Below are 144179 nucleotides of genomic sequence, written 5' to 3' on the forward strand. Positions count from 1 at the left end.
GAAGGTTCTAGTCATGGAGATGCATATATGGCTGGTAGTTCAACAAATCAAAGAGGTCGTGACAAGAACAAACAAAGCAAAAGTAGAGAGAAAAATCCACGAGTCCAAGAAAAAACAGAGACTCTAGTAGAGAGCGCAGTGCCATAAAAAGGGTCATTACAAAAAGGATTGTCGTAGTTGCTTAAGAGACCAAAAAAACATGCAAAAATATAATTCTGAAAAAGCCAAAAGTACGATAAAGATTGAGGAGATCAACGTGGTTGAGTCTCCCATGCCTACCACTCCAGTAGAGGATGCTCCTCCTTCAGTGATGAATGTTATGCCATCAGTGATTCATGCGGTGACAACAGATCCCTTAGATGTTCTCGTTTTCACTTTGGATCTCACTCCAGATGCTTTGGCTGCACAGGATGAGGGTTATGCACAAAATTGGATTCTTGATTCTGGTACAAGTTTTTATGCACACCACATTGAGATTGGTTTTCCTCGTACGCATCCATGTAGGGCATAGTCAAGCTTGGTGATTCCTCTGAGCTTGACATTATTGGCATTGTTGATGTCCAGCTTCAGATGCATAATGGCACTACTTTTGTGTTGCAAAATGTCAGACATGTGCCCAAGCTTTCAAAGAGTTTTCCTTCTATAGGGAAATTGTATGACCTTGGTTATACTACATTATTTGGTAATAGTTCTTGGCTAATTTGCAAGAACAACCTTGTCATGATCAAAGGTCATAAAAATGGATTTCTATGTTTGTATCAAGTGTCGACGAACACTCTATTTATGTTGTTGAGCTATTGTCTACTGAGTTGTGGCATAGCTAGCTAGGGCAAATTAGCCAGAAGGGAATGAAAACACTTCAACATTCTGGCTACTTACTTGTGCTAGATTACTTGGATTCTCCATTCTATGAACATTGTCTATACGGCAAACATACTAGGTTGACATCTTCGCCATTGAACAAAAAACTAGGCGAACCTATAGACTTAGTGCACAGTGATTTGTGTGGTCCAATGCCGGTGTATCTCCTTAAGCATAAAAGAGATGTCATTTCTACATTCCAAAAATTCCTTGTCATGGTTGAGAACGGGGAATCCCAAACTCCGATACACTTTTCTGAGCGATGATAAAATCGAGCGAGTTAGTGAGAGGCACTTTATCAAAACACACATAGCCAAGGGTTCCTGTAATTCACTCACTACTTCACTTGAGAGACCAAATAAATTGTCCCTATACCTCCTAAAGATGGCAATTAAATTTAAGAATGGATATGCTAAGCAACAGGAAGGTGCTAGCAAGCCTAACATTGTCTTGAGCGTGTTCTTTCTTGTGTTTTTTTCTAGCAAGTTAAAGAAACCTCGTAGCTTTTTGGTTACCCAAATGAATTTTGTAAGTTCATGAAAATCATTTTTCCCGAACAGTGGTCTAACATTGCTGACATGCTATCTATAGGCCTTCATGTGCATTAGCGCTCAACCTTGCATGCAACCCTGTCCCCTCTTTACTTTTGCACTATATTTACGTAATTATAGCATACCTTGCTCATGGGACCAGTATAAGTATACTATGAGTTGACTAGTATGAGTATACGCTGTCGTGCTGTGACACGTACATAGTGGGAACGCATGCTACAAGAGTTATCTTGTAATTTTTTAGATACATAATTATCTTTCCTATAATGTACATATACATATTTAAGTATAATAATAAGCCTTCTATCTCATCCTATTATTTTTCTCAAGGGTAACCTATCCTTACTTTACCATCAGAAAATACTATGGGAAAAGCATCAATAGCTCCGCCTCTTTAACTTGGGGCAAAAAGCATTGATTCTTTATTTCTACTATCTCATTATCATCTCACACCCTAGCTAGATCCTATATCTAGGGTAAACTCCAATATATATATATTCTATGTATTTTTCATATTTATCTTATATTTCTTTTTAAATAGCTACTAGGAGGGAATCATATCCTAGTGGGACACTAGGTGGCATGATTTCAAAGATACACTTATTTTAATGCATTATTGCAAGCATAATTACAAAACTTTGTCAAGGAGCAATGTCATGCTTTCATATGGTATGAGGTGTCCTTTGGAATCAAATGAAAGTCTAGGCTAAGGGGACCACATGAAGACTAGGCGATCGATCTGGATCGTTGATCGATTAAAATCTAAACATGGGATCCCAAGTTTAGATTTCGAAAAACTAATCTCGGGACGCCTCGCTTTCCCAGCCAGGTTTTGAACCCTCTTCATCAGCTTTGGGGGCACACGCCTTGACCAACATGCACGTGTGCGCCTCGTTGAAATAGATGTGATTTCACATCTATTTGAAGGTAAACTCGGGATCTCGACATAAAAACTAAACTCGGGATCCCGAGTTTAGTTTTTACCCGTCAACGGCTGAGATTTGCGCGTGCCTTTGATTTTGCACAAGAGCCATTGATCCCATGCTTTGGGACCCCGTGGCACTTAAAGGTGAGGGAGGGAGACCTTAAGCAGGGAAAATATTGTTTTATGTTGGGATCGCGTCATAGCGGCAAAAGCACCTCTGTGTTGGCTACCTTACGATGTTTATGGGAAGAGTCTGGCTTGCACTCAGTATATCTACCTTTTGTGGTGGCTCCTGGTTAATGAAATATGAAAACCAGAGAGGCTTTGGGCTGTCTTTGTGGGACAGCTTGACCATCGCTTGCCCGCATCTCTTCACGGTCAAGTATCACAACAAAGAGTGGTACTCATATTCCATAGATCACGCAAACACTCTATACCATTGTCACTTCATCGGCACAGAGTGTTTACATGATCTTGTGGAATATAAGTACCACAAGCATGTGCATGAGGCAGTGCGATTTGTCGCAATTATGATCTTGGATCTACTCCAAGTGAGCTTTCTCCTTTTCCTCATGATCATGTGCTTAATTCAGCAAAATTCAGCCCGAAGGATATACACGCTTTAATTAGACAGGCAGCTGCAGATCACGACCAGGTGTCTACATTGAGATTGATGCAATAGCATCTTCAATCATGCAATGGACACATGGTCACAAAGGTATGTCTGGGACTTGTTTGGCGTATTTTGTTCAAGAGGAATCGTTTCTTTTCAAGTCATGAATAAGGCGGGCTGAGTTTGAGCTGTGACTATCCATGTATTCTAATATGGGGCTGGCGGCAAGTTATCGGCCATCCCAATGGCATGGTATGCAATCCGGGTTAGAACTTCTAGAGCTCCCAGATATGTTACTCTTCCTTCCTTCTTTGTGCTCTTGAGTGTTTTAAGCACATACTAAGCATGATATATTGTTTGTCTTGTTGTTGACTTCAATACCTGCGTGAAGGTGGTTGCAATCGCATGATTTTGAGTAGTGTATCTTTGTGGTCTCTTTACGAGGAAGTGGAAGTGTTGATGATAGAGATGGGCGGGATCCTCCACTTGCTTTAGAATAAGGTCAAAGAAGGTGGCGGCAACTGTATCCTTTGTGAATGTACCAACTGTCTTCCTATCTCTGGCCCTCATTGTCATACCTTCAGTGGGCAATTTTAGTGCTTCAGCCACTATGTCTTTGTTAATGACCACTTCGACTTTCTGTCCTTGTTGATCAATGATCTGGCCAGATCCATCCTCTTTGATTGTTGACAATAATTCAAAAGCTCTTTGATTGTTGACAATAGTTCAAAAGCTCTCTGGAAGTCTACTCCACATGGCTCTTGATCGTGAAATTCTCAAAGTCCTAACCTTCTGTTGGCTTCTTTTGTTGCTGGCTTCGCGGCTACATCATAGACTTCTTTGGGTAGCATCTGCAACTCTACCTGATTTCCAACTTCACTCAAATCTACTGGTGAAGACTGTGGTGTTTTGTTCTTCAAGCTGTTATGTTGATAGGTAGGTTAGCTTGGCCGTTTTCACTAAACTTGGCTCCAATTGATATAATGGTAATTCTTGCATCTTTTCTTTTTAGGTCATCCTCTTCTTTGCTTTCTCAGTAGCTTGCATTGAACCTATTAGGAGAATACATTGTCAAAGTTAGAATATTCCACAAATTCCCCTCTGGAAGGCCCTGTGTCTGAATTGCTGGCAAATGAAGTTTTGCTTCAAACCAATTTTGGAGCATGCATAGATGCATAAAAACATGTAAAGATCAAAACCATTCTATCGAGGTAAAAATTACAACCAAAGTAAATAATCGCGATTATTTATTTTCAACTTTTTTGCACCTTTGACTTCATAGGCTTGAAAAACATGTGCTTTAGATACTCTGAGCGAAGTGTACATTTGAGTGTACACGGTGGGCTCATTTTCCACCGTATACACGGTGGGCTCATTTGAGTGTACACGGTGGAAATGGTGTCAGATTTAGTTTTAAGACTCTGAAACAATAGATATGAAGGGATTTTGGGTTTTTGTGATCAAACTTGATTGGTGGGCTTGTCACATCATGTACTTTGGTCCCATAAGGTCAAAGATGAAATTTGAACTCATTCTGGCAAAAATATAAATTATCGTGATAATTTACATCAAATTAGACATTTTTTGTTGCAAACTGGTTCTATACATGCTATAGAGCCTCTGTGTGAGATATGGGATATTTTGGATCAAAAAAATGTGACAATCCACTCAAAATTTGGACAGAAGAGCCTTTACTGCGTTTTTTTGACAAAATCTGAGATTTTCTTGATCTTTTGGGCTCATCTTTGAGATGTGGCATGAGATAGATGTGTACAAGTGATAGATGAAGCAAAATGATGATTTTCAAGCCAATTGTGCACAAAAATCTCTCTTCTCCAAGAGAACTCTCTTCTCCTCATTTCCATTAGTCACTCTTCTCCAAGAGTGACTAGTGGAAATGAGGTGATTTTGGGCTACCTTGGATATCTATACTCGGACTTCCCAAACTATTTTTCCCTGGATTTCCTTATTAGTCCTAATATGCCGTGAAATATATGTTAGACTCAAAAATTTCCTCAATCGAACTCAGTTAGCTTATTTTGCAAGAATTTGCAAAAACAGGCCTTGGCGGCCTAATTTAGGCCTCTCACTTCCATTTGTAGTTCTGATTGAAATTTTTTGTGTCTGTCCATCTTGTTCTTTTGATCATCAATGTATGAAGGGAATCGGAGAGCACCATAGACGGAGAGTGAGAGAGAGAAGGAGACACACGACACACAGATATGGGTGGGGAGACTCAAAGGAGTGAGCAGCCCCCTATACACTTATGCTATGTATAAGGTATACAAGTCAGTGGGCGCCCAGACTCTGGGCGGCTGGGCAACGCACAGGCGCCTATACCCCAACAACCTCCCACTTAAAGGCGACTGTGCCTTTAAGCAAGGGAACCTAGTCTAAAGACTACAAAAGGTGAGAGAAAATCGCTCTCAATCGATGCCCACTGGCTGGCTGTGATTGTGTACATCCGGTTGTCCTGCTCCCGTGTAAGTCCATACACCACCAGACGTACCGCACACGTACTGCAAGTATGTACGAAATACCTGCATATCTCCCTCGTGCCCTATGCCATCATCAGTCAACAAACGACTGACAACCCCAACTGCAAATGCTCCCATTGCAGCTGCGATATCCGATCTCAAAAGATTAGCATCTCATACATGAGACCACCGAATGCCAATGCAATGCTAGCGGGCCCTGCTAGCTCTACGGAGCATGCATCAACATACATATCCCTGGAAATAGGCATCTCTGACTGACAAGGCGTGTCAGCCACATGCATCTCCTGACTGTCCGCAAAAGACGCATTAACCTGCCGTGCAACCTTAGAGCAAACCAGCTGCTCTAGGTGTCTGCTAGAAGACATATCCTACACAACTATATCCCCATGCTCACTGTCGAGCATAGAAAGGAATGATTGCATACTCGCTGACATCTCAGTCTCCTCTGCAATCATCCACTTCAAACATGACCACTCAATCTGCTGTGACTCACTAGAGCTCTCATGCTCTAACTCCGTATGCATAGACTCTTGCACAACGTCCTCCTGTCGTGACTCACTAGAGCAAGACCGCTCTACCTGTCTATCCTGCATAGAAGTATCTCGCACAACTGACTCTCTGCTTTGCTCAGTCACTAGCAAAGCATGCATGTCTGACTCTGTCACCTCTCTGTGTAACTACTCAAGTCGTGCCCCAACTGTGTGCACAACGAGCTCACTACCCTGCAACCCATGAGCAAAAGAGACTGTCCGGGTCTCTCGCTCTGTGCATGGCTATAACAAGATTGAGACTCGACCATCTCGCACCAGTACTACGTGCAATGGGTACCATGTGCCAACTCTAGCACCTCTCGCAATCACCAGCGAACCCAAATGCAACGCAAAAGATCGCTCAAGCAACGATACCGGACATCCACTATCCCGTAACTGTGTGACTGAGATCAAATCCCGTCTCAGATCTGGCACATAACGCACATGACGCAGAGTAAATCTCATACCACTGGGCAAGGACAAACATACATCTCCTGCACCCTCAATGTCATACACAACACCATCAGCCATGTGCACACAACCAAGTCTCCCACTAGAAAACGTGCTAAACCACTCACAATGCGATGTGACATGGAAAGTAGTATCTGAATCTAGTAACCAATGTGAAGACAATGTGCAATCCGATATGCAATCCGTAGACATAAGATCTTCTGAAGACAAGCTAGATGTAAATGTGACATCGTCGTCACAAGCATACTCAGTAATCACCGTACTAATCTCACTAGCATCTGTCATGCCCAAATCTGCATCACGCATCTGTCGCCTCCGTTGTCTCAAACGCCTGAAACATCGACGCCTAATGTGCCCTCTATGCCCACAATGCCAACATGTCAAGTCTCTATGCCGTCGAGACTTGCGTGTGGGACCAATCTCTCCCATGGACATAGAAGTGGGACTAGAGTCCCCTGTAGACATGGATGTCACGTACATAGCATGTAAACTCTGCCATAAAGCATGAGTTGTAGTCTCCCTCGAGACCTGCCAGTAAACAGACTCAACCAGATGCAAATGAATCGTAGACATGGCTAACTCATCAAGATCCTGTCAATCATCATCACGCATAGACTTGGGCTTCGCCGATAAACCACGCAAGGGTTTATCCTGCCCCAAATCCGCCAATGCAACAAGCATATGCTCCTTCCAAGCAACAAAATCTGCACCATCAAACTGTGTTAGACCATAACGTTGGAAGTTAAATGAAAAATCAGCCATAATGCTCGCAAAAGAGCAACCAACAATAAGTAGTAAATGTCAACCAAATCAGCCCTAAACTGGCTCGAATCGCATCAACAAAAGTCTGCAAATATGGCTCAAAACCTGATGCAAAATTGCACCAATAACCATGCAAAACCTTGCACAAAATCACAAGTTAATATGACTCGAATCCAGCTACCTAGCTCGTAGCCACACAAGCATACATCACAATATTCACTCCTGTGAGTGTGCCAAGATAATTGTACGCTTGTCAAACTATGAGCTAATCACCAAGCCCACACTGTGTGGTATCGATGCATACACACGCACAAATCTCCCACCTGCAGAGAACACCGCACACAAATGCTGAGTGCAACCCGCAATCTCGACGTTGATCGCATAAATGATGCGCATAAAACTCCTGGGAAAACTTCGCCAGATTTTCGACGCACAATGGCTATCAACACAAAATAATCATTGTCCTGCAAGCTCAATACAATGAGCAATCAATGTGCATCAAACTACACTCAACATACATGCATAAGCTCTGCAAACCTGTGTCCAACAAATGCTCACAAAGAGTACCACAGGTGACCATACATGTCATCCACAACCAACCTTTGCACTCGCTTACAAGATCTCCTGCTCACCACATAAGCATACATAGAGCATTACCCGCTCAAAGACCATGTATGCAAGCCACAACACTGCAGAAGAACCACTCAACTACAACTGGCAACACCTGTGGGAGTACTAGACTCAACCTGTACCTGGGAGTCAAACCCGATCTTGTAACACCTCATATGTGCCTGCTACCTGCAGTGTGCACGGGTAAGCTGTCTGCAGCAAAGAAAACAACAGAGCCCAAAACTGTCCTGAAAAACAGTCTCTATGTTTTTAATTTCAGACCCACCTGCACTCTGAATCAGAAAATGATTCCTTCTACAAAGTCATAGAGCTTGAAGCCAGCTCCGTTTTGAACCAAAAAGTTTTGGAATCGAAGCTTTGTAGCTCAAGTTATGAGCAAAACAGTAGACTGTTGTCAAACTGCCAAAAACTAAACGACTTTCTTCTGTGCTTCTTTGAGCTCATAGAAAGGCTCAAACTCACTTCCCACCCCGATGCGTGAGCTGAATGTATCAATCTCACAATGCTTCCATGTCTACGGAAGCTCCAAGCTCCAATCTGTCGCTGATGTAGCCGTTGCAAAGCTTGCCGAGAAGAGGGAAGATATTGTACACAGTGGGCTGATCTGTAGAGGAACTGTGGAATGTGAGCACTAGGAAGCTAGTGAGAGCTCTCCTATAAGCCTCTGTATGGCTGTCCACAAGCCTCCTCTATTTCTTTGCTCAGATCTGTGACCTCTCCGCCATAGCCGACGAGTTCATCGCGAAGCCGTCCATCTATTCCCTCACACCTGTCACTCTGATACCAATTGAAGGGGATCGGAGAGCACCACAGACAGAGAGTGAGAGAGGGAAGGAGACACACGGCACACAGAGATGGGTGGGAAGACTCAAAGGAGTGAGTAGCCCCCTATACACTTATTCTATGTATAAGATATACAAGTCACTGGCACATGCGCCTATACCCCAATAATGTATCTTCAGTTTCTCCATCTGAGCTCATTTGCTATTTATTATTAATTTTTGACTTGTTTATTGAAAAAATAATAAAATAATAAAATGCACTAAAGAAGCAAATTGAAAGCCCAACAAATAAGAAAATCCATTGGAAAACACTATTTTAGTACTTTATGGTGGATTTCTCCATTTTTAAGCTCCAATCTTAGAAAAAATTGATGAAAATAGCAAAAAGGCTATTTTTTAATGTATTTTCTAATAGTATATACACTATTGACACTCATTGGGGAGATGTTATCAGCTGAAATTCCCCTACTGATGATTTTTAAGGGCATTGTTAGGCAATTTTACAAAAAACCACACATTAACATCCAACTTTTTCCCTCCCTCTTCAAACATTGCCTTTAATTAATGAAGTTTCGTTCCACCCCTCCTAGATGGAGTACTCTAGGACAATTGTGTGCATAGGTTGAACAATCGTGTCTATGCATAGCAGTGGTTGGCTCTATCATGCTTTGAAGGTCAATGCAATTCAAACCAGCATGCGGTGCAAGAGTTGGGTCTTGATTAGTTAACTCAAGGGTTTCCGTGGTTGAGGTTTCTTGTTGATGTTTTCTAAATAGAAGATTTTGTAATTTGTGTGCTCTTTGTCTGATTGAACCATCTAGATGCTTTGGCACACTGATTTCAAGTTGTAGGTATCAATGATGATGGTTGCTGAGATTTAACTCTCCATTGATATATTGGTTTTCCGTTGATGAACTGGCATGGCGAAGTTTTTTGAGATTTAACTTTCGACTGATTCATTAGCTTTACAATTTGTGGAGAAGATAAATGCTCCTTTGGATTCCAAACCCACCTAGTGCTAGTTTCTCTTCTGAAAGATGTTTTTCTATGAGTTGTTACATGTGAAACTTTCTTCACTATGGTAGATAAGTTTTTGGGCACCCAAATTTGGGACGGATTGTGCTTGAGTTTTGCTTTTGGTACCCAAAATTGGGACGGATTGTGCTTGAGTTTTGCTTTTGGTACCCAAATCTGCCTAACTCCTTGCATGCTACTTGGAGCATTTGCTTGTCTATAGGTTGATGTAAATTGATTATTCCCTTATTTCTTTTGTGGGCGACCTCTTTTCCATTCCTCTTTGCTTGGTGATATTGGAACTAAGACTTGTCCTCCTTTAAGTGATAGCTTGAGTTGATTGGTGTCCCAATCTGGTATTGCCTTGTATGTCCGCATCCATAAGATTCCAAGAATCATCATTTCAATTATATGTTCACCTGGTATGCATACAAATTGATGAGGCCATGAAAATCCATTTACTATCACATTCAAGTTGACTACTCCCAATGCCGGTGTTGGGTTTTTGTTGCATCCTTTGATAACAGATATTCCCGATGATAAAGATTGATTCGTAGCTTTCTTGTAAGTGGAATAACTGATTGCACTCATTCGAGCTCCGATATCTACTAATGCATTTGTGCTATGATTGTTCAATTATACTATGATGTGAAGGTCGATTTCATCCAACCATTCATCATCTGTTAATATTGCATCATTTTGTGTTTCCCATAGTCTTTCATCTAGTTCCAAAGTGTTGATGGGAATAGGTGTTTGTTGATTTTTGAAAGCAGCTTTCCTAGCTTCCTCCTGAGATTCATCAATAACCTGTTGTCAATTAATCTTTCTCTGCTTTGTTGCATGCATTTTCTCTAGCAAATCATTGGTTAGTGGCAAATGGTACTTCTTTAAGCGGCATCCACTACTCCAATTAGCCATTGGTTCATCATCTATAGTGGACAACTTAACTGCTCCACTTGGAGATACGTCTTCAATGATAAACGGTCCATTTTTCTTTTTCTTGAAATTGGGAATGTGTTGCTTAAGGGAATAAACTAAAACTAGGTCCCTTTTTTTGAAGATTTTTTGACTAGATGTGAATCAAAAAATTGTTTTTGCTTCGTTTTTTGTGCATAGATGTGAGCTACAACCGTTAGCCTTTGTTCATCAAGATTTTCTAAATTTTCAAGCCTCTCTGTCAAATCATGTCCGGTCCACTCAAGATCTTTAGCTACCCTTAGTGTTGGCAATAGAAATTCCATTGGTAGTATGGTAACAAGACCATAACAAGATTAAAGGGTGTAGCATTTAAAATTGTCTTGAATGAAACTCTATAAGCCCATAGAGCGGCATGTAGATTCATTTCCCAATCAATTCGTCATGAACTAATCACTTTAGTCAAAACCGAGTTAAGAATTTTATTCGTGTCTTCACCTTGTCCATTCGCTTGTGGATAATTTGGAGTGGATTTGTTACGGATGACCATAAATTCATTCAGCAGATATTCAATTACCTCATTGAGGAAATGAATTTCTCTATCATTGACAATTTCTATATGTAGTTCATATCTTGTGAATACATTCTCATACAAGAATGCGGTTGTGGTTCTAGCATCATTCTTCCTGGTTGCCTTAGCTTCTGCCCACTTGGTCAAATAGTCCGTAGCTACAATGATATATTGAGCTTGAATTCTATAAGAAGGTGGTTGTATTGGTCCAACAAAACCTATGTCCCATTTTGCAAAAGCTCTAGCCCCCATCATTGGTCTTAAAGGCATGCCATCTACCCTTGTTGGCATTTTTGCTTGTTGGCATGCATCACATCTTCGAACATATTCTTTGGCATCTGCAAAAAGTGTTGGCCACCATATGCCTGCCATTAAAATGGATATAGCGGTGGTTTCACTAGAAACGTAACCTCCAACTAATCCAGTATGGGCTTGTTCTAGAGTGGGGATATATTCATCTTCATTTGCACAGAGACACACATGTTGATCCTTTCCTCTCTGATACAATTGGTTTCCAATAAGAGCATAGTCTCTTGCTTCAGTTTCAATAGCTCTTTGGCGGCGTTTACTCATATCCTTCGAAAATGTTTTGCTTGATAAGTAGGTAGCTATAAAGCTACTCCACTTAGAACGAGTGAGATTTGAAATAATGTCACATGAGGTATGGGTGTTTGTTTCCGACATTGAAGACAATTTTTCACAAATGAGTGAACGCCACTCCTCATGGTTGGCCAAAATACTCCAAGTTTCAAGATTCGTTGCATAGTTTGGTCTTCCGCAAAGTGAAGTCCTACTAAGGTAATGTGTGCTTGAGTTCGGTTTTTTTCAACTCTTGATATATTTTCTTTCGTTCAACTCGTGTAAAAGATGATTCATCATCCTAGTGTTTAGGTTTTGATTGAGTTTCCTTTCTTACTTTTCTTGATGTTTTTGATGTTTCTTGTTTGTTGTCTGAAGGATATCTACCTGTGATTTTGTCTTTGACACAATCATGTGCATTTATGTGCATCAGAAACTATGATATGCTAGAAATTGATGGCATATGCCTAGATTTTAAGTTTTTTGTTTCTCTTTTTCTTCTATACCGTTTCTGTCTTCTTGTTTTTTGGTTTGGAAAGTAAAAAACTTTTTCTTTCCTCCTTTTATGAGTAGTTGGGTTCTCACGTGTTCTTTTGATGACCCTGAATCATCAGATGTAGTTGAATGTTCTTCAAACTCATCAGTAGCATCATAATAGAGATCTAAAAAGACTTGTTGAGATTTCAGTAAGTCCTTGGGTTCCTGAACTTCATCTTTAATGTGAATTGTTGAGATCATTTGTATGGGAATTATGCCATAACCATCCTCATTGCAAAATTGAGTAGGCATAAACGTATTCACACACACATCCATTGTTGCCAAAATTTGAGTCCACTCAAATGGCTCAAACAAATGCTTCAGAAAGGGTTCAGGTATATATGCTTCATCTATGCAATCCCTTTCTCAAATACATTCTTCTCATTTTAAACTCCCATTTTCTGAGGCTCCACACATCCAAATAGCTGTGTGTTTGTTTAACCAAGATGGAAGCTTTGATTCAGCTGAAGAGATTGAGTCAGATTCTTGAATGGGTGTTTTCATTACATCTCTATAAGTGTGATCTTTCAAATTGACCCTTCAGATTGATCCCACTTGCTTCAAATACAGGTAATTGTTTTCCCAACCTTGAATAAGTCGTACTTGCCGCATGAATGGCTTTCCCAAGATGATTTTATAATTAAGTTTCTTTCCAAAGTCCACTATCGCAAAAGTATGTTGATAATCAATTACACAGGAACTATCTATCACTTTTTCAAGCAGTCCTAGGGGTTTTTCTATGTGTCCATCTGCCAATTGTAATTTCGTTTGAGTTTGTCTAATGGTTGGTTTTCCCCATGATTCCCATACTGTTTTTGTGGCTATGGCTATGCCAGCCCTACTGTCCAATATTGCCATGGTTTTTACATCATTGTATCTCACCGGAAGGGTTGTGTTTCCTTCTTCCCCTTCGTAGTAATCTCTGACTTTCTTCATAGGTACGGATCTAATCTCCTTGTTGTCCAATTCATGTTTCAATTTACCCAAAAATTTTGCGATTAGCCCTGCTATCCCTACCTTCTCTAGAGTTTTTTGTAAATCATTCCATAAATATGATCTAATTTTTAACAGTCTCCCAAGATAAGAGTACATTGAATGGGTGTTGACATGATTGAATGGATGTTCTCTACTAGGGTCCGTTCCACTCTTTTTACTCGAGTGGTTTTGCACACTATGGACGCATCTTCGTTGTCTCCTAAGTAAGAGGGTAGTGTTTTTAGAGTCAATGGTTTAGACATTCTTGACTCTTCAGAGCCGCAATCCCCATACAAGGATTGTAGATCAATGTCCATATCAGGAGGTAAACTGTTCAACCAGACTTCCTCTATAGGAGCTGATTTCAAAGTTATGCTTCCATCATTAATCTCTTTCACTTTTTCCCATAAATGTCCTAGCTAGTCTTCCTCCACAAATGGAATTCCATCTAAAACATCTTCATTGTCAGGCACTATGAGTTTTGGTTCTTTAGTTTCAAGGTGGGGTTCTACCACCATGTTCGAATTCTCGTTATTGGTTTCTACCAAAAGCTCCTTAAATTTTGCTATACTCTCAAGCTTGGTTTTTGTTTTTTCAGTATTTCTTGAGTAATTCTTATCAAATTTTGATAAGCTTCAAGCTTAGCTGCTTCCATATCTAGAGAAGGATAGTTTTTCCATTTGTTTTTCATATTTTAGTCTGCTTTAAGTCCCGCTTGAAAAGCTTCCAAGGCTGCATTGATTGGCTCAAAAATGTTGTCTACCAAAATTGATCCTCCAGATTTTATTGTGGTTTCCTTGATTTCACTTTCATTTTCTTTCATTTTTTCTTGGAATAGTTTCTTGGCTTTTTCCTTAATTTTGTCCTTTTGTTTATGTTTTCTCATCTCATACCTTTGGCTTCTTCTTTTCTTGGTCTTTTGAGAGGATTTTTTAGTATTCTCTGATTCATCAGAGGAGTTACATTTTTTTTCTTAGCTTGGGCTCTAGTGATCACCTTGATTGGAACAATATGTTCACTTTTCGAAGAGCTACTAGGTATCATTTGGACTACATTCACCACTGCTTTTCCTTTGTTTAATGGATTTTTTGGACAATCTTCAGGAAACTGTCCACCCTTTTTGCAACATTGTGTACAAAAAGCTTCAACTGGCTTAATGTTCTTGTTAGGTTCTAGGCATTCATTTTTACAATGATGATCTGTACCACAATTATGGCAATTTCCAGTCTTTGGCTTAATCATGGGTCTTACCATTGGAGGTCTAACACCTTGATCATCTACAAAGTACATCGGTGTAAACTCTGGTGTAGCATAAGTCACAGGTTCTTACATTGAAGGTGGATGTGAACTATACCACTCTCCTTCTACCATTATTGTAGATGGACTAAGCTCAACATAAGGTGTAATAGGCACTAATGCTTGTTCATCTATGACTACTTTTGAATGCATGTACTTTACAGGCACTGCATTATGTCCAGGAAATGGAGGTTGTTGACCCAACACTGGTTGTGGTCTTTCCATACCCATTGGTGGTCTTTCTGCTGGGGCTATATTAAGATGATATATATACATGGGTTGTCCTTGTGGTCTCATAGGCACATATTGAACATTTCCATCGTACTTTGTTCGATAAAAGCACTCATTGGTCTCATGGTTTGTCCATCTACCCTCAATATCACACCATTTTTGCGACCTAATCGGTTGTCCCTGTTGAGGTATTCCTTGCCCTGGTCCTCTCATAGGTGCTTTCTGCATATTATTCATCATTTCGTTCATCCTTTTGAGCACGTCTTCTATGGCTGTGAGTGGTGCTGCAGCAGTTGTTCCCACTTGTGTTGGTTTTGTGGATGCTATTTTTTCACTCTGGGTATCCTTAGGGACATCTCCTTCATTGAAAATATCACAATTGTCTCCCAAGTCAATAGCATCTGATACACTCTTATAGGTTCATAAGCTTCTTGTTATACAATATAGCATGAAGTTCTTTGTTGAGCAATCCTTCTAGAAACAATGACATTAATCTTTCTTCTGCTGGTATTTCTAATTATAGGTATCTTGCAATGTATTGCTTCATCCAAGTTGCACAATCCCTAACAGACTCACCTTGTTTTTCTTTGAAGCTATAGATTTGAGCTACCGTATTATGTTTGATCCCAATCCCTAAGCTAATGTATTTAAATCCATGATTGACTTTGGTGGAATGTTTTGGAACCATATCAAAGCTTTTCCTTCTAAATTCATTCCAAATCCCTCAAATTGAGTGTGGAAATCAAATTTGCGTTCTGCTCTTAGCACTTGCTTGAAGCTAGCTAAGTGGTCATATGGATTCCCAGATCCACTGTATTTTATGACCCATTTTTGAATTAGCTGGTCTGACACGTCTATTTGGCTCAGCTCCAACTCTTCTAGCAGTTGGTCTTGTCTCGAGTCCTTCACATTAATTTATTGGAAATACTGACTCATGTAGCCCTGCACTAGCTCTAATCTCACTCGGTTTCCTTCGTGATGAGGTGGGTTCGGGTTTTTTAACATTGCTCCCAAAAGATGTCTCTCGGAGTTCTTCTCTTGGAATAGGACCAGGTCGTTGCTCCAATATCCAATCTCTTATAGAGTGCCCTTGGTATCTGGTATGTTCTACCTCCTTACGACTTATCATAACAAAATTATTGTTATAACAACCCCCTAAATAGGTAAAATGGTAAATCTGCTGAACCCTTGTCTTTGATCTTGAAGATATAGATGATCTTCATGGGTGTTAACTGCCCTGGCTTGGCATAAGAGGTCCATAAAAGATCCTTGACGTTACAATCCCTTCAACAATAGACTCCAATCTTGGGATTATCAGTGCTAAGCCGTTTCAAAGGTTTCAGATCACCTTGATCGTATCCCTCGAATTCTAAAGTCGGTGGACCTTCTTTTGCTGCCATATCCAAAATTATTGTATTCACTTCTAACCCCAATTTGTCTATCATATCAGGATTTTCAACTTTTATATACTGAGTCTCGTTTTTATCCATATACATGTTTACTGGTTTGCTTTGATTTCCCCTTCAAACTCTATGTCATGGTCATTGATACGAATGGCATACTCTTCATTAGGATCCAGGTACACCTGAGCTCCATAGACATTAGTCTTATAAAAGGTGAGTATGTGCTTATATCGCACTGTTGTTCCGGTTCCTGACTGAGTCGAATGGGATATACGACCATATCTAAGGTTCATATAGACTTGCTTAAGCCCTGGATAGAGTACTTACCGACGGATTAGATTGTTATCCGTTTTTTCCACTTGACTTGAATTCAACTCATGTCAAGCTCCCAATTTTTTGCCTGCAACTTGGTTCCTTTGTCAATTTTAACCAAGTTAGCAATTTTCTCTCAAAGAATGTACAATTTTTGCTAACTATTGTGATTGGTCTGTGTATATCACTTCAATTTGAGCTAAGTGAGTTAGTAAATGAGATTTCCAGATTCTACCCTTGCAAAGAGCTAAAGGACTAATCTGCAACTTGGAAATTGAGTTAGAATGTACTAATTTGGACCCTATGGAATCCAAACTTGACCAGTGGGCTTGTATTATGTTGTTCTAACACCGTACAAGCTCAAAAGTTCAAAATCTTGTCGCTGGGGCTCAAAAGTAAATAATCTGATTATTTACTTTTCGTTGTTTTACTCACTTCCTAGAATTGTTTTGCCATACAGACATCTTGTTGTAGTCTCTGGACAAGTTTTACTAAATTTGAACAAGATTTGTCCAAGTTATCAACTGTTTTCAAGACTGGCTTAAGTCTCACTTTTGTGATCCAAATTTCACCAAATTTGATATAAGTAGTCTACTTCATATGCTTGACCTTGTGGTGTACTCAGTTGTGAAAAAATTCTCAATTCTAGAGCAGATGTAAATAATCACGATTATTTACTTCTAGAAAAATTTTAGCAACTTTTTGCCAAAATGTTGATATAAATAGGTACAACAACTCAACTTAAGCTCCCTAGAAAAGTTTCACCAAGTTTGGATGAACCCTGCTCAATTTGTCAACAATTTTGTGTCTGCAGATCATCTTTACAAAAACTGGCCACAATGTTACTTTAAAGATCCAAATCTTATCATATTTGATGTGAGTGCTCAATACAACATGATTGAACTTGTGGTATGCTTAGTTGTCTAAAAAGCTTGAAAATTGGACAAAAAAAAATCATCGTGATGATTTATTTCTCGCAAATTTTAGCACATTTTTTATCATCTGAGCATACACACATGTTAAACACTTTAAACGAAGCCTCTGAGTCAAGTTTCACCAAATTTGAACAAGATTTATCAAGTCAAGCTTAATTTCTCAAAACAATCAGGATAAATTTTAGTTTTTATCAAGTTTTTGGTATGTTTTGTGATCCAAATTCTATGAGCCTTCACAAAAGATGTTTGTAATCATGCATAGAGTCTATGGTATCAACCTTGGTCAATTTTGATCTAAAAGTAAATAATCATGATTATTTACTTTTGGCCTAAATTGAATATTTTTTTCAATGGTCAGTCTTTTTATGAAATGTTTTAAGCCTCTGAGTCAAGTCAAAACTTAATTTGGCCTAAATTCTCAAGAAAATGTAAATAATCTGAGTTTTTGCAAACTCTTGAAAATTTACCTCAAATGCATCCTTATACTTACCCACTGATTCATACAACTTTTATGAGCATAATTTCCATCCGGATTCAGTGGTTGATAGTCTTTTGATGTTGTTTCAAGCTATAGGCCTAAAATTCTGCAACTTCACATAAACAACTCACAGATGATTCTTTTGAAGTGAGCAATGATTTGAGATCCCACCTCGGATTCTACTTACCCTACTCTTAGGTTCTACTGCAATTGGGTTGTGGAATGTGTCCACAAACACTTGTTTTCTTATTTTTTATGGTTTCTTTAGCATTGATCTTTAGACTTGTCTTGTCCATCAATCATTTTTAAAATCCTAACCTAATCCTACAATCCTACAAGGTACTTAGCAAGTACAATCTACTCCCAAGCTACCTCTACACAGCAAAAGACGACACTTTTAAGATATGCGGTTTTAAACAGAAAGTTTAACTTTAGGTGATCCTAAAGGAAGTTAAAGGACAACTACACCAGACGCTCTTGTTTTTCTTAGTTTATGTCTATTTGTCTTTGGCAGCGGCACCAAATGTGGATGGGCTTCCTAACCTCACTCTTATCTTATTGCAGACATAACGAGAACTACGAACATAATTGTCAATCCATGGGACGAAGCTAACTCAACTAGTACATAGAGGCTACAAGAGGGTGTCAATCTCTTGGAAAATAAGAGACAACTCGCATCTAACACAAGCTACACTCAAATGACCTAAGTCATCAAAAGTTAGTCACTAATTGGCAAACAAATCATGACTGTTACAACATCAAACGACATTCGAATGCTATAAAACCTCTAGGACAAGTATATAAGACCTAAGCACACATGCTTATGGTCTCAAATCTCACTTTTGATGAAGTGCTATTAACAACAATAAGATTTTTACGTAATCGTTTTTGATCCCGAATGCATCTAAATGCTTAGCAATGATGTCCCAATACCCCGCCTATGCTTATTGTGATTTCTTGGCTTAAATTCCTACTTATGATGAAATTAGGTCGCGGGCGACGTCAAAAGCTATGATTTACTATGATATGTTTACGTCAATGCGTAGAGCTCTTACTTACGGTTGCAACGCAACAGACGACACTGCAATGCAACAATTGACAAGGGAGTAGGAAGCATGAGAATGAGAGAGTTGAGCACCGTTAGCTCACGCTCTGTATTCCTATCTAAAAACTTAATAATAACTTTACAAAATTGGTTTTTATACCTTAGCCAAGGTTTCTTTTGTCAAAAACTAAGCTTTTGGGAGCTCTAACTAAGGATAGATTGATACAATGTGGAAGCTTATAGCTCCGGCTCATAGATTACAATATTCACTTGGCAAATAGGAGTTACAATATTTTCGATTTATCAAAAGAATAAGTGTTTTTACAATAAAGCTTCCGAAAAATGTTACATGGGTTAGCTTGCTACTAACAAAGAGGGGAGACTCGCAGGCTCACAGACGGCGACGTTTGTAAACGTCTTGCAACAACAGTCCAAGGGAGCGACAACTCAACCCCCGTGCGAGAGAGAGAGAGAGAGAGAGAGAGAGAGAGAGAGAGAGAGAGAGAGAGAGCTCCGAAGCAAGACAGAGGAGAGAGAGAGAGAGAGACAGAGAGTCCTTTGAACCTCTATGAAGTTGCGAGAGAGAGAGAGAGAGAGAGAGAGAGAGAGAGAGAGAGAGAGAGAGAGACCTCCGAAGCAAGACAGAGGAGAGAGAGAGAGACAGAGAGTCCTTTGAACCTCTATGAGGTTGCGAGAGAGAGAGAGAGAGAGAGAGAGAGAGAGAGAGAGAGAGAGAGAGAGAGAGAGGTTTTGACACCATTAAGAGAGAGACAACGAGAGGGAAGAATTTTTCTTTTTTTCTCCCAAGAGGCTTGCATCAAATAAGCTTCTAATTTTGCTAGCTTCTATTTTAGTAAAAATAGAAACTACTCTCAGCCACTCTCCTTTTCCCCTTTCAATTTCGACGGAATCTCAATTGGTATCTCATAAAAAAACCCACACTCCATGATGTGGCTGCCCTTTGGGCAGGCCCAAAAAACATTTGTGCAGCTATTACAGGCCAAAACCAAAATAACGTTTGCACATTTCCAAAAAACTTCTTCGAAATTTCAAATAAAAGAATTCATTTCCCAGAAGTTTTTCGAGCGAGGTGACGACCCTTCCTCGTCTAAACTGCGCAGCGCTCGTTCGTGGTCGAATGATAGAGCAGGCCTTTGTCCTAGGAAACCCAGTTGCAGAGAAAGGGGTAGCGGACAACTTAGACGTAACCTACACTGAACCCATACCTTTAACCCTAATCCTTGCAAGCATCAGCCTTTTGGCTGAACCGCAGAAGCTCCACACAGACAGCAAATGTATGTGCTTTATTTTCTTCTCTCCCCAGCCCTAGAAGGAACCCAAACTCAAACCTAGCCCAAAGCTTCAACCCTAAACCAGCATCAGCCTTATAGTCAAGGCATCGAAGCTCCACGCAGAGAGCAAATGTTCATGCTTCTCAATGATTGAAACTATCCTGGTCCGATGATGGTGCTGGCATTGGCAGCTGCTGACGAATCTCCTTGGCTGCACTACATCTTTTACAAGGGCGTTCATCTTCCATTCTTGTAAATGGTAAGCATTAGGCTTTTGGTTCATGAAAGGAAAGACAAAACCTTTTTTTTTTTCAAATACCAGCTGCTTGTTTGAAATGTTTGACCCGCTTAGCATCACCCAAAGTACATTTCTAATGCAAGTATGGTTTGCAAATTGGAATGAGCAACAAATTTTTTATTTTACATTTCTTCTTCAAATATATAGCTATTTCATTAGCACAGTAAAAGTAGGGCTCACCTTGCAGATTTCCATCTGCCTTCATAAAACTTTTATGTCATTTATGCATGAGCTTGTCTTTTCCATTTTGATACTTACTCGGAAGACCTGATTGTTGCTCCACAGGGGAATTTCATCTTTAGCATTGCGATGATAGGCCATTATGGACGTCACATCAGATTGGAGTTTTAGGGTGAGGTCTCGCCTGATCAGCAGTTGACTGCCCATTGGCAGCCTGTTAGAGAGGTAGGCTCTTTCTAGAGGAGGTCGTGTGTTGACCCCCGTTTTCACTATTGAGGAGGCACCACTTTGGAGACTGTGGATTTGGCAAGGAAAGCCACTTGTTCAGTTGGAGTGGGATCCTGGTGAGTGGCAGTGGCCTTCCTTTAGCCAGATGAAGCCCCTCTATCCTTCTTGGAGTACTCTATTTCCCTTGGGAGGATCCCATTTTTGCAGACTCGACACTTCCAGTTGTGAGGTTGACTACAGGGCAGTCTTCACACAGCTACGGTTGAGTGTATAGCTCAGACGCCTTATAGGTGATTTGGGTGTTGGGACAGGACACTGCCAACACTATCTACACTGACAACCAGAGCGCATTGGCAGTTGCGAGGAACCTAGTTTTTCATGCTCGCACAAAGCACATTGAGGTGCATTACCACTATGTCAGGGAGAGGCTCTCAGCAGGAGAGATCAGCTTGGCTTATGTGCCAACACAGGACAACCTTGCAGATCTTTTCACAAAGGCATTGTCTTGTGAGAAATTCAAAGCTTTCCGCGAAGCTTTGTGCTTACTCTGCTTCGTGGACTGATCATGTCCTCACAGGGCATGGCACTTCCCTATACTCTATGTGTCAGCTCTCGTTCATCACATCACTCCCAGGGGGGTTTTGTTACCATATACATGTGGTAGTGATGCGTGTGAACACACTTAGGACCGTCGGTGCATTTTCCCCCTCACTAGGAGGTTTTTTCCCTTGTGCATTGTATATACACCCATCACTCTAGGACTATCTCATCTTTTCATTGCACACAAAGTAATACACTTTGTGTTGTGTACCTTGAGCGTCCTTTGTCTTCTCCAAGCTCTGTGTGTTTTTTTGCAACACTAATTCCAACAATTACTTAGGCCAGACAGTGGTTGGGTGCATGGTGGAACTTTCCTCTTTACGCGACACAGTCCGGGAGTGGCTTCGATCTACACTTGATGGTTCCGAGGGCATCATCTTGGAGCTTATCATGTTGGACTGTCACATTTTTCAGGTTCAGCTTTCAGACAACCGCTATGCCGACTCTCTCTACAGTTGCTCTCCTATTGTTGCTGGGACTTGACTATCTGTTTTAGAGCGTTGGACACCACCAAAGTTCGATGTAGAGGAGTTTGATCACCAACAGCGGACCCTTGTTTTCTAGTCACTCTCTCCTTTCCATCGCTCCTGACTCATCTTTCACTCGCATAACTGCTAGGTGGGGCTTGGTTATACCACGTTCGCTGGCGACGAAGATCGGCACACCACAAATACAAGTCTATGTACCTCGAGACACCCACGTCCTGAATACAATACGACTCCGCAATCTCAACACGGAGCAGTTCCGTCTATACAGGTTGGTGGTTATCGGTCGTCCACATCAGTGTCTCAGGTGTCATCAATTTGGGCACATGGTGAGAGATTTCCCTTCCCACTTTTCTCGTTACTCGGAGTCACAACATCCCCTACCTCAGGGCGTAGCCTAGGGTTGACAAAAGGCCCCTCGCTATTATACCTTTCGGTTGGCACAACTGGAAAATTCCCCTAACTGATTCTAATGGATTCTGATGGGAATGCTGATGATCATGCTGTGTGCAACCAGAGGATATGCATCTATACCAAGTGACTGGGCATGCACGGTCTACGAATAGACTCACAAAAGTGCCAGATCACTTATAATCTAGACTGACTGGACTAACTGAACTCTGGTCATGCTGTAGCTTGTCCACGGACACGTAGGGCTGGATGTATCACGCGACACTACCCTCACTCAGCTTATGGAAGTTGCTAACACTGGTCTTGCCTTGTTGAAAGGAGAGGACAGTGGGTTTCTGAGCAACGATTGGGCAGCAAAAGAAAAATTCAGCGAAGAAGTCCTTTGCAAAAACAGCTCCTGAAGTGTCACAGGGGTCTGAAAAGGCCACCAAAGACAAGGATTCAGTCAGGACTTCTGGAGCGCAGGCAAAGAAACAAAAAAGGAAGCCTTATGTGCGCAAGTTGCTCGAGGGGCAGAAGGTCCTAATGGCTGAAAATAAATGCTTTATATGCGAGCAGCTTGGTCACTTTGCTACCAATTGTCCTCAAAGGAAAAGACCAGTTGACTCAGATGATAAAGAAGACGAGAAAGGTAAGAAGCCTAAACCCACGGCAGGTTTGGTGCCAGATATGGTGGGTGACAGGCCCAATACATCTAGATGCCAGTGAGTTATGCAGGGCATGGGGTAAAGTTAGGGATCAGACGGCACTCATCTTCTTTAATCCAGGTGCCAAAGCAAACTTTATCTCACCTGAGTTAGCTATGAAGCTGGGCATCAAATGTGAAGAGATGGGGTACATAGCACAGGCAGGGTTGGCATGTCCTGGCAACTTAGAGTGTGTTACTCCCATTATTGGAAAGCTACGTCTGCATATTCAGTCGTATGTGGACACAGAAGAGTTCTATATTATGCCATTGGCAGGGTGCGATGCGCTACTTGGAATTCCCTGGATGTTCAGAGTACATGGCGTGCTGGATGTCTTCGGCAAGACGATCACCCTTTAGCATAGGGGCAAAACTCATGTTTTGGATGTAAAGCTCAAAGGGGAGTCAGTTCCTATTGTATCTGCTTCTGCTAACACTTCTGTAATAAAGAATCATCTTTCTGTGTACTTGATTTTTGCACGTGATGTCTCAGATAATGATTAGTCAAATTTATCTGTGCTAGATAAAGAAAGGTTAGCATTTTTGCAAAAGTTTAGTGACTGTTTTTCTGATTCATTACCGTCGCAATTGCCGCCAGAGAGACCTGAGGACCATCGGATAGATTTGGTGCCAGGGTGTAGCCCACCAAATAGACCTCCCTATAGGTTAGCGTGGCGCAACAGAAAGAGATTATGGGCCAGGTTGAGGAGTTATTAGAGAAGGGGCTGATTTAGCCTAGTTCTTCACCCTTTTGCTCCCCAGTGCTCCTGGTGCAGAAGAAGGATGGCTCATGGCGCATGTGTATTGATTACCGTGCGTTGAATAAGAATACCATCAAGAATAGGTTCCCTATTCCTAGAATTGATGATATTCTCGATCGTTTAGAGGGTGCTGCAATTTTCAGCAGGATAGACCTTAAGAGTGGGTACCATCAGATTCGTATAAGGCCAGAGGATGTGCACAAGACTGCGTTTAGAACGACATTTGGTCTTTATGAGTTTCTAGTGATGCCGTTTGGGCTAACAAATGCTCCTGCCACATTCAATAGAATGATGGACCGGATTTTCCGCTCGCATCAACAGTTTGTTGGAACGTTCTTCGATGACATGATAGTCTATTCAAAGAATGAAGAGGAGCATAGGCGTCACTTGACCATTGTGTTCGGAGAGTTGCGCAGTCATAGGTTACTTGTCAATCCTAAGAAAAGTGAATTCTTCTTGGAAGAGATCCACTTTCTTGGCCACATAGTTTCAAAGGATGGTGTTAGAATGGATCCCGCAAAGGTCGAAGCTATTAAGACATGGCGAGACTTGAAGACTGTGCACGATGTCAGAAGCTTCTTGGGATTGTGTTCCTACTATAGAAGGTTTATCATAAATTTTGCAGAGATAGCATCACCTCTTCACGCTTTGCAAAAGAAAGAGGTCACTTTCAGATGGACCCAAAAAGAGATTTCAGCTTTTAGTCTCTTGAAGGAAAAGTTGACTTCAAATCTAGTAATTGTTTTCCCAGATCTTAGAAAGTCATTTGTGGTCCAGTGTGACGCGTGTGGCAGTAGCATCGGAGCAGTGCTATTGCAAAATGGACGGGTAGTAGCTTATGAAAGCCGAATTTTGCAGGGCCAGAGAAGACTATGCAAGTCTATGAGAAAGAGCTGTTGGCCGTGATTCATGCGCTTTCTAGCTGGAAGCACTACCTCTTAGGTACTGATTTTGTTGTCCAGACAGACCATCAGACCTTGCGATACTTCTTGACACAGTCAAAGTTATCCGAAAAGCATATGCGATGGGCAAATATTATTTCCATGTTCCACTTCCCGATTATGCATGTGGAAGGCAAGAAGAATGTTGGCTGATGCATTATCAAGGAAGCCACAAATTTCAGCTGTGTCAATTCCTTATCATCATGAGTTTTTTTTTTCCCCCCCGAGAAAAAGATCCTTCTATTAGTTATTGAAACTGCCCATAGGGCTACAACTACCTCTTCAAGAGAGGGCTACAACAACCATGGTGGGAGACTCTCCCAATGAAAAAACCAGTATATGTACAATGGGGCTAAATCAAGAAATGGGGGGAGGGAAGAGCCACACAGGTGGTCGGTAATGCCATCGGAGTACACCCTGGACTATGGTGTAAAAAGGCCCAGGATGCCAGAGTCGAAGGAAAGCCTCACGGCGCTCCTGCATGCGGTCGGAGCTGCCCTGTAGTCCCTCAAGTTGTCCCCTGAGAGTATGGATCAGCTCTAGCCAAAAATCACGAACAGTCTCTGCTGGTGGCACAGGGCGAGCCTCAAAGATGCGGAAGCAACGGGCTCGCCAGATGAACCAGAGTGTCAGGCCACTGATGAGCTCCCAGCTCCCAACACTCCTCTCTCTCACTGCACCACTCCTGTGGAGTAAGCTCTATAGCAGGCTGGAGTGTAGGTCGCCCCTCCTGCATCACTATCATCCTGTTGGTGGAAGTGCCGGGCCCGTGAGGGTGGACCAAGCCGCTGCCCCCCAAGTGTACTGTCGAGCCGTGGAGAGAGCAGGCATCAGCCGAAGAACTCGTAGCCACACCTGCTGGGCCGAGGGACAGTCCCAAAGACAGTGAAGCTGACTCTCCACCAAATGGTCACAAGCTACACAAGCGGCCGAGAGACCACTATGCACTAGCCAGCTCCCTACTGCTGTAGCTCTGTGTGCGACCAGCCATTGAAACAAGGTGACTCGTCTCGGCTGTCTGGAGTCCCACAACCTCTCCCAAAAGGCTACCAAGAACTCAAATGTGAGACCCTCCTCCTGCCAATGAGGTGCTGCAGCGGGGCGGGCCTCTCTGTGTGCTGCTAGTATATGACGTCCCAGTCGAACAGTGTACTGAAAGAACGTGACTTCTGGGTGGTCTGCAGAAGAGAAGGGGTCCCTCCATAGCCACTCACCAGGATCCCACTGTACTCGTGCCAGTGGACAACACTCCCAAGCCCACAGCCTCCAGTGTCCAGTCTCAAGAGCTACTGGGTCAGGGTCTACGACACAAGTCCTCCCACAGATGCCCACTACTCGGATCCTCTGAAAACAGCACTCTGCTACCTGTGGCGCCTCTACTACAACTCGCTGTAGGCGTTCCCCACCCTGAAGCTCGAAGAAAAGGGCTGGGACAGTCTCTGAGCAGGCCCTGACTGAGATGAGAACCTCCAGTCGTGTGAAGGCTCCCATCCACCGGGGTGCTACGGCATGAGCCACTCAGTTGGAACCGACTCCGAGATTTCCTGACACATGCTCTGCACCCCTCTCATGCCCTGTAGTTGGAGCCCCTGTACCTCCTCTGACAAACCTGTGAACTCTAGCTAGTCACCTAAAGAGCGCGCTGGACCTGCTGCCATGGGACCCCAGGAAACATGAGGCCGACTACCAACCAAGTGGCCTCTTTGAGTGCTAACCATCGGGTTCCAGACGAGGGACTGCCGTAGGCGCTTCTTCGTGCACGTAGGCTGTCTCTGCTCCAGGCCATGCCGTAAGAGCTCCCAAGATCGAAGCAAACTCACAACGAAGCGGTCCTCCAGTCTCCTGCTCAAACCAACTCTGCGCATCTCTGTAAAGATCCATCTGGTCGAAGGTTGCCAAGGGCCTCCTGACTGAGGCACCCTAGCACGAAGCTGTTGTAGCAAGAACTCCTTCCAGGGCTCCTCACCTGGAAGAAGTCCTCTGACGATGAACTTGTCAAGAGTCTTCACCTCCTCCCACCAAGCGGCGTCGTCGGCCCATTCTCGGCATTTCAATCCTACTGCTGATGTAGACTCCGGCATGGCCTGGAACTCATCACTGAGAAAGAGGCCCCTTAAGGCTCCGCCACATGTAGACAAGCGGCCAAGCATAAGCCAATTAAATGCAAATCTTGTCTCTGAATATTTGAGCAAGGACAAGTGGCTCCTCTTTGAGAATTCATGGCGCACTTTTTGATGGTTGAGCACAAAGGAGACAATTTGAGAGGCGTCACCAATGGTGGGTGAAATCCATGACAAGTTCCCTATGTCCTTGAGGAGGTTATTGAGGCAATGCGCCATGCAAAATGTGACATGGATGCTGGGATACATGCCCTCAATGATAGCTCCGGCTGCCCTATTTGACGCCTCTCCATCTGTAACCATACAACGGACATTCTCCGGGCCGGTGATCTCTATGGTGCTTGTCCACTCTGCAACAAGCATCTCGGCGGCCTTGCCACTATCGGATGCATCATGTGACTCCACAAAGTACATCTCCCCCCGAGAGTAGGCCACCACCCCGTGGATGGACCGCTTGCGGGTGTCGCTCCATCCATCTACAAGAAGAGAGACGCCATTGGTCTCCCACAAATCCTTTGTTGCTTGGGCCGCTTGCTCCACGGCAAGCTTCTCTTTGTCAAGGAGGGTGGTGCGAAGCCTTTCCGATGAAGGTGGCACATAAGAGGAGCCATATTCCCCTATTTTCGTAACCATGGTTCGAAAGTATGGAGACCTATCCACACAAAATAGAGCATGTTGTGTTAGTATGGAGAGTCGAGAGTCGAGAAGTTATAACCCATTATGAATACAAAATGGAAGATTGCAATGTGCATATGCCAAGGGAAACTCACCGCGAAGCATGGAAGGCAATGTGGTCGTGGAAGAAGAATCGGGCAACCGACCTATCCACCTCTTCCTTCAATTTAGGATTCCAATTTTCGTTGAGAGTGGTTTGGCGATGCGGAACGGAAGAGGACGGTGTAGATCCATGGCTCTTGAAGGTTCGAGAGATGTCGTCAAGGTTGGCTTCCCTTTGCTCTCGCGGTGTCGCCGTGGTGGAGGGATCAACGGCAACAAAACGGCCCCTCTTGGCCGCTTCCGCAACCTCATACATTGTGAGCTCCTCAAGAAGATCCAACCTCTTCTCGGGAGCTACATGAGGGCAAAACTTTACCTCGTGACCGGGTTCATGAAGAAGATGGGCTCGCACTTTGTTTGAACCACCCGATCTCTTGTATGGACATAGCTTGCACGTCCATGGTCTTGCACCGCCACCTTTGCCACGCGAGCTAAAGTCGACTTCATCCCACCACGACCACTTTTGCACGGCGGGCCTCCTTCGAGAAGAAGCGGCTTGAGAAGTGGAGTTGGCTTGAGATGACATGATGGTGGAGAGACTCGAGAGAGTAGAGCTAGAAGTTAGAAGAGTTAGAGGAGAGCTTGTGTGGAGAGAGAGTAAAGGAGAGCTTCAAAGTGGGTAGAAGAGGGAGAGGAGAGCTTCAAAGTTCAAACTTCAAAGTGGGTAGAAGAGGGAGAGACTTGAGAGTGGAGACTAGAGTGTAGAGTAGTCAATGGTCATGCTTCAAGCTTGAGCAATGAGCATTGAGTAGAGAGGAAAGCATTGATGATTGAGACTTGAGTAGCTTGAGCCTTGAGTAGCTTGAGCCTTGAGCTTGAGGGAAATGGAATGAGCATTGAGACTATGAGTATTAAGAGGCCCAAGGGAGCCTTTTATAGCCTCCCAAGGGCCAAGGCTCCAAAAATATGGCAGTTGGGGCTGCACACATCCGTTGCAAACGGTCAAAAACGGGCAAAAATTTGAATCTGTTCCATCCGACCCCGGCCGACCCCGTCCGACCCCTGCCGTCCCCTGTCCGTCCCCCCTGCGACCCGCCCGTCTGGCCCGATTTTCGTCCGTCCCCCGGCGTTCCCGGCCCGGTTACGGCCGTCCCCCGGCCCTAGGGCCCGTCCCCCCCGTCCCCTGTAACTATGCCATGTATAAGGCTCTCTAGAAGTGGCTGAATTCTCAAACTCAGAACCTTGGCAAGAATTTTGTAGGCTGAGTTGAGGATGGTGATGAGGCGCCACTGTCGTATCTCATCCAAGGAGACACCCTCCTTGGTAATGAGGTAGATCAAGCCCTCACTCATGCTGTCAGGCATCACTCCTGTGTGCAAAATGTACTGAAAAGCACTACAGAGATTTGGGCCAAGCAGGTCCCAGTACTCCATGAAAAATTTGGGAGTCAACCCATCCTCACCTGGACAGCTACCACGGGGAGGGCCCTAAGAGCCGTGTGTAGCTCCTCAAGTTGAAGTGGCAGCTCTAGCCTCTGACGCATCTCCTCAGTCACAAGACAAGGCATCTGTGCCCAAACCTGCTCCCTGCATGCATCCTGACGCTCTGATTGGGGCTCTCCAGACAGTAACTCATGGTAAAAGTCAGTAGCAACTGCACGCATATCCTCTAGCTCTGAAGCAACTGACCCGTCGGGCCTCCTCAACTGACTGACCTTGGCATGCGAGTGCCGAGGTCCCACTGCCTCAAAGAAAGCACCAGTAACTCTGTCGCCCACCTTGGTCCACTGAGATGCCTGTCGGTGGAAAGCAAACTCATGTTGCCTCTCCTTTGTGCTAGCAAGCTCTTGTCGAGCCTGCTGTAACTGCTCCTCCAACCAAGGACTGTCTGGATGCTGCTCCTGCATTCTCTGTAACGAAGCAATGCCCCGTCTGAGACGCTGCTCCGCCTCTCTTGCTGCAGCCCCCGGCGAGTTAGAGACTCTTGGAGAAAAAAATGGCTAATCTGAGCTAGGCCTGAGGTCACTATGTCAGCAGGAGAATCCTGCCTGTCCAAGCCCTCTGTCCAGAGAGCCTCTACCCTCTCTCTGAGTGTTGAGTCCAACAAGACCCTCTCAGGGATGCGAAGCATCGTGCTTCGACTCCTCTGCCTGTCTGCCACTGTGAGGATCACTGGTGCATGGTCCGAGAAGGAGGTCCCTGCCAGGATGCCCACTGACCCTCCCAAGTCACTGAAGTGGTCACTAGTGTAGAAGCGATCTATCCGCGATAGATTCACTCCTCCTGTCACAAATGGGAGCGCATAGCAATATAAAATATACTCGGATAAATAAAATTTATCACTTAATATTGAAGCCAGAGGATATAGAGAGAGAGAGAGAGAGATAAAGTGAGAAGATCGACACAGTACTGGGGACCAGAAGATGGGCTGGTCCCCCCACCTTAAAGAGAATTCTTTATTAGGGAGAATCTTTTTACAAGCACAAGAACCGGAGAAAACCCCTCCGTTCTAAATCTTTGACTCGATGGTCGTTCCTTCCCGTAAGGGAAATTCGAGAGACGAGCTCTCAATCCTTTTTGTGTCTGTACTCATAGTCGAGACTTCGCAGACAATTTCCGAATTCCGTTTCCGGAATTCCCAAGCGTAGGCCGAAGCCTTCTCGCTTCTCCTTCGCGATGAAGTACCTGCAAACACACACGCAAACACGCGACAACAATTCGTATGGCGAATCCACAATAGATACCTGTCGCTCTTGTGCGGGAAAAGCGACTTCCGTGCTTCGTAGTCTCGCGATCTCTCGCGTCTTTTGGCGGCAGAGTCTTCTCTTGCTCGCGTTGGTAACCTCCCTTCAGTGAGGGCATGCGGTGCTTTTATAGCTTCTTCGCCACAGCACGAATAGCTGCTCGCGTAGAGATCGCGGCCGGGTTTTTTTTTTTTTTTTCGTTTTTTTTAATTCTGTTCTACCCGAAATAGGGAGAGAGAATTCGCTGGCTGGTTTTGTTGCTTTATTTTCTAAGTGGCTGCCCACTTATTAAGTGGACGGTCGGCATATTTTAAAATTGGTATGAACCTGCCCAAAAACTCAATAAAACCTTATAAGTTTAAAACAATGCTTTTCACAACACTTCCCAGGCGTCCCTGGATGCAACCACATGGACGAATGCAATGCAAACATAGATTCCTCGCGGGAAAGCGTCTGCTCTTCCCGGAAAACTCGTTAAAATATTCCGCTTTTTAAGAAAAGCTTCTCAGAACCCATCTTTATTCTTGTGCTTGCGTCTTTACGCGTATTCCTCTTTTCCAGTTCGGATGTCCTCTCGACTATGGATATCCCCTTTCCGATGCACCTGTCACCCACCTTGTGACGCATCAGGAATACCCATCACCTAGTCCTTTCCTACCGAACTTACGGTACAATCCCCTTCACGATGCTCTATGTCACCCATCCTATGACGCATCAAAGATGTCCGTTCCTGGATGGTCGGATACTTCTTTCCGATGCTCCCTATCACCCATCCGATGTGATGCATCAGAAGTACCCGTTCCTGGTGGCCTTACAGATATTCCCGTTCTCAGTGCTCCCGTCATTACTTTGAATGACGCACTAGGAATTCTCTGTACTCGGATGTCTCCAGTGAGAAAAACCCTCTCACTTAAAATTCCAATAATCCATTTAGAATTATTTTTTTGGTGTTCCAAGCGAGAAAACCCTCTCACTTATAAATCCAATAATTCATTTAGAATTATTTTTCTGTCGGATAAAGCCAATTTAGCAACATCCCTCTCACTTATAGACAGTTGTCCTTAATTGTAGAGGTCCAACTGAATTGCCGGGGAGAAACCGGAAAGATTCCAAATCTTGCTCAATGGTGAGTTGAGCTAGTCCTTTCTCAAAAGAGAACTTAAAAATTAAATTTAACAAAAATTCAATAATTCAATACTTACCCGTTTCATGTCTGTCCTATAGTACCTCGAGGATATCCTTCACCTTTCATTAAACTTACGAGCCATGTAAGAACTCATCATTCACGTCTTTCCAACAGATCGGAAGTTTTCCTTATCCAAGAATCTGTTAACTCAATTCCACCTTCTCAATCCCGAGAAGAATAATTCTCCTAGAAATCAATCTAGGTCTTTGTCCTTGCACATAACCTTGCGCTATTAGTCCTGAAGATATTAAACCTCCTGTGTCCTCCCACATAGGGAATGCCCAAATCATAAGAATATTAATCTCGATGTCTTCCTCCACAAACAAAGTCTGTGATCACCTTAAAGAAGGTTCTTGTTTCGGGCCGTCTCTCAACGTAGGCGGACGGTTCCAATCCGAAGATTCCTTGTGCACGGCGCACTTCCTTTCAATCTTTTCCTCCTTGCAAGCATCAATGACGCCTTGCAAAATCTCAGGCAGATAGGATTCTAGCCATAGCATTTTCTAAACGTACGTTCAAATTCGGTTCACAATAGAGCGAACCTTCTTTGATTCTCAGGGATGTTCTCCCATATGTAATTCTTAGCATTTTGAAACGGTTGGCGAGCTATATTCTTATGAACATAATAGTTCGAATTTATTCCAGCAGCAGCGCGTGTAAATGCTACTTGACCTGCTCATGGAGAAACATATACCACAACCAAAAGTTGCTTCTGTAATGGTAAAAGCACATAGCGTACTCAATGATCAACGATTATCAGAAAACCTCTTCTCCGTAGAGAAAATCAAATTCCTTCTACCGAACACATCTCAAATAGAGATTCTCGTGTCGGAATATCCTTGCGTGCAAAAAGCCGCTCAAGACAGTATAACAAACTCTCGTCCAGTTCCTGGCATAGGTCTGCATCTTCGTGTGTTATCCATGTACTCAAACGTGTACATAATTCTTAAGCTGTGTTAGAGTTTCGGTGAACCTGGGAAATTACCTTCCCTTCGTAAGATCCTTAGAGCGAAGACGCTCAACTTGATGATCACTTGGCTCGATCTTAGAGCAAAACCCGCTCATCAAATAATCTAGGATTTTAATCCTTGGATTCCTCAAGCACTGGCCGTAGTCGTCGCTTGTTCCTTCCTTCCTAAAGAGAGTGTTTATTCACTTGTGCAAAAAGCACTACCATATCTTCCCTTACCGTGTAGGGGGTGTGGGCTTAAAGAGTACTCAAGCTTCATGAAAGCTTTTCTTTGCTTGAAAACTCAAAATGGTTCCTTCATAATTTCCTACCCGCAGTAGCAGGTAATCTGTTCGAGAATTACCGGATACCAGATCAATAGTTGACCTTCCGGCTAGTTAAGCAAACCAATTCATCTCAGAAAACAATGTTTCAGTTTGATCCTGCTCTCATAAACACTCGAGAGTGGTAGTCCCGGTTAGACATAACCATATCTTGTGCAACAGAGCAAACAAGCACAATGCACTTTATGATTTCCTCAAAGATGTAACTTTGATTGAAAACCTGCCCTCTCACTTAAAGTTCGAGGGTCTTCTATTCAAGAACTCACGAGTTAGATTGAATTCCCTTACTCCAAACTTTTTGTGTTCAATGATTCCCGTCCCACTACGGGGATTGGATTCTATGTACACTAAGGTGTACACTTTCAGCTTTTATTGCTGACTCTACCATCTTCTGCAAAGTATTTTGCAGATGCGTCTACAAAATTTGGGCAAGACCTTTGTTGAATTTCTTCATCTTTCCTTCCTCAGAGAGGATCGAGAGTGGAGCTACCTTGGCAAGAGTGAACCACTACTAGCTTTGACTAACTCGTGTTCCTATTGGGCAAACCCATCCCAATCTTCTTGGATGCCTTCCTCAAAGTGTAGAGGAAAAAAATTTGTCGAAAAATTCAGCCTTGAATTGAATCCAAGTCTTGTTGTAAGTTCCTTGCAGAGCTTTGGTATACCACCAAGTACTTGCAATCCCCTTGAGGTGTTTAATCGCATGCCTCATCTTCGACGCTTTTTCAGAAATTGCCGTTTGCAAAGGCAACTTCAAACTTGTCGAATCAAAGCGGTAGCTTTCGGGGTATCTTCCCTTCCGTCAAAAGTATCAAACTTGACTGGAAGTGTTCCTAGGTCTAGAGACCTTCTTCATATCCTTCCCGGAATGACGGGATTTCATGGCTATAGTTCTGGATTGACGTTCATGGATATTTTCTGGATTCTGAAGAATCTCGAGCATTCCGCTCCTTGGATTCTCAAAGTTCTTGAGCATCATGCTCTTGTCGCCTTCTCAGAGAATCCCAAGCCTTGTGTCGACTTCTTGCAAAGAGAAAAAAGAATTTCCAACTCTGCGAGCTTTTCCTTGCAGGACTTAGGGTTCCGCTTGCTTACTTCTCTCTTGGCTTGTCATGGCTTCTTCCCGTATCTTCCTAGAGTCGTCCTCCTTTACAGAGAAAGAGAGGAGACCATGCTCTGATACCACTGTCACAAACGGGAGTGCATAGCAATATAAAATATACTTGGATAAATAAAATTTATCACTTAATATTGAAGCTAGAGGATATAGAGAGAAATAGATAGAGAGAGAGAGATAAAGTGAGAAGATCGACACAGTATTGGGGACCAAAAGTTGGGCTGGTCCCCCCCCTTAAAGAGAATTCTTTATTCGGCAGAATCTTTTTACAAGCACAAGAACCGGAGAAAACCCCTCCGTTCTAAATCTTTTGACTCGATGGTCGTTCCTTCCCGTAAGGGAAATCCGAGAGACGAGCTCTCAATCCTTTTTCCGTCTGTACTCATAGTCGAGACTTCGCAGACAATTTCCGAATTCCGTTTCCGGAATTCCCAAGCGTAGGCTGAAGCCTTCTTGCTTCTCCTTCGCGATGAAGTACCTACAAACACACACGCAAACACGCGACAACAATTCGTATGGCGAATCCACAATAGATACCTGTCGCTCTTGTGCGGAAAAAGCGACTTCCGTGCTTCGTAGTCTCGCTATCTCTCGCGTCTTCTGGCGGCAGAGTCTTCTCTTGCTCGCGTTGGTAACCTCCCTTCAGTGAGGGCATGTGGTGCTTTTATAGCTTCTTCGCTACAACATGAATAGCTGCTCGCGTAGAGATCGCGGCCGTTTTTTTTTTTTATACATTTTTTTAAAATTTTTCTTTCGTTTTTTTTTTTCTGTTCTACCCGAAATAGGGAGAGAGAATTCGTTGGCTGGTTTTGTTGCTTTATTTTCTAAGTGGTTGCCCACTTATTAAGTGGACGGTTGGCATATTTTAAAATTGGTCTGAACCTGCCCAAAAACTCGATAAAACCTTATAAGTTTAAAACAATGCTTTTCACAACACTTCCCAAGCGTCCCTGGATGCAACCACATGGACGAATGCAATGCAAACATAGATTCCTCGCAGGAAAGCGTCTGCTCTTCCCGGAAAACTCGTTAAAATATTCCGCTTTTTAAGAAAAGCTTCTCAGAACCCATCTTTATTCTTGTGCTTGCGTCTTTACGCGTATTCCTCTTTTTCAGTTCGGATTTCCTCTCGACTATGGATATCCCCTTTCCGATGCACCTGTCACCCACCTTGTGACGCATCAGGAATACCCATCACCTAGTCCTTTCCTACCGAACTTACGGTACAATCTCCTTCACGATGCTCTATGTCACCCATCCTATGACGCATCAAAGATGTCCGTTCCTAGATAGTCGGATACTTCTTTCCGATGGTCCCTGTCACCCATCCGATGTGACGCATCAAAAGTACCCGTTCCTGGTGGCCTTACAGATATTCCCGTTCTCAGTGCTCCCATCATTACTTTGAATGACGCACTAGGAATACTCTGTACTCGGATGTCTCCAGTTAGAAAACCCTCTCACTTAAAATTCCAATAATCCATTTAGAATTATTTTCTTGGTGTTCCAAGTGAGAAAACCCTCTCACTTATAAATCCAATAATTCATTTAGAATTATTTTTCTGTCAGATAAAGCCAATTTAGCAACACCTCCCATTCTGCGGTCCGATTGAGAGAAGGAAAGACTGTCTGGGGGCCTCACAAAACCAGAGTGCTGCCACGCATCAGAGACCCTCAGAGTCATACAAAACCTCTCCCAAGTTGCCAACTCAACTCCATGCACAGTAGCGTGGCTACCACCAATCCTATCAGAAGGGTCCTCCAACATGTTGAAGTCCCCTCCTATGCACCAATGTTCTGCCTGCAGCAGAGACTCAAAAATCTGTGACCAAAACTCTGCACGAGCACTCGCCACATTGGGCGCATAGATGTTCAGGAAACCCACTAGGCCACCCTAAACTTGCATAGTAATCCACTGAGCCCTGCTTGGGACAATAATCCCTCTGCCCACAATGGCCTGCTGCAATGAGTCCGCAATAGTCATACATACCCCACCCTGGATGCCTCCAGGTCCGAAAGCAGCTGACCAAAAAGTATCATATCGTCCACGCAAGAGCTGACCACAACGTCTAATGCGGGTCTCACACAGACGGTGCTCCTGAAGCATAAGGAGATCAATCTCTCCTCCCACAAGGCAACGCTGAAGCTCCTGACGCAGTCGGCCCTGCTTACGCTGAAACTGGGGCCCACCTAGTCCCTGCACGTTCCATGAGACGATCCTCATGGGGAGCGAGAGAGAACAGATGCTACCGCAGCAGCTAGACGGGCTATCTTCGAGGCTGGCTTGGATGGGGAGTAATCCGCATCCGAGCGTCCTCTAGATAGGCGTGACTGCAATGAGTGCCTGGCCCAAGCCCAAGCAGAGCGAGCCGTACGTAAAGCAACCTCCTCTGTCCAGGAGTCCTCATGAATGTATACATAGCATGGCAAGCACTATGTATCAGCAAAGAAGTAAACCACAATGTGCCTACATCCTGCTGAGTCTGGAGGTGTCACCGCAAACTTGGCCAATGGCCACAAAGTTTGAAGCATGTCTGTAACTCCTAGTTCTCCCATGTGGTGAGAGAACTCTAGGACCTGAGTGTGCAACCATCCCAACATTGAGTCGAGAGTCCACTATGTCTGGGCTTGCCACAAAGGCGGAAGGAGAAACCAACTGATGAGTCCAAGGCCTCTGTCCCCCTAGTGGCAAGGAACAAAACATGGACCTTGAAGCAGGCTGCCTCATGGTCTGTTGAGGGGTCACCGAGAAAACAAGTGAAGCCGTAGTCGAAGAAGTCCCATCGGCGTCGGATGTCAATGCTCGTCAGACCACGAGGGATAGCTGCAAGGGAAGATGTCTGTACCTGTAGAGGGGGCCGTAAGAAAGGCTGACCCTCTCTCGCTAGGCGACTCATGGCGAAGGCGCTGTCAAGAGATCTCCTGGCCGCTGGAGAAGGCCCTGCCCCCTGGGTCGACTGTGGAACTGGAGCAGGAGGGGGGGGAGAAGGAGCTGGGGGGAGAAGAGGGGCGGGAGGGGGCGACAGAGGCAGAGTGGCGGGGGAAGAGGCGGCGGAAGCAGAGGCGGGGGGAATGAGGAGGCGGGGGGGGGATGGGGGGGGGGAACTCTGGGGGGGGGGGGGGGGGGGGGGGGGGGGGCTGTCGAGGGTCGAGAGTGAAGCTGGGGTGGGGGTTGGAGCAGGGACCTCCTCCTGCTCAAGAGGACCAAAACGGTTCCCCGTGGGAATTCACTGCTGCTGAGTAGGCACCTGAGGACCACCTTGAGTGCCAGGCTGATGCTGTGGCCCCTGTTGTCGTCTACCACGTGCCTGCTGCCATCTCTCCTCCGCTGGAGCCCCAGGCTCAGAGGGTGGCTCTGCATGTGTGCGCTGTCTTTGTCTGTGGTTGCTGGCCAGCCCTTGCAGACTGGGGCTGAGGCTGTGGTGTAGGTCGAGGCCTCCTCCGTGGCCAGGCCTTCGCTAGATGGTCCATCTGTCGACAAATGAAGCACTGGATCGGGAGGCCCGAATACTCCACACTCTGTCTAAACCAACCCCCACTCACTTGAGGCAGAAGAATAACCTTCTGGAGCGTGTGAGTGTCTCTGACCAAAACTCGAACTGAGGGAATGCCAGCTGCCTTGGCAGCTACTGAGGCTGCCGTACGAGGTGTCTCCAAGACAGTCCCAATGACTGAGCCGATCATGGATAAAAGTGGTAAGTACTCCCTCTGCAAAACCAGAAAGCAGACTGAGATGGGGATGTCTGCCTCCTCTACTAGAACATCCGAAGCATGGTCGAAACTATGTCTCCACTGTCGGAAGTGGGCACGTGCTGCTCGGATGGTCAGTGGACTCATGGCGATGACCTTGGACGCCATCTCGGAGGTCTCAAACTCGATCTGATAGTAACCTCGTCTGAGAATCTGTATGTCCAAGATCTTGCCCACCTCTGCGAGAAGGCGGGCCTGGAGAAGGTCACGCAGCTCTCCTCTACTAGGTCGGGTGTCGAGAATCTTGCAGATGACAGAAGTCGCTTGCAATCGCTATACCTCTGCGGCTAGGCTCGCTTGCTCTGTCGGCGAAAGAGCAAGTCGAATGGTGGGCTCAGCGGGGTCGGGCGAGGGGGCTTCGGGCGAGTCCCTCTGTGGCGGAGCTGGAGCCTCCATCTGTGTCTACTGCTGTGGTGTAAGAACGGGCGGTGGGAAGATTCTTCAACTGGGTGCGCCGAGCACTGCCCCAAAAAAAACAGTGCTGTAGGTGCCAAAATGCAAGAAGCTACCGGGAATAAGGAAAGCAGGCGGCCGGGGGGGGGGGGGGGGCAAAGGCAGAAATTGCGGGAGCATAGGCGGTAACGGGCGGGGGTGATGGGGGAGGGGATGGCGGCGCGACTGGCGGTAGCGCGCGGGCAGGGGCAGCGCGAAACGGAGGGGGCAGCGAACGGACGAGCAGGGATAGCGAGGGGGCAGGCGGGGCAGGGGGATAGCGATGGCGCAGCAGGGGGAACAGCGGCAGCGAGCGCGAGGTCAGTGTTCTTGGTAAGAATGCATACTACTCCTTATCATCATGAGTTAGATGACATGAAGGAACAATATGCTACCGATGAAGATTTTTCAAGGATCTTTGAACAATTGCAAGAGGGGCAACATCATGAGCACTACCTCCTCAGAGATGGTTTTATGACGATGCATGGTAGACTTTGTGTCACTAGGCCATTGCGACATAAGGTCATGGAAGAGAGTCATGTTCCACCGTATGCAGGGCATCGTGGTATTGATGCGATAGTTAAAGCGGTAGAGACATTTTTCTATTGGCCTACCTTGAGGAGAGATGTGGATGGCTTTGTGCGAGCATTCATAATTTGCCAAAAGGTGAAGTTTGACAGGCACCAGGGCTGTTACAACCACTGCCGATTCCGAATAAGCCATGGGAAAGCATTGCTATGGAATTTATCTTTAATCTTCCAAGAACGCCAACAGGGAATGATGGTATATGGACCATTATCTACAGGTTCAACAAGCAAGCCCATTTTATCCTTGTCAGGAAGAAGATAAAATTTGATCAGATGGCACGCTTGTTCATGTACAATGTGTTTAAGTACCATCATCCATGGTATGCCACAATTGATTGTTAGTGATCGTGATCCTTGCATGACCAGTTTGTTCTGGAGAGGATTGTTTGAGAACATGGGCACTACGCTCAAGTTTTCGTCTTCGTTTCATCCACAAACTGATGGACAGTCAAAAGAGGCTAATTCTACTGTCTTAGATATGCCGAAATGCTATGTGTCAGATAATAAGGGCAAGTGGGAACAGTATTTGCCTATGCTTGAGTATGCGTACAATAATACGGTGCATTCGTCGACTGGCAAAGCCCCTTTTGAGATTGTGAAGGCGGCAAAAAGGTTCCTCCCATTTTGCATACAAAGGACAAGATCTTTGAGGCAGATCGATATGTTGAGAACATGGATGAAATGTATAAGAAAATTAAAGTTGCCTTGGAGAAGACTCAGGCAAAGCAGAAAAAGGCTGCTGATCGTCACCGTCGTGAATTGCTGCTATCACCTGGTGATTGGGTTCTGTTAAGGTTCAAAAAGGCAAGGTTAAAGAAGATGAAGGGCAAGGAACGGCTGTTTTAAGCTCAGTATGCGTTACTGTGGGCCTTTTCAAGTGCTTGACAAGATCAGCGATGTGGCTTATAGGTCGAAATTGCCTGATGTGTGGAAGATTCATAATGCATTTCACATGAGTCTTCTAAGACCCTTCGTGGGTGATGTGCCGGAAGATATGCCAGATGAGGATCAGCCAGAAGTTGAAGAACAAGATGAGATCCTAGTATCTGAGCAAGTTTTGGCACATAAGGACAGAAAAGTTAAAGGACAGGTTGCAAGACGTTATTTGGTGAAGTTCAAGAACTATTCGCCTATGGATGCAAAGTGGATGGAAGAGCATGAACTGTCAGAGTCACCAAATGTCTTGCAGCTTTACCTTGAAGCCTTTGGGTTACAGCCTACCTATGCCCCAACCCAACGTGTGCAAAGGAGGGGTAATGATAGAGCTAGCACATCAAATGTACATATGAATTCAGTGTAATAGATGGAAATGACAAAAGTATGAAGGCCTCATTAAGTCATTTGTATCTATGTGTTACGACCTTTCTTGCGGATACATGCGATGATAAAAGAGTGCTAACAACACAAGATCATCAATGGCGTGTATTTATGGTATGCAATCGAGGATGTTTGCAATTTCAAGAGGGGGTATGTCACGAGGATGCGGCAACTGTTAACTATGTCACGAGGACGTGGCAATTGCTAACCTTAGTTGTTGGTTTCTTTCCAATGATTTTTGTTTTATTTTTGAGACCCTCTTTTTGAAGTTGCAAATGGTCGGACATTTTATTGCCAATGTGAACGGTAGTTTCACCCATAGACGGGAAGTAGGTCAGCATTGTAATTCGTATAGTAAGAGGATGTCTAGGCTCAGTGCAAGGTCATGTAGGTCTCCCCGTCGCACTTAGCAAGTGGGTGGATACTAGGAAGTGAACTCAATAAAGGCATAAAGTCAAGGTCAGATCACCAACTGAAAGTATTCGACAGTTGGGCCACATTGCACTTTTGGATGCGGTCCCAATGAGGATAGATGGTCAGATGACCAGTGGGAGCCCAACGGAAGCATCTCCTAAAAATTAGGGAACTGCTATTTTGGGCCATGAAATGTGTTCGCGTCACTACCTTTGGTATGACAAGGGGAACATTCTACAACTTTGCCGCAAAGTCAACTGGGCAACCAGTCGGGAGATTTTTAGCCGGCAACCCCGAAACGGGAAAAAGCTTGTAATCGTGCCAAGTGGCACAATTCAGTGCACTTGCCTCATTCAAAAAAAGCGGCTGGGAGAGGCCTCACTTTGTAGTTTGTCATATGTTAAGAGCTATGGAGTGCTTTCTTTCCCTCTCATGTACAGTGTAGTGCTAGGAGTGATGCCCTCCACGCTACACACTGCTCTCTCTCTCTCTCTCCTACGTGCAGTTATGTGATGCCCCACAAGAGGGCTCTTCATTTGACTGATGTACAACTGTCTGGGTTCATGCTTTTGTGCTGAGGCAAGAGCCTCCTTGAGCAGGAACAGGGGTAGCTAACTGCTACTCCAAAGTAAGCACCAATGAGGGTCATAACCTCACCATAGAGGCGCGTTTTCAGCACTGTGTATGCGCTGTAAATTGACTGTTTTTCAGCCATACGGACGCCAGAACTATTGGGAATAGTGCCCCATTGACAAAGGACAATTAGGGGACTGTTTGGGGCTGAAAACAGGGCAAAAACCAGTAAATACAGCGTGCTGAATTTACTGTTTTTGGTCAGGAATCAGAGGGTTTATGCCAGTGGAAGTGAGTTCCAGTAGGGGAATTGGTTTCGCGCAAGTTTTGGGGCTGTTATGTTGCCGAAATTTGGCCAAAAGAGGTGGTATCTAGCGGGATACTGGTAAAGGATTCCCAGGATTCTACTTTGTAATTTACCCTCTCCAAGTATAAAGAAATACTGAAAGGGGCGCCAATTTTGGGGCCTACAGGTTGTCGGCGTCTGCTCGGAGCATTCTAGCTTCCGAGCCGTGTGTGTGCTTAAGTGTTAATTCCTGCGCAAGTTTCTTTTGCAAAGTACTCTATGTGTGTGTGTGTGTGTCTAAAGTAAAGTAAAGAATTCTGGGTGAAAGCCAAAGCCTACCGCCCCACGGGCCGGTTTCAGTATCTCGTAGAATGTATTCCATAGTTTGATTTGCGCATTCGATGTCCATCAGTTTCAGGATTATCTTAGGGCGATAAGCACAGACGGGTCTCCAATTTCTGGAAGACCATTTGCCAAAAATTGCCTGTGAATTTTGAGTCACGATCACGGACAATGTCGTCGGGCAAACCATATAGTTTTTATAAAGGTTCCACAAAGAGTTGAGCGAACTTGTGACTCTTTATAGTGGAACGTGTAGGGATAAATCACGCCATCTTCGTGAGTCGATCGACGACGACCCAAATGGCATCGTGACCACGGTTGGTTCGGGGTAATCCAACTACAAAATCCATAGAAATGCTTGTCCATTTGCTATCGGAAATTTGTTGGATGTAACAACCCAATGCGTTTTTGACGTTCTGGTTTGTTATATTGACATTGCGTGCATTCTTGCACATACTTTTCAATAAAAGCTTTCATGTGCGGCCAATAGAAATACCGGCCTACCAAGGCAAAAGTACGGTGTATGCCAGGGTGTCGTGCACTTGGTGCCTCATGACACTTGAACAAAATTTGTTTGCAGATAACCTCATGGACGGACACACACACTTTGCCTTGCTTGAAAAGTACTCCATTACGAATTGAATACTTCTCCGCTACCTTTCTCTCTATTGCCAGCCCAGGGGCGTTCAGACCCCCATAGCTTTCCGGGCTACGTATTCCATCTTGGACTCGATTCCGTATCTTTGTTCCTATTCCTTGCTCATTCTTTTTAAAAACAATCCTGTTCTGCGTGCCATGTAATCATGATGGGTTTCCATATGAGGTATGCCCCACCACTGTGACTCTTATCTCCCATTTCCTTTATGCGTGGATATTTTGTATACTCTCTCCTGATTTTTGCGCTTTTGCATGCAATGAGCCATGCAAAAGCCCTCCCATACAAAAATACATTTGCACTTATGTAGTTACAATCACCTATAGGTTTAAAACTATCCAAATATTTTTATTGCTTGAGCTTGCAATCGTAGAAAATTAATCATATGATTTTGACATCAGACTCTCGCCTTGCCAGAGGGATGGCGTGGTTTGGCACATTTCCAACTTGAAAGCAGGCGAAATGTTTTGAAGAAGTGGTAAGCGTCACTGTTCTCAGTCTAGATCTAGTTTTTGTTTGCGATTTTGCATCTCTGTAAAATCTTCTGATGTTTTATGTGTGATAAGCTTCATTGCTCTCAGTCTTCATCTTTTTCTTTGTTAGCAACTTCTGCATCTGTGTAGAACCTTCTGACAATTACATAAAACACATTATTGTTATTCTATTTTCTTCTCAAATTGGAAATGATGATAGGAGGTGGTCCAAAAGATAAACTATTCTATTTTCTTCTCAAATTGGAAATGTTTAGAGGTCGTGGTCCTTGCACTCAGTTTACTTTCTCATTACACGTCACCCTAGGGTCATATCATTTTCAAAGCAGGAATTAAAAATTTAGCTCAAATTTTTCTTAGGACATCTAAATTCTTACGATCCCTTTACTTGAGTAAATGGGAGCACTTTGTTATGGCTACACAAAGACATAAACTGTTTGAGGGATTATGGGCTGCTTTGTGGACGTATAAGGTCCATGTTAGCAATCAGCTATCTTAGAAAGTTAGATGCTTCATAGGATAGAATCATCCTAACAAACCATGTCTATGTTAGCAATTGTGTCCTAGGTCCCCTCTGCCACTCTTTCCTGAAGTTGTCCTTTCTTTTAAGATAAGCCTGAGAATGTACTGTCTTGCGTTGTCTATCTCTACAATTCTGGGCATGTTAGCAATCAGCTATCTTAGAAAGTTAGATGCTTCATAGGATAGAATCATCCTAACAAACCATGTCTATGTTAGCAATTGTGTCCTAGGTCCCCTCTGCCACTCTTTCCTGAAGTTGTCCTTTCTTTTAAGAGAAGCCTGAGAATGTACTGTCTTGCGTTGTCTATCTCTACAATTCTGGGATCTGGCAGGTATAATCAAACATCACACAATATCAATTGCGACCTCATGTGGCTCTATCTGTTCTCTCTCATAGATAATCTTGATTCAGTAAAGCTTGTGAATCCTACATTCTATGTGACGGTATCAGAAGGGTGGAACTGATGTACAGATTCATGGAAAAAAGGTTTGCTTGCTAGTTATCTTCATGGGAATCCTCTCTTTAAACAAATGTACAGATTCATCAAAAAAAGGGTTTGCAGCACGTTTACTAGCCTTGCCGCCCCAAATGATTCTGTAGGTATCTTCATAACTTCTGTCAAGCCTCTCCAAAAGTCTTCCACCCTCTTACTAATACCCTAAGAATCTATCAAATCAATATTCTTAAAGGTTGTGCTGCATGATCAACATAAGACTGCTACACTTTGAATCTTGTCAGAAGGCCGTGTAAACTTGTTATGGCTTGGTTTAGCAATTGCATAACTTAACATACACTTGGATAAATACTAACACAGTTTCTGGTTTGAAAAAGCTCTGAAGAAAGGACCTTCAATGAACTTTATATACTTGAAGAATTTTCTCTGAATGTCAAGTTTATAAGCAATCTCCCATTTTCGAAACGTTTGGAGGTAATCTATCTTATTAATCTGGACAAAGACATTCATGTTAAATTTTTATGGTAGAGGTAGTCTGATGGGCATCTCAAATATCTTAACATGTTCTTTCATATGAAACATGTTTTTTATACCTTAACCCTACTTTACTTGAAAGGGGTTTCTATCATGGAAACCTGTGCCCAATGGTTTTGGAGAGTCACATTGTTCTTATTTTGAGCATTTGAATGCTTATTGGCTGATAGCTTAGATATATATTTTTTTCTATGTTGTTGAAATGGCGGGGATTGTAGTTTGTGGCATGCTCTAGCTATGAGCTTGTGTTTGCTTGAATTTTACTAGATTGGTAGCAGTTGCCAATGAGATGCATCACATGACGTGTTCTTTGTAAGTTTTTATGCTTAATTGTGTCTATAAGGTTGAGTGTTTTGAACCATGTTCATAGGAAATTTCACCATATGGACTTGGCAACACTGGTCATTTAATATCATGTGTTTATGGTTGTGTTTACATGCTGATACTTAGTTATAAATCTATTCAATAGCTTATTGGCTTAAAACTCTAGTTACAAATGGAAAATATTAATGTCATAATCTGTGAAATAAGATCAGTGATAATATATCTCCTTCAATGTCCATAGAAGTTCATTTAGTATCAAGTTGAAAAAGCAGTGACTCTTGCTGACAGGTTTGCAAACTCTTCAAATATGTCCAAGCTGAAGCCAATTCTGTTGGTAAGAGTTTGGTGGGAAAAGCAAAAGCCTGCTAAGTTTGGTATCATAAGCCACCTTTATAAACTCCATTGCATCTGTGCAGTCTATAAAGTGGGGGAACTTGCAACTTCGCTGTACATAATTTTCACAGGATCTGTTAAGGTATAACAATTTTTGAAGCTGATAAGACTGAAAGAGAGAACACTAGATGATTATGCAGTGACTTTAAAATCGACTACTGCTTTAGGAGTTTCTGTTTGCTATTTTTGTCATATGTTATTATTGCAAATGCTACGTGTATTGCTGTCCTTATTTCAGTATGGCAAAATGTTCGTACTGTTGTACTTGCTCTATGGGCATTTAAGTCTGGTGGATTCCTGTATGTGCAAGAGAATGCATCACCCCTTACCATGTAGAGTGGTGTTAATGATTAAAAAAGGATTGTCTTGGAACTGCAGTAAACATTCTCATTTTGGACTTGCTCAGGTCATAACTGGCAGTAAAAGGGGGCATGATTACTTTTTTTTAAGATCTGGTGACTGCTTTGGAGAGGCTGCTCTTGAGAAAGAAGACTGTTGCAGGTTTGTTTTCCATACAATGTATAAAGTTCCTCTTGTTAAGTTGTATGTATCTGCATTCTTGCACTAGATCGTCTCACTACAGAATGGGTGTTTTCACTGTTTTTATTTGGTCAACGCTCGTGCTTGTGCTTATCAACGAAACAAACTAAATCTTGTCATTTTTGGTTTGCAAGCTAATAAACGGCATTGTCAAGGAAGTTTTCTACTCGGATGATTCTGGTGTATAATTATCTTTTTAACTTTTGTTTTTCTTGCAGAACAGAGACAGTAGTTGCTCAAGAGAAGGTAAGATTGTATCCTCATGATTCATTTCTTTTCAATAAACTTTTGCGAAATGTAAACTATTTTCAATTTCACTAAGATTTTTATACATGCTGTAATTTCTCATTTTGTTGAGAGGGATGAATGATAGATCCAAAGTCATATTTACGACTTTAAAGACCTAGTGGGCTTTGGAGATTCTCTGCATGCGCATCGTGGCATTGGCAATGTGACTTGAGGTGCTGATGGAAACATATATGCATTCATGATGATTAAATTAGAAGAGTGGAACAAGTACAAGCAAAATAGAATAATCAGTTTGCAGCATGCATGCTAAATTGGCAGTCAATATCTGCAAGAGAAAGATGAAACTACTGTTGACATAAGGGCTAAAATTACAAACTCAGAAATGAAGTTTCCATCTTGTAAAGTGAAAATAGATCGGTTTGAAAAAGAGGAGGAAACAGATACAAGCTTCTCCTCTTCAGATACCCTTTCCGGCACTTGTAGCGTAGTTCAGGTGCCCATAGCACTTTAGCTATTTGCGCGTATTTTTGGGATGCCTTTGACTAGCTCTATACAGCTCGAGTCATAGGCCCATCTATTTAGAGTGGTAGTGCTCTCTCCATAGAATTTCTAGATAGTGCATCTTTTGTGTGGAAGGGGACCATTAAGTCATTGCAGAACATTATGGTTATTGGTAAGCCAAATCAGTTTCTGAGATGGAATGCCTTGTGAAGGACTGCCACAAGGAGCCATAGAGACAGTTTGATCCAACTGTAGCCAGATCTTCGAGAATCGGTGTCACAAAGTGATGATGTGCCAATACTAGACCCAGCTGGAAGAAGGGGAGAGAGAAAGACCATAGGCTCTATGGACGGGTACCGGAAATCCCGCTGCAAATTGCAAACCATACTTGCACTAAAAGATGTAGAAGTCTTTGGACAAGGCTAAGGTGGGTCTAGCATAGGAGGCTGGCCTGACAGAGTGACAAAGTAGCTGCATATTGTTCCCATGCGTTGCGAGATGTTATTGGTTTGACGGAAGAATGCTCTCTTGAAAAGTCACCTTGCCTCTTTGAGTCCTCCCACCACAAGCCACCTTGTAAAATCTTCAATATAGAAAGTGAGCTCCTGCATCCCCTTTTTCATGAGCTGCTACCAGTATTTCTGCCCTCTCTAGCTCATTCACACATCTTCTTAGAACTCCATCGTTGCCCAATCTGTACAACACACCATTGATTAAATATGATTTCATTGATTGAAGAACCAAAGCATACTTACCGGGAAGGGGGAATGACAATGGGACTTATTGATTAAATATGATTTCATTGATTGAAGAACCAAAGCATAGTTACCCGGAAGGGGGAATGACAATGGGCATGAAATGCCATTCCTTGTTACGGATACTCACGTTTGAAACATGGAACGGGGATTCGGAATGGGAAGTTGGAGTGGGAACTGGGAACGAAGACCTGAAAATGGCCATTCCTTGTAAACATGAACCAAAGCCTTTCGTTTTGCTGAGGTCTAGCCTATGGGACATTTGAATGTCTTTCGTGTTGTCCCATGTAGTCTGCCCTTATAAGCTAAACAAATTTGAATTAGGAAAATGATACCATAAAACACGGGTGCTGACATAATAGGTTGGCTGTGAGCTGCTTTTGCAGTTTTTGGAAATCCATTGACTTATTGGGGCTAGCTTTTGGTAAGCAGAGCTTTTAGACACCTTGTTTTTAGAACATTTGCTAGCCTTTATCATGGCTGAGCATGCCAATCACCCTGGAGGGTGATAGAAACTCAGCTCGTCGGTTTTGTAGAATACGTTCAAAGCATGAATGACCTCTACACAAACCTGCACCTACTCTTGGGCACTAGCGACATGAGAAGGGATGTCATAGTTGTTGTCCAAGCTATGCATGATAAAGGTGATAATCTTATTCTTCCTGTCACATTTTGTCACATTTTGTCAAGTTTGGATCTTTGTACTTGTTTGGTTATTTGCAGCCTCTTCTTTGTAGGTTTGTAGTAGTATTCATTTTTCGATTTCGTATTTAGCTTACGTTAGGACTTAAGATTTTGTTCCTTTGAAGTTGTTGTGTGAAGTTTGATTTCTAGGATTAAGTTTTTAAGATGTCTTATCCTTTTTTGTTTAAAGTTGAGTACTTGCTTTAAGTTTTAGCCAAGCAAGCTGCGTCAACTTATTCTGCGCATGCCTTTTCTAAAAACATTTTTAAGTTAATAATGTTTTGTTTTATCTAGTTTTGTTTCATAGCAAATAAAGTGATTAGTTTTTTTTTTCTTTTCCTTTTTTCTTGTGTCCCTTGCTTTTATAGTTTTATGAGTGCTTTATTCCCTCTTATAATTCTTGAGTTCAGACTATTCTGAACTTATGAAGGTATATAACATTTGCTCTTGGCCCACATGCCTTTATGAGTGAGGCCTTGAGAGCCACTCGGTAGATCAATGCATGGCTGCACCGTTGTAAAGTGACCCCAGACAATTCTCTTCTATGATTATCAGTATAAAAATAAGTACCGTTGTCGTGCTGTCACGAGTACATAACCTGAAATGAAAATGCTCACCTCACTTTTTATACTTTTTAATACATGGGAGCAAATGATACAATAGTGTCATATGTGTGAAAGCGGTTGCCGTGGTTGCAGTCATGTACATACCTTATTAGTAAGTCGTGGCCTTAGACGTGGCGCCGTTGCGTGTTTTCTCACTTTAGAACATGCCTACTTTCGTTTAATAATGTACATAAGTCAAGTGAATTATGCTCACACACTCATTTCACGCAGAAAGTTCAATGCGTGTGAACACCATCCAAAAATAGCAACTGGCATGTGCAACCGTCAATGATGTGTTTAGAGGTCTTGACAAGTGGAGACATGAGTTTTAGCATGAAAATTGAGCTGAAGGGAATTTTTTCACAAAGTCAGGGATTTCCTCCTGGCTTGATCAGGCTTCTTATGCTCAAAACGGGCCGTTTTTGCACCAAAACTGGCTTAAACAAGCAATAAAATGGATGTGAAATTCCGATTCTAGTTCAAAAATAGCTCAAAATACCACATCACTCACGGTGTAGTAATTTTAAGCAAGGGAGGGTGCTTGCTTATGGCTGAATATCGACACTTTATTTAGAGGATACTTAGGGTTCTTCAATGGTGTGCAAGTGCAGTCTTGGAGGCTTCGACCTTGTTTTCAAGCGTGTGAGTGTGCCAGAGAAGGTAGGGTTTTTAATAGGATAGACACATAGTGTATCTGTGCAATTGGGGTTGAGGCTACATGAAATCATCGCGCACACACGAGTTTTGAATTGTTCTTGGCAAGTGGAGCTTCCATGTATGAACTGAAGTTGTTCAAAATTATGTTTCTTTTTTTCGAATAAGTGGCGTTTCTTGTCGATTAAAGCATGAGATTTCACAGTTAGAGGTGCGGCGCCTTCTTGGCTATAGTTTCGACATACTTTTTGGTGAACTTGATGCGAAACATTCTAGGGTGAGGGTTCAAAAGCGTTTTCAAAGGTTTCCGATACAAAGCTTATAAGGTATGGATCAAGAAGAGCAACAAGGGATACGCTTTGATGCTAATTCGATGCAAATGTTTCAAGCATTTGCATTGCTTATGCAACAACAAGTTGGAGAAAGGAAAGACCTGTCTACCACAAATGCTTTACACTCAATTGTGGATAAAATGGATCAATTTAATGGGAAAGTTGTATCAAAGTTCTTGTGGCACTATGTAAAGGAGATGGAAATTGATCGTGTGCCTGCAATTAATATGGCAATGAGTTTTGAGTATGTGTAAGGGAGATACGAGCAAATCATGGAGAAGATTGGGAAGCTTTCAACAAAGAAGGAAGAGTACTTCATGGAAGACTCTGAACGGGTTACAAAGAGGATTTTTTGGGAATGGGTTGCCTGACCAAAAGAAGGATTGTCTCCAATGGAGTTGCTAAGGGAGTTGAGTGGCGATATGCTTAATTGTCAACAATAGAACAGGGTACCTAGTATGCCAAGAAGACTGAACTTTCTTTACCAGGCAAAGATCTTTAGGAGAAGGTGGAGCTACCTTTCAAAAACAAGAACATTGAACAAGGCTGGATGACTGAGTGGAAAGAGGTTGAAGCCGCGGTTTCACTACTTGCCAAGAGATAACGTCGTAGAGACAAAATGGTGGGAAATTATGTGACTCGTGTGTCTAGCCCACCTGAGAATCCAATTAAGCCAACTCTTGTGAATCAAAAGAGTGACGAATCTTCACGCTAGATGAGCTTGTCAAAGGGATGCTTGAAATGAAACTCAAACTAGCGAGAATTGGAGGAAAGGGCCACCATTATGGCAAACATTTCCAAATAATGAAGGCTTTGTGCATATATGTATATGGTGTTGTAACAAGACGGGCACCACGTGTCAATGGAAAAGAACAGTCCGAACAACTTTAAGCACTTCAAACAACACTAAACTGAAAAGATACATGACACACGAGACATGGAGTGACAGAGTTCCACCCCAAAGAGAGCACTGGCTCCAAACCTTGGCCCCCCTTTCGGTATTTCTTTATATAGCTTCAACTCAGTACAAGACGGTACTCTGTCCTCTGCACTCCCACGCTGAGACATGCCAGAGGCTAGTTTCTCATTCCAGATTGGAGCTCTTGATATTCTGGGTTGTTGGCTTCCCAAAAAAATCTCATCCAATAAGGAGTATATTCTCATTCCAAATCAGAGCTCTTGATATTTAGGTGTACGAAAATTAGCCATGACACTCAGACCGCACTGATCTGTAATGGGTGTCTTGATGCACTAAAATTACATACCCAAGCAATCTCTTTCAATTAGGAATATTCAGTGGTTGGCACATCACAAATGCTCACATATGCATGCTACAAGACACAATGAACAACGTCGCTAAGCACTCGCCCGAGACAGACGATCTTCGGTATGAAGCTACGTAACGACTACCTCGTCACTCCCCCCGCAAATAACCTAAAAAGTTCCGGGCCATGAGTTCAGAGGACTGATGCAACCAAACGCTCCCTAGACTGCAGCTTGCATCGCCACCAAATGCTCCCTAGACATCCCGTCTGTGTCATTCGGAGGTTTTCCAATGTACAATGAAACGCTTCTTAGACATCCCGTTTGTGTCGTTCCGAGGTTTAGACAATACCAAAACAACATTTCTCACTACTCCACCTGGGAGTAAATCACCAAGCATTAAAACCAGAGTCAAACAATTCAAATTGGCACCAAGAGAGGTTCAAAATAGATACCATCCATTTCAAACAAATTTCAAACAATACCTCCTCAAACAGAGCTCATAAGTATCTAAAACAACTAGATAATTCATTCAGGTTTTTGTTCGGACAACCGTATTTTGAGGGCGACTGGCTTATCGTTCTGCATCACGGTAATGGTTCGGTTTTGGATCTGGAGAGTCGCATCATTCTCGTTGTGCCAAGGCATACCCAAGAGAACTTCTCAATTGCCCAACTTCATAATGTGGAAATTGGCTTTTCCATGATTCCTTGGATGGTCATTGGAAGAGCACCAATGAGAGGTACCACCTCCTAGGTCTGTCCGGTGGCTAACTCGACTTCAATTTCGCGACCGTGTGGATGATTTTATACTTGATAGATTGCAGGGTTCTTCACGTGTCGACAGAATCATTATAAAAATTGCTATCATCAGATCAGGATCACTCTTGGAGATGTACAAGAAACCGCATTTAGGACATCCTTCGGATCGTACGATTATTTGGTGATGCTTTTCGGTCTCAGAAATGCTTCTGCAATGTTCAGTAGGATGAAGGATCATATTTTTTGAGAGCATAGAGAGTTTGTAGGCACCTTTTTTGATGACATCATCATATTCTCCAAGAATGAAGAAGAACACAGAAAACATCTCTTACAAGTTTTTGAGGCACTGTGTAAGCACAGGTTGGTGATCAACAGGAAGAAGAGCGAATTCTTCCTATTGGAGTTACACTTTTTGGGACACACGTCTCAGTAGGTGTAAAGATGGACCCGGTGAAAGTAGGTACTATTTGGGATTGGCATAACTATTGGCTCTTCTAGAGGAGCATTGGTGTTGTTTTGAGGGAAGGACAGACTGCCCATGGTTTGAGGCTACCTTGTCTTTTTTTGGAGGATTGGGCTCATCTTTAAGAGATAGGGAGGAGCCTTGGTGCTCTTTTGGGGGAAGGAAAGGACTGCCCCATGGTGGCCAAACCCCTACTCTTAGGATTCCCGCCAAAAGATAGTCAGGCAAGTAGTCCCATCCATGGATCCAAGTAGTCCAGTTAAAAGTAGTCCAGCTATTCCTCGGCTCACCTCACTGGTCTGGGGCTCTCTCTAAATTTCAGACTCTCAGGGATGTGGCACCCTTGAGAGTCGTCCAAGTGGCGGTGGTGTTGACCTGCTGGGCCGGTGCAACATGTCACATTTTCGCACTTGCTTTGTCGTAAGCACCTTCCTTTGCACAAAGGGCGAAAGGTTTATTCAAAAATATGATTGAACTTAGGAGTCCATTCATCTGCAGGATTTGAACCCAGGCAGCTGCGAGGAGAGGCCACGGCTAAACCACTAGAGTAACGGGCTTGCTCATTCACCAAACTGTGTTCAAACGGTTATGATGTTTAAACTTTTCAGGAGGGGGGGGGGGGGATTTATAAAGGACCCCGGTTGTCGGTAGATGGGACTCACTGCCACGTCGGCAGAGAGTCCGATACATAGATGAAGCCCTGGTCCTGGTCCGTAGTATTCTAGTAGTGGTCTGCCAAGTGACTATACGCATCTGCTTCCAATCCTTATAGACTGGCTATACGCATAGGGAAGTCTCACTTCTTATTGGTAATCTCCTTTAGACATATAATTATATTCAGCATTGTTATTATTTTCATATCTGAGTTTTTCTGCAACCTTTTTGAATACTTTTTTCATTCACACCAATTTCTAGGATGCATGTAACATTCATGCTGAAGTACATGGTTGCTTTAATTCTAGTGTGAGCTAGTTGTGCTGAACAAAGAAGATTTCACTGGTGTCTTGAAGAATGAGGTATCGCAGGAGGTGAAGGAGAAAATGGAGATACTAAAGGTGATTCTGACTAGTGCTTTTGACATTAACAACTTGAAATGTATTACATGGAACTTTCTGGTTCTAAAATTATTTCTCTTATCGTGCATTTGGCAGTACGTAAAAGTTTTGCGCGGCATTTCAGATCATAGCATCCAACGATTGGCCAAGCTTCTTGTACCACGGACATTTGCAAAAAACAGAGGTACACTTGATGTATGAAAGTGTTCTTGTTAGCATTTTTCCATGTTCATACCAGTATTGTATCAAACTCTCCAACAATCTGTGACATAGAGATGGCCAAACATATCGTAAGCAAGTTCTGGTGTATATATTAGACGCACTGAGACTTGAGAGAGAAATTAAATGCAGGGAAACATAGACATCAGCCAATTTGCCTCACACACACACACACACACTTTTTTCCTCAGCCATAGATGTCAGCCAATTTTCCTCACACATACACGCACAATTAAATGCAGGGAAACATAGACATCCGCCAATTTTCCTCACACACACACACACATACACATACTTTTTTTTTTTGGTTAATCTGCGTTGATTAATTTACAAGTGGGAAACCTCAAAGCGAGGAAAACCCACGAAAAGAAAGGGATACAAAAAGCACAGCACTATGAGGCTCCGAAGGCTAGAAACAAGTCAAAGTAAATCCTGTAGGTATCAAGAGTGATGTCTCTTGCGTCATAGGCAAAATGCAGCGCTTGACCAAGAGATAATTTAAAAAGGGAAAGGGGTCAACAGAAGTGCCCTGGAGCATTAAGGAGCTCCTATGGTGTGAGATGGCCCAGATAGTCCAAAATCTGACCCAGGTGAAGAACACGGCAAACTAGGATTGCGGTGACTGGAGCACCCCAAAAAGCCAAAAGCATCTGTGAAAATAGCCGGAAGGAAAACGCAGCCGAAGAGCAGTCGACACTTGCCGAATGAAGGCTCTGAAGTGACGACAACGCCACAGTAAGTGTGGCACGGTCTTCTCAGCTTCAAGGCATCTGGGGCAGTGGGAAGGTGCAATATGCCGAGCATGTAACACACTGCCAACAGGTAGAGCTCCCATCAAGCAACGCCACAAGAAAACACATTCATTCAAAGGCAGATGATTGTGCCAAATGCGAGACAATGTGTGTTGCCACCACAAGGATGACTCGGAAAGCGACCACAACTGATTACCTTGATGCAAAATCCATACATCAGACTCTCCAAGCGAAGAGACTTACCCACAGAGGATTGTTGACCATTCCAAGCCAAAATTGAAGTGAAAATCTTCCAATCAACAATCAAAGAAGAAGTAAAGGGACATCCAGGAATGTGTCCTTCAAGCTTCCCAAAAACAACATCCCAATAAGTCGGTTTCCAATGACCAAAAGATGGGGTGACAATGTGCGTACACAAATGGGTGACCATGAGAGCCCAGGGTTGCTGTTGCTCCACCAAAACAGGCAACAACATAGCTTTCCGAGCCAGAAGATGACGTCTCAAGTCCAAAATATTTAACCCTCCAAGCCGCTTAGGAGAACACAGCTTGTCCATAGATAGAAGCCGAAGACCCTTCTTACTAGACGAGGTCCACAAAAAATGCTCTAAAATATTGGACATGAGGGACTGCAAGCGCAACCGAGGCTAGGATAACAAAGGCAAGTAAAACTGCACATAAGCCATAAGGATGCATTGGACAATCTTGAGACGCACATGAAGTGGCCACGTGGACAGTTTCCAATAATTCAACTTCGAATGCAGACGTTGGAGCACCCAATCCAGTTTTTGCATAGCCGATACATTCCAACCCAGCGGATAACCCAAATGGCGAACCAAAACATGTGGAGGAACAATCTCCCCAGGCCACAATATCTTATGCCAGTCACACTCTTTCAGAGGCAATAGCTTGGATTTGCAAAAGTTAACTTTGAGACCTACTGCCAATCCAAACAAGTGAAGAGTATGCATAATCTGCTGTACACTATCATAGTTATTGCGAGGCATAAACAAAGAGTCATCCGTATAAGCCTGACCAGCAAAGTTGCAAACTGCCTCCAGAAGGTAAAGTCAGGCCATGTAGCCTACCAGTGGAAGTCAATGAATCCAAATACATAAACAAGGGATGAGTGGCGATCGCATAAAGCAAAGCACTCAGAGGGCAACCCTGCCTTACCGACCGGCCCAAAGGCCAAGATTCTGTGAGAGATCCATCCAGCAAGCCTGCAGAAGTGCTGTGTGCATACAAGAAAAGCACAACACGGGATAGCCTAGGCCCAAAGCCCAAGTGTTGTATGGTATCCGCAATATAATCCCAAAGAATAGTATCAAATGCTTTCCAATGTCGACCTGCATGATCAAGACATCCCGTCGAGTATATTTTTGCATAGTCCATTCCAATGATGACATTCGCGAGGTTATCAATAATTTGACGTCGTGGAATGAAGCCGTATTGAGATTGATGCAAGACTTCATGCAGAAAGCACTTGAGTCGGTTAGCAAGCATTTTTGCCATTAATGTATATACCACAGGCATGAGTGTAATAGGCCGCCAATGAGATAATTCTTCATACAATGCATGCTTAGGTATCAGCTTGAGCAAACCTTCTTTCCAAGAGGAGGGCAATTCCTGTTGTTCCCAAGCTGTATTCATCATGAACAACAGAGGCAACTTCAAATAATCCCAAAAAGACAAGAAAAATTACACAGAGAGGCCATCCCAACCAGGAGCTGTCCATTGACCCAAATCAAGCAAGCTGGCATACAATTCCGACTTAGTGAAAACAACTTCCAAGTCTTGAGCCTGCTGCATTGAAAGAATGGGAGTAACATGCAATAGAAACGCGTGACGTGCTTGGCGAGCTTCTCTCGTGGGAGAAGAAGGGGCCTCAAAAATCTTACCATATTGAGAGTGTAGGGCTAGTGCTAGCTCTCGGAAAGTGGAGGTCCACTCCCCTGACGGTAATTTAACTCTCCGTATAGCTTGAGATTGTGTGGAGTGATGCAAATGCTGGAAAAATTGTCTAGAAGAACATCCTTTATTTGCAAAAGTCTGTTGTCGAGCTTGAGTCTGCCATTTGGCCAATTTCCTCTCATCATTGTGCCGTAACATAGCGCGAGCAGAAAACAACTCAGTCAATTGAGTGTCAGTAAGAGAAGAATGATTCGCCAAGTGCATTAATCTGCTACAAGCATCCTTCGCTTGGTTAACCTGTTCCCTTAATTGTGACAAATAATCTCTGCCATAATCCTGGATAACACATTGAACACGCATAACAAAACAAAACTAGGCTATGTCCATATCAACATACATCTGGGAGATCAAAGGTGGGATGATATCCACAATCATAACGCGAAAAGGCTCATGCTTGAGATAACATTATTGACATGCAAAAGTCTCTTCTTGGGTACGCGGTCATTGACATCAAAAGAGCCAAAACGAAGTTTCAAGCATACGGGAAAATGATCCGAGAGACACATAGCATAATCAATCCTCATCTCTCATACAAAGTCATCATACTGTTGCATGTGAAAAAGATACCAGCGATCTAGCCGAGCGCAATACATAGATTGAGCATTATGTCGAAAAGTGAATCGTGGATCAGTCGCATGCAAAAAGGGCCACAAATCAAGCCCATTATAGATCGTCATAAATTGGTTCCATGATTGCCGTTCCATATGAAGCATGTGAGAATGGCCAGTAGTCTTATCCGCAAGGTTTGGTGCATTATTAAAATCCCCGCAGAGAAAGGCATTGGAACGCCAACAATAAGAGGAGATAGCACTCCACAACCATGCCCTATCTGTAGAAGCTATGTATGCATGCAATTCTCCAAATTCGATTACTTCCCCATTAACAATATATTGGATGACCATTCATCTCTCAGCTTGGTCATTGAAAACCAAGGTCGGGAATAGTTCATGGCGAACAAGTATAAGCTCTCCAAAATAGCCAGCTGATCGTGCATAAGCTATCCAGTAGCCCGCAAAGTAAGAAGTCTGTCCTGCAAATTGATGTTGGTTATGCTCTTGAAGAACCACAATGTCCGCTTTACATGTATATACATAGGAGATGCAATTCAAAGAACTATGCATTCTATATGGTATATACAATGGGCAAGGAATCGAGAAAAAGGGGAGAAAACTCAAGTACTAGTGCCCATCGACACATCCTCCCCAGCTGTAGGTACTTAAGGAGGTGGGTCAAGACCTGGATCCGGATGATTGAAAATAAAGGCACCTTGCGATGAAGAGGCTTCTCTTGTAACAACTTCCTTGTAAGAGCGAACCACCTTGTCCCAAGCTTCAGCCAAAGAAGTATTGTCATTACAAGGGAGTTTTTTCTGAGTAACATTCTTCAAAGGGAGCACATAATTACGAGAAGATGCCGGAATACGGGTTGAAGTAGCTGTAGCGGGTTTCTTGGGCACTATCTAAGTTTGAGATGTCAAAACGTGGTCTTTTCCTTTGTCTTTAATATTTGGAGAACCAGAAAGTGCAGACAATTGTAATTGTCTCCCTTTGCCTTGTAAAGTGCAATGGATGTGAATGTTGAACTTTGCTCAAGATGAGTGCTCCAAACTGTGCTCAAGGGTTACTTACGGAAGGGAGAGTGTCACGATTGTGACTATGTTTACAGCAATACATCTACTCCTAGTTGGAGATACGCGAAGTGCCATGCCAAAGAGGACCCCTGCGCTTGGATGGTCACACCCCTTCACCCAAAGGACGTGTCTTGTGAGGTCCCCACCCCGCCGTATCGACCAGCGGATTTGATGGTGAACCTGGTGGCCACTAGATCTATAGCGGAAGCAAACAAAGTGGTTCAGGGTTCAGCTAGCGGACGATCTCTCATCACAAAGTGAGTTGAGTTCGAGCCTACTAGCAATGAGGTCTAGCTCCACCTCGCAGGGGAAGCGTACTTAAACTATCTAGCGATCCTAAGACCCACCTTCCAAGAGGAGAGAAACCCTGAGTGCCTTTTTCCCCATGTTTCAGAGGCACGTACTCTCGAGATTTTACCGCTCTAGGGCCAATGAGTATTACTAATATCGAAATAAGCACTATGGGGACAGAGAGTTCCTGACCAATCGGGACCACCCATCTCATAGGCATTGGCAACTTGAGCCAAGCCCCCACTTTTCACCTCTACACTCACACTTCCTTGTGTGACCTAATTACTACCACAATGATTGTTCAACATAAACATTCCTTGATTAATTCCGAATCACATTGTTCGTTAAGACAGCCCTTCAACTAGTATTGCAAACAACACCAAGACAGTATTCTAGTAAAAATTCTACTCAAACTTATTCATTAAAATTCCAATGTTCTGGAGGTACAACATCCCCCATCCAGCGAGAGTTTACTCCTTCCGTTGTCGCCTAGCTGTCCATACAACTAGGTATGTCCACCGCATAGAAAGCACGACATGGACACTCCCACCGCATAGAAAGCAAGACGTGGGTTCCCACCGCATAGAAAGCAAGTCGTGGATTCAAGAGCCCTTTAACGAGGAACTCTGCCCCCTGTGATCAGTAGGGGGGTCATGACTGATTCAACATTGGAAATAAAATGAACATGTCGAGCTAAATTTTCCCTAGCAGACATTCTTTTCTATTGCAAGCAGCATACCCATCAATCATTTCTTTCCTACTTTAGACTTTAGTGTACAAATGAGTTCAGTGCCGAGGTTTCCGTTGGATTTCTCCAACATGTTTTGGGGAGACGTTCATTCCTAACTAAACGTGTGCAATGTTAATTCAGACGTCTTGAATAAAATTATGACCTACCTCTTTCATTTCTTCGTCAATGGCCCGTGAGATGGCCGGTATTTGTTCGTCCATGGGAGCTTTTCCCTTTCCATTGACATTGCTTGTTCCCGCCTCGCGGTCGTGGGCACCATCGAAGCGAGTTCTCTTAACCGGGGCCATTTTACTCACTACTTTAAATAATTAGCTTGGAGAAAAGAGCTAATGTCGGTGAGTGTTATAAGAAACCAAGTGATAGATTAGCAACATTAAACAATCCCTCCTATATGTGAGATTTAGATTATGGATGATATTTAATCCTATGGTAACCGGCTCTAAAGACAATCACTCGGCTTAGACGATTAAGAATAATAGGATTTTACTAATGGAATTACCAGAGAGATGAATTAAGCATGATTAATCTCTTTCCTAGCAATTAGAGGGTGCAGAATCACCGCATGCATCGGTGTGAGAAAAACCACCTCTTAGAGACTTAATGACAAATTAATCTTACCTTAATTATATCTTAATGCATAAGGGAAATGAATGTAATTCAGCTACAATATTAATGAGTGATAAAAGAGTGTGATTCTCGCCAGTCTACACAATTACCGGCTTACTGGTTAATTACTATGCTACCTAGAGAGAGAAAATTCTAATAATCATGCACTAATCATTAATTAAAAGTGATGAATGGATGATAATTCAGCTATGGGATGATGACTATATAATAGAATATGGTTAAGGAGAATTAGAGAGCAATTGTAGAGAATTACGACTAGGAATAAGCATAATAGACGAGAAATTTAGATGGTAATGAAAAGAATTTACAGAAAGCATGAATTAAACCGTGGTTACCGTGATTAAGGGCTGATAACCCTCTCGATTTTCTGATTTAATCAAGCTTCTTGAGGCGAGAATTCGACAGCACCTCCCTCCTTGCTTCTCCTTCAAAGGATGTGTGTACCGACAACACCTCCCTAAGGTGTGTATAGGTGTGTGTGTGTGTGTATTGAGTGAGTGTGTGAGCATGTGTGTGTGTGTGTGAGCACACCTTTAAATAGACCTCCTCAAGCTGAAAATCGATTTGGGTTGCTATTTGCATCTGGGAGCCTCTCTAGTTAAGCATGGCAAGTCCAGTTGCCTACCCACCAAGTGTCCAGTTGGCTTGGTTAACTGTCTTTGACACTTAGTTACTGGCTTGGAAACTCTCCCAGGACTCCCACAAGGCAAGAGGGCGTCCCCTAGCTGCTAAAGCTAATCTGGAGTGGCCTGGGATCTGTTCCCACACAGTCCCGGGCTTCAATGCCTCCCCGCTCAATTTTGGAAAAAATTTGGTTCTAGGCGAAAACGGGTCATACGAGTCGGATTTTGATGCTGAAAATTGTTATAGCAAGCTCTAACTAAGGCGTACTGGCCCGAGTACTTGCCATATTTAGCAGCCCCCGGGGTCCGAAAATGCATTTTTTCAAATTCGGGGTACGGGTGCAGTTTTTCGAGACGATCAAAACTGAACGAGTCGGATGACCAAAAACTTACTATTTTTGGAATTTTTTTACAAAAATTATTTTAGTTCACATTTCGAAGCTTTAAAATATTCTAAACATCATAGCACTGACAGAATTCGAAAAATTGCTAAAAATAGTATCTTTTTCTATTATATTCATTTCAAGGTACAATGGTGCTCTTTTGATCGGGGTCAAAGACCTTACAACCTCCCCAACTTGAAAAATTTGAGATGTCCTCATCTCAAGAATGTGTTTGGGTAATCTTTTATGAGTGTTGGTTCGTCCTCCCAAGTTGCATCTTCTTCAGGGTAATCCTTCCACTTTACCAGATGCTCCGTGATAGTTCTGTTGCGTAACTTCCTTTCCCTTGTTTCCAGTACGTAGTCGGGTTGGAGCTCGAGAACTCCTTGTGCTGGCATGACCATCTGATGTGAGTTCAAGAATTGATCAGGGTTAGGAATATAGGGTTTGAGTAAGCTGACGTGGTACACATCATGAACCTTCAAGTTTGCAGGTAACTTTAGCTTGTAAGCCTGGTCACTCACAACCTTAATGATCTCGAATAGTCAACAATACCTTGGGCTTAGCTTCTTATATCTGCCTAGAGATAAGTTGTTTTTCTTTGGTCGGACTCGCAGAAAAACTTTATCCCCTTCTTTGAAAGTTCTTTCCGAACGGTTCTTATCTGCATAGTGCTTCTGTCTATCCTGAGCGGCCTGAATGTCCTGGCGAATAGCTCTAGTCTGTGCTTCGATATCTTCTAACATCTTCCTAGATGCTTCTACCCTAATGGTTGTATCTGAGAAGTTCAGTGGTGCTAAACAGTCCTGTCCATAAAGAGCTTTGAAAGGTGACATTCCAATGCTTCTGTGTTCGGAAGAGTTGTAAGCATACTCCACCAAAGGTAGATATTGTAATCACTTCTTTGGCTCTTGCGAACAATAGACTCTGAGAATGTCCTCGATGACTTGATTAACTCTTTCAATTTGCCCATCTGTCTGTGGATGATACGCTGTACTGAAAGCTAATTGTGACCCAATAGATTGGAAAAGAGAAGTCCAAAATTTTGATGTAAACTTGGCATCTCTATCATTGACGATACGCTTGGGTAGACTATGTAGCCTAAAAATCTCCTTGATGAATACCCGGCTAACATCTGAAGCAGTAAAGGTTGTCTTTACAGGTATTAGATGAGCCACTTTTGTGAGCATATCAACAACCACGAAAACAGAATCATAACCTCCCGTTGAATGTAATCTTGTAACAAAATCCATACTGATGCATTCCCATTTCATCTGGGGTATGTCAAGAGGTTGAAGTTGCCCTGGTACCTTGATTCTTTCGGCCTTTATCCTCTGACAAGAAAGACATTGCCTCACATAGCGAAGTATGTCTCCTTTCATTCCAGACCAAAAATAACTCCTCTTGACAGCATGAAGAGTTTTAGCATAGCCTGGATGTCCGGATGTAGGGCTATCATGTGCTTCATACAAAATAGCCTTCTTTAGAGCTGGGTCTCTGGGTACACAGAGTCTATGTCTGTAGTAAAGACATCCTCCCATAAGAGAGTAATCTTTAGTTTCAGGCATCTTATTTTGCTGAACTAATGACACTATAAGTTGATACTCTGGATCTACCAAGGATTCTTCTTTGATTCTATCCCAGATAGGGTTATTTGGAATAGAGATAGCTCCGAGAAAGGATTTTCGGCTAAGACCATCTGCAATTGCATTTTCCTTCCCTGGTCTATACTTTATGTCAAGGTCATATTCCTGTAATAGCTCTACCCATCGCCGTTGTCGCATGTTGAGAATAGGTTGAGTAAAAATCCATTTTAAGCTCTTGTGGTCTGCCACTAGCTGAAACTTGCGCCCCAGAAGATAATGTCTCCATAACTTCAGCGCATGTATAAGTGCTAAAAGTTCCAAATCATGAGTAGGGTAATTCTTCTCGTGATCTCTTAGCTTTCGCGAAGTATACGTCACTGGTCTTCCTTCTTGAGTAAGAACTCCGCCTATAGCAAATTTGCTAGCATCGGTCGCTACTTCAAATTCTTTACTGAAGTTTGGAAGCTTTAAAATAGGAGCTGAGACCAAGAATTCTTTTAGCTTAGCAAAGCTAGACTCGTGCTCAGTCTTTCATTCGATCCTCATTCCTTTCTTCAGGAGTTCCGTCAAAGGTACAGCAATCCGTGCATAATCCTTGACAAAAATCTTGTACCATCCTGTTATTCCAAGAAATCCTCTTACTTCGCTGACGGTAGATGGTTGAGGCCAGTCAACGATATCCTTGACTTTGTCTGGGTCTACTGAAATCCCTTCAGCCGATATGACAAATTCAAGATAGTTGACCTTTGGTGAGCAAAAAGTGCACTTGCTCTCTTTAGCGTAAAGTTGGTGTTCTCGAAGAAGATCAAGTACTTTGCGAACATGTTCTTCGTGATTTGCCTCGTTTCTAGAATAGATCAGAATATCATCAAAGAAAACCAAGACAAAATCATCTAGGTAAGGTCTGAAAATATCCTGCATAAGTCGATTGAAGCTTGCAGGAGCATTTGTTAGACCAAAAGACATTACTGTGAATTCGTAGTGTCCATACCTAGTGTTGAAAGCCGTCTTTGGAATATCTGATTCTTTGATTCTGATTTGATAATATCCTGATCTTAAATCAATCTTTGTAAACATTTTGGTGCCGTGGAACCTGTCTAAGAGTTCGTCGATCTTTGGAATTGGATACTTGTTCTTGACAGTTACCTGGTTCAGTCCACGGTAATTTATGCATAGCCTTAAGGTTCCATCCTTCTTCTTCTGAAAAAGAACTGGTGCACCCCAAGGAGAAGTACTGGGCCGAATGAATCCTTGCTCAATGAGTTGCCTAAGTTGTTCCTTGAGTTCGATGGCCTCTGGAAGTGACATCTTATAAGATCTTTTTGAGATAGGTTCACATCCAGGGATAGTCTCAATCTCATGATCTACCTCTCTATGTGGCGGAAGATTCGTAAGGTCTTTTGGGAACACATCATCATATTTCCTCAACCAGTTTGGTCGAAGTGAGGTATCCGATTGGTCCACTTTGTTGAGCTTTACCGCATAAATTTGTTGTCCTTTTCTAAGTCCCTTCAAAAGTCTGCTGGCCTTAACTAGAGTAGCCCTAGGTCTCCCATTTTCCCCCTGGATTAAGGCTTCATTACCCAAGTTATCTGTAAAGGTAAAGTTTCCTTGTGCACAATGGATGTGGGCCTTATTTTGCTTTAGCCAGTCCATCCCTAGTATCCCATCAAAGAATCCTAAGGGTAGGGTTCGAAATTGGGCAGAAGTTGGGCGTCCTCTTAAATCAAAGTCGATTTTTCCTGCAGAATGCTGAGATACTACTTCCTTGCCGTTCGCTAATTCTACAACTAGCTTGCTTGTTGGATACTTATCTAGCTTGAGCTTCCTCATGCATCTGGGTGAAAGAAATGAAAGAGTACTACCACAATCTATAAGGAAGTGAACTTGTTCACCTCTGAGAGATCCTGGCGTATGAATGACTGCGTATTGCTCGCAACCATTGGGATTGTCAATTGCAGCATGTAGGGTTGCTCTCTCCACTGCTTCGTCACCCACAGTTGGTTGTACCACTGCGGCATTTACTCTGGCGGTAGCTCCACACCCTCGCCCTTTGTTTATCCTTCCACGTCCTCCTCTTCCGTTAGCTTGGCCACGCCCATGGGCATTCAAGGGTATGGCATTGGCGTTGGTTGCCTGAATGTTCCTGGGGCACTTGGATCTGTAATGCCCATACTCGCCGCAACCATAGCATCGAACATCTGGGAACTCCATGGTTGTGGTGGTAGCCACAATAGGGCGCTGGTCATATGCTTGGTTGGCTGGTTTGTTATTCCAAGCAGTTGTCCTTGCCCTCTTTGCCCAATGATTCCTCTTGTTCTGATTAACCTTTTGTACTTTAAGAGCTAGAGGTTTGGCTCTCAACAAGGCATCCTGTAGTGTCGTTGGCCTGAGAGCTTCCAACCGAGTATTCAAAGGGTCGATTAGTCCTTGGCAGAACCTCGCCACCTATTGTTCCAAGGTCATCTTAGGAGCATATCTCCGAAGAGTGACAAACTTTGCATAATATTCTTCGACAGATGAACTCAGCTGCCGAAGTGAAAAGAATTCATTCATCCTCAAGGTTCTGTAGGCAGGTGGTAAATAACGCCCCATTATCGTAGCTTTGATGTCTTCCCAGGATTGGGAAGATCCCTTAATATCCATGTCCCTGCAATGTTGCTTCCACCATATCTTGGCATCGCCAGTCAAGCGGAACATCGCAAGCATGGTCTGATTTACGGGTTGGGTCCCCGCAGCTTCAAAGTAGTCGTCCATGGCTTCCATCCACACTTCCGCATCTCTCTCTACGTTTGCCCCCTCGCCCTTAAAGATCAGAGGTTGGGCTTGCTTAAGGAGGAGCTTCTTCTCTTGCGCTGCCGAGTACAGAGCAACAAGCGATACCTACATGGGTTATACGAGATTATTGATACCATTACTTGGATTTCAAAATAGACACGAGACTTTAATTGAAATTCAAGATTCCACTTTATCAAGAGATAGAGATTCATAGACAAAAAACACTTTATTGATGAAAATTTATTACAATCGAAACCCCTCAAGGTTTAGGATAACTGATGATCAACTTATTACATGGCTTTATGGATTGCGTATAAAATACGCCTAGGAGATGGTATTCACATGATGTACTACTTCGTTCGTGAAGTAGTTCCTGTACTCATCCTTGAGTGGATAATAAACTAAGATATCAAGCCGGAATTCCTCTTTTGGTACTCCAAAAGTTTTGACTCTGTTTGCTGGGATCACCTCGGTGACCTTTTCCAAGAGCCAGTCATTGATGGTTTGATTGAAGTCGCCTGAAACAGTCAGGTCCAATCGGGTAGGCAGCAAGTAGAATAACTCCACCACCCTTAACTCTTCTCCCCAACGTATCTTCTTCAAATCGGTAGCCAGGCATCCTAGCTTTCGAGCGTTGATGTAGTAAACCCCTCCTGGAAATGTCCAATCAAGTTCCCATCCTCTATCAATGCGAGTGGAGTGTGGCGTATGAGCCTTCATCAGTATCTCCATGACATCTCGCCTAAACTGGTAAACTGGGGATCGTCGAGCTTGCTCATAAATAAGCTCAAACACTTTGAACTTCCGATATTCTAGCACGGGGTCTTCCTGCAACACCAATGCAAGGAATTCGGATCAACTACCTATATACTTTCAGTTCCTTTTTAAATATTCAAACAATACGACTTTATTTCCCAGCCTAACCTAGGCTCTGATACCAGGTGTGAGGTCCCCACCCCGTTGTATCGACCAGCGGATTTGATGGTGAACCTGGTGGCCACTAGATCTATAGTAGAAGCAAACAAAGTGGTTTAGGGTTCAGCTAGCGGACGATCTCTCATCACAAAGTGCGTTGAGTTCGAACCTACTAGCAATGAGGTCTAGCTCCACCTCGCAGGGGAAGCGTACTTAAACTATCTAGCGATTCTAAGACCCACCTTCCAAGAGGAGAGAAACCCCGAGTGCCTTTTTTCCCATGTTTCAGAGGCACGTAATCTCGAGATTTCACTGCTCTAGGGCCAATGAGTATTACTAATATCGAAATAAGCACTATGGGGACAGAGAGTTCCTGACCAATCGGGACCACCCATCTCATAGGCATTGGCAACCTGAGCCAAGCCCCCACTTTCCACCTCTACACTCACACTTCCTTGTGTGACCTAATTACTACCACAATGATTGTTCAACATAAACATTCCTTGATTAATTCCGAATCACATTGTTCGTTAAGACAGCCCTTCAACTAGTATTGCAAACAACACCAAGACAATATTCTAGTAAAAATTCTACTCAAACTTATTCATTAAAATTCCAATGTTCTGGAGGTACAACATCCCCCATCCAGCGAGAGTTTACTCCTTCCGTTGTTGCCTAGCTGCCCATACAACTAGGTATGTCCACCGCATAGAAAGCACGACATGGACACTCCCACCGCATAGAAAGCAAGACGTGGGTTCCCACCGCATAGAAAGCAAGTCGTGGGTATCCACCGCATAAAAAGCAAGTCGTGGATTCAAGAGCCCTTTAACGAGGAACTCTGCCCCCTGTGATCAGTAGGAGGGTCATGACTGATTCAACATTGGAAATAAAATGAACATGTCGAGCTAAATTTTCCCTAGCAGACATTCTTTTCTATTGCAAGCAGCATACCCATCAATCATTTTTTTCCTACTTTAGACTTTAATGTACAAATGAGTTCAGTGCCGAGGTTTCCGTCGGATTTCTCCACCATGTTTTGGGGATATGTTCATTCCTAACTAAACGTGTGCAATGTTAATTCAGACGTCTTGAATAAAATTATGACCCACCTCTTCCATTTCTTCGTCAATGGCCCGTGAGATGGCAGGTATTTGTTCGTCCATGGGAGCTTTTCCCTTTCCATTGACATTGCTTGTTCCCGCCTCGCGGTCGTGGGCACCACCGAAGCGAGTTCTTTTAACCGGGGCCATTTTACTCACTACTTTAAATAATTAGCTTGGAGAAAAGAGCTAATGTCGGTAAGCGTTATTAGAAACCAAGTGATAGATTAGCAACATTAAACAATCCCTCCTATATGTGAGATTTAGATTATGGATGATATTTAATCCTATGGTAACCGGCTCTAAAGACAATCACTTGGCTTAGATGATTAAGAATAATAGGACTTCTCTAATGGAATTACCAGAGAGATGAATTAAGCACTATTAATCTCTTTCCTAGCAATTAGAGGGTGCAGAATCACCGCATGCATCGGTGTGAGAAAAACCATCTCTTAGAGACTTAATGACAAATTAATCTTACCTTAATTATATCTTAATGCATAAGAGAAATGAATATAATTCAGCTACAATATTGATGAGTGATAAAAGAGTGTGATTCTCGTCAGTCTACACAATTACCGGCTTACTGGTTAATTACTATGCTACCTAGAGAGAGAAAATTCTAATAATCATGCACTAATCATTAATTAAGAGTGATGAATGGTTGATAATTCAGCTATGGGATGATGATTATATAATAGAATATGGTTAAGGAGAATTAGAGAGCAATTGTAGAGAATTACGACTAGGAATAAGCATAATAGACGAGAAATTTAGATGGTAATGAAAAGAATTTACAGAAAGCATGAATTAAACCGTGGTTACCGTGATTAAGGACTGATAACCCTCTCGATTTTCTGATTTAATCAAGCTTCTTGAGGCGAGAATTCGACAGCACCTCCCTCCTTGCTTCTCCTTCAAAGGATGTGTGTAGTGACAACACCTCCCTAAGGTGTGTGTAGATGTGTGTGTGTGTGTACTGAGTGAGTGTGTGAGCATGTGTGTGTGTGTGTGTGAGCACAGCTTTAAATAGACCTCAAGCTGAAAATCGATTTGGGTTGCTATTTGCATCTGGGAGCCTCTCTAGTTAAGCATGGCAAGTCCAGTTGCCTACCCACCAAGTGTCCAGTTGGCTTGGTTAATTGGCTCTCACACTTAGTTACTGGCTTGGAAACTCTCCCAGGACTCCCACAAGGCAAGAGGGCGCCCCCTAGCTGCTAAAGCTAATCTGGAGTGGCCTGGGACTTGTTCCCACACAGTCCCGGGCTCTGGTGTCTCCCTGATCAATTTTGGGAAAAATTTGGTTCTAGGCTAAAACGGGTCATACGAGTCGGATTTTGATGCCGAAAATTGCTATAGCAAGCTCTAACTAAGGCGTACTGGTCCGAGTACCTGCCATATTTAGCAGTCCCCGGGGTCCGAAAATGCATTTTTTGAAATTCAGCGTACGGGTGCAGTTTTTCGAGACAGTCAAAACTGGACGAGTCGGGTGACCAAAAACTTACTATTTTTGGAATTTTTTACAAAAATTATTTTAGTTCACATTTCGAAGCTTTAAAACATTCTAAACATCATGGCACTGACAGCATTCGAAAAACTGCTAAAAATAGTATCTTTTTTCATTATATTCATTTGAAGGTACAATGGTGCTCTTTTGATCGTGGTTAGAGACCTTACATGTCTCTGCGCCAAAAGCCACACTCCTTCGACGACTGGTCACACCCCTTCGCTCTACGGGTGCGACTCGTCGCCCAATGGTTGCAGCTCTTCGCCGAAAGGATGTGTCTTTACGTCTAAAGTTGTGTCTCTTCACCAAGAGACGTGTCTTTTCATTTATGTCTCTATGTCTCCTATATAAGGAGCCCTTGTATCACACATTCAAGCAATCAAACACAGAGTCTTCTTAAGTCTTTCTTTGAGTTCTGTTCAGTTTCTTAAGTCTTAATCATGAGTTTAAGTACTTAATAGAGGATTAGTACCTAGAATCCTCACAGTGGTATCAGAGCAAATTTTTTTCCCGGGCCTTTGGGTCTTCTGTGGAGAAAACGCCAGAGTAGTCGCGGGGGTTGGTCTTGCTGAGAAATAGCCTGTTGAGCAAGGTGCTCCTGCTGCCTCTTCTACCAGAAAGTGCTAACTCTAGTTTGCTTATATACGAACTTAGCAAAATTGCCCTACCTACTTTTGTAGGAAAGTCACTTATAAGTGAAAATCCCAATAAATAGGAAAATAGGGTAAATGCAATGGAAAATTCCCCTAATTGATGCTAATGGATTCTGATGGGAATTCCGATGATCATGCTGTGTGCAACCAGAGGATATGCATCTATGCTAAGTGACTGGGCATGCACGGTCTACGAATAGACTCACAAAAGTGCCAGATCATTGCTAATCTAAACTGATTGAACTTGACGGAAATCCTGCTATGGTGTAGCTTGTCCACGGACACATAGGGTTGGGATGTGTCATGTGACACTGCACCCCAACCTGTCTGCGTTTTGAAACGCTATGGCTAACGTTTGATGACGCAGCTTGCCTCTGCGCGTTTTGAAACATCAACAACAACGGGCAGATCCCCTCTTGACAGCGCTTGCGACTCTCCTCAAGTCCACCTGCGTTTCAAAACGTAGCTGCCGACAGGCGTTTTCCCCTCTTTGGCCTCTTCCCTTGCAGCGTTTTAAAACGCCCGACCTTTTGAAGCTCTTTCACAACGACACTTTTCTCCCACCATTACACATTGACTCAGCGTGTTAAAACGTTGAGGGTCACCAGGTGTTGGTCGGAACTTGTCTACTCAGAAGGTCCTTGGAGTCAACGTTTTGGTGACTGAAAGCCCAAGAGAGGGGCATCCGAGGAGACACTTTTGGAAGTGGCTTGGGCAACGAAGAGGCAAAGTTTTTTTGACGTGGAACGTTGATTTGTTCGAGGGCTCCCACACGGCAACGACGGAGCGGAATTGTGCGGCAAGCATTATGCGTGGGAGCTTCGTGCCAATCTTGCAACTCGGGAGAGGCGACCAATTTGGAGTTTTGGACTCCAAAGAGAGAAAGCGGATTTTGCAGAGCGGCTTGGGAATTGCAGAGGAGTGGAAAAGCGGAATTGCAGTGAGTGCAGAGCAGCTTGGATGGAATTCTTAGCCATTGTTGCTATGCACAGTTTTTTGTGGAGCTTTGGATTTTCAAGGCCTACCACAGGGCAAACGTGCGAAGCGGCTATCGGCGACAGAGTTTCGGATTTCAGAGAGGGATAGCAGATTGTGCGGAACCCATTGCGTGTGGAGTTCCCTTTGCGGTGGAGTTGAAGCGGCTTGGATCTTTTTTGGCTTGGTTTGTACGGCCATTTTTTGGAGTGCAAGAAGGTACCCGATTACCATATCTTGCAACTTCAAAATGGCCTCCCCTTGCACGAGCACCTGCAACGACAATGACCAAAAGTAACAAGTGGCTATGGATAACGGATCATCAACCATCCATTTAGCAACCATACATCGCACAGTTCTCAAGGAACCTGGAAAATTGTTTGGCTCAAGTTTGTGGAGTCAAAAGCAAATGGCAGAGTTTGCTAGAGAACAACAATAAAGGTTAGTTGGACACGGATGGCAGTACCAATACTCAGTTAGCTGCCTCGGTACCTGGGAGGTATGACCACCATCATGATTGTGATTCGACGCTTTGTTTGGCTCGGGAGTTTGGAGCTAAAGTCAAAAGCAGGAACTCACAGATAGACAAGGATAAAGGCAAGCTGGACAGAGATTACGGTAATAAAGATTTGACAGAGAAGATCGGCATGGCACACGTGGCAGTGGCCACAATGGCCTCGACGTCAGATTTCTGGTCAAATGACAAGTGTCACCACTAGCTTCAGCTAGAGAGAGGCTTGTGAGTGGTAGAGAGGGGCAAACACTGCTTCCTATAATTAATTTGAACCCTTGTGTTGGAGTTCAAGTTATTGGTGTTTGGACTGGTAGATCGGAGTTCAATGCACATGCATCTGGCAGGGAACCAATCAGATGTCTAAAACACTATCGATGGGCTAGCCAATTCTTTGTTGTTGGTCAGATTATGGATAGGATGTGTTCCAAAGTTCATTATCTTGGAGTTTTATATTTTGGACGTGATGTGTTCATAGTTCACGAATGGGGATCATTGGACATATATGGTCTACACTTCAAAGTTTCTACAAAGGCAACCAATGCTCAAGATGGAAGTACTCTCAGGTACAAAGTTGAGGAGAGCAACACCGCGGTGTATCCAGTTGGTGGCCACTTTCTGGGGTGTCCATGGTAGCTTCTTCATCGACTTGGTCTCACTATTGATATCCACTATGAGCTGCAGAGAGGGTGTTAAAGTTTAGGCATCTCAAGTGAACTGCCCAATGTGACCCCATTATTTAGTTTGGCTTTTAGGTATTTATTTTATTTATTTGTCAAAGTCTTGGGTAGGGCAATTTACTAGGATTGCTATATAAGCAACCCCTTGCCTCCATTGTATACATCTCCATTGTATACACATTCAGTTATTCATTGCCAAGGTTGATCGGTTCAGGAGACTCTCTCTCTCTCTCTCTCTCTCTCTCTCTCTCTCTCTCTCTCTCTCTCTCTCTATAGAGTTGATGCCAGAGATCAGGGCCTTTGAAGACAGCTTTAGGGGCAGAGACATAGTTTTCTACTCAGAGACACACCAGATACCGGGTAGCTTATGCCACATGTGAAGGGGTATTTATGGGAAACAGCTGGTCGACCAGACAAGAGATCTCTGCGAGGTAGCCGGGGTTCGGGAGGAGTAGCAGTCTTATTTAAAGAGGAGCTGAAACCACTACTACAGATTATCAAGAAAGATGAACAAGCAAGGTATATGTGGGTGAGAATGAGAGCTGAGACTGGTAGATTTCTATATATCGCTATGTGCTACTTCCCTCCAAGTACATCAGTCTACTCCTCACCTAAAGGACAGTCCCCTTTCTCCATATTGAGTAATGACATATGGGAGTTCTCTAGAGATGGAGACATCGTTCTCTTAGGAGACTTTAATGCTAGAACGGCCAACTCTCAAGCAGTATTCTATGATACCTCTGAGGAAATGCTCAGAGAAGTGGATTTATCACAGGAGGGGCTTACTAGAAACTCACAGGATAAAGAACACACTGAATATGGGAGACATCTCATGGAAATGGCAACTACACATGGTTTGGCCATACTTAATGGTCTAGAGAATTTCCCTTTATCTGGGGGATTCACATGCTTCCCGCACAGGCATGGGGCCAGTACAGTGGATTATGTCATGACTTCACCAAGCTTTATTTCTAGTATCGAGGACTTTAAGGTGGGACCCAGACCGGTTGGGATTGCAGTGGATCATGCTCTCTTGACCTTATCAATCTCCTTCCAATACAATGCCTCTCAAGTACAAAGGAGAAGACACACACAAGATATACTTTCACGCTAGAGACTGATTCAGTCTATGTGGAAAAGATCTATAATAGGATGTGGGCGCCGAGCCAGTATATACTGTAGAGGAGATTACTTCTCAGCTAACAGAGATACTACATGGAGCAGCACAAGAGGCATACCCACATACTCAGCCTGATCAGAAGAGAGGATCTGGGAACTTGCCTCAAAACAATTGGTACGACGAGGAATGTAGAGAGACGAGAACCGAGGTCCAGAAAAAGCTTACACTTGGGATTATCACATATAAGTAGTCTCGGATTGCTCTTCGGCGTATAGTACGTCGCAAGAAAAGGGCATTTTTAGCCAGACTGGAGAAAGATTTATATCAGCTCTTCTTGAGTTAGGACTCACATGAGGCCTGGTGTTTATTTCACGAGCACTCATCGCCTCCGACAATTACTTCTCCTGAGATTTGGGGTCAATATGTAACATCATTATATACGGTATCTGGACAGCCTCCATTACCACATCCGCTTGAGCCATGAATTGCTACTAGTACTTTCTTTACTACGGAATGGTGGAAAAAGCCATTGATAAGATGAAGACAAGAAGAGCATATGATCATGAGGGTTTAGTAGTAGAACATCTGATCCATGCAAGGGATCTACTTTCAAAAGTCCTTGCTCGTCTGTTTAATCGGGTCATGTGTGAAGGATTACCTGAATCTTGGAAATTATCTACTATCGTACCTATTTTCAAGTCAAGGGATCCTATGATACCCGGGAACTACCGTACCATTATGGTGGGTCACACATTGACCCGACTGTACGCATCCATTCTGGAACAAAAATTGAGTAGATGGGCAGAGAATGAGGGCATAAGGGCAATAGGACAAGCTGGATTCAGGAGGGGTTATTCCACTTTAGATCATATTCTTACGCTCAACGCCATTATTGAGGAAGGAAGAGCAAGCGGGAGAAGGATGTATTGTTGCTTTGTGGATTTTGGGAAAGCTTTTGATACAGTACCAAGGGCCAGATTGATGCGCAGAATGCAAGAGTTAGGGGTCCCCAAAGAGATTATCTGGGGGATCATGGCCTTATACGGGTCAGTAACTGGTTAAGTACGTACTCCAGAAGGGGATTCGGACATTGTTCATTCCACCGTAGGAGTAAAGCAGGGATGCCCACTGTCCCCTACTTTATTTGGTATGTATATAGATGAGGTATCAGATTACATTGATAGAGAGGGTGACAAAGGTGCTCAACTTGCAGGGTCATGGATCCCTTTGTTGTTGTATGCAGATGATATTGTATTGATAGTAGAATCACCAGATGGAATGCAGAGGCAGTTAGATGCATTACATAAATTCGCGGAGGACAGCGGACTGTCGGTAAATTTGGGTAAAACCAAAGTTATGGTGTTTAACACCACACCGCAGTGGGTTAGGAGATCGGCACCTACATTTGCATATGGCCAGGATACAATAGAGTACACAGATGCATACACATACCTTGGTGTGGTATTTACAGGACCGAAGTTTACTCTTAAGAAAGCAGCGGATGCTAGATTGTCCAGAGCCTCTGCGGCCTTGGGAGGGTTGGAGAGGATGTGTTCACAAGTGCAGTTTCAGGAACCACGAACAAAACTTTGGCTCTTTGATACTGTGGTGGCTTCGGCTATGCTTTATGGGGTCCAGATTTGGGGACCATCTGTGGATCAGGATAATTGGAAGTCAATGGAGAGACCTTTGGTATCTATGATTTCCCGAATGGTTAGAGCCAAGGCCTCCGTACCACACGCGATTACCCGAGCGGAACTAGCTGCCCCTTCGATAGAAATTGAAGCTCTTACCAGATCAGTGTTCTGTATACATGGTTTATGGGATACAAATAATTACCGATATACTAGATTGGCCCTCGAATCCTCTCGACAATTAGCAATGAAAGGAGATACATCATGCTGGTATGCGCAACTGTCCTCGTGGTTTCAGAGACACGGGTTCAGTATGGAAAGATTATCCCCCTTCTAATACTCTCTTGAGGCTCCATCACTGGCAATCACATGAACGGAGATTAATAAAATCATCCGCTAGGATCTTATACAGTTGGACACTAAGAGGACATGGGTAGACCCTACACAAGAATTGGGCACGAAGATGGCCGATTACAAAGAAAACTTCCTATAGCTATCTGAAGATGGTTTTTTGATTCGCCCGAGCTACATGGATACCCACCTGTCTCATGGTTTGAGATGTGCTGTTGGTCAGATTCGTACATCCTCACTCAGCTGGAAATTGAATTTGGCAGATTTAGGGGAATCCCACCTGAGAGCAGAATTTGTAAGTTATGCGGAATGGAGCCGGAGACAGAATTACACTACATATGTCATTGCACCGTATACTATGAGATACGTGGGCGTTTCCATTGCCTATTTAAAGAAGGCTTTGGACCTCTAGATAGAGTCATGCAATATCAAGATCAAAGGTGCTTAGGCATGTACCTACTGGAATTACATCGGCACAGGGATAATCTAATGAGAAGACAAAGAGCACTACAGCCTCAGAGGCAGATCACAGATTTCTTCGGATCGAGAGAAGCAGGAATGGAAGGAGAAGCAAGAGGCCAGCAGCGAGCACAAAGGAGTACCCACATTCATACCAAAGGCACCCTCATTGACAGGGCGACTGAGCTTAGGAAATCGAGACGACCATGACCGAGATGCAGAAGCACACTTCATCGGAGGAGACTACAACAAAGGATTAGAAGCATTCTAGCCAGACACCCAGAATGCTCCTAAGAAGTTTATCTAATACTTTGTATTTAGTTTTTCGCATTTATTTTCACACTTTCACACTTTTCAGACATTGTAACAGATTCACCACTTTTGTATCAGTTTGGTCTCATAGGTCACTCTGGCCTTTTGAAGACGTTAATATAACATTTCATTTCATTTCATTTCTCTCTCTCACTGCCAAGAGATCTCCTAACAGCGTAAAGACAAAGGGGAGTGAGCACGAGAGAGAGAGAGAGAGAGAGAGAGAGAGCCACGAGTTGCTTGGCAAGAGAGGGACAACCTTTCTTGCGAACTCCCCTTCTAGTGCAGACGTCTCCCTTTGCAACAGTTCCTCGTGGAATGACGAGTTTTGATATTCGTCGCAGGTGGGACTTCTTCACCTATGACTTCACACGGTTTCTCAGCGACCCTTCACCAAACTTTGAGGCAGCTTGCTTCAGGGCTCATGTACTATTCCTTGCAGCTAGAGGGATAGAGGCCCTGGACACAGTGGTTGGCTTCTCTTTTCCCCTTTGTTGTAGGGACTAGTCTGAGTGGACTCTGGACTCAGTGATGGAGTGGTTGCAGGCACAGGCCCTTGAGTTCTCTCACCACATGGGAGACCTGGGGATTACAGACCTGGTACAGACTTTGTGGCCGTTGGCCAAGTTCTGATTGACACCTTGAGACTCGGCAGGAGGTAGACACATTGTGGTACACCTCTTTACTGACAGGTAGAGCCCACCATGCTATGTATACATACATGAGGACTCTTGGACAGAGGAGGTTGCCCTGCGCACGGCACGCTCTTCTTGGGCTTGGGCTAGAAATTCTTTGTAGTCACACGGGGACGTTCGAATGCGGATTATTCCCCATCCAAACTGGCCTCGAAGATAGCGCGGTTAGTTGTTGCTGCAACATCAATACTTTCTCGGTCTCCATGAGGTTGTCTCATGGAACGTGCAGGGATTAGGTGGGCCCCAGTTTCAGCGTCACCGGGGTCATTTGCGTCAGGAGCTTCGGCGATGCCTTGTGGGCGGAGAGATTCATATTCTTATGCTGCAGGAGCATCATCTTTGTGAGAGCCGCATTAGACGTTGTGGTCAGCTTTTGCGTGGATGATATGAGACATTTTGGTCAGCTGCATTTGGACCTGGTGGTATCCAAGGATGGGTATGTATGACTATTGTGGACTCTTGGCAGCAGGCCATTGTGGGCAGAGGCATTATTGTGCTTGGCAGGGCTCAGTGGATTACTATGCAGGTTCAGGGTTGCCTCATGGGCTTCTTGAACATCTATGCGCCCAATGTGGCAAGTGACGTGCAGAGTTTTCTTCGCACATTGTAGAGTCTTTGCTGCATGCAGAGCAATGGTGCATTGGGGGTGACTTCAACATTCTTGAATACCCCTTTGACAGGATTGGAGGTAGCTATGCTACTGTGCACGGGGCTGAGTTAGCAGCTTGGAAGAGGCTATGCATGACTTCGAGGGTCACGGATGTTTGGCAGCACCCGGGCTTTGTGAGGCCCCCAAATAGCCTGGCCTTCTCTCGTTCGGACCGCAGAGTGGGAGGAGTGAATCTATCGCGGATAGATCGCTTCTACGCCAATGATCACATATGTGACTAAGGTGGGACAATTTGCATTTTAGCTAGGACTTCTTTTTCGGACCATGCACCAGTGATCCTCACTGTGATAGATAGACAAAAGAGGGGGATCATGATGTTACGCATCCTGAGTGGATCTTGTTGGACTCAGAGCTCAGAGAGAGAGAGCTATGGCTCTTTGGACAGAGGGGCTTGGACACGTAGGACTCTCTTGCTGACAGAGTGGCCTATGGACTTGCTTAGCTTAGCCGTTTCTTTCTTCAGGAGTCTACGACTCGCCTAGCTACAACGAGGGAGGACGAGCAGCGTCTCTGACGGAGCATTGCTTCCTTGCAGAGGATGCATGAGCAACACCTAGACAGGCCTTGGTTGGAGGAGCAGTTGTAGCAGGCTCGCCAGGAGCTTGCATAGAGGAGAGGTGCCATTAGTTTGCTTTCCATTGACAGGCATCTCAATGGACCCAGGTGGGTGACAGAGTGACTGGGGCGTTCTTTGAGAAAGTGAGACCCCGACATGAGCACACTAGTGTTAGCCAGTTGCGGAGACCTGATGTGTCAGTGGCTTCAAAGCGTGAGGATATGTGTGCAGTTGCTACTGACTTTTACTGCGACTTGCTGTCAACAGAGCCTTAGTCACAGCGTCAAGATGCGTGTAGAGAGCAAGTTTGGGCGCAATTGCCTTGTCTTGTGACTGAGGAGATACGTCAGAGGCTTGAGCTGTCTCTTCAGTTAGAGGAGCACCATACGGACCTTAGAGCACTTCCCCGAGGTAGTTGTCCTGGTGGGGGTGGTTTGACTCCCAGGTTTTTCTTCGAGTATAGGGACTTGCTTGGTTCAGACCTTTGCAACGCTTTTGAGTACATCTTGCACACAGGTGAGATGCCTCACGGCAAATTCTACTGTTCTAGATCTGCTGAAGTGCTATGTGTCAGAGCATAAAGGAAAGTGGGAGCAGTATTTGCCATTGGTGGAGTATGCATACAATAATACAGTGCATTCATCAACTGGCAAGGCACCATTTGAGATAGTTGAAGGTGGCAAGAAAGTTCCTCCCATACTGCATACAAAGGACAAGATATTTGAAGCAGATAAGTATGTTCAGGACATGGATGAAATGTACAAGAAGGTCAAAGTGGCCTTAGAAAGGACTCATGCGAAGCAAAAGAAAGTAGCTGATCGTCACCGTCGTGAAGTGGTATATTCACTTGGTGATTGGGTGCTTTTACGCTTTGAAAAGGCAAGGTTAAAGAAGATGAAGGGCAAGGAAAGACTGTTTCCAAAGCTGAGCATGCGTTACTATGGGCCTTTTCAAGTATGCGACATAATCAGTGATGTTGCATATAGGCTGAAATTGCCTGACAGTTGGAAGATTCACTATGCGTTTCATGTGAGTCTTCTCAGACCCTATGTGGGTGATGTGCCAGAAGATATGCCGGCTGAAGATCAGCCGGAAGTCGAGGAACTTGACGAGATCTTGGTCCCTGAACAGATTTTGGCACACAAAGAAAGGAAAGTGAAAGGCAAGGTTGCTAGGCGTTACTTGGTAAAGTTCAGAAACTATCCACCAATGGATGCTAAGTGGATGGAAGAAGGTGAACTTGCAGAGTCACCAACTGTGTTATCACTTTATCTTGCAGCCTTCGATTTGCAACCTACCTTGACCCTTTGAGTTTCAAAGCTACATGGATTGTCAGTGTGACAATGGCTTCTGAAACAAATGATGTACATGGTATTTAAAGTGAGCTCAAATCAAATACATGTTACATGAATGTTAGAGCTCTACAGATTGTCAGTTTGGCAATTGCTCTTATGGAATGTCCAAAAGTGTGGTTAGTGCTATAGAAGTGAGTATTTCTTGTCAGTTTGTCAAGGATACAGTAGTTACTTCTATTAAAGAGTACATGTGTAACTGCATTCTTAAACTGTCGGTTTGGGTATGCTCGAAAGTGTTACGGGATCCAACGTGTACTATAAGACAGTGGCAAAATGTGCAGCTACCATTTTGTCATTGGAAAGTTAGTGACTCAAAGCAATGGCACAGTGCGCAGCTACCACTATGTCATTGGGACAGGGTTCACACGCAGGCAATACATGAGTCGACGAGGTGTTGAATACACCAGGGTTGACAATGAGCATGTATGTGTCGTATATGTGTCGACAGGTGTTGAATACATCAGTGTTGACAGTAAGCATGTACGACATAGATGCAAACGAGGTCGTTTGAGATTTCAAGAGGGGGGTATGTCACCAGCGTGTGACTACTATCTATCCTTTTTGTTGATTTCTTTCTTATTATCTATTTACTTTCACTTTTTGGAAACACCCCTCGGGAAATCTAACTGCCCTGCATTGCATAGCTAGTGTGGAACTGTTCAGAGGGAGTCCAGGCCTGAGGGCAAGAGAGCACTAAGGTTGGACAAGGACTATGGTTAGCCAAGTGGGGTCATTGACTAGCCAAAGTGGAATCCTTTGCTACATAGGCTACATTTCAGTTCTGGATGTGGCCGCAGTGTACAAAGAGGGTCGGATGACCTAGAAAGATACAATGGCAGCATCTCCTAAAATTTAGGGAACTGCTATTTTGGGACCTGAAAATGTCTTCGCGTCACTACGTGCAGTTTGACATGGGGATCATTTTGTTACTCTCTGGCCAAGTCAACAGAGGCTGTAGGTTAAGAGCTATGGAGTGCTTGCTTTCCCTCTTATGCACAGTGCGGTGTTAGGAGTGATGCCTTGCACGCTACGCACTGCCCTCTCTCTCCCCTTTGGCAGTATGTTATGCCCCTCTAGTGGGCTCTTCATTTGACCAATGTACAGTTGTGTGGGTTCATGCGCGATTGCCGAGGCAAGAGCCTCTTGCATAGGTACTGGATTAGCTAGCGGCTAATCCACCCGCAGGTACAGGTGAATTCGGAGAGGTTTCACGCGAGAAATCTCGTCCGATTCAAAGGGCAAGTAGCCCTACAGGTGCGGGAGCTCGAGGACTTGCTACGGATGCGACCGGCACGCGAAACGGAGCCCGAAACAGCGAATTACAGCCTGCTGTGTATTTTTGCAGGTTTAGGGTTTTGGCCCTAAACGGACCCTAATACCCCCAGGAGGTTCGGGGACGCAAGGGGACCGCTGTACAGGTGATCTGGCGCATTTTCAGGGCTGAAAACAGAGAATTCAGCGTGCTGCAGATTCTCGCCAGGTTTTGCAAAGTGCCCGTATGCGTCGGGAAAGTCAGTCAATGCGTGGGAATACTGACTGTGAAGGGTTCTAGTACAGTTATGTTGCCGAAATCGGGCTGGAATAGAGGAAATTCAGCCGAGTTTGTGCGGGGCAGCTTGTAGGGAACCTCAACGTTTATTCCCTCTTTTGAACAATAAAGAAATACCGAAAGGGGCGCCTAAGTTAGGGGCCAATCTGGTGTCCGTCTACTCATACAGGTGCAATCTAGCAGCCTGTACCCCTCTCCCCTTTGTTGTGTCTTGAAAGTACAGGTAAAATAGACGACTAAAAATGGGTGAAAGCTAAATCAAGGTTTGAAGTAAATTCTACCGCCCTTTTTGGATTGAATAGGCCGGTTTCATGGTTCCATCGACGGGATTAAATCACTTTTTCCCATAGAAGTGAGCCTTGGGCAGTTTTGGGCTTGAAGACACAGGGGATCATAGACCATACACGGAATTGTAATTATGGCTGACAGACCAGATGATGTGACTGAAGAGGTTTCCTCTTCATAGGGTCAACAGACACATGAAGTGGGTGAGTCCTCAAGACCACCACAAACAGATGACGATATATTTAGGACCCAGTTGGCTACTGCTATGGTTATGTTCACACAAGTAATGCAGAACCCGAGGTTTTTAGCCTTTCTGCAACCTCCTGTTCCGTCTCAGCAAGTTGGGTCACTGGATCATATTCAAAAGCCTGTTAAGGCTCGAGCACAGGTGATTCATACCGCACAGTCAATGGAAACACCTGTACACTTGACGGAGAACATGCAGTCTCCACAATCTATGCCTAAGGTGCAAGAACAGGTGGCTGAGATGCCAGTCTTTCAAGCTGTACGAGTTCAGCCCGCCACCTTTCAGCAGCCTATAGGTGGTTCTAATGGGCAGGGAAGCAACCTACAGGCTATGCAACAGGTCTTCCCACCACCTTAGTACACCCTTGCTATTTTGGAGGTGGATCGGTATTCCAGAGCATGGCTGGTCATGCACCTGGAAATCAGTTTTACAGGCCAGGAACAGTGTTCGGGGGTGCTCAAACGATGATGCCTAACCCCATGTACAGTGTCATGGGTATGCAACCAGGATTTCAGAGTGCACCCTGCGGCCACCCAGTGGAGACTCAGCGTCACTGTCAATGGGATTACCCCATGGGATAACAGGTTTCGCGTCGGATGATGCCAACACTTTCTACAACCAGCCAACACTTGGGGTGCTGCAGCTTGGTCCACACTCACGGGCCCGACACTTCGTTTTGAGATGGCTTTCATCAACAGGATGATAGTGATTCAGGAGGGCCGGCCTACACTCTAGCCTGCCACATAGCTCATTCCCCAATAGTGGTGCTGTTATAGAGAGTGATGTTGGGGGCTTATGTGCGGCCTGACACTTTGGTTCATCTAGCGGGCCCATTGCTTTTGCATTTTCAAGGCTCGACCTGTCCCACCGGCAGAGATTGTTCGTGATATCTTGTTGGAGCTGATCCATACAGTCAGAGGTTAGTTTGAGAGACTTTAGGGTAGCTCCGATGGCATGTCGCAGCGCCATGAGGCCTTCCTACGACTTTGGTGCCCAGGGCCCTCCTTCACCATGGTCCATGGCGTGCCTAGATGGCATTACTGGCCACCAATGTGGTTGTTCCCTTCTCTCATCTCTTGATTTAGCCTTCATTGTACATATCTTGTCGTTTCATTGGAAGAGTCTCACCACGTTTTGATGTGGCCCTCTATAGTAGAGGCTATTTGTAGGCAGTATTGTTAACTAATGGAAGGATCTATTTTTGGGGGGGAAAAAGTTGGTGATGTTTTTTTTTGCTACAGCGCTCGTTGCTGCTGCTCATGCTCCTGCTCGCCTTCGCCTTCGCCATCGCCATCGCTCTATTCACCCCTAGCTCCCCTCGCGCTGGCCTGCCCTACCACCCCTGCCTCACCCCCGCCTCATCCCCGCCCCCCCTCCTCGCGTTGCCCTGAGCTGCCCGCCCGTCGTTCGCTGCCCTGTGCTGCTCTTCCGCCCCTCATCCCCCCTTCCTCATGCTGCCCACAGCCTGCCCACATTCCCCCCACCCCCACCTCGGTTTTCCTTTCGGTGTTGGTTCATGAAGACACCGACTTGCATCGACACCCTAGACTCCCCTTCGCTCGCGTTCGTAGCAGACACAGATTGAGGATTCTGCTCCGCGACAGAGGGACTCCACCGCAGCCCCCTCGCCCGACCCCGCAGAACCCACCATCCGACTCGCTCTTTCGCCGACAGAGCAAGTGAGTTTAGAGGCGGAAGTGGCGTGCCTTCATGCCACCTCTGTTATCTGCAAGATTCTCGGCACTAGACCCAGCAGAGGGAAGGTGCGTGACACTTTCAGGCCCGCCTTCTTGCAGAGCTGGCTAAGATCCTCGATGTTCAGCTTCTCGGACGTGGCTACTACCAGATAGAGTTTGAGACTCCCAAGATGGCGTCCAAGATCATTGCGATGAGCCCCTTGGCCATCCGAGCAATTCGAGCACACTACGGACAATGGCGCCACCGTTTCGACCCAGCTACCGACGTTCTTGTCAAGGAGGCAGACTTGCCCATCTCAATATGCTTCCCCGGCCTGCGGAGGGAGTACCTTCCGCTCCTTTCCAGGATAGGCTCAGCGATTGGGACTCTGCAGCCTCTGCAGTTGCCAAGGCGGTTGGCATCCCCATAGTACGTGTTCTTGTTCGAGGCAACCACACTCTCCCGAAGGTCATGGGTGAGTGGAGGTTGGTTCCCTTAGAGCGTGGAGTCTTCGGGCCTCGCGAATCGATGTTTCATCTGTAGACAGATGGGCCATTTGGCAAAGGCCTTTCTTCGCATGCCTTCGACAACGGAAAGAAGAAGAGAAATATTCATCTCGGGGAGGATTCCGTAGCTTGCAAGTGTGTGGGAATCTTCACTAAGACATTTGGTGCCAACAAAGAGCTTCCGCACACGCTGACGGGAATCCCTTCTCTCTCAATCTTGCACCGCATACTGGAGGGTTTGTGCGCTTGAAGAGTTTCCCTCGGATAAATATATACTCAGGGTTTTGCCTCGCGCAACCTTCGCAACTTCTGGAGCATACATGCCAACCAAATCATTGCACGTCCGGTGAAGATAGCCCAACCTTTCTTGCCACTGTAACGAATATTGCTTCTTCTCTGGATTTATCAGCGGATTAAGCTGCCCTGTGGACCCAAAACCAATGATGCTTACAGGATATTTTGGGCCTGCATCATCTGCGGTGCCTTTTAAGTTTCGAGCTGCTGATGCTTTTCGTGCTTAAAAAATAACGAAGCCCTTTTTCCGTTTCAAAACCTATGCTCAGGATGAAGCCACGTGGATCAATAGGGTGGCCTTAATTGAAACAAGGACCTTGGGCTCACCAAGTAAATATGGTCGCCATGGCACGTAGAGCACATTTTGTTTCAGGCGCGCTCTTATCCGAGCTTCTCAGTGGATGCTACGTCCGCCTCAAGGCCTGTGCAACTCCCTGCTCGATGCCGCCACGCCCTGGCTCCTCTCATTCACTGCCCTATTAATTTAGGGTGACCATTTCATTCAACCTCGGGCGGCCTTTGGGCCATTCCCTTGGGCGGCCTTGCCCCTTGGCTTCTTTTCGGCCCTTAAAGGGAACCCCATTTGGCATACATATCGACTAAAGCATTGCCAAGCACAACTCCGGTTCCCCTCAATTGGGCGGTTTTATTAATACGCTCCATGAGGACATTTCGGACAAAGACCTCACCAAAAACATCGTTCTTTCGTATGAGCACCATATTTGGAACACATATCGGCTAAGGAATTTCCCATTACGGCATTTAGCAAGCACATCGGCCAAAGAATTGCTTAGCGCGGCTTTCAATTTTCAACCGCACTTGACTGACAATATCATCCAGATTCCAAAATTCATCCTCCTCAGCTATGTCGGCAGTTGATACTGGCCTCAAGCCATATTATCTCATGAACCTGTACTCGGTTTGACAAGCTGTTAATTCCTTTAGACTTCTCAAACTGCATAGAACGCATACAAACCCTGTTGAGTCTGAAAATTCCCAAATGACAGACTGACCGAGCGGACCGAGTGGTACGGAACCGGGCCTTGGTGAATCTTTAACGGCCAATATCTTGGCAACCATGAATCCGATCACTGATCGGAAAAGACCGACGTGCTCCACAAAGTGAGCACTTCAGGCCCGTGCATCCGCTTCATCTCTGTCACCTCAACTGCAGTTGCCTGATCCGGTACTGATCTGCATTAACTCAAACTTCAAACTGCCATAACTTCCTTATCGTAGCTCCAATCGATGAGCCGTAAAGACAGGCCGATAGAGCACTTCAAGCACTACAATTCTAGATCATAATCTCCCATGTGTGTTCACTTCAAGCATACTTTTTTTTAGCATCATCAAGGCATCTGTTGGCCCTTTAAAGCCGCATCTGGCGTACATAAAGCTTAAGACTAGCTTGTTATCAAGCCATGATCACTAATAAATAATCAAGTAAACTTCAATCAAGCACAATGTGCATCCTTTTGATAATTTTCCCATCATGGAAGCGGAGCTGCACGACACCGTGTTGAAGGTGAATTAAGAAAGACTTTGCACTTTTCCATTTATGATGATAAAATGCATAACTCTTTGTTTGTCCAACACTACTTTATGCTACATTGGCAATGGATAAAAGACAGAGGCCTAGATGTTAGCCAGCACTGGGTTTGGTCGGATGCGGTGGCATTCCAATTCAAGGCAAAGAGGCCTTTCTATTTTGTTGGTAGATGTTAGGGGCTCACAGCCCTAAGAGGTAATCAATACAAGAATCATGCAGTGTAGAGATAAACAAGGCAGGAGACTGCACATTACACCATGAGAACTGCAGACTGTATGAACACAAGAGACCATGGCTAAGCAAGAGAAATTAATGATCTACCCTATATTCATCAGCAACGTCCAACTATAGGCCAAAACAGCAGGACGACTGCAAACTACCAATTGCAAACTGTCGGGTGGTTACATCTAAAAATTGCTACTTGCCATGTGACCATTCGGGTATATCCAACTACTTAGGCATAAAGTCCTTCTGTAAACATGCTCCTAAGGTTTAAAGCTAAGACCTTAGTTATAAGTTCAAAAAGTAAGTGCCCTGACAGATCAGGCACTAACACCTGGCACACCCAATGGGCAATGTTTCTCAAACATTGTGAGGATCCACAATTCCTTGATTAAAATCAACTTGATCTTCAAGTTAAGCTTGCTGCTCCTTTTCATCTTCATCCTGGTCAGTAGTTGTGTTGTTCTCTCCAGTAATTCTTGCATCCACCTCATCTTCAGGTGCTTTCCTTTGAACCTTAGCATATTCTCCACTGAGGTATCTCATCCACAATAGACAATACTGGATTTTTAAACTGCCGCTGTCCATCTGCAACACCTGCTTCTTCATCTACAACTACAGTTGGAATTGTGACTGCACCTTCAGTTAATTGTTCTTGAACTTTAGTTTTAGTTTTATCCAACGTTACAGTATCACTCTGAGTATGCAGTTGTTCAGGTTGATGATGTTTCTGTTGCTCCAATTGCTTCTGCAATTCCTCATACTAATGTTTCAATTCATCATATTGCTGCTTCAGTTCATCATTCTGTTTCTGCACAAACAAATTCTCCTCCTCTACTTCTTCCTCTGTGTCAATACTTACTTCCATCTCAGCTGCAACTTCATCCATTGTATGTTCTTCAATGTTCTTAGCCAACACTTCCTCGACATGCTGCTACTTTGCCTCATTCTCTTGTCCTATAATTGGAATTGTATCTTCAATTAACTGCTCTTGAACTTCCTGGTATGCATTATCCATTAGTATCACTTCACATTCAGCACCCTCTGGTTCAGGTTGGTCATGAGCGTGTTGTTCCCCCTTATTCTTCAACTGTTCAAACTGATCTTTTAGTTTAATGAACTTCTTCTGCAACAATAGATTTTCTTCCTTAGCATCTTCTTCAGCAAAGGCCTGGTATGGCTTACTGAACACATTAGCAGGTTCAAGTTCAGGTTCAAGTTCAGGCTTCTCTTCAAAAAGATTGAAGAAAGATTCAAGGTAGGATGCAAACTTTGCAACCATTAGACATTACCTCTTGAACATATCCAATATCTCTGCATATAGATGAAACACTGGGAGACTTGATTTAGACTCCATATGCCAAAACAACTGATTATCCTGAAAATCTTGATTCAGGAAACACCAAAACTAATCTGCTTCTCCATCAAACTGATTTGATTCAAGGCTTAAAAATAACAGGTTTAACTCTCCTTCACACATAAAAAACACCACCAAGATGCCTTGCTCACATCCCCTCTCAAAAACATAAAGAAATCCACTTTGTAGCTGCAAATCTCTCCAATCAGAGATATCTCCCTGAAACTGAAAACTTTTGACTTGATGAATTCCTGCATCATCAAGCTCAGTATCAGTCCGCTTGCTTATTTTTCCTGCAACTTCAACTTCTTTTGGAATTTCAATTGTCTCTGCAACCTTTATATCTTCTGAAACTTGAACAGCTTTATTTGTACTTTTGGCATTATTTGCAAGTGGTATATCATCTTCAATAATAAAAATTTGCTTTGAAGTTGACTGCTGTGTTCCTGCTTCCTCAGGCTCTGTCACTGCAACTGCATCCTGCACTACATCTTGAACTTGATTCTTTTGAACTTCATCTTGTATCTGCTCTTCTATAATAGTATCCATCTGCACTTGTACTTGATTTGAGCTAAGCTGCGCCTGCTGATTTAGTTGATCATATTCTTGTTTTAAGTCATCATACTCCTTCTTCAGGTTCCTCTCATCTCCTTGTTCTTAAACATCTATCTTTTCATACTATTCATTCTGTCTTAACTGCAATGGCTGAATCTTTTGGGCCTTCACCATCACAAATTGAGTCTTCAAGTATTCATATAGCTTCAATTTTAACAAAATTATCCTACTTTGCTTCCACACACGGCCTCCAAGGCTGGGCATGCCCAACAGCCAGATACACAGGACACACATGTTGGTACCTCGACTGAGACCAGTAATCAGATAGCTGACGTTTGGCTGCAGGTGCCTGGCTGCCGCCGACAGGGCAGGCTCGCCCCATTGCTCCCCCTGGTGGCCGACCTTCTGCAACTCAGCAGCACTGGGTTTCGACTGGGAACCGTTTTGACCCCCTTCAACAGGACCTGCCTGAGGAGGCTCCGTCTACTTCAGTTTCTCCACCCCCACCTCCCCCTCCCTCACACGCTGCCGCTCCGCCTCCCCAACCTCCTCTCCCTCCCCCACCTTACCTCTCCCTCCCCCACCTTACCTCTGCCTCCCGTCCCTCGTCTCTCCCCGGTGGGGCCCACAGCATCATCTCCGTACCCCTCCTCCACTCCTCAGATGCCGGGGATTAGACGCACGTCTCCTGCGAGGCGATCTCTTGGTAGTGCTTTTGCTACGAGCCGTGTGGCTCGAGAGGGACAACCCCACCTGAGGCCGCCTTTTTTGGTGCAGACTTCTCCTTTTGCAACAGTCCCTAGAGGTTTGACTAGTTTTGACATTTGCAGACGCTGGGACTATAGCTTCACACGGTTCTTGGGTGACTCTTCTCCTGACCTAGAGGAGGCTTTCCTTCGAGTCCACGTCCTCTTTCTTGCAGCTAGAGGCATTGAGGCTTTGGACATAGCTGTGGGTTTCTCCTTTCCGCTGTGCGGAAGGGATCCCACATAGAGTGGACCTAGCACCATAGTTACAGGGGACGGGGGGGACGGGCCCTAACGCCGGGGGACGGCCGTAGCCGGGCCGGGAACGCCGGGGGACGAACGGAAATCGGGCCGGACAGGCGGGTCGCAGGGGGGATGGACCGGGGACGGCAGGGGATAGACCGGCAGGGGTCGGCCGGGGTCGGACGGAACAGATTCAAATTTTTGCCCGTTTTTGACCGTTTGCAACTGATCTGTGCAGCCCCAACTGCCATATTTTTGGAGCCTTGGCCCTTGGGAGGCTATAAAAGGCTCCCTTGGGCCTCTTAATACTCAATAGTCTCAATGCTCATTCCATTTCCCTCAAGCTCAAGGCTCAAGCTACTCAAGTCTCAATCATCAATGCTTTCCTCTCTACTCAATGCTCATTGCTCAAGCTTGAAGCATGACCATTGACTACTCTACACTCTAGTCTCCACTCTCAAGTCTCTCCCTCTTCTACCCACTTTGAAGTTTGAACTTTGAAGCTCTCCTCTCCCTCTTCTACCCACTTTGAAGCTCTCCTTTACTCTCTCTCCACACAAGCTCTCCTCTAACTCTTCTAACTTCTAAGCTCTACTCTCTCGAGTCTCTCCACCATCATGTCATCTCAAGCCAACTCCACTTCTCAAGCTCCTTCTTCTCGAAGGAGGCCCGCCGTGCAAACGTGGTCGTGGTGGGATGAAGTCGACTTTAGCTCGCGTGGCAAAGGTGGCGGTGCAAGACCATGGACGTGCAAGCTATGCCCATACAAGAGATCGGGTGGTTCAAACAAAGTGCGAGCCCATCTTCTTCATGAACCCGGTCACGAGATAAAGTTTTGCCCTCATGTAGCTCCCGAGAAGAGGTTGGATCTTCTTGAGAAGCTCACGGTGTATGAGGTTGCGGAAGCGGCCAAGAGGGGCCGTTTTGTTGCCGTTGATCCCTCCGCCACGGCGACACCGCGAGAGCAAAGGGAAGCCAACCTTGACGACATCTCTCGAACCTTCAAGAGCCATGGATCTACACCGTCCTCTTCCGTTCCGCATCGCCAAACCACTCTCAACGAAAATTGGAATCCTAAATTGAAGGAAGAGGTGGATAGGTCGGTTGCCCGATTCTTCTTCCACGACCACATTGCCTTCCATGCTTCGCGGTGAGTTTCCCTTGGCATATGCACATTGCAATCTTCCATTTTGTATTCATAATGGGTTATAACTTCTCGACTCTCGACTCTCCATACTAACACAACATGCTCTATTTTGTGTGGATAGGTCTCCATACTTTCGAACCATGGTTACGAAAATAGGGGAATATGGCTCCTCTTATGTGCCACCTTCATCGGAAAGGCTTCGCACCACCTTCCTTGACAAAGAGAAGCTTGCCGTGGAGCAAGCGGCCCAAGCAACAAAGGATTTGTGGGAGACCAATGGCGTCTCTCTTCTTGTAGATGGATGGAGCGACACCCGGAAGCGGTCCATCCACGGGGTGGTGGCCTACTCTCGGGGGGAGATGTACTTTGTGGAGTCACATGATGCATCCGATAGTGGCAAGGCCGCCGAGATGCTTGTTGCGGAGTGGACAAGCACCATAGAGATCACCGGCCCGGAGAATGTCCTTTGTATGGTTGCAGATGGAGAGGCGTCAAATAGGGCAGCCAGAGCTATCATTGAGGGCATGTATCCCAGCATCCATGTCACATTTTGCATGGCGCATTGCCTCAATAACCTCCTCAAGGACATAGGGAACTTGTCATGGATTTCACCCACCATTGGTGACGCTTCTCAAATTGTCTCCTTTGTGCTCAACCATCAAAAAGTGCGCCATGAATTCTCAAAGAGGAGCCACTTGTCCTTGCTCAAATATTCAGAGACAAGATTTGCATTTAATTGGCTTATGCTTGGCCGCTTGTCTACATGTGGCGGAGCCTTAAGGGGCCTCTTTCTCAGTGATGAGTTCCAGGCCATGCCGGAGTCTACATCAGCAGTAGGATTGAAATGCCGAGAATGGGCCGACGATGCCGCTTGGTGGGAGGAGGTGAAGACTCTTGATGCCATGGTCAAGCCTATTCTGCACCTACTTCGAGTGGTGGATGGCTTGCAGCGATGCATTGGCAAAGTCTACGAAGCCATGGATCGGATGATAGAGGCACTTGAGAAGCTTGTGCCTGACCCTGTTCAGTATGCGGAGATTCATGGCTTGTGTGAGTCGAGGTGGAATGGATACTACTCTCCACTTCATGCGCAGCTTATGTGCTTGACCCCGAGTTTCAAGGAAGGCGTCAAGAGACCGACAAGGAGGTGAGCAAAGGATGGCGGCTTACATTGGAGCGCCTTGAGCCTAGCAGTGACATTAGGCGCAAGATTAGAGACGAGCTACTCAACTACAAGCAAAAGAAGGGCTCTTATGGATGTGTAGATGCACAGCTTGATCGCAACATGATTGGATTGGCTCGGTTTTGTGGTGGGAGGACTATGGAGGAGATGGCCCACATTTGCAGCGCTTGGGTGTTCGTGTCCTTAGCCAAGCATGTACCACTAGTTGCTTGGAGCAACTATGGAGTGTGTACGGCCACATTGCCTCTAAGAAGAGGAATCGGCTTGGGGTTCAGAGGGCCAATGATTTGGTGTTTGTGAGCGCTAACTTGCGCATGCTTGCCAAGAGCGTCACACACAAGGCAGATCCTTTCACTGAGTGGGAGATGGCACAAGAGAATCCATCTATGGCCGATACTCTTTTGGAGGAGGTAGAGGAGGATTTCGAGCGTCAATGCGAGCCTCCCGAGCCCTCATACGCCGTTGACGACCTCGACTACGACGACGATGTGGAGATTCAACAGGCGAGCACTTCTTGAGTTTGATGATCATTGATCACTCGACTCTCGAGTCTAGACTCTTGAGTCTACGACTCTACCTACTACTTAGCCCTTTGTACTTTTTGTTATCCTTGAGGCCTCAGGCTTGTCTTAAGTCCTTTAGTCTTTTTGACTCTTGAGCCCTTGTGGCATGCACTTCTCATTTTGTATCCATCGATCATCGATGTTTTATTAGCACATTTCAGCCTATATGACTCGTGTTCTTTGGTCTATTTAGTGGAAATTTATGGTCAAAGTGATGCTCTATGTGTGTGGCATGTGTGTAGGTCAAAAAATGCCAAAAAAACTCTCTTTTCTTTTTTGCCGTTCCGACCCCCGTCCCTGTTTCCTGACTTTTGCCGTCTCGACCCCGTTCCCGACCGTGACCCGCCGTCCCATGTAACTATGCCCAACACATAGTTCGTGACTCGCTCCATATTTAGGCTATTGAGTTCTCTCACCACACAGGGGACTTAGGGGTGACAGATCTCGTGCAAACACTTTGGCCTCTTGCCAAGTTCAACGTGACGCCTTGGGATGTAGCGGGTTGCAGGCACATTGTGGTGAATTTGTTTGGTGACACTCAGAGCCCTCCTTATTATGTATTTGTACATGAGGATTCTTGGAAAAAGGATGTAGCCCTTCGGGCTGCACGCTCGGCTTGGGCCTGGGCGGGACACACACTGCTTTGGCGCTTGTCTAGAGGTCGCTCGGATGCGGATTACTCCCCATCCAAACCGGCCTCAAAGATAGCGAGGTTGGCTGCTGTGTCAGCATCTGTTTTCTCTCACTGACTCCATGAGGATCATCTCATGGAATGTGCAGGGATTAGGAGGGTCCTAGTTTTAGCGTGAGAGGGGTCGCCTGCGTGAGGAGCTTCAGAGATGCCCTGTGGGTGGTGAGCTTGACATTCTTATGCTTCAGCACCATCATCTTTGTGAGAGTCACATTAGAGAGTGTGGTCAGATTTTGCGTGGTCGCTATGAGACGTTTAGGTCAGCTGCTGCATTTGGACCTGGAGGCATCGAGGGAGGGGTATGTATGATTATTGTGGATTCTTTGCAGTAGGCCATTGTGGGCAGAGGGATTATTGTGCCAGGCAAGGCTTAGTGAGCTTGACATTCTTATGCTTCAGCACCATCATCTTTGTGAGAGTCGTATTAGAGAGTGTGGTCAGATTTTGCGTGGTCGCTATGAGACGTTTAGGTCAGCTGCATTTGGACTTGGAGGCATCGAGGGAGGGGTATGTATGATTATTGTGGATTCTTTGCAGTAGGCCATTGTGGGCAGAGGGATTATTGTGCCAGGCAAGGCTTAGTGGATTCACGTTTAGGGTTACCTCATTGGCTTCCTGAACATCTATGCGCCCAATGTGGCGAGTGCACGTGTAGAGTTTTGGTCACATATTGTAGAGTCTCTGCCGTAGGCAGAGCGATGGTGCATTGGGGGTGACTTCAACATGTTGGAGGACCCCTCTGATAGGATTGGAGGTAGCCATAGTACTGTGCATGGAATTGAGTTGGCAGCTTGGGAGAGGTTACGTATGACTGCGGGTTTCAGATGTGTGGGAACATTCTAGGTTTTTGAGGCCCCCAGACAGCCTAGCCTTCTCTCCTTCGGACTGCAGAATGGGAGGAGTGAATCTTTCTCGGATAGATTGCTTCTACACTAGTGACCACTTCTGTGACTTGGGTGGGACAATTTGCATTCTGGCTGGGACTTCTTTTTCGGACCATGCACCAGTGATCCTCACAGTGATAGATAGACAAAGGAGGGGGGAGCAGGATGCTACGTATCCTTGAGAGGGTTTTGCTGGATTTTGCGCTTAGAGAGCGAGTGATAGCTCTTTGGATAGAGGGCTTAGACATGCAGGACTCTCCCGTTGACAGAGTGGCCTTTGGACTTGCTCAGCTTAGTCGGTTATTTCTTTAGGAGTCCATGGCCCACCTGGCTGCTGCGAGAGAGGAGCAGTGTCTCCAATGGGGTGTTGCTTCCTTGCAGAGGATGCAAGAGCAGCATCTAGACAGCCCGTGGTTGGAGGAGCAGTTACAGGAGGCTTGCCTGGAGCTTGCTAACACAGAGGAGAGGTGCCAATTCTCAGGCTTGTCAGAGGAGCTTCAGAGCATCCAGCTACACGGCATGAGAGGGGTGAAGAGCATGTGTCAGGATATCAGAGAGGTAGTACCAGCTGAGTGGCTCACAGTGCACACCTCTCGAGTCAGCAGCGCCCAGATGGATGGGGGCCTTCACCCGACTAGAGGTCCTCATCGGAGTTCGGGCTTGTTCACAGACTGTACCTTCCCTGTTTTTCGAGCTACAGGGTGAGGGTCATTTACACCGAGTTTCAGTTGAGGCCCCATAGATTGTAGAGTGATGTTTTCAAAGGATCCGAGTTGTGGGCATTTGTGGGAGGACTTGTGTCATAGATCTTGACCCAACAGCTCTTGAAACTGGCCACTGGACGCTCTGGGCTTGGAAGAGCTGTCCACTGATATGAGTGCAATGGGATCGTGGAGAGTGGTTTTGGCGGGACCCTTTCGCCTCAGCTGACCATCTAGGTGTCCCTTTCTTTTAGTACACTGTTCGAGTGGGACGGCACATACTGGCAGCACGGAGAGAGGCTTGTCCTCCTGCAGCACCTCATTGGCAGAAGGAGGGTCTTACAACTGAGTTCTTGTCATCTTTTAGGGCGAGGTTGTGGGACACCAGACAGCCGCGGCGAGTCACTTTGTTCCAGTGGCTGGTTGCACATAGAGCTACAGCAGTGGGGAGCTGGGTTGTACATAGTGGTCTCTCGGCAGCATGCGCAGCTTGTGGCCACCCTATGGAGAGTGAGCGTCATTGTCATTGGGACTGTCCTATGGCACAACAGGTTTGGCTTCGTGTCCTTCGGCTTATGCCAGTTTTTTCCACAGCATGACAATACACTTGGGGGACAGCTGCCTGGTGTACTCTCACGGGCCCTGCATTACAATTTGAGATATCCTCCACCAGCAGGATGATAGTGATCCAGGGGGGTCGACCTACACTCCATCTTGCTAGAGGCTTTACTCTAGAGGAGTGGTACAGGGCGAGTCTCGAAGATGCGGAAGCAGCGGGCCCGTCAGATGAACCAGAGTGTTAGGCCGCAGATGAGCTCCCAACACTCTTCGTCATTGTCATTGGGACTGTCCTATGGCACAACAGGTTTTTCGGCTTATGCCAGCTTTTTCCACAGCACGACAATAAACTTGGGGGGCAGCTGCTTGGTCCACTCTCACGGGCCCTGCATTACAGTTTGAGCTATCCTCCACCATCAGGATGATAGTGATGATTGATCCAGGGAGGTCGACCTACACTCCAGATTGCTAGAGAGCTTATTCCAGAGGAGTGGTGCAGTGAGAGAGAGGAGTGTTGGGAGCTCATCTGCGGCCTGACACTCTGGTTCATGTGGCGGGCCCGTTGCTTCCGCATCTTCGAGACTCGCCCTGTACCACCGGCAAAGACAGTTTGAGATCTTTGGCTAGAGCTGATCCATACTCTCAGAGGACAGTTCAAGAAATTCTAGGGAAGCTCCGACCGCATGCGGGAGCATAGAGAGGCTTTGCTTCGACTCTGGCGCCCTGGGCCTTTCTTCACCAGCATGCCCAACTTGAAGGAACTGGCCGAGAGGACAAGAAGAATTGAACCCACAAAGTGTGGCCGAGTCCAGATGTTGTGTAGAGTGAGCCCCCCCCTTGGGTCCTTGTAAACATTACAAGGGTTGCTAAAAGCAGAGCCCCAAAAGCATTTAAAATCAAAAGCAATGGCTCCCAAAAGCATTAACTCAAAAGCTGCCAGCGGCAATTGCGGATATCCGTACCCATTGCCACGTTAGCAAAACAACCTAAACTGTGGAGGTCCGTACAGTCAACGTAAAACCCGAGGTTCCGTACAGTGCCATGTCAGCCAGTCAGCGTGAGTTTCGGACGTCCGTACTGCTGGGCAGTGCCATATCATTTATGTGGAGGATTGCACATCCTGCCTTCACAGCTGGCGTGGTGGTGGTGTTGGTCTCATAGTTTATTTGGCCTTTTGCAGATACTCAATACTCCCCCCCCCCAAATTCTTGACTTAGATCACTTTCAATCATGCTGTACTCAGGTTTTCATGAATTTAATTGGATAATTGTTCAAAAATGAAACATTCTTTCCGAAATATGGGTTTCTGTTTAATTGAAACTTTTGAGCTATTATCCTTTTGAGAAGATTAAAGCTGTCAGTTGTGTGTTAGCTTGCGATGCATGTGTAATTTTACAAATACATGCTTTCCAAATAGGACAAGAAATCAGAAGTATAAACGCATGAAGATTTATTTTTGCAGTGATTGCATTTCAAGGAGAGGAAGCCATGGAGATGTTCTTCATGAAATCCGGTGAATGTCGAGTAAGATTCTCATCATGATAATTGTAATTTTCTCAGTGTGAATGACCCTGCATTTGGAATAAGTTCAAGCATGTTCCAAATAGGTTTGCTTCTATAGCAGTGTATCTGCATTTATTGTTCCTTGTAAGTATGCTGACGGTAAGGTTAAGTGTGTTTGAAAGAGTATGCTTGTCCAGCAGTGTCTCTGCATTGATTGTTCCTTATAAGTTGATAGTAAGCTATGCTTTGAGTTTTTCCGTTGTTTTGATTTTAGAAACTCTAAAGCGTTCTATAAAGCAGCGTAGCCTTCAGAATTGTTTTGGATGGGAACTTTGCATATCTTTTTCTGATAGTGACAATTTTGAGAGCAAAGAGGAGGATCCACAATCACTGTTGGTATCACTGAAGAAGGCATAGTTGTTCTGGTGGTTAAGGAGCTGGACATTGTGGTCATCAATGATACCATCTTCTTTGCCTCATCCCTCTGGGAGCCCACTATAGTGTCTTCCCGCAGTGTCATCCATTCCACCCTTTATCCAATAAAGCTCTCCTTCAAAGCTATCCATCACTGGATACAATAATTGAAAGGTTTTCTAGTAGTCAATTCGGATGGTTGGGTTTGACATGCCCTAACCACTGCTACTTTCCCTCCTCCCCCTAGTAGCTACTGATCTCCCATCCCTCCCATCCTTTACCTTTGATGGCAGCTATATTGGCTGAGTTGCACATGAACCTCTTGGTCTCCTGAAGGCCTTACACATGCTCACACCAGTCATCCTCCCCTATCTCCAGCAGGACTCCTTCTGTTGCTTCACCTCTCCGAAATTCTTCTATGTACTTCCTATATCCATCACTGTTCGGGGCTCTGTTGTCCCTCGCTGCACTTGTAGAACTCTTGCACCTCCTCCTTGCCCCTTTGGTTTTGATCTCATGTCACATCACCTCAGTACCTGTGACACCTTGTGCCAGACTTCTGTCGTGCATCCATTGCTGTTGTTGTGGGTGGTGTCTCGCACGTGCGTCCTTCTCCAGCTATACCCATGAGGAATAGGGTGCAGTGTCCATGTTCCTGGATGCTTTTCTCTCCTCGTTTACCATCCCTTGGTCTGCCTTGGAGCGTGCAAAAGAAGCACTCCTCCACACTGCTGACAAATCTGTGGAAACTGTGGTGGAGGCAGAACTTGAAGCACTTGCAGATGCCTATACTATACCAGCTTGGTTGTTGTGGACCTTAAATATGGAGTGAAATTGGGCTCTCCAGATATTTGAGACCATGGATCGCACTAGAGCTTTGTCGTTCACAAAGCTATGGGTGGTAGTGTGGAGGTGGGGCTTAAAGAACAAGATGCCTATTATATGCTAGCTGACTCGCTTCAGAATTTTGGATTAGGCTTGGCAATTTCTCCAGTCTCAGGAGCTGGTGGATCGTCGGGCATATGTCCTACATCATCGGCACTCTCAATAACATTTTGCCCATCCGGTGCCTTCTCCAGCTCGCTGCCATCCTCTGGTCCTCCACCATAACCTTCACCTGGTCCATTCTCCTCTATTTTGATGTATGTTGTGCTTTTCTCTTGCATAAATCTCCTTGTTTATACCTCAGAGTTCATTTATATTTTCAGTGTTAGCTCATCCTACCTAGAGTCTCAGTTTTTCTTCCCCTCACTAGTTTTGTGTGAGTCAACTAGGCTACAGTGTCTTAGCAGTTGATGCAAGTAGTCCACATCTGTCCAATGACTTGGGATTCTGAAAGGTCACTTCCATCCGTTCGATTCTGTGGAACAGTGCACTTCAACAGTAGTCCCTCTACCAATTACCCACTTGTATGATATCCATCTCGCCCAGGGTAGTTTTCGTTCGACGTATGGGACGTCTAGTACCATTCAGTTGGACCCGTTCCGTTCCGTACGTTTAGTACGTTCTGTACGATCGAAAAATGTAGCCGTTTATGACCGTTGGCGGCAGTTTTTGCACGCGCTAGTGGGTGTTTAGGGAGCCGTTTTGGAGCATGTTTGCAATCATGTGGCATGTACCAATGCCTATTGCCATGCTCTCCCTCTCCCATGCTCTTCCTCTTCCTATAATCTATTTAAGCAACTCCTCCACCTTGTTCTCAACACAACTTACAAGCTACAAGCTCTAGCCTCTCAATGCTCTCATCATCCATGTGCTCCCATTGAAGCTCTCAAGTGACAAGGCTCAAGCTCTCCTTCTCTCCCTTGGGTTTCTCCCCCTCAAGCTCCCATTGAAGCTCTCGAGTCTCAAGTGACAAGCTCTCCATCGTCTCTCCCTTGGGTCTCTCCCTCTTAAGCTCTCATAATTGTAATCTGTCTAAATGTCAAGTTTCTTTAAGGCCTAAGCCTTAGGCTTAAGAATTATTTGTTTTTTTTTAATTTTGAACGTACATAACGTCATCGTACATCATAATTTTTTTTAGTTCGTTTAGTACCGCACATCGTCGTACGTGTACAAAACGTACAAGACTGTACGAGACCACCCTGATCTCGCCATATCCATTTGACTACTGATGATTTCAGTCAGTTTTCTGTTGTATTTGATATGGATCTGCTGTTGTTCCATCTGTTGTTCAGCTTGGTCGTTTGAGATGCCCGAGGCCTCGGAGATCTATGCATAGGCGGCTTGCACGCATGAGGATACAAAGTATCATCGCTCGAGACTGGGTGAGACCTCCCAAGCTTTTCACCATGGAGGAGATTGATGCTATACTGCAGCACCTATGTGAGAGTTCATGGAATGACTCATTTTTCTGCCCCCTAATTAATGTGTCCTCCTCATTGTCATACCCCCACTCTACAGTTTGTAACATGAGATTGTATCTTACTTGCCTACTAGCTTCATTACCTTTCCTACTGGGATTATTTTAGGATCTAGGATGTTTCTTTATCTCAGATGATTGTATCACATCTAATATGGTTGTAACTTTTGGTCTCATAGGTCATTTGGGCCTTTCAAAGACATTAATATAACATTTCATTTCATTTCTGTTGTACATGTGTCCTGTGCCTTTGTTAATGTTCCTGCTGATATCATTGTTGTTTCATTGTTCCGTGTGAGTGAGACTTCAACATACCATATAGAGGAAGCCCTCAGCGCTAGAAAGGGCATTCTCTTGTTCATGTTACACTTTGGACATTTGGAAAGTTAGACAAACAACACCATGATGAGTTTTTGAATGTTCAGGTTGTGATGGAAGTTCAAAAAGACCCTCAATGTGCACCCAGACCACCACCGCAAGTGGCTTTGAAGTCTTGTAGGTACAAGCATTTTTTATATCGGAATATAATTTTTGTGAAAGCTTTTCTGCTTGTGCTAATTTGTAATCCTAAAATAGTCACTCGTTCTTGTTGAGATAAAGGAAAGTTGACTTCAGACAGCTTAGTACTTTTTAAAATTTGTTGCAAGATTACTGAGAAAGGGCCCTCCATCAGCGCCTCTAGCAGGCCTATGGGGGAGCCCTCTTACATAACGTTTTTAACTAGTGAGCTACTTACCCTTGAATGTAAAAACTCCTTGTGTTTGTATTTTAATGCACAAGAGGGGAGAGAGACTTCTTCATCAAATAAAGCTGAGAGCTCATCGAGCTCATACTGAGTTCTCTGCTCATAGGACGAGAGACCGTACTGAAGGACATTTTGAAAAAGCAAATACAAAAGAAGACCGTGGCATTTTTTCCTCTACTTTGATCCATCAGGCAGAGACACAGAGCACATAGGCAGAGCCACCCTCTGAGCCTGGGGCTCAAGCAGAGGAGGGATGGCAGCAGGTTCGTGGTCGACGCCGGCAGGGGCCACCGCGACAGCCTGGCACTCAGAGTGGTCCTCAGGCGCCGGCCCAGCAGCAGTGGGTTCCCACAAGAAATTGATTCGGCCCTCTTCAGCAGGACGAGGTCCCTGCTCTAGCCTCCACCTCAGCCTCACCCTCGACAGCCCCCCCTCCCCCCGAGTTCCCCCTCCCCCCCCTGCCCCTGCTCTAGTCGCGCAGTCGACCCAGGGGGTAGGGCCATCCTCGGGTGCTAGGAGATCTCTTGGTAGTGCCTTTTCCACGAGTCGCTTGGCCAGAGAGGGACAACCTTTCTTGCAACCCCCTCTTCTGGTGCAGACGTCTCCCTTTGCAGCAGTTTCTCGTGGTCTGACGAACTTCGACATTCGTCGTCGGTGGGATTTTCTTGTGGGTGACTACCATGGGTCTATACCTTGCACTTTCCTTCAAGGGTGAATTTGGGCTTATCCTGGATTCATCTAGGTATATGACTTTACACGGCTTCTCGGCGACCCCTCACCAGACCTTGAGGAAGCCTGCTTCAGAGTTTATGTACTGTTCCTTGCAGCTAGGGGGATAGAGGCCTTAGACTCAGCGGTTGGCTTCTCTTTTCCACTTTGCGGCAGGGACCAGGCTGAGTGGACTACAGACTCAGTGTTGGAGTGGTTGCAGACACAGGCCCTTGAGTTCTCTCGTCACATGGGAGACCTAGGAGTTACAGACATACTTTAGACTCTTTGGCCATTGGCCAAGTTTGTTCTGACACCTCCAGACGCAGCAGGATGTAGACACATTGTGGTTCACTTCTTTGCTGACACGCAGAGTCCCCATGCTATGTACACATACATGAGGACTCCTCGACAGAGGAGGTTTCTTTACGCACGGCTTGGTCTACTTGTGCTCGGGCTAGATACTCCTTGCAGTCATGCCTATCTCGAGGACGCTCGGATGCGGATTACTCCCCATCCAAGCCAGCCTGGAAGATAGCACGGTTAGTTGTTGTGGTAACATAAGTTCTCTCTCACTCCCCATAAGGATCGTCTCATGGAACGTACAGGGGCTAGGTGGGCCCCAGTTTCAGCGTCAGAGGGGCCGACTTCGTGAGGAGCTTCAACGTTGCCTCGTGGGAGGAGAGATTGACCTAGTTATGCTGCAAGAGCATCATCTGTGTGAGAGCCGCATTAGACAGCTTTTGCGTGGATGGTATGAGACTTTTTGGTCAGCTGCATTTGGACCTGGAGGCATCGAGGGCGGGGTATGTATGACTATTGCGGATTCCTTGTAGCAACAGGCCATTGTGGGCAGAGGGATTATAGTGCCAGGCAGGGCTCAGTGGATCACTATGCAGGTTCAGGGTTGTCTCGTGGGCTTCCTGAGCATCTATGCGCCGAATGTGTCAAGTGCACATGCAGGGTTTTGGTCTCAGATTGTTGAGTCTCTGCCACAGGCAGAGCAATGGTGCATAGGGGGTGACTTCAACATGTTGGAGGAACCCTCGGACAGGATTGGTGGTAGCCATACTACTGTGCATGGTGTTGAGCTGGCAGCTTGGGAGAGGTTTTGTACGACTTTGCAGGTTACAAATGTGTGGCAGTACTCCAGTTTTGTGAGGCCTCTTGACAGCTTGGCCTCCTCTTGTTCGGACCGCAGAGTAGGAGGCGTGAATCTATCTCGGATAGATCGCTTCTACACTAGTGACCACTTCTGTGACGTCGGTGAGACAATTGGCATTTTGGAGGGACTTCCTTTTCAGACCACGCTCCAGTGATCCTTACAGTGACTGATAGAGAGAGGAGGGGGAGCACGATGCTTCGCATCCCAGGGAGGGTCTTGCTGGACTCAGCGCTTAGAGAGCGAGTGGAGGCTCTTTGGACAGAGAGCTTAGACATGCAGGATTCTCCTGCTAAAAGAGTGGCCTCAAGACTTGCTCAGCTTAGTCGACTCTTTCTTCAGGAGTCTTTGGCTCGCCTGCCTGGCTGTAGCGCAAGAGGAGCAGCAGCGACTCTGATGGGGCATTGCTTCCTTCCAGAGGATGCAGGAGCAGCATCTAGACAGTCCTTGGTTGGAGGAGCAGTTACAGCAGGCTCGCGTGGAGCTCGTCAGCATAGAGGAGAGGCACCATGAGTTTGCTTTCCATCGACAGGCATCTTAGTGGACCCAGGTGGGTGACAGAGTGACAGGCGCTTTCTTTGAGGCAGTGGGACCTCGGCATACACATGCCAAGGTCAGTCAGTTGAGGAGGCCCAACGAGTCAGTTGCTTCAGAGCGAGAGGCCATGCGTGCAGTTGCCACTGATTTCTATTGTGAGTTACTGTCTGCAGAGCCCCAGGAGTAGGTGTGGGCCATAGTTACCCGGAACGCGGAACGGGAACGGCGACGGGATCCCCGCGGAACGGGGGAACGGCTAGCGGTCCGGAACGGGAGCGGCGCGGAACGGGAGGTATAAAAAACACCCAAATAGTGCATTTTTTAGCTCCTTGTGTTTAAATACAAGGAGTATTGGAGTGCTTTGACTCTAATACTCACAAAAAACTCGTTTTGAAGACCATTCAACCTTGCTATGACTAGATGATGAGAGAGAGAGAGAGAGAGAGAGAGAGAGAGAGAGAGAGAGAGAGAGAGAGAGAGAGAGAGAGAGAGGGAGAGGGAGAGATTTGAGAGAGTGAGAGGGAGAGGAAGAGAGCTTGAAGGCTTGAAGCCTTGAGCCTTGAGAAGGATTAGCTTGTGGAGAGAAAGGGGGAGGGGGGTACATTTTATGAGTCCTCGAGGCCTTGCACACTTCAAAAAGAAGCCCAAACATTTACTTCAATTTTTTCATTTTTTGCCAAATTTGTTTATAGCCATTGGCTGTTCCAGGGGCATTTCGGAACGTTCCGGAACGGCCGTTCTGGTTTGCACTGGCCACCCGGAACGTCAGACGTTCCGGGACGTTTCGGAACGTTCGGGAAGGGAACTGCCCCCCGGAACGCCGGAACGGGGGCTAGGGGGCGTTCCCCGGTAACTATGGTGTGGGCACAAATGCCTTGTCTTGTGACTGAGGAGATGCGTTAGAGGCTTGAGTTGCATCTTCAACTAGAGGAGCTACACACGGCTCTTAGCGCACTCCCCCGTCGTAGTTGTCCAGGTGAGGATGGCTTGACTCCCAACTTTTTCTTCGAGTACTGGGACTTGCTTGGTTCAGATCTCTGTGATGCTTTTCAGTACATCTTGCATACAGGAGAGATGCCTGACAGCATGAGTGAGGACCTGATATACCTCATTCCTAAGGAGGGTGGCTCCTTGGATGAGATTTGACAGTGGCGCCCCATCACCATCCTCAACTCAACCTCCAAAATTCTTGCCGAGGCTCTAAGTTTGAGGATTGAGCCACTTCTAGAGAGCATCATACATGGGACTCAGACAGGTGTTGTCAAGGAGCGTAGTATCCTTGACAACATCTTTACTTTTTGGGAGGCTTCTGCCCTCGTGCGGTTCCGTGGTAAGGATTTGGTGATTCTTCTTCTCGATTTTGAGAAGGCCTAGGACAGAGCTGACTCCGACTTTGGGAGGGCACTCTACGCAGGATGGGCTTCTCAGATGCTTGGATCAGAGGGGTGTCAGCTTTGTACAGACGGGCACACAGTCAGGTGCTGTTGTCAAGAGGTAGAGGTGATCGTTTCATGCTCACACATTCAGTCAGACAGGGCTACCCTCTTGCCCCCTTCCTCTTTCTATTCTATGCTGAGGCGATGAGCAGGTTTTTGGTTTCACAGCAGGTTGGTTTACGTGGCTTAGCACTCCCTATTCGGGGAGATGAGCTACTGGACGCCGAGTTTGTAGACGACTCAACCTTGTACTTGGATGGCCAGGAGGCCAACCTACACAGGTGTAAGCAGGCTCTTGAGACTTTTTGTTGTGCATCTGGCGTACTGATCAACTGGAGAAAGACAGTGGCTTTCTCGGTTGGTAGTGCTCCTACGCTTGATTGGATGCCAAGTGAGGATTTCAAGTGGACTCCCCCAGGGACTGCAATTCGGTACTTGGGCTGTCAGGTTGGTTTGGACTTGTCTCCCGAGCAGTAGATTGCTCCTCTCCTCAAGTCTATTAGGAGGAAGTTGTTACATTGGAGCTCCGCACGTCTTTCTCTGGCAGGTAGAGTTGTAGTGGCCAACCAGGTGTTGTTGGCTGCTATGTTGTACATCACTTCTTGTTGGATCTTTTCGAGTTCTTGTATCAGCCAGGTAGAGAGGTTGATCAGGAATTTCCTTTGGTCAGGGCGTGACACTCAAATAGCTCGGGCCAAAGTGGCATGGCAGGTCATCACTCTTCCTTCCTCTCAAGGGAGGGTTGGGGATTATAGACCCAGCACAGCAGAGCAGAGCCCTTCTCGGGAAGTTCATCGTCAAAGGACTTCGTCCAGGTGAGGAGCCTTGGAAGGAGTTCTTGCTTCAGTGGCTTAGTGCTAGAGTGCCTCAGGTTGGAGGCCCCTGGCGACTCTCGACTAGATGGATCTTCATAGAGATGCGCAGAGTTGGCTTGAGCAGGAGACTGGAGGACCGCTTCGCTGTGAGTCTTCTCTGATCTTGGGAGCAACTGCGGCGAGGCCTGGAGCAGCGTCAACCTACTTGCACGGAGGAGTGTTTGACACAGCCCCTTGTTTGAAACCCCATGGTTAGCACTCAGAGGGGCCACTTGGTTGGCACTCGGCCTCATGTTTCTTGGGGTCCCACGACAGAGTGTCCATCACGCTCTTTAGATGACTGGCTATAGTTTTCCGGCTTGTCAGTGAAGCTCCAGGGCTTACAGCTACAGGGCATGAGAGGGGTGCAGAGCATGTGTCAGGACATCTCAGAGGCAGTACCAACTGAGTGGCTCGCAGCTCTCGAGTTAGCAGTGCCCAGATGGATGGGAGCCTTCACGCAAACATGAGGTTCTCATCTCAGTTCGGGCTTGCTCAGAGACCCTCCCTATTTTTCGAGCTACAGGGTGAGGGATCGTTTACAGAGAGTGGCAATTGAGGCTCCGCAGGCGTTAGAGTGCTGTTTTCAGAGGATCCGAGTGGTGGACATCTATGGGAGGACTTGTGTCATAGATCCCGACCCAGCAGCTCTTGCGACTGGCCGCTGGAGACTGTGGGTTTGGGAGAGCTGTCCACTGGCACGAGTACAATGGGATCCTGGATAGTGGCTTCGGAGGGACCCTTTCTCCTCAGCAGACCATCCAGGTGTCCTTTTCTTTCAGTACACCGTTCGACTGGGACGTCACATACTGGCAGCACAAAGAGAGGCTCGTCCTGCTGTAGCACCTCATTGGGAGGAGAAGGGTCTCACAGCAGAGTTCTTGGCAGCCTTTTGGGAGAGGTTGTGGGACTCCAGACAGCCTAGGTGAGTCACTTTGTTCCAGTGGCTGGTTGCACACCGAGCTACAACAGTTGGGAGTTGGCTTGTACATAGTGATCTCTCGACCGCATGTGCAGCTTGTGACCATCTTGTGGAGAGTCAACGTCACTCTCTTTGGGACTATCCTTTGGTATAGCAGGTGTGGCTTCATGTTCTTCGACTTATGCCAGCTCTTTCCACAGCTAGGCAATACACTTGGGGGGCAACTGCTTGGTCTACTCTCACGGGCCCGGCACTTCAGTTTGAGCTATCCTCCACCATCGGGATGATCGTGATGCAGGGGGGTCGATCTACAGTCCAGCTTGCTACAAAGCTTACTCCACAGGAGTGGTGCAGTGAGAGAGAGGAGTGTTGGGAGCTCATCAGCGGCTTGACACTAAGTCATGAACAAAGGAGCTGTCGTCCTTTGCTTCCGCATCTTCGAGGCTCGCCCTATACCACCAGCAGAGACTGTTCGGGATCTTTGGCTGAAGCTGATCCATACTCTCAGAGGACAGTCCGAGAGACTGCAGGGCAGTTTCGACCGCATGCGGGAGCGCCGAGAGGCTTTTGTTCGACTCTGGCGTCCTGGGCCTTTATTCACCACAGTCCAGGGTGTGCTCAGATGGCACTACCGTCCACCTGTGTGGCTTTTTCCTCCTCCCATTTCTTGATTTAGCCTCATTGTACATATGTTGTTTTTTTTTCATTGGGAGAGTCTCCCCATCATGAGTGTTGTTGCCCTCTCTGGCAAAGGTGGTTGTAGCCCCATGGGAGTTTCATTAACTAATAGAAGGATCTTTTTCTCGGAAAAAAAAAAGGTCTCATTTGCAAACGTGTCACAGGCTAGCTATTGACTGCAAGCTTTCCCTCTCATGTACAGTGTAGTGCAAGAAGTCATGTCCTACACACCTTACACTGCTCTCTCTCTCTCTCCCCTACGTGCAGTAATGTGATGCCCCACAAGAGGGCTTTTCATTTGACCTATGTACAGTTGTGTGGTCATATGCGTTTTTGCTAAGGCAAGAGCCTCTCTGAGCAGGAACAGGAGTAGCTAACTGCTGCTCCAAAAGCAAGCACCGGTGAGGGTGATAACCTCACCATACAGGTGCGTTTTCAGCGCTGGTTATGCGCTGAATTTGGACTGTTTTTCAGCCACACGGATTCCAGAACCATTGGGAACAGTGCCCCATTGTTAGAGGACAGTTCATGGACTGTTTAGGGCTGAAAACAGGGCAAAAACCAGTAAATACAGCGTGCTGTATTTACTGTTTTTGGGTGGAAAACAGATGGTTTATGTCAGTGGAGGTGTGTTCCAGCAGGAGAATTGGTTTCGGGCAAGTTTTGGCGTTGTTATGTTGCCGAAACTTTGCCAGAACAAGTGGTGTCTAGCTGGATACAAGGAAAGAATTCCTAGGACTCTTCTTTGTAATTTACCCTCTTAAAGAATAAAGAAATTCGAAAGGGGCGCCAATTTTGGGGCCAATAGGTTGTCGGCGTCTGCTTGGAGCATTCTAGCTTTCGAGCCGCGTGTGTGCTTTAAGTGTTAATTCGTGTCTCGCAGGTTCCCTTTGCAAAGTTCTTTGTGTGTGTGAAAATCTAAAGTAAAGTAAAGAATTTTGGGTGAAAGCCAAGGACCACCGCCCTATGGCCGGTTTCAAAAATCAGCGTGTCTAGGAGAGCGTTGACCAAGAGTTTGATTATAGACCCGACTCTAATGTAAACTTTCTAATGGAAGTGAGTTTCCACAGGCATGATCTCTACCATGCCAATGGTCAAAAGCTGGTGTAGAAACCGCATGAGAGCACAGAAACGCAAACATTTGTGTCCAAGGTTGCTTTCGCTCAACCAACACCAACAACAAAGTGGCCTTTCTTGCTATAACATGAGAACCCAAATGCAGAATCTTCAGACCACCACAACGCTTTGGAGTACATAACTTATCCATCCCAAGCAAACGCAAACCCTTTTTCTAAGAGGAAGTAGACCAGAAGCTCTCCAGTATCCGAGACATCAAGGTGCGAAGACGACGGGGTGGCCAATGCAACGTAGGAAAAATTGCATGTATGCCACCAACATAGATTGTACTATTCTGAGTCTTACATTTAGCGGCCAAGTGGATAATTTCCAATAGGGTAATCTAGACCTCAATTTGTTCTCAACCCAATCCAATAATTTTGCATTGTTAACTTTAAACTGACCAAGCCAGCAGATAACCAAGATGTCTCACAATTTGATCAGGCTTCACTATCTCACCTGGCCATAATACCGAGTGCCAATCCATTTGATGCAATAGTAACAATTTAGATTACTTGCACAAATGCTACAATGCTGATTATGTTGAATGCTATGCTGTGTACTTAGGAACTGCAAAATTGCTAGTAGATGATGCTGATCTAGAAATGCTAGGGCTGATATTGGTACTGTGGGTGCTGATGCTGAGGATATTGATCGAATGCTGAAAACGCGATTTGCAAGGCTGAATGCTGATGGCGATGAGGCTGAAAACGCTATGGATGGAACGCCAAGAGAAATGATATCATGAAGTGATGTGTGTCATCTAACAACCGAGCACACATTGATACAATGGCCTTTGTACTCATGGTGTTGTGAGAATGGCACTCAAAGTCTTGGACTGTGGAGAAAATAGAATCTCAAATGAGAGCAAGAGAATTGAAAACGATCACAAAACCTTGAGTTTCTGTAGGTGACCTGGCATTACAGGGGAATGAAAGCCTGCCACCACAAAAATTGTTGAAAAAATGTAGTGTTCGTGGTGTTTTAAAATTTTAGTCTCTTCAAAAAAAAAAGCAGAACCAAATAAATTCTAAAAAATGTGCGACACATTGGGCTGAACAGAGAAGTACGTAGAGACATGGTTGAGATGTTTTTTATGCAATGCTAGACAGTGTTTGCATTATATGCATGGTTTTATGTTTATTCTAATTCTAATGACTCTAAAATTAACATTACTTCTCCAGGCTGAGTAATTTGTCATCCAAGGCACAGCTGGCCGGATATGGAGTTCGGCCCTTTGTAGAAAACCATGCCTTTGATCTCAGATACACTAAGGAACCTTTTTGTAGGCAACACGATGCTTCACTGCAGACCAAGTATGCAATAGGGTTTAGGAGCTGCTCTAGGCACGACGCCTTTCCTCCTTTTGGAAGACCTTCTCCACAATTATCTGAATACAATGGGGGTTTTCTTAAAGGAGGCCACATGGGGCATTCTCTTCAACAAAGAAGCGATCAGCATGCATCAAGTTGCATGTCTTTTGTAAGCATGGCCGCAGGCAGCGACTTGGGACCAAAGGACAATGTGAAGGGCCATGATCGTCATAGGCAGACCTTGCAGCAGTCCAATAAACCAACACAAAATCAGAAAACTTCCTACACCTTGAAGTCATTCTTAAAAGAATTTGAAAGAAGAGGCTCTGGTGAAGATCAAATACCTGACTTGGGCTTCTCGGATAAACAAGCTTTGACATGGAATACAGGAACCAACTTAACAGGGATGCTGAGAGGTGACATCAGTGATGCTGCTGTTTATCATAGAAAATTTGAAAGCTGGGTGAGAAGAGTGAAAACAAGAGAAAGAAGAGGGCGTGCAGAAGCTGCAATTGACCATGAATATGCATTGGACATATCCACTGATTTTTTGTGGAATTCGTGGCCAATGGGGACCAAGAAGTCTGGGATACCTGAGGTTAGCAATCTGTATGCATCCTGAAATGAATCCTGTACACACATATTCATCTATGAAACTTAAGACAAGGTTAGGTGTCAATAATGTATTTGAGCTTTTCTGGCTGTTGAGATGTTTATTTTTATTCATTGCTCATTAGTCCTGAAGGTTGTGAACGTCGTGAGCGTCACATTTCAGGACTCTTCATTAGTCCTGAAGGTCGTGAGTGCCGTATTTTCAGGATACTGTGTTTTTAGATGTTGGAGCATTGAATCCAGGGGACTTTTTTGGAGAGGTGAGTTCCATCCCCCTCTTTCCTTCCCCCCAATTCTCTTCTCTTTCCCTTTCTGTAATTGCTAGTTTATCAATGCATGGTGTAAAATGTGCAAGAGTGACACTAGTACTATATGTTTGCATAAATGATAGAAACTTCAACAGGCCAAAGACACAATTGCTTTTACTCATGCTGCAATTGAACTTACTTGCACTATACTGTATTGTCTGTATTCAAACTGTTTTATAACAAAAGGAGGGCCCTTTTTTGCCGTCTTCTTTCGACTTTTGAACAATTAACAAACTCTCAACAGCTTCTAGTGGTATTCATCTAGGCTGTCAAACATTCTCTTTTTAACCTGGGGCTATTCAGAAGTCCCATCTTTGAAAGTTCCCTCTCCTCATCAAGCCTCTCAAGCAAACCTTCTCTCTTTCTGCCATCTTCAACCATTCATTGCCTTCAGGTTTCTCGAGAGTTGCTGATGCAGCTTCGTTTGGATCCAGGCAGAGTTCAGGGAGCTTTTTACACTCCCCTCATTGATGTACACCATTTTACACCCCCACTACGGGACAGGATTGAGCTAGCTAGACATCTCATGATTGTACACTGGATGCATAAAAACTCGCATTTTGGGCCCCTAATGATAGATCTCCATCCTCATCCACCCTAGTTTTCCACATCAAATTGTAAACTCCAGTTGACCATCCTTCCCAGTTTTAGTTGTAGTTTTTTTTCAGTCATACTTATTCAGTTTCCATGTGATCTGTCAAATTTGCTCATCCAGTTGAAAACTGATTCATGACTCACAGATTGGTCTTCTGCGTCACTCACCAAGGAAAGCGAGCATCCTGACCGTTACTGCTGTAGAAGTTTTGGTTCTCAGTAAGTGGGATTTTAACAGACAAGTTGACAGAGACATTGTTGAACGCCTCTCTGCTAATGTAAGTTGCTTCTTACCAACACCCCACTTAGAAAATAATTTGACAGGTGATTGTGGCTATCTTTATATACTAAAAATGCATGTAAAAGATCCATTCAACTTGCTCAATTTTTCTCTAGAGCGGTCTTTAAAGCATTGTAGGATGACAACTTGGCACTAGTCTGGCACTCTACAGAAAGAATCTCTTTGAGAGAACAATGTTGAGCGAACAACCATCAAATGATTTGGAGACAATTAAGATAAAAAAATATCTAAACTAAATGCACTAATTTAAGGCATGAATATTCTCAGGATTACAAGAAAATTGAGTATATTTTCCAGCAATATCAGAAAACATGTCGTTGGGCCATGTACAAGGTACTGAGGGGGTTTTTCATTGTTCAATTCAAATACGTGTTTCTGATAGCTTCCTTTTGAGTTCAACCTGTTTTCCTTTGTGGCACAGAAAAAGTTATTGAATGAGGTCCTTGCTGTGCGGCGACAACGTTTCCCGAACCTATATGAACATGATATGTGCAGAGGAATGCCTTGCACTAAATATACAAAGAGGGAATGAAATATCTGTGGTCTGCCATTGTTTTGTGTCTTTTGTAGGGGAATCAGTCTCCCTTATTCTATGATTTCAAGAAGGAAAGAAGAAGAAAGCGTTTTAACGTCGCAAGAACAATCATAAGAAACCAAACAGAACTCTCTGACAGGACTTGTACTCTAGTCCTCATACTCTATAGGTATAAGAGAGGGCCATCCTTTGATTTGGGCAACTTGGTCAGTCTTGGGCATGAGTAGAGTTGCTGCTAAGAAATTAAACTTCATTGAGGTAGAAGTCCTTTCGTACGGTAATCTCGCTCACATATGTATGATGTAGGAAATTCATGCAAGGTTGGATATACTGCTTCCTGAAGTGGAAGTGGGAGAGCCGTAGATTAGCTGCAATGCTCATTTGGCCTATGATTGGCACCTGCTGGGACTTAACACACTTAAAGCATGGTCTTCTCATTTGCAAACTTTCAAGGGTAATTGCAGAAGGCAAACATATTGTTCCCAACATAATGAACATTCTAAAGAGCAGGAATTGGCGTAGCTTTAGAATTTGTGCACGAGTACAGGAATTTTAGACGTGCCGCTCAACAGGGCTATATAGCTGAAGGGTATCATCCATCCAGACAGCTGTTTCTGTCTGCAAAGTGGGCATAAAACCCTTATCTTACCATGCCTAGACCATATTTCGAGCTATCAGGTCTGCAAGCATATGATTGGCATGTACACAAACTGATCAATAACTTTTTTAGCCTGTAGATATCATGGCAAAAAGCTCCAAATGTGTCTCTAGGTGTTAAGTTAAATGGCACTTAAGCTGTTATACAGTCAACTCTCTTCTCTCTAATACCATTTGATCAAAATGACAATACAAAATATATTCATTAAAAGTTTTGCAACTTACATATTCTGAGAGATGCAACCTTTTTATATGAGAAATTGTCAGTTAATATCACTCAATAATCATCAATGGGGAATTGGGACAAAATTGAAAAAATCTTTTTTATTTGCCTGTTTTTGGGCAATACTCACACCAAGTGAGTTAGATATATTTTAAAGCACCCAAAAGAATTCCATGGGTACCATGTTCACACCTAGCCATGGAGTCAACAAGTTCACCAGTGTCAGGTCCACGGCAAGGGAGGGGGGTGTTCCAAAAAATTGTCACCAATAAAATGTGGAAGGAAAATGAAGTGAATAAAGTTCTTTCTTCAATGCTTATCAAAAGAACTATAGTTGCATCTTTAAGAAAGCACAAACAAGTGGGGACCAATACTAGTAAAGTTAGATATAGCCAATCACCATCCAGCAACCCAATTAGTAACCAGGCTTGTTTTTTAATGTAAAAGATAGTATGGACCATTGCAAATTTATATTGAATTTGAAATGAGAAATATAAACAAAAAATTGGAAACAGTAAAGTTGTCTCTTCAATGCTTGTGTAATTTCACCTTTCAAATAGAAAAAAAGTAGGCTCACCATAGGAAAAGAACAACTAAGTTGGGATTAATGAAAGCAAAACAAATGGATCCTTCAAAATTTAAACGATTGGTGGCTAAAGGATAGTGAGGCTTGTCTAAGTGAGCCAAAAATTGATACAAAATGTTGATATTGCATGTTGAGAATGCATGTGTTAGTGTGCGCCATCACCAAGGGTGGTTGGGTCTCAAGCCTTAACAAGAATGATGTAGTGCAATGCCTTTGTATGCACTCATTTTATGGTTTTGGCTCAACAGTCTTAACATTACATTACACACCACATTTTTAGTCAATAGTTTGGCATCAACCCAAAGAGAGAACATGAGGATTGCCCAACTGTACAACAGAAAAACGATCGGAAAATGACATCCATGTCTTTGTGTGTGTGTGTGTGTGTGTGTGTGTGTGAGAGAGAGAGAGAGAGAGAGAGAGAGAGAGAGAGAGAGAGAGAGAGAGAGAGAAATTATATAGTCATGTCCTCGTGCCACGGCCATCATAGAGGGGGTCTTCAAGGTAGAAAGGTAGAATTTTATATTTAGAAGGATTGTGGTAGACATTAAGCCTTGCATTTGATTTGTGCCGTGTGTTGTTGCCTAACACAATAAGCATATCATAATAGTTTTTGAGAGATCTTTGATCCAAACAAGGAAATAGATGAACATGATTCTATTTGTAATGAAATTGATACAGTTTTCTAGAGGATGAAACTTTATTTTAATAAATTGATGAATAGCAGGTCATTAGTCTCCCTTTTGCATTGTGTAGAAATGAAATTCGAGAAGTAAAGGAGGGGTCTTCAAATACACCTATCCAAACAAGAAAACAATTCATTAGGTTTGAATGCATTTTACATATGTCACTAAATGTATCAATTGTTAGCTTTCCTAAAGGAGTAGAGACTACATTTTTCAATCAATATATTTTCTTAAGAGAAGTGATCGTCAACCTTTTGAGAAGATCAAGATTCTACATAGATTATAACCAAATGTAGATTTGAGAACTGCATATTAGACCTAATTCATAATCATTTGTATTTATTCAAGCATTGATCTCCATCTCCAAGCTATGTTAAGAGAAAACTAATGTTATCCCTAATTCATAATGTTTTGTATTTATTCGAGCATTCATGTCCATTCCCAAGCTATGTTAAGAGAATACTACACCAGGTTTATAAAAGTTGAAACTGTTACTAGCCATTTGCTTTTAACTTATTTTGTAAAAAACAATGGTAGCTTAGCTCTTCTAATAATTTAAAGCATTGGTCAAGATGACCATTTGTAGGAATTTATCAAGTAAGACTCAAAAAGAAAGAAAAATAAGGTACAAAATTAGTAGCATTGTCTAAGAAGATTACCTAGCTTAGTTGCTAAGTTTCATAATTATTTAAGAACAAAAAATAACCATACAGTAGATCCTTGTTAAAACTCTTTTTAGCGTTGGTTGGACTCAACACAAACAAGATCTAAAAGGAAACAATTTGCATCCTTGCAATTGTAAGACAGTTCTATAGTGTGGTTCTATTCCTTTTACATTTGGTTTGTGTTGAGCCCAACTAATGTAATGCATTATAACAACGTAATGCAAAGTGAATATAAACCGATGCTACCATAAAAATCAAAATGATTGCATCAAAACTCATTTAGGCTAAGCTCAAGCATCCATAAAGTAAAATATCCTCAAATATGTCATTTTGTAAGTTATGAGAATTTACAATATGATCAAACTCATCTTACCAAGTTAAGTTATCACTTGAGTTAAAATCAATTAGCACCCTTTCAAACTCATCTTACCATGCTAAGTTAGCACTAGATCTGCTTTCTTGAGGGTGAGAACTACAAAATAATTTATATGTATAGTATGATCTAGTGCAAACCATATATATTTTTGTCGTTATCTAAAAAACTCATCAATGATAAGTTTCCGTTAGTGTCAGCATGACAAGCGACAAGCTAAAAAAAGGTTGTAGAAAGACAAGAAAAAAATATTTGGTCATATAATCAAATTCAAATTCTAGAGAGTTTTCAAGAATATATTAACTAAGTCAGTGAAGCAAACGGGACCTCATAAGTCATTCGCCGTACAATAATAAACTACAAAGTCAATTTTTTTTTTTGTGTGCCAAGATAACCAAAACATTATAGACCCAATTACTCTTATATAACAGGTTGAGAGTAATGAACAACAAAATCAAACATACATGTCTATTCATTGAATTTGGCCATGCTAGATTAGGGTTTTAAATTATGGCTAACAAACCCAACAAGCCTAAGAAAGCAAGAGAATTTGCACCATCTAGTTTAATAGTTTAGTGCTACCTCAAGACAAATAGATCTAGGCGCTCTATGTTGAGTCTGTGTAATGCACAATATGTTCTCGTCATATTGACTAGGTAAGGCTAGCATAAGTGTCGTCCGGAGAAAAAAGCCAATAGCCTTTTCTTATCCTAGTTGTGTTAACGCTTTTGGTTGGGCATTTTTAATGAGATGGAGGAGAAATTAGGTCCATCAAGAATTATCCATTTAAATCCCTAAATTTACTAGCTTCTAGCTAGAAACCTTCTATGTAGAAATTCACTATGGGTGTATAGTACTACCTAAGTAACTCAAGCATTGTATTTTTATTGAGATGAAGTTTGGGCTAATCACTCGATTGTAAAGTGATAGCGATGATAGTTTGGGCTATCACCGATCGGGCTATCACCCGATTGTAAAGTGATAGTGATGATACAAATGAATTATGATCCATCATTACAAAACTTGTTAGTAGGTTTGATAATGCCTCCAAAAGCTAAGAATGTGTCCAGGGAAGAATACATAATAAGATGAAACAAATTCCCAAATAGAATCTCAAAGAGGTATCATATGGCTTATTACTCCTGACAAATTTCAACAGGTTCATACTAATTTTTTTTTGCTTTCAATTAAATTTGTTACTTGTGAACAGACTAATTAGAGTAAATTCAACATTCAAGTGAATAGTTTGTATGACAAAAGCTTGATTTTCTTCAGTAACACCTTTTGAAAGGATATTGATTCAAAGTACATCCATCAAATAGATTTTATTGATCCCATTGATTGAAGGAGTATGAGCGAAAGTGTGACGCGAGAGAGAGTGCGAGAAGAAGAGCACGACGATATGGTGAACTCGATCTATTGTAATGTGTAGAGCATAGTGAGTTCTTATTAGGTTTTTACAAAAGAATGTGAACATCCCTGGCGGCGCGCCCACTTACTGGGCGACCACATTGGGCTTTATACCCCAACAACCTCCCACTTAAAGTCCAATGTGGTACTTTAAGTGTGAGAGAAGCTACTATACAAGCTAATATACAAGAGATGTAGAGAAGTGATGTACTACCCTACACCTAACTGCTTGCGAAAGTGCGCAAAGCTCTCTGAGGGAAGTCCTTTTGTAAGTAGATCAACAGGATTTTCTGTGGTGTGAACTTTGACAAGCTGAATTTGCTTATCCTCGAGCATTTCCCTGATGAAATGATACTTCACATCCACATGCTTTGTCTTTGAGTGATAAACTGGATTGCGAGCCAGTTGTATAGCACTCTGACTATCACAATATAACACGGGCATCTCTTCTTTGATTCCCAAATCTGTTACTAGTTGATTAAGCCAAATTGATTCTTTGCAAGCCTTTGATGCTGCAACATATTCAGCCTCCGTAGTAGACTGAGTAACACAATCTTGTAATCTAGAACGCCATGATACTGCTCCACCAGCCAATGTAAAGACATATCCCCTGACGTAGACCTTCGGTTGTCTAAGTCACCTGCATAATCTGAGTCTGTAAAACCCTTTACACTTAGCTCCTGACTCCCATAGCATATACGCATACTCTTTGTATCTTTCAGGTATCTCAATATTCCTTTCACTGCCTCCCAATGTTTCTTGCCTAGGTTTGACATGTATCGACTTACTACTCCCACTGCAAATGCAATGTCTGGGCGAGTAGCAATCATTGCATGCATCAAACTACCCACTGCAGAAGCATATGGAATCTTATCCATTTCAGCATGTTCTTCCTCAGACACAGGACAATCTTGTTTGCTAAGTTTCAATATGGTGGCAATGGAACACTCAATGCCTTTCCCTTCTCCATATTGAAACGTTGAAAAACCTTGTCAATATACTTTGTTTGAGATAACCAAATCAACTTCTTGATCTGTCTCTCTCAATGCGCATACCAAGTATATGACTTGCCTCACCCATGTCTTTCATGTCAAACGATTTTGCCATCTTTGACTTCAAAGCTGAAATTTCTTCCAAGTGCTTGCCAGCAATCAACATGTCATCCACATACAAAATAAGGATCAACCAACTACCATCCTTAGCCTTATTTGTATATAGACAGTGATTGAACTCACTACGTTTGTAGCCTTGAGAAAGCATAAACTTGTGGAATTTATGGTACCATGCCCTCGGTGACTGTTTTAAGCCATAAAGACTCTTTAACAACTGGCATACCAAATCTTGCTTGCCTTTCTCAACAAACCCTTCTGGCTGCTACATGTAAATTTCCACATCTAAATCACCATGCAAGAACGCTGTCTTGACATCCATTTGGTGCAACACCAAATCTAATCTGACAACCAATGCAAGAAAGCATCTCAATGTAGTCATCTTGACCACCGGAGAGAAGACTTCATCAAAGTCAATGCCTTGTTCTTGCTTAAAGCCCTTGGAAACAAGCCTTGCTTTGTACTTTGGCTGACTATCATGAGTGGTGATCTTATACCATTTACAAGGTAGAGCCTTTTTGCCCTGTGGTAATTTAACTAGCTTCCATGTCTAGTTTTTATGTAGAGCTGTCATCTCTGACTGCATGGCCAATTGCCAATTCCCGTAGTCCTTCATTTGCACTGCTTCCTTGTAACATGAAGGCTCATTGCAATCAGTCAACATGACATAGTTCATAGATGGAACAAACCGATCAGGAGGTCGCGTGATACGTCCAGATCTACGCAAAATAGGTGGCTCAGGCTCAGCCACAACCTATGGTTCGAATCTATCCTGTCCTTGCTTCTCTTGAGCCCTGACATTTTGTCTTGCACGTGCAGTTCCATCTTCTTGGAAGAAAACTCTTCTAATCTCCTCAACCCTCTCTAGTTTAGAATGATATTTGGATTCATTAAAGTGAACATCATTGCTGCGGATAACCTTTCTGGATTCGGGATCCCAAAGTCTGTACCCCATCTCACCAGAATTACCATAGCCTAGAAAGATGCACTTTCTACTCTTTGGCTCAAGTTTGTTCCTAAATTCCTTTGGAACGTGAGTATATGCCTCACAGCCAAAGACTCTGAGATGCTTGTATGAGGGCATTTTGCCTGACCATACCATCTCTGGCACTGAATCCTTCTGCAAAACCTTGCTAGGAGATCTATTTATAAGATGAACAGCTATTGATACAGCTTCAGCCCAAAACCCATTTGGCAGCTGTGCGTTAGACAACATACTTCTGACCTTCTCTTGTATGGTCCTATTCATCCTCTCTGCAACACCATTTTGAGGAGGATTGTAAGGAGCAGTAAGTTCACGTTTTATACCTTTTAACTCACAAAAGTCGTGAAAGGCCTTTGAAACATACTCTCCACCATTGTCAGTGCGTAAGCATTTAAGCTTTTTGCCACTCTGATTCTCCACAAGTGTCACAAACGTTTTGAAAACACTAAACAGTTCATCCTTGTGCTTGAGAAAGTAAACCCATACTTTCCTCGAGTAATCATCTATAAATGTCATAAAGTAAGAAGCTCCCCCTAGAGATAGGTTAGGCATAGGTCCACACAAATCACTATGAACAAGTGCCAACTGTGTATCTCTTCTACTGCTTCTATGCTTATGTGGCTGCTGTGTTTGCTTACCATACAGACAATGTTCACAGAATTGAACATCATTAAATGAAAAGCCAGGCAAATAACCAGAACGAGACAAGATTTCCATTCCCTTCTTGGACATATGTCCTAACCAGCTATGCCACAAAGAAACGTTCGCTGCTCGGTTACATTGATTACATTTTTTAGAGACATTTGATACATAAATCATGTAAACCCTTGGATATCTTCCACATGTTTTGTCCAAAAGTGGTGACGTAGCCAGCATCATCAAGTAAACCTATGCTGATCAAGCTCTTTGTAATTGCGGGAACATGTCTCACATTCTTCAGCGTGAAAGAAGAGCCATTCTGAAACTTCAATTGAACATCTCCAACACCTAAGATCTCACATGTCTGCCCATTGCCTAGCCGAACATGATCTTTAGTGGTCACATAAGAGGTAAACCACTCCTTGTTTGGAGACACATGAAGTGATGCCCCTGAGTCTATAATCCAGTCACTCAGTGCATTTCCATTAGATGCTATAAGAAGAGCTGAGTCCATTGTATTCTTCAAGAAGTAGATGTTTCCTGACACTAGACTGTCATCCTCTGCAACAGTGTTTGTCACATTTATTTCTTGAATCTTCACTGAGGACTTGTTCTTCTCACCATGGTCTTCAGCTTTCTCTTTGCCTTTTTCTGCTTTCCATTCTTTGCAGTCTCTTTTCATGTGACCCTTCTTGCCACAATGGTAGCATTCTATGTCACTCTTGCCTTCAGTACTGCGGGACTTGCTACGAGACTTATTCCTCTTTCCACCTTTGTACTTTTCTTTGGTCCTTCCACTGACAACTAAGGCTGTTCCTTTGCCTTTGTCCATTGTCTTTCTATTGGTTTCTTCAGTAAGCAGACTTTCTTCTACACCTGCTATGTTCAAACCATCTGGAGGTGCATAATTACTCAAAGCTGTGCGAAAAGTGTCCCAACTTTTTGACAATGTGATCAACAGGAACATAGCTCTAACAGGTTCATCAAACTTGATACCTTGAGCTGACAACTGACTGTAGATGGTGTTGAATTCATTCAGATGATTGGACATAGGTGTCCCTTCTTTCATCTTCAAGTCAACAAGCTTCTTAAGCCAGTATACCTGCGAAACTGCACTCTGCTTCTCATAAAGATCACTCAGCTTTGTCCATGCTTCATAAGTCGACATCTCGTCTGCTACATTGAAGTGAACGCTTTCTGCCAAAGTCAGCATAATGGTAGAAAGTGCCAATTCATCCATTTTTCTCCATTCATCTTCGTCCCTATCTTGTGGTTTTATCCCCTTGAGCTTTATAGGTTTCATCTGCTTCTTTTGTACCAACACGTGCCAAATCTGCTTCTTCCACAATGGGAAATTGGTTATATCCAGCTTCTTGATATTGTAAAGAGCAGTGTCCTCTGATCCAGCCATAGCTACGCTTCACATTAGTTTACTTTCCTGGGATAAAATCGGCAGAGTTTCCCGTGTAAACTGACCTCTGAACCAATATCAACCTGATGAACTAGTGGATGTCGCCTACAGTCTGTGTGTAGACGCGCCCGTATCGTATGTGACACGCCTCCAAGAACTGTGAGCCGTCCTTCGATGTGTAGACAGCCACAAATCAACACTCTGGGAGTGTCGATATCCTCAGCACCTGCAGTTGTAGGCCGAAACCCCAAATTTGCAGAGTCGAATCTGCACCCGCTGAGACCACGTAGTCGAAAATGGCCTGCGGAGAACTTTGTCGAAGCCGAACGGTGGCCAAGATGACCTCAGAATGAAATTCTGAGAACACCAAGCCGTCAGAATCAACCAATGGAAGGGCAAATTGAGCCGACATAGAAATTAATGATGTAAGATGATGATTCCAAGGGTCACACACACACACACACACACACACACACACACACACACACACACACACACACACACACACACACACACACACACACACACACTACACAACCCGTCAAATCTAGAGTCAGAATTAAGTGCTTTGAGTAGGCATCAGCTACATTGAAAGAATGGCGTACTTGCATGCTACAGACGAAGATCTATTGTGAAAAGATGTTAAGATGCTGTGAAATGCTACAACTAGAGAAGAGGCAAAGGGGTTTTGTCCACTACATGCACTATCATGTCCACTACATGCACTATCATGTAGACGTGGGTGTGAAGATTTCTTGTACCCGCAAATATAGGCATTGACCAATAAAGATGAGATTATAACCCGATGGGTCTGATCTCCGTGCACCTCTAGACCGAGGTGTGCGGGGATTGGACATGACTAGAGAATGTGAGGTAGTTTACAGTGTGAACAAAGAGAGAGAGAGAGAGAGAGAGAGAGAGAGAGAGAGAGAGAGAGAGAGAGAGAGAGAGAGAGAGAGAGAGAGAGAGAGAGAGAGAGAGAGAGAGAGAGAGAGAGAGAGAGAGAGAGAGAGAGAGAGAGAGAGAGAGAGAGAGAGAGAGAGATAAAAGATGGAGGATGCCAATAGAAGATTAAATTTATGTCTAGGTTATAAGGTTTTCACCCTCATTATGAGTAGTGACGAGGATGTAGGGTCGTCCAACCGAAACACCTATCTCTCAACGAGGATCTTATGTCCTTGTAATCAATGCAAGCATGCTGTATGACAGACAAGACACGTTTCTTTGCAGCACGTTCGTAAATTCGATCCATCTATTATAGATCAAGTTGTTGCCAATTATAACTCGTTGGACTCTAACGCTAGCCAATAGGCAGCGATCTTGCAACCCAATAGACGTGTTCGCAGGCGCTTTGGTCAAGCAGCATATGTGAGGCTAGAAGATGTAGCCTCTGACAGCTCCGGGGATGATAATGCAGACCACATTCCAAATGAGGCAATGTTTGAGCCCGAGATCAATGAAATGATCGAGACGATCATGGATACAAAAAGGCTTATCTATGATGATATGAAAAGTGAAGCCGATACGTCATTGTATGATGGAGCATGTGTGTCTAGATTGAAGGCGCTCCTGGTTCTTCTCAACATGCAGAGAAAGTTTGGATGGAGTGACACTAGCATCACAACACTTTTCAGGTGATGTATTACAATGTGTTTACTTTAATAAAAAACTCTAGATGTATAATGATCTGATAGATTTTTACACAATTGTATCACATTTTTTTCACTGTGTAGATTGTTCAAAGAGCACATACTTCCAGCTGATAATGTGATGCCAGATTCCAGAGAGGAAGCAAGAAAGATCTTGCAAAACTTGGGGATGGATTCCAATTAGATCCACGCTTGTCCTAACGACTGCATTCTTTTCAGAGGGGAATACCTAGACATGGAGAAGTGACCAAAATGTGATTCTGAGAGATATTGAGTAGATCTGCACGGAACAAAAATTCCACAAAAGGTTTTACGAAATTTTCCTCTGCTTCCTCGCATCAAACATTTCTTCAAATGTAAGTCCATGGCCGCCCTAGCATCATGGCATGAGGAGAATAAATCTTCGGATGGTGTGCTACGGATTCTTGTAGATTGCACAGCCTGGAAACATATAGATGAAACATGGTCAGATTTTACCAGGGAAGCTTAAAATTTGCGCTTAGGCCTGGCTATGGATGACGTAAATCCATTTGGTCAAAGATCAACATCTTACAGTGTATGGCCCGTTGTCATCGTCAACTACAACATTCCCTCGTGGTTGACTACGAAGAAGGGGTACCTATGGCTAAGCTTGATTGTGCCGGGGCGGTATAAAGTGAAGAATATGGATGTGTATCTTCGTCCACTATTGGAAGAGCTACAACAATTGTGGATTGGCATAGACGACACACAGATGGACGGAATGCTTTGATCAACTAGTGACTTTTAAATGTTTGAACGACTACTCATAATCTTTATTGGTTGTAGTATAAGCCATACACAGTAGCATGGTGTAAAGGTCGACATTTTAGGGTGGAACGGATAGACAAAAAGCGTTTTACTCAAGATTGTGGAATCATGGCAAAATTTGAACAGTTTAGTCGACGATGGTCCTCTGATGCAGATCCTGTGGTGGCGGAACTCACTTACTTCTGCACGCTACAAGAGATTTTGAGGATCGATTATAGAGGATTATTTGTCGATTTGTTCGGCGTGCAATGGTTCAAGATAATGATGGAGGGTCGCAACACTACTGTGTGTAGAGAAGAGTCTGGTTTTCTTGAGGTGGATTCAACTAAGAAATGGACTGACCTAAGAGACACTTTCGTACTATCCGAGCATTGTGAACAAGTAAGTATGTAAATAGTTAACATCCAATTTTAGAAGTTATGTGCTTGGAAGCTCTCATGTAAGTTATGTGGCTCTAGCCAGGTGATATTTCATCCTACAAAGTCTGCATCAAACTGGTGGTACGTCATAGAGGTGGCCCCTCGTACTGCACGGACGTATGAAGGCTACCATGTGCCAATCACAGCGGAATCAATGGAGGAGATTGGAGAAGATGCTCAGTCAGAAGCCGCTGAGGTGGTACCATGTGAGCATCAAGATGCTACTCTCTATGGGGTGCATGCAGAGGATCTACAAAATGAAACGGAGGACATCTGTTTAAACGGAGAGCTCTATATAGATATCGGAAGTTAATGCTGAGCTTTGTGAGGATGAGAGAGAGACCTCTTAAAGCCATAAATATTATATTTGAATAATTTTTCTCTGTTTTATAATATATATTGTATTCACGTGGCTTTTTGTCCATTTTTGTTTATATGCGTCATTGAGTCATTGTATTTAATGGTCTTTGCGTCCACTTCAGGTACGTATGCTCTAGGTATGTTCTCACAAGCAGAGACGACGAGCATTGTGCTCCGAGTTCGATGGAGACTGAAGCTGCAATCACGAAGGTCTGCTCAATACAGATGCTGCTCGTCCCACCGCTAGATCTAGTTGATCGGGTGAAAGAGACACTAAGAAGCACTACTACTACTTCTTAGCGCCTCTTTCACCCGATCAATTAGATTTAGTGGTGGGGCAAGCAACTTCTATGAGCATACCTTCGCGATGCAAATTCAGTCTCCATCGCACCCGGAGAGAAGTGCTTTTACAAATTCACAGAAATTCTATGAAATTTCTCTACAAAGGAATCCCTCCCCCTTTATGAGTTCTCTCTCTCTCTCTCTCGTTCTCTCTCTCTCTCTCTCTCTCTCTCTCTCTCTCTCTCTCTCTACTTGTCCATGTTTTCTTCTCCATTCATTAAGTATTAAGATTAAATGTTCATGTGTTTAATACAGGTATGGATGATGATGAGTTTCTTTCTTCGTTGTCACCCTAGCAGAGACAGTGGTACGTGGAGCTTCATCGCTCTGGAGCACCATCACGTGTTCCTACTCCTTTAGCGTCTCCCTTTGTTTTGGAGCATTTAGCGCGCTCCGAAGCTTCCGTGTCGACGAGACGATCTTCACACTCGTTTAGGCACCAACGTGAAGGGGATCGGGGAGCACCACAGATGGAGAGTGAGAGAGAGAGAAGGAGACACACACACACGATGTGGGTGGGGAGACTCCAAAGAGTGAGCAGCCCCCTATACACTTATGCTATGTATAAGGTATACAAGTCAGTGGGTGCCCAGACTCTGGGCGGTCGGGCAAGGCACAGGCGCCCATACCCCAACAACCTCCCACTTAAAGGGGACTGTGCCTTTAAGCAAGGGAACCTAGTCTAAAGACTACAAAAGGTGAGAGAAAACCGCTCTCAACCGATGCCCACTGGCTGGCTGTGATCGTGTGCATCCGGCTGTTCTGCTCCCGTGTAAGTCCATACACCACCAGACGTACCGCACACGTACTGCAAGTATGTACGCAATACCTGCATATCTCCCTCGTGCACTATGCCATCATCAGTCAACAAACGACTGACAACCCCAACTGCAAATGCTCCCACTGCAGCTGCGATATCCGGTCTCAAGATCAACATCTCATACATGAGACCACCGAATGCCAATGCAATGCTAGCGGGCCCTGCTAGCTCTACGGAGCATGCATCAACATATATATCCCTGGCAATAGGCATCTCTGACTGACAAGGCGTGTCAGCCACATGCATCTCCTGACTGTCCACAAAAGACGCATCAACCTGTTGTGCAACCTCAGAGCAAACCAGCTGCTCTAGGTGTCTGCTGGAAGACATATCCTGCACAACTATATCCCCATGCTCACTTTCGAGCATAGAAAGGAATGATTGCATAATCGCTGACGTCTCAGCCTCCTCTGCAATCATCCACTGCAAACATGACCACTCAATCTGCTGTGACTCACTAGAGCTCTCATGCTCTAACTCCGTATGCATAGACTCTTGCACAACGTCCTCCTGTTGTGACTCACTAGAGCAAGACCGCTCTACCTGTCTATCCTGCATAGAAGTATCTCGCACAATTGACTCTCTGCTTTGCTCAGTCACTAGCAAAGCATGCATGTCTGACTCTGTCACCTCTCTGTGTGATTGCTCAAGTCGTGCCGCAACTGTGTGCACAACGAGCTCACTACTCTGCACTCCATGCAAAGTATCCTGCAACCCATGAGCAAAAGAGACTTTCCTGCTCTCTCATTGTCTACCTAGCTGCATGATCACAGAGACAACACCGTCTCTCACGTGATCCACATGCAATGGGTAACTTGTACCACTCCTGGCACCTCTCGCAATCACTAGCGAACCCAAATGCATCACAAAATCTCGCTCTCGTAGCGAAATCTGACATCCACAATCTCTAAGCTGACCAATCGAGATCAAACTCACTGTCAAATCTGGTACATAGCGTACATGTCGTAACAAGTAAGATGCACCACTCGGTAATGACAGTCTCACATCTCTTGCACCTGCTATCGCATGCACCGATCCATCGGTCAAACGTACACTGCCAAGCATCCCGCTAGAATAGCTACAAAACCATGCACGATGCGGCGTGACATGAAACATAGCATCTGCGTCTAGCAACCACTGCGAAGGGAGTGCACTATCCACATGTATAGCATCTCGTGCATAGCTCGAGGTAAAAGTGACATCCCTGTCACTAGTATACTCCGACACTACATCTGAATCAACTGTCAAAGCAACTGAGTCCATGGCATCACTACATACATCTCTGAGACTGCCATGTCTCCTATGATGTCGCATACGATGAAAACAGCGCCATCTAGCGTGTCCAGAATGACCACAATACCAACATGTCACCTGTCGGCGTGCTCGTGAATGTACATGTCTCACACGAGTCCGTGATGACTCAGATCTATCATACATATCATGTAATCTGTGCCAAAGTGCTCTCGAAGTAGTCTCATACATAACAAGAGCATATACAGATTCCGCAAGGTGCAAAGAGAGCGTAGATAGTTCCATCTCCTCTAGCTCCTGCCACTGATTGTCAGACATGTTTGAAGGTCTACCTGCATCACCACTCAATGGTCGATGCAACCCTCGCTGTGTCAATGCATCAAGCATACACTCTCTCCATGCCGCAAAGTCTGACCCATCAAACACGCGCATCTGTGAGAGGTCACAATCTGATCGATCACCCGTCTCTGCCATGAGCACAAGTAGAAAGCTAGATAGCAAAACCAACTCACCAACAACACCTTGAAACTGTCTACAAATATGGCCAGAAACACAATGTAAAACCTGTGAGACACACTCCAAAATAGAGCTCCCGCAATGTCAACCAAATCATCCCTAAACTGGCTCGATTCGCATCAACAAAAGTCTGCAAATATGGCTCAAAACTTGATGCAAAGTTGCACCAATAACCGTGCAAAACCTTGCACAAAATCACAAGTCAATATGACTTAATCGCGCATAAATATCTGACAAAATTTTGGCAGAGTCTCCTTTGTAACTGGAGCAAAATCTCAACAGTAAACCTCAAAGAGACAATAATATATGCCACAATGGCCAATCCGGGAATAAACTTGACCGGAATCACCTCACAAAGTCATACATATGAGCATACCCGCTCTTGCCGGAGTACCACTCAAATAATCTCAGCCATAAACAAATACACAAATCCATATATGGCATACATAAACCGCCAAGACCATGGCAACATAGCTCACTCTTGCATGAGTGGCTCTCTGGACAAATGCATATCCAAAAACCTGTGTACACCTATGAATTTGCTGGTTGCTGCAAAAAATACTCCGTGTGTGTGAGATATACCAAAAACAGTGTTTTTGGGACCCGAAAGTGCACAAATAAACCTGCTGCTGTACCTGCTGTAATTCAAAGCATAATTTCAGCAAATAGACATCACCATCGCGTCCGGAGCGTGCCAAAACCCTGATCTAAACTCCTGGATCATGTAGATCTGACTCTGTATGACGAAGCTACGCAAAAAACTGCGTTTTAGAGCCCGAAAATGGCAAAAACGAGCTGCACACAGTTTTGAACCTACTCCTGCTCCACTCTGCGTGATGCAATGTCCTCTCAATGCAAGCTCCAATGCAAGAGCTCTGCCACAACAACATCCAAGCACTCGAATGTCAAGCTCTCCTCCGCCGAGCACTTCTCTAACGAGCTCCACTGAGCTCAAAAGCTCCTCTCACCAAGGAAGCCGCAACCGCCTCCTCAACCAAGCTTGACCACACCAAGCTCCTAAGCTCCAAAGACAATGCTCCTCAAGCTAAAATCACTCTCCGTGAAACTCCGCGATCGAACTCCACCGTCGAGAGCGAGCAAGCTATCGCCTCGAAGCTCTCAAAGCCGTCGTGCTCTCCGCGGTCACCATAGCTCTGATACCAATTGAAGGGGATCGGGGAGCACCACAGACGGAGAGGGAGAGAGAGAGAAGGAGACACACACATGATGTGGGTGGGGAGACTCCAAAGAGTGAGCAGCCCCCTATACACTTATGCTATGTATAAGGTATACAAGTCAGTGGGCGCCCAGACTCTGGGCGGTCGGGCAAGGCACAGGCGCCTATACCCCAACACAACGCTTTAGTGGTGGCGGTGGCGGTTGTTGTGGGGATGTCGCCGTTTATGCCTCGACACCTCCTCGTGTTCGACGAGGCTCTTTACCCTCCCCTTATTTGCCCGCCCCCACACCAACCACGACATCGTCATCTACACCAGGTTTTGCACGACTGACGGCTGTTCCTAGCAACCACACACCACTAGCTACTCCTCCAGGAGTCACTCTAGTTGAAACTCCTCGCTTCGAGACCCAGACTCTAGTGGAGACACCTGACGTCCGTACCCCCATCGACACGCCGCTAGAGACCCCTGCCGGGACACTACGTTCACGCGTCACCGGCGAGAGGGCTTGTTGGAATTAGGGTTGTAGAGAAACACACACAGCTTGGAGAAGACGAAGGAAGCTCAAGGCACACAATAGAGAGTGTATTACTTAGTGTGCAATGGAAAGATAGATAGCCCTAGAGTGATGGGCGCATATACAATGCTTGGGGGAAAAAACCTCCTAAAGAGGGAAAAAATGCCCCGGCGGTCCTAGTGTGTTCACACACATCACTATCACATGTATATGGTAACAAATCCCCCCTGGAGTGATGCGGTGAACAAGAGCTGGCACAATCGTAAAGGGAAGTGCCATGCCCTGAGGACAGGATCAGTCCACAAAGGGGAGTAAGCCCAAATATTTGCGAAAAGCTTCAAGCTTCTCACGAGACAATGCCTTTGTGAAAAGATCTGCAAGGTTGTCCTGTGTTGGCACATAAGCCAAGCTAATCTCTCTTGCTGAGAGCCTCTCCCTGAAATAGTGGTAATGCACCTCAATGTGCTTTGTGCGAGCATGAAAAACTGGGTTCCTCGCAACTGCCAATGCCCTCTGACTGTCAGTGTAGATAGTGTTGGCAATGTCCTGTCCAACACCCAAATCAGCCATAAGGCATCTGAGCCATACACACTCAACCGTAGCTGTGAAGACTGCCCTGTACTCAGCCTCACAACTCGAAGTGGCCACAGTAGGTTGCTTCTTGCTCAACCATGATATACATGAACTGCCAAGCATGAAACAAAAACCACTTGTGGACACTCGCGTGTCAAAACAACCAGCCCAATCTGAGTCCGAAAAAGCATGTAAATCTGGCGGCAATGATCCCCCCTTGAGATAAAACAAGCCAAGATGTAAAGTGCCATTAAGGTAGCCGAAAATCCTCTTGACAGCCTGCCAATGCTTAGACCCTGGGCTATGCATAAATCTGCTGACCTGTGAGACTGCAAACTGAATATTTGGCCTTGTGTTGGATACATAAATGAGGCAGGGAACAGCAGTTTGGTAAAGAGTGACATCAGCAGGATCACCAGCATCATGTAGACTCAACTTCAAACCTGTATCCATGGGAGTGGCAATAGGTTTGCAATCCTCAACTCCAAACTTACATAGCAATGTCTCTATGTAACTTTTTTGACACAAGGCAATACCACCATCGCACTGCTTAAACTGCATACCCAAATAATGATGCAACAACCCCAAATCTTTCATCTTGAAAGCAGCATTCAAATCAGCCTTAAATTCAACAATATGTCTCTCATTTGGTCCAATGATCAGCAAATCATCAACATAAAGAACCACAATGAGAAGTACATCACCCTCACGCTGTCAGAAGTTTTTTTGAGCAAGGGATTGCGCATATGTACATACACATGCATGGTGCATTGAATAAAGGATTACCCAATTTCCATAGCCAGGTGGTTACGTGGGGCCCACGTGTGTACAGGTAGGACATGGTGTACATAGTGCAACGATTTTCACTATTATCAGTACCAGTGTGTTTTTTCTACAATAAAGAGGATTTGGTAGTGCGTAAAACTTCTCAAGGAAGCTATCCGCGGGCCAACGACATGAGGTAAGCAGGTGCGTCAGATGGCATCTAGTGGCGTCAGGAGGCCGAACTGGGTCAATATTTGCACGTGGATGAATACGGACACAACGTGGGTGTTTTCTTGTGAGAGTTATGCAGAAAGGTCATCATTAGGAACACTTTTTGGGGCCACTTCACGTGGTTGCGAGACGCATTATTGAAAAAAAATGAGTGCCAGGTGTGCGGATGATGCAAAAAGGTGACAACTATGCACTGCGAGGTCAGTTTTTGGTCTGTTCGGGGTCCGTTTGAGGTCATTGAAAAGGCCAAGGGTGCCCAACTAATAAAGCTAAGTGTGGGAACTGAAAAAACAGAGAGAAGACCAGAAAAAACGTGGAGAAGAGAGGAGGAACAACGGCAAGTGTGTTTTTGGGGTTTTTGGAGCCTGTTTTGGTCGTAAACTGCTCATCCGAGGTCGGATTTGAGCACTTTGACATTGTAGACTGGGGTTTTGGGCCATTCCAGACACGATGGTGCTGTCCATTTTGCCAAATTCCTCACTCTTTTTCTGTTGTTTTTTTGTGTAAGTTTCTCCTATGAGCGAAGTTTCTGCTCTAGTTTGTGATTGTATCTGGCTTATTTTACCCATATTGTGTGAGCTGTTTGCCCCTTTGGTGTTGGCCCAAGCTCATTTGTATCTAATTATCAGGAGTTCCCCTCTTTTGAGCTGAGTTTTGTGTGTGTGTGTGTGTGTGTCTCTATGTGGAGTGGGTAAGTGGATAGTCTCTCTCCTCTCACTCCATAGGTGTGTTCCCTGTCTTGGCCAGGTGTGTTGTGTAAGCCGAGTGGTGCCCCATAGTGTGTGTGTGTATCTTCCCAAGAGTGTGTGTCGGGTCGTTATAGAGGCGTTCTGTGTGTTTCCATCCCGCTCACATTCTTTTGGCGTCCCGACGGAGGATCTTCTTTGAGTACCTTCTGCTTCGAGCTTCAAGCTTCGAGATTCGGGGCTACAGGCTACAGGTTACAGGTTACAGGTTATAGGTTACATGGACAGGTACAGGTACAGGTGATTCACACAGGTACAGGTAGCTGGAGTACAGTGATATACTAGCAGTGATGTCACTTGCAGTTGTTGTGGGTATGCATCACTTGGCGCCTATTTGAGCGCATTGTCTGCTGGATTGTACGTTACTTGTGGAAACTACCATCGTACGCATTTGTGGAGCCATAATTGGTTGTATTTGGCAGTCCCAGCCATTTCTGAGACTTGGTCTAGAAGATAGTCATTTCTGAGACTTGACTATACGCGATTTGCATTAGCCTTCGTGTGAGGGTCGATAGCGTGAGGTTTTTATTGAGCTGGGGGATTGTCAAATGTGGATATCCTTTCGGTGATACAGGTAGCTAGAGCACCCTTTTCGTGACCTCGCCATAGGCTATGTATTAATGAGTCCTATTTGATGCTCAGGTTCTATTGTTGATAGTTTATGCATATATATACAGTCTATATTTTGGGTTCCTACTGCTCTACTTCTGGGGAAACTCTATAAAAAATTTTCCAAGTTATGATGGCTGGTTTCTTGGTCTTTTGAGCCATTTATGCTGTTATGCTGTTGAAATTTTGGCAAAATCAGAGGTTAAGTCAGGTGTGCCTTCTTGGGAGCTTCATGGTTGGCTTTAATGGATGATCAAAATGGCCCTCAATTCACTCCTTTTCATTTAACTCAGAGAATCCAGATAAATGTTCATGTGTCTAGGAAGATTTTTCTCCAGCAGCGCATAATCTTTATGTTCGGGCCAAGAAGATTAAGGGAAATACTGGAATGTCCTTTGCCTGTTGTAATTCCAATGATTAACTATGAAAACTCATTTGATGTGCATGTGTTTGTCCTTATTTGAAGTTGAGCTCCATTGAAGTTTCTGGGGATTGGGTAGTCAAAAGTTTTGGGTTCTTGCACGTGTGTTCAAAGGGGTTCTCAAAGCATTGTAACTTGGGTAGCCATGGCTTTCTCTTATCCGGAGTTTCATGGAAGAAGTGATGAAGATGTGGAAGATTTTTTGGAAAAGATGGAGGTTGCCTGCATTAGTAACCAGATTCATGACCCTGCGCAGATGTTACGTCTTCTCCAAATTTGTTTGAAGAGTGATGCACGAGTCTGATCCAAAAAATTTGAAGAGGAGTTGCGTGTGGCTGATCCACTTGCAAGATTGAGTTCAGACAATCTAAGGCATGGATTGGAAGTGGAGTTTGTGAAGATAGAAGATCTTGACAAAGTGTGGCAAGAAATACAGGCTTTAGTGCAAAAGGAAGGTGAGCCAGTAGATGCGTACATACGTAAGTTCTCATTGGCATGGGAGAGGATGTGCAAGGCCTTAGCACCACAGGTACCCCCGCCTGACATGATGAAGAAGGACAGGTTCTTGGCTGGTCTTTGGGAGAATATACGTTGGAGAGTGGAGCTAAAGAAGCCTAGGACATATGAAGATGCACTAGAGGTAGCAAGGAACAAAGAGTGGAAGTTGAGGAAAATGAGCCAGTTAGGGGTGGTGTCTTTGTCCATGAGGTCTGAATTTCAGCCTATAGAGTCTTTACAAGGTCGCATGTCAGGGGTTTATCATGAACCAGTGGTTCCTATTACTACTCAGGTTATGCCAGGAGTGGTCACTACATCGGTGCAAGATGATGGGCTAAGGCAAGACATGAAGCAAGTGGTAGATTTGATGAAGAATATCAGCCTAAACATGCTAGGTCAAGTGGGAAATAATCGAGGTCGAGGGAGGTTTGCAAATCAGCCAGGAGGTGAAGAAAGGCCTAGGAATGGTGTTGGACAAAGCAATGATAGGTACTAGAGGCAGACGCCCACATGTTATAATTGTGGAGAGTTGGGTCACATCAGCCCGCAATGTGATAAGCCACCAAGGATGGGGGGAGACATGTATCCATTGCCAAGACAGGTGCTAACTAGGTCAAATGATTATGACATCGAAATTAAGGGAGACGAAGGAACCAGTGGACTGACCCAGGAGGAAAAGGGAAAGACAAAAGTGCTAAGTGTAGTCACCTTGGAGAAGGCATCAAAGCTAGAGGATATATTAGTGATGCCTATTGGGAAGAGGACCACAGAGGATAAGGAAGGAAGAAGTGCCTCAGGTCCTAGTAAGAAGAAAGAAAAGAGCCATGAAGGCGAGGATGTCAAGGCCAAGAGGAAAAGGAGAGCTCATCGAAAGTTTCATGTTTTAGATTTTCCACTAGGGGATGGGCAATTAAGCTATGACTTGAAGGAGGATCTGACGAGTAGGAAGGCAGATGTTACTTTTGGGCAGCTTATAGAGATGGTGCCTAAGCTAAAGCGACAGTGGAAGAGGATGGTTAACCCAATGGAGAAAGAGCCAGAGAGAGGTTCAGTAAAGGTGTTGGCAATGGATGAGCTACCAGACATTTGTCCAATAGTAGATGTGTGGCATAAAAGGAAAAATTTGGGACAAGGTTATGTGGATGGCGGAGCCCAAATATGTGTCATAACACACTCATGCGTTGAGAAGATGGGTCTCACAGTGGTTGGGGTGTCAGGGTTTCGGATCATATTGGCAAACCATCAAAAAGTAAAATGCTTGGGTGTTGTAAAGAGCTTAGAAGTGGAGGCATATGATGCAAAGGCAGTGGTTGATTTTCATGTGATGCCAGCAGGGTTGGGAGCATATCCTATTATACTGGGCAGACCATGGTTATGTGCAGTGGGAGCTGTTCAAGATTGGCGACATGGTACGATTAGCCTCTATGGAAAGACAAGTACCAAGAAACTTTATAATATGGACACAAGGAAACGATTAGAGGAGCTTTATGAAGATGAGGATGAGTCTACTGATGAAGACTCTTCCATGGTGACAGATGAGGACAGTGATAGCACTACCAGCAGTGATGAGGATGCTGATGTTGCATTTTTTTTGATGGACAAAGAAATCCAGGAGTTTGGTTTAGTTGCATTTGCGAATGAGGTTGAAGATGAAAGTGAAGGGCCTTATGAAGTGATTGAAGGGATGATGCAAAACAAGGTTGAGTTGTCAAAGAAGCAGGAATTGATGACACAAATGATCAGTGGAGACCTCTCAGCTATGGAGAAGGATATATATTTGCACATGCTGGCTAGTTTTCCTGATTTGTTCATTACTTCATATGAAGAGATCAGAGGGTTCAAGGGCGAAGAGATGCATATAGAGCTGAAAGAAGGTGCTAAGACAGTGCGGCAAAGGCTAAGAAGTATGGGTCAAGAGAAAATGGAAGCCTTGCGAGAAGAGGTGGACAAGTTGTTGAAGGCAGAGTTCATAGTCCCTGTGGAGACCACAGAATGGGTGAGTCCAGTTGTAGTCAGTCCAAAGAAGGATGGGAAGTGGAGAATTTGTGTAGATTTTAAACCCTTAAACGCAGCCACTAAGAAGAATCCATATCCTCTTCCATTCATCGATCAGATCTTGGATTCAGTGGCAGGTTATGAGAGGTACAGTGTGTGTGATTGTTTTTCAGGCTATTTTCAATTGAAGATTTCTCTTAAAGACCGCACAAAGACCACTTTTATTACGCCATGGGGCTGCTATTGCTACACAGTATTTCCATTTGGGTTGTCAAATTGACCTTCCTTCTATCAAGAGAGAGCAAATTGGGTGTTGGAACCATTCATTGGTAGTTGTGTTAAAGCTTTTATGGATGACTTCTGTGTTTATAGCAGTAGGGCTGAACACCATGAGAAGTTGCAGATGGTATTGGCTCGATATGATGAATGTGAAGGACAACTAAATCCAAAGAAATGTCATCTAGTACAGCCAAGGGTGAAGTTATTGGGCCATATGGTGCCAGAAAATGGCATTGAGGCTGATCCAGACAAGGTTAAGTCTATTATTCTTCTTCCATCACCTACGAGTACGAAGCAATTGGCAACCTTTATACACAAAGTGAAGTACATGGAAAGGTTTATTCCATTGTCTTCTCAGATTCTTTATCCATTACAACAAGTGGCAAAGCATGATCCATTGCAATGGGATGAAAACTGTGAAGAAGTGTTTCAAGAGGTGAAAGAGGTGTTAGGGGGGTTGTCAGCCATGCAGGCTTCTGATTGGGAGCAAGTGTTTTATGTAAATCCATCAGTAGGGGAGGATGCCATTGGAGCCATGCTATTGCAAAAGGGGAAGGACAGCCATTATATGAGGCCAGTGTATTGTGGAAGCCGTGTGAAGCTGGTAGCAGAGAGAAAATTCTCGGAAGTAGAGCTAGTGATGGCTAGTGTAATATTTGCTTGTCGACGATTTCATCATTACTTGCTACCACGACCTTTTGTTTTCTTGACGAGTTATGCCTTTTTGCCACAGTTAATTAATGGCACTAACATGTCAAATGTGGTCAAGAAATTGGTAATTGAGCTGCAAGAATTTGAGTTCTCTTTTCTAGTGGAAGATAGTACAAGGGCTACCCTAGCTGATTTGTTGACCTACAAGGAGAATCCCCTTATTGTTAAGGAAGAGGTCGTGAGAAAGGTAGTTGAAGAAGTGCCACAGATCAGCAATGCACATGTGTTGTTCTTTGATGGTTCATACAGAAAGAACCATGATGCGGCTTCAGGGGGTATAGCACTTTATGATCCAGAGGGGAAGCTAGTCTGCAAGAGAGGGTTCAAATTGGATGCTCATAGTAACAATGAGGCTGAATATGCTACTCTGGAAGCCGGATTACACATTTGTTTGAAGAGCAAGAACACCTCATTGAAGGAAATGTGCTTCATAATTAAAGGCCTGTTAAAAAAGTTCGAAGCATGGAGCATCAGACACATTGAACGTGCTCTAAATGGAGAGGCACATGAAGCAGCTCAAAGCATGATTGGGGAGCTATTTGTGTTGAGGACCACTTTACCTCTTTATCATGGCCGGGAACGTTTGGCTCAAGAAGAGGAGTTTTTGCTAGAGATCAAATTTTCTTGAGCTCCAGAATCAAGCAATGCCGTCGACTCAACTTGATTGCTACCCAGTTTGATTGCAATTATTGGCTCCATTGTGTATTCATCCAACTTCGTTAGTCGAATGGCATTGATTCGCAATGGTGCTCCACTTTGTTGTTGTTGTCGCATAAGTCTTCGTTTTGCAATGCGTTCTTTTGCTTCTGCTTGAGCTTCTTCTCGTACTCACTGTTTTTCCTTCATTCTTTGTTTTCCTTGATGAATTTGTTGAAGCATATCCTGTGTGAGTGGTAAATGATATTTCTTCAGTCGACATCCACTAATCCAGTTTGACATTTCTTCTCTTGCAAATGTAGCAAGCTTGATAGCTCCGCTTTGTGATAGATAAGTAATCACAAAGGGTCCCATCCCTCGCTTTTTAAGTTTCTTGGCATGTTGCTTCAAAGTATAAACAAGTACATAATCACCTGTTTTGAACTCCTTAGTGTGCACATGCTTGTCAAAAAACTCTTTTTGTCTTCTCTTTTTAGCATAGATTGAAGCTATAGCTCTTAGGCGGAGTTCATCTAGCTTTTCAAGATCATCTATTCTTGAAGAGAGCTCATGCCCTATCCATTCTAAGCTTTTCACTACTCGTAGAGTTGGAATTGAAAACTCTATGGGTAGGATAGCATTTAGGCCAAACACCATGTTGTATGGTGTTGTTCCTATCGATGTTTTGTAAGCTACCTTGTATGCCCATAGTGTTGAGTGTAGCTTCTTATTGATTGTGGTAGTACTCACTCTTTCTTGTCACCTAAATGTTCAAGGAGGTTAGGACTTAATCAACACCCTGCAAGAAAGATGAGAGTTGAATGAGCCAATGGAAAGGAGGTGTTATCTCAGTACACTGTGAAAAAAATAGATTTCAAGTTGGGAGAATACTCTACTTCTGCTACTTTTCGAACCTTACCCATAGGAATCTATGACGGAATTCTTGGAATGGATTGGTTAGCCAGTCATAATGCCAATATCCATTGTGCCCAAGGAAGTGTTACTTTTATAGAAAACCAAGGTCAAGAAGTCATTATTCAAGGCCAGAATGGACGACCAAAAGCTTACCTGGTCAAAGCTAATCGTCTTTTGAAAGGGTTACGCAAGGGTCAAATTTTTTTTGTAGTCAAGCTCAACAAAGTAGAAAAATCTTCTTCCAACCCTGAACCAATGTGGTTAGAAGAATTTTCGGATGTTTTCCCCACTGAACTTTTTGACCTACCACCACCTAGGGAGGTAGACCATGAAATCAAAACTTTTCCAGGTAGTGAACCATTCTCAAGAGCGCCGTACAAGATGTCACTTCCAGAGGCTATAGAACTCGAGGAGCAGCTCAAATAGTTGATGAGCAAGGGTTTATCCGGCCTAGTACATCTCCATGGGGTGCACCTGTTCTCTTCCAAAAGAAAAAGGATGGCTCTCTTCGACTTTGCATAGATTATAGGGGCTTAAATCAGGTTACCATCAAGAATAAATATCCAATTCCTCGTATTGATGAGATGCTAGACAGATTACATGGAGCCAAAATATTCACAAAGATTGATCTTCGATCTGGCTATCATCAAATTCGAATCCAGGAGGCTGATATCTCCAAAACAGCTTTCAACACTCGTTATGGTCATTATGAATTTACGGTAATGGCTTTCGGACTTACGAATGCTCCTGCAACTTTCAATCGTCTGATGCACGATATCTTTAGAGAATTCTTGGATGATTTTGTCATAGTATTCTTTGACGATATCTTAATTTATTCCAAATCAGAGGAAGAGCATGAAGGATATGTTAGGAAAGTGTTAGAGCTTTTACGCCAAAATAAGCTGTATGCAAGGAAAAGCAAATGTACCTTCTTTATCCCTAAGGTCTGTTACTTAGGGTTTATCATTTCACCTGAAAGAGTCTCTGTTGACCCTGACAAAGTCAAAGATATTGTGGAATGGCCTCAACCCACTTCACAAACCGAAGTCAGAGGGTTCTTAGATATCACAGGGTGGTACAGGATCTTTGTAAAGGACTCTGCTCTTAAAGCTGCACCACTAACCGACTTGCTAAAGAAAGGAGCTATGATACTTTGGGAAGAAAAACATGAATCTTGCTTCAAACATCTTAAGGAGTATCTTGCTTCAGAACCTCTCTTAAAACTTCGAGACTTCACCCAAGAATTCGAGGTGATCACAGATGCTAGTAACCTTGCATTAGGAGGAGTCCTTACTCAAGAAGGAAGGCCTGTAGCTTATACTTCTTGAAAGATTAGGATTCATGAAGTGAATTATGCTACACATGATTTAGAATTGCTAGCAGTTATTCATGCTCTCAAGCTATGGAGACATTATCTATTGGGACGCAAATTCTAGTTGGTAACAGATCACAAGATCCTTAAGTGGATTTTTACCCAACCTAACCTTAACATGAGACAGAGGAGATGGATAGAGCTCATGCATGAATATGATTTTGATATTAAATTTAGACCAGGTAAGGATAATGTTGTGGCAGATGCCCTAAGCCGTAGAACTTTTATGGGGGCAATTTCCAAGGCTAACAACCCTATTTTAGACAAGGTCTCGGATGCTGCTGTCAGAGATGCAGATTACCAGATACTTTCTAGTATCGTACGTGAAGAGAGGGTATCATCAAATCAGCCTAAACCTCTACATTACTCCTTAGAAGATGGGAAAATTTACTATAGGAATCGACTATGCATACCTAAGGATATTACCCTAAGGAATGCTATCCTATATGAAGCACATGATGGCCCAACTTTAGTACATCCAGGTTATGCCAAAACCATCAATGCAATTCACAGAAGTTACTATTGGCAAGGTATGAAGGGTGATTTCCTTCGCTATGTCAAACAGTGTTTGTCTTGTCAAAGGATTAAGGCAGAGAGACTAAAGATGCCAGGTAAATTACATCCTTTAGATATTCCCCAAATGAAATGAGAATGTATAAGCATGGACTTTATCACTGGGTTTCCTTCTGTCCAAGCTGGCTATGATTCAATCATGGTCATAGTCGACTTGCTTACTAAAGTGGCTCACTTAATCCCAGTCAAGACAACCTTTACAGCTTCAGATATTGGTCGTCTATTTGTGAAGGAGGTTTTCAGAATTCATGGTTTACCCAAGAGGATTGTCAGCGATCGTGATGCCAAGTTTACTTCAAAGTTTTGGGTATCATTGTTTCAAGCTATTGGAACCCAGTTATGTTTTAGTACTGCTTATCATCTTCAAACTGATGGCCAAACTGAAAGAGTTAATCAAGTAATTGAAGACATCCTTAGAGCCTACTGCAATAGAGAACCTCGCAAGTGGATTCAATACCTACCCTTGGTAGAGGATGCATACAATTCCTCTACTCATAGAAGTATTGGAATGAAACATTTTAATGCTCTTTATGGTCAAGAATGTTTATTACCTCTTAACTTTTCTGACTCCCCTATAAGGGTAGAAGCCTCAAAGAAAATGCTTGAAGGAATGGAAGCTCAAACCAAAGCTATTCGAAGGGATATTCAAGCGGCTCAAGATCGACAAAAGGAGTACGCCGACTTAAAAATATCTGATCAGATTTTAAAAGAAGGTGACAAAGTTTTCTTACGAGTAAAGCCCAAAAAGAGCAATCTGTCTCTCGGAAGGTATAAGAAGCTTAGCTACCGATATTGTGGACCTTATGAAATAATCAAGGTTGTAAGTGGTCAAGCTTATAGACTAAAACTCCCTTCTCATCTCAAAGTGCATGATGTATTTCATGTAAGTCTATTAAAACCTTATGTATATAGCCCTCACCATGTCCTTGATGATGAGAAAATCATTTTACCTGCTCAAGATGTTCTACAACTCCAACCTGATACTATCCTAGAAACTTGGGAGAGAAAGCTTAGGAATAGATCCACCAAAGAACATCTTATCTTATGGAAGGATTTCCCTATAGAAGATGCTACTTGGGAAGATGAGACATCCCTTCTTAAGGATTACCCTTCACTGTTCTTGAGATGAGGGCATCTCAAATTCTAAGTTGGGGAGATTGTAAGATCTCTACTTTCAAATTTCACACAAGTTCTATTACGCATTTGAATTTTTTAATCATCACTCATTATTTAAGATATTCAAGTTCAAATTATGAATCGTAGGCTGAGAAAACCTAGAATTTAAAATTTATGCTACAAAAATTTGACATGTTTAGCTATATGAATCACTAATTAACTTATTGTAAGAATTAGTTACTGATTGTAGAATTTTCTTTTACTACTGTAAAGTTAATATAAGACTGTAAACTTTAACTTAAAAATGTAAAGTAAATTATCATAAAGAAAATAAATAAAATAATTATAAAGACAAAAGAATACACAGGGATGACAAATGAAGGCACATGGACTCACTTGGACTCACATAGGAGGGGACAAAGTGGGACACACTGTCACATGAAAAGGAGAGGCTATAGTCTTGACTAATCTTAATGAGGGGGGGCTGTGTGGCCTTATCTTTTGATGATAATGACAAAGTGGTCAAGGTGATGGGTACCACAAGGGTACCAAAAACGACGGTATGATTTTTGGAAAAAAAAATAAAAAAAATTCTTTTTTTTTTGATAAAAAAAGTTGGACGTTTTTTTTTTTTTGCTATAAATAGAGCATCCATGCTCACACTTTAGACATAGAAATTGCCTCTATAGCGCTCACGAAGTGCTGTCACTTCTCTTAGAGAGAAGACGTCCACAAACCACTAAGAGAGCAAAAACTCTAGTGGACTAATAAGGTACGTATTAATTAAGCATTCAATTAACTTTAGGAATGATGTATGTGTGATATCTCTTACTCTAATCTCTCTAACAGATTAGTAAGATTCAATTAGCTATGCGTGTGTGTGTACTATCTCTTACTCTAATCTCTTTAATAGATTAGTAAGATTCAAATAGCTATGTGTATGTGTGCTATCTCTTACTCTAATCTCTCTAATAGATTAGTAAGATTCAATTAGCTTTAAGAAAGATATGTGTGTGTGTATGCTATCTTTTACTCTAATCTCTCTAATAGATTAGTAAGATTCAATTAGCTTTAAGAAGGATATGTGTGTGTGTGTGTGCTATCTTTTACTCTAATCTCTCTAATAGATTAGTAAGATTCAATTAGCTTAAAGAAGGATATGTGTGTGTGTGTGATATCTCTTACTGTAATCTCTCTAATAGATTAGTAAGATTCAATTTAAGAAAGATATGTGTGTGTGTGTGCTATCTCTTACTGTAATCTCTTTAATAGATTAGTAGGATTCAATAAACTTTAGAAATTATGTGTGTGTATGTTTTCTCTTACTCTAATCTATCTAATAGATTAGTAAGATTCAATTAGCTATGTGTGTATGTGTGCTATCTCTTGCTCTAATCTCTCTAATAGATTAGTAAGATTCAATTAGTTTTAAGAAGGATATGTGTGTATGTGTGCTATTTTTTATCGTAATCTCTCTAATAGATTAGTAAGATTCAAGTAGCTATGTGTGTGTGTGTGCTATCTCTTACTCTAATCTCTCTAATAGATTAGTAAGAGTCAATTAGCTTTAGAAAAGGATGTGTGGGTGTTCTCTTTTACTCTAATCTTTCTAATGGATTAGTAAGATTCAATTAACTTTAGAAAAGATGCGTGTATATGTTTTCTCTTACTCTAATCTCTCTAAGTATACCTACTCTCTCTAGTTAGTACATCTTCACTATTAACTTATGCATAGTTAATTGAAAGTTAATACATAAGAGAACTCATCATATTCTTATTATACATGATGAAATTCTCATTCACCAATTTTATTGTCAATTAGATTAAGTAGAATTTTGAATAATACTAAAAATTGATTTAGTTGAAGTATAGAAATTGAAGTTAGAATTGGATTAGAAATGTGAAGCATAAAAGTAATGCATTCCTAAACTTTCACTCATAGTTTACACACTTAATTTTTGATTAATTACGATTAGCAAATATTTGATGTATAGAAATTAGATGTAGAACAACAACAATAAGTGTAAATCCGAGTTGGCGAGGGTTCAAATTACAGACTCTCTTTGAAAACAAGAGATTACTAGGGAAATTGACCAATTTAAAGTTCTAAGTGTAGTACAAAAAAATGGCTCCAAAGCGTGTTCGAACCCAAGGCGCTAATGATCATGAAGCTGGTCCAAGTAACTGTGGAACTCTTGCGGAACATGTTATGTCTCCACCAATCGGACCAATCGAAGCTATGGTACAAGTTAGTATTGCAGTTTTAAGTTATGTATCATTGCATATGCGAGACCATAGGAATATATTATTTACCTTACGAAAAAAAAACACGGACCGAAACCATGGGGCTTAACCCCAAGAAACTCGGAATATGTTTGACAAGTAGGAAAGAATGTCTCGTTAAACTGGTTTCTATAGGAAAGAATGTTTGTCCAAAACCTTCGGTATGGTTTCTCTCAAGTCTCTCTACTTATTAGCGATGGTATTATGTGGCAGTTGCCGAAACGTGAGATGACGCCTAGGATGGCACCGCTGATGCTGTGGTGGGAGTACACCCACATTAGCCCAGTTGGATACTGCAGTTTTGTTATGTCTTGGCATGAGGATGACGCCTAGATTGGCACCGTTGTTGCTATGGCGGGAGTACGTCCAGATTAGCACAACGAGTACTCGTCGAGCGGTATGGGATGCTCATGAGGACAAGGGTTTTTATAAATAATGTATATACGGATCAGGCATAATAGCGCCAATAGAGATTCTTGAGTGAACCTAATCCAAGGGTTGTTGGTTTAAAATTTGGACGACTTCTTGTTTGACTATTGTTTGTAATACTGTTTGAAGGGATGTTTTAACGAATCAGTATCATAAATAAAGTAAAGGAACATGTATGTTTAAACAGTGTGGTAGTAATTAGATAACAAAAGAAGGGTGAGTGTGGTGTGGAAAGTGGGAGAATGATACCCCGACAGTATCATTCTATGGACGGGTGGACCCGATGAGGCGGGTAACTTTCCAACACTAGAATTTTATTTATTTATTTATTTATTTTTAGTCATAAATCTTAAAAGAGACAAACCTTGGAGGCTGTGCTTTTGAAACATGGGGAAAAAAGCACACAGGTTGGTCACTCTAAGATTTATACTTTTAGGTATAATTGACTATAGATAGTTTCTAGATAGGGTTATGGTGGTCACGTTCCGCCATAGCGAGATAGGACCAATCCTTCACTAACGGTTCATGCCCATGGCTACGTAGTAGCGAAGGCAATGTCCGTTGGTTTTTCTTTATCAAGATTGGAGATCTATCAAAGGTACTCCGCTCCTCTCAAAAAGGGGCAAGAACCTCACATACGTAGCCCTAGAGTGATAGGCGTATATACAATGCTCGGGGAGAAAAACCTCCTAAAGAGGGAAAAAATGCCCCGGCGGTCCTAGTGTGTTCACACACATTACTATCACATGTATATGGTAACAAATCCCCCCTGGAGTGATGCGGTGAACGAGAGCTAGCACAATCGTAAAGGGAAGTGCCATGCCCTGAGGACAGGATCAGTCCACAAAGGGGAGTAAGCCCAAATCTTTGCGGATCGCTTCAAGCTTCTCACGAGACAATGCCTTTGTGAAAAGATCTGCAAGGTTGTCTTGTGTTGGCACATAAGCCAAGATGATCTCTCTTGCTGAGAGCCTCTCCCTGACATAGTGGTAATGCACCTCAATGTGATTCGTGCGAGCATGAAAAACTGGGTTCCTCGCAACTGCCAATGCGCTCTGACTGTCAGTGTAGATAGTGTTGGCAATGTCCTGTCCAACACCCAAATCAGCCATAAGGCATCTGAGACATACACACTCAACCGTAGCTGTGAAAACTGCCCTGTACTCAGCCTCACAACTCGAAGTGGCCATAGTAGGTTGCTTCCTTCTCAACCATGATATACATGAACTGCCAAGCATGAAACACAAACCACTTGTGGACACTCGCGTGTCAAAACAACCAGCCCAATCTGAGTCCGAAAAAGCATGTAAGTCTGGCGGCAATGATCCCCCCTTGGAATAAACAAGCCAAGATGTAAAGTGCCATTAAGGTAGCTGAAAATCCTCTTGACAGCCTGCCAATGCTTAGATCCTGTGCTATGCAAAAATCTGCTGACCTGTGAGACTGCAACTGAATATTTGGCCTCGTGTTGCATACATAAATGAGGCAGCCAACAGCAGTTTGGTAAAGAGTGACATCAGCAAGATCACCAGCATCATGTAGACTCAACTTCAAACCTGTATCCATGGGAGTGGCAATAGGTTTGAAATCCTCAACTCCAAACTTACATAGCAATGTCTCTATGTAACTTTTTTGACACAAGGCAATACCACCATCACACTGCTTAAACTGCATACCCAAATAATGATGCAACAGCCCCAAATCTTTCATCTTGAAGTTACATTCAAATCAGCCTTAAATTCAGCAATATGTCTCTCATTTGGTCTAGTGATCAGCAAATCATCAACATAAAGAACCACAATGAGAAGTACATCACCCTCACGCTTTACATACAATGTGCTTTCTGATCGATTGTTATGAAAGCCTCGTTTAACCAAATGAGTGTCAGCTTTCTCATACCAAGCATGAGGAGATTGCTTCAACCCATACAAAGCCTTCTTACATCTGCACACTTTGTCCTCTTGTCCTTTTATGACAAAACCGTGAGGCTGCATTACATAAACTTCCTCAAATATGTCACCATTCAAGAAAGCAGTAACAATGTATGATTCATGTACATCCCAACCAAAATGAGCTGCCAATGCACATAGAAAACGCACAGTAGTCATACAACAAGTGGGAGAAAAAGTCTCTTCATAATCTATGCCTTTTTGCTGTGCATAACCCTTTGCAACAAGTCGAGCCTTATGGCGATCAATCTCACCATCCAGCTTGCGTTCCGAACAGCCAAAAACACGCATGTGCTCAATAGAAGGCTTTCTATCATGCCATGCTTCATATGGAGTAATAGACTGCAAAGCTTTCATAGGACACCTGTTAAGTACATAAGTGGCACACATGATGGACTCAAGCCAAAAAGAATGCGGCAAAGCTTGACTTTTGACCATACATCGTGCCATTTCCGTAAGTGACCTATTTTTCCTCTCAGCAACACCATTTTGTTGAGGTGTATAAGGCACTGTACATTGGTGTTTTATCCCACGACTAGCCAGAAATGCATTAAATTCATGAGACATATACTCCCCCCCTCAATCGGAACGGAGGGTGTCCATAGTACATTTCGAGACATTTTCAGCCATAGCCAGAAATGTTTTGAAGCACATAAAAACTTCGGACTTCGCTTTAAGCGGAAATACCCATGCATGCCTGGAGTAATCATCAATTAAAGTCAGGAAGTACAGGTAATTGCCCAAGGACGGAGTTTGCATGGTCCCACAAACATTAGTATGCACAAGCTGCAACCTGCATGTGGCCCAAACTGAACCATCCTTTGGAAATTTAGAACGCTGCATCTAACCCAAAATACAGCCTTCACAAACATGTTTGGCAGGTGCTTCAAGAGGCGGCAAAGAAGCGACCATAGCAGATTTCTGCAAATGCAGCAAACTGACAAAATTCAGATGACCAAAACGTGCAAGCCAAAGTTTTGCATCTGAAATAGCCCTTGAATCTGCAACAGCATTTGCAAAATTTTGTCCACACTTTTCATACAAAGTGAGCTTATACAGTCCACTGCACAAAAGCCCAGATGCAACAATTTCATCCCCAAAACTGAGATCATGAACTGTACATCTGTCATCCACAAATTTGACTACAAGTCCAAGTCTAGCAAGTGCGTATATAGACAAGAGATTCTTCTTGATCCCAGGTACATAAAGTGCATCAACAAGTGTGAAGGAACTGCCATTAGCAGTAGTGAGCGATGGATACGCCGCTTGGACGCGATGAGACGTTTGATTAGACGACGTCAGTCTAGACATAGCTAGATAGCATTCGTTTCCTTTTGTCATAGCATATGTATCATGCATTAGGAAATTTTGGAGGTCATTTGGATGGCCATAGGAAACAGAGAGAAAATAGAGCGCGTTCAATGAGCTTGAGGGCTACGTTACGTAGGAAAATACGTGGAAAGATTCAAGAAATAGGAAAATAATTTAAAAACTTTCACGAATCTAGGATTGTGGCATCGTAACTTCTTTGCTTTTACCAAGCTGTTAGGTGCATGTGTGGTCCCACTACTGATATTCTCTTATGGTCATTAACGTAGTGGGGGGGTGGCCATTAAGCCCACACAAGATATTGGAATTGTAAAACGCTTACCCTCCATTAAGATGCTTTCAAAGTGAATGTCCCTCCACTAAAGCTTTTCTCTCAGAGCTATGGCTTCCACATCTTCCCGCACAAGAAGCTCTAGGTGTTTATGGTCTCTCACACCAACTAGCAACACCTGCACTTTGCCTAGAAGGCCAAGTAGTAGCATATCATCATTTACAATATCAACTTCAATAAGTGCAGAGAAGCAATGGGTTGGACAAAGGATAAACAAAGGTTCATGGGTCCTAATGCAACCAAGAAGAGCCAAGAGGTCTAGTGCTATCAATGTTTACCGCTCAGCGTGGAAGGCCAGAGTGTTGGATTTCAATGTTGAAATCGGCAAAAGATCTGTAAAGAAAGTTCTTGTTCAGCATGTATTTACCCATCCAGACATGATAGCAAACGGTAGAAATGTGTCAGATATACATCAACCACGTTGGAATTGTAAGTATTCTTGACATCTCAATTGCATTTGATTTTTCATTTCACTTATTGATACTCTCAGTTTAAATTTTGTTATATATTTTGCAACGTTTATCCCTCTTCTTATGAGCAATGGCTCCATTCTTCACATCTCAACTACATTAGATTTGTCATTTTCACTTATTGATACTCTTAGTTTAACTCTTGTTATATATTTTGCAGATGTTTATCCCTCTTCTTATGAGCAATGGGAGCCTGTGGAGTGCACTGATAGGCCTCTCTCTTGTCGTTCATGCCTACATTGGTTCTCTACAATATTAAGGGAGAACCAACAAAATCCTGGCTGATGAA

General features: G+C 44.0%; 2 protein-coding genes across 6 annotated transcripts; one reads left to right on the top strand and one right to left on the bottom strand.

The window, feature by feature from the left end:
- Positions 1 to 19964: 19964 nt before the first annotated feature.
- Positions 19965 to 109884, top strand: LOC147453959 (uncharacterized). 5 transcript variants are annotated; one of them, XM_086516001.1, is made up of 16 exons: positions 19966 to 20465; positions 42729 to 42805; positions 44173 to 44269; positions 44942 to 44987; positions 45070 to 45128; positions 45453 to 45547; positions 45805 to 45832; positions 52816 to 52908; positions 53005 to 53092; positions 94437 to 94498; positions 97679 to 97752; positions 106596 to 107322; positions 107543 to 107596; positions 108385 to 108516; positions 108807 to 108872; positions 108961 to 109884. In XM_086516001.1, exons 1-16 carry the CDS (start codon positions 20463 to 20465, stop codon positions 109069 to 109071), a joined length of 1812 nt encoding a protein of 603 aa, XP_086372127.1. In that variant the 5' UTR covers positions 19966 to 20462; the 3' UTR covers positions 109072 to 109884. The 5 variants fall into 5 exon arrangements, 4 of the variants coding, with proteins under 4 accessions (XP_086372128.1, XP_086372127.1, XP_086372129.1 ...); XM_086516002.1 differs by lacking the exon at positions 108807 to 108872 and having other exon boundaries at positions 19965 to 20465; XR_015188581.1 differs by lacking the exons at positions 108807 to 108872; positions 108961 to 109884 and having other exon boundaries at positions 19965 to 20465; positions 106596 to 107391; positions 108385 to 108458.
- LOC147453960 (uncharacterized) lies at positions 85755 to 86432 on the bottom strand. Its single transcript, XM_086516907.1, has one exon. The coding sequence runs from the start codon at positions 86250 to 86252 to the stop codon at positions 85755 to 85757; it is 498 nt and encodes a 165-aa protein (XP_086373033.1). The 5' UTR covers positions 86253 to 86432.
- Positions 109885 to 144179: the final 34295 nt, after the last annotated feature.

This window comes from Adiantum capillus-veneris, chromosome 7 (genome assembly GCF_014529385.1).
Source record: "Adiantum capillus-veneris isolate H3 chromosome 7, ASM1452938v2, whole genome shotgun sequence".
Lineage (NCBI taxonomy): Eukaryota > Viridiplantae > Streptophyta > Polypodiopsida > Polypodiales > Pteridaceae > Adiantum > Adiantum capillus-veneris.

What these genes read in the sequence shown, in the direction of transcription:
- LOC147453959 (XM_086516001.1), top strand. An exon ending in GAGAAAGAAGACTGTTGCAG is followed by an intron (nt 45,548 to 45,804) that starts GTTTGTTTTCCA and finishes TTTTTCTTGCAG; the next exon opens with AACAGAGACAGTAGTTGCTC. An exon ending in CAGGGGACTTTTTTGGAGAG is followed by an intron (nt 107,597 to 108,384) that starts GTGAGTTCCATC and finishes CATGACTCACAG; the next exon opens with ATTGGTCTTCTGCGTCACTC.
- LOC147453960 (XM_086516907.1), bottom strand. Translation starts at nt 86,252, where the DNA reads ATGGATACTATTATAGAAGAGCAGATACAAGATGAAGTTCAAAAGAAT.